At 41.1% G+C, this 144,179-nt stretch overlaps 1 long non-coding RNA gene across 1 annotated transcript; it reads left to right on the top strand.

Moving 5' to 3' along the window:
* Positions 1-14,220: 14,220 nt before the first annotated feature.
* On the top strand, positions 14,221-109,204 carry LOC149458173 (uncharacterized). Its single transcript, XR_016313491.1, has 4 exons — positions 14,221-14,273; positions 51,378-51,469; positions 72,003-72,147; positions 109,069-109,204. It is a non-coding gene; the product is annotated as an uncharacterized LOC149458173 (long non-coding RNA).
* The last annotated feature ends 34,975 nt before the right edge of the window (positions 109,205-144,179 follow it).

Consider the following 144,179-nt stretch of genomic DNA (forward strand, 5'->3'; position numbering starts at 1 on the left):
AATGGTCAGTCTGCCCCTGTACCACAAGTTACTTGCTACTGTCTTTGACTATATCTGATCGATGGAAACATTGCTGCAGATCCTAGATGATGGGAGAGGATGGTGATCTACAGAAAGTCAAAGACACTAGATCGTAGCCAGTCTGCTCTCTCTCTAGAGTAGCCTGCAATGTGCACTCTTTAGGTCGGCCCTTGGGCTGCCTAACCAGGTCTGCGTCAGGGGCGGACTGACCATTTGGAAACTTGGGCACTGCCTGAGGGCCCGGGGTCAGTAGGGGGCCCCATGAGATGCCCCTGGTACCTTTTTCATAGGCTTTTTTGAGTTTGGGCAAGGACACAGGGGCCCCATGATCCCCTATTGCCCGGAGGCCCCATGAGTTGTCAGTCCGACCCTGGTCTGCGTATTCTTCGAAGGAAAAAAAGATAATGGCCACACACTGGAGGCTAAGGCCCCATGTACACAGGACACTTCTGAATGATGGAAACTGACTGCTGGAAAATGTAGGTTAAAATTCATCTGTTTAGCCGCGTTTGCATACCACGTTTATGCACGTTTATGATCATTTGCGTTTAGAAGCATTTTTTAAAGATAACCTCAGGAAACCTTCCAAAATGCCCAGAATGCACTGAAAAACAGTACAAAATTAACTATTTCAGAGAAATAGAGAGAGCAGAAGCAGAGAGAGCAGTATTTCTTGAGATTAGCTGTCTTTTTTTTCTGTGGTGTTTGGATGTGTTCCAGCTCATTTCTGTGCAGAAATTATTGCAGCAGTGTGTAACATATTTTCTTTCATGTGAAACCTCATAGAATGGTGTACCAGGTTCATTTGAGTACCGGGAAAACACTTTGCATGCATTTTTCATGATGAAAAAAGACTCAGGACAGCATCTGGAAATGGAAGAGTTAAAAACAATTTCCAAACGCAAATGCTTATAAATGCAGTTAGCCGATAAAATGCTGATAAAATCTAATCCTGAACGCAAGTTTGGTGCATTCAAAAAAAGACTGTAAAATCAACTGCCTGTAAATGACTGTAAATGACAAAGTGTACATGGACACATAGGAAAACATTAGGGAGAGTTCAGGGGCTGCTGAAAAAAATGCAGAAAAGCTCCTAAATGTGAGTTTATCAGCTGCAATGTACATGGAGCCTTAATGAAAGATAATTTATTCTTCCAAAAATGGGTCAAACAGCACAGAGGACTGACAAGCTGTTAACGCATTTCACATAGTTAAGTGCTTAGTCACAACACTGCTCATTCTTGCAGAGTGGCCATGGTAGGCTGACATATTGCTTATTAAGTAGCCTTACATAATTTGTTAAGCAGCCTAACTGAAAGAAGGTGGCATTCTTTTTTAATTTTTACTATGTGGTTGCCTATTATTGTCAGCCCACTGGAAAGTGGACCACTGCTCCCATGCAAAACGCAGCAGTCTCATTTCCACCATATACCTGTGGGTATAGGGCGGAAGTGCTGCCAGCTTGGGGGCAGATCTCCTATACATCTCCTCCAGCCTTGTGAGCACTGCAAGCAGCTGTGCATTCCATGTCTGATCAGGTAATGCCTTGCTAACACAGAAAGGGCCTCTGATCAATGGGAACTTCGCTGCAGATCCTAGATGATGGGAGAGGATGGTGATCTACAGAAAGTCAAAGACACTAGATTGGTGGGTGGAGCACACACTGGGTGGCAGCTACAGGGTTAAAAAAAAGCATAGGGGGCTAACCAAGAGGAAAATAGTGAAAGGACCTTACCTGTATAATAAATGTCTGGGCAGAATAAATCATAATCCACTGTGCCAAGCCAAGGGTTTATATCCAGCACATTTTGGTCTTGACTAAGGACATTCAGCACTGTAGACAAATGACAGCTCCAGAGCAGTATGGGAAACCGCATGCGATTTGGACAGGAATCACACCGCATTCCTGTTCAAATCGCAAGCGGTTCTTCCCATATGGAAGAAAAATATATTTGAAATATATTTTTGAAATATTCTTCCCAAATATATTGCCATATGTTTGAAATAAAACAATTTTGGCCATATTCAATATATATATATTTATTTCAGGTACTTATATAGCGCCGTCAATTTACACAGCACTTTACATATAAATTGTACATTCACATCAGTCCCTAACCCTCAAGGGGTGTACAATTTAAGGTCCCTAATTCACATTCATACATGGGCCAATTTAGACAGGATCCAATTAACCTACCAGCATGTCTTTGGAATGTGGGAGGAAACCGGAGTACCCGGAAAAAACCCACACAGGCACAGGGAGAACATGCAAACTCCGGGCAGGTGGTGCCGTGGCTGGGATTCAAACCAATGACCCTAGTACTGCCAGGTAGAAGTGCTAACTGTTTAGCCACTGTGCTGCCATATATATACAGTATATATATATATATATATATATATATATATATATACTGCATGTTGAAATGTGTTTTTATTACAAAATATCTGAAAAATATTTTTAAAAATACATTTCAAATATACTGTATGTCTTTAAAAATATAAATTACATTTTTGGAATGCATTTACAAATATATGTAAAAATATATGTAAAGTTACTTTTTTATATGTTAAAAAAAATCTGAAGAATATATTTAAAAAATATATATTTTTAAAAATATATTTTTTTTAATATATTCTTCATATTTTTTTATATGTGAAAAAAAATCTGAAGAATATATTTTTTAAAAAATATGTTTTTAAAAATATATTTTTTTAAAATATTTTCTTCAGATTTTTTTTACATATAAAAAAGTCATTTTAACATATATTTTTACATATATTTGTAAATGCATTCCAAAAATGTAATTTATATTTTTAAAGACATACAGTATATTTGAGTATACAGTATATATATAATATATATATATATATATATATATATATATATATATATATATATATATATATATATATATATATATATATGGCAGGACAGTGGCTAAATGGTTAGCACTTCTGCCTGGCAGTACTAGGGTTGTTGGTTCAAATCCCACCCATGGCACCACCTTCCCGGAGTTTGCATGTTCTCCCTGTGCCTGCGTGTCCACATGGGTGTTCTGCGCAGACGTTTCTAAATGTCCCTCCACATCCATTGCCTGTGCGTGCTCCCTGGTAGCGCGCAGCACCGCGATTGTTGCCTGCTGTGTCACCATCCCCTGCTTGTGTGCCTGGGAGTGTGCAGCACCACAATCCAGTGTCCTCTGGACACAGTGAAACACAGATCACTGTATGAGACTTCTGTGTGAGGTCCCAATTCATATGATCAGTGATTGGGCACTCAGTGATCACATGAATAGTAGTAAACAAGATGTCACTTCTTGACATCATTGCTTACTACTTGTGAAATCTGTGAATGATCACAGAGGTCACATGATACAAGACAACAACAGCCTTGTACCATGTGAAAAGCTGTGACCAATTACAGCTCGCTCGGTATTTCTCAATGGCTGCAGGAATGCAGCCAGAAAAAAGGAGAAATGATTGCTTATACAGCCTTTATGGGTGTAAAAGCAATCAGTGTAAAAAAATAAAAATCCCAGTTGTGAATAAATACCACCAAAATAAAGTTTTATCTGTCTAAACAAATGCTAAAAAATTCATATGGGTACAGTGTTGCATAACCGCACAATTGTCATTCAAAGTGTGATAGCACTGAAAGCTGAAACTTGGCCTCGACAGGAAGGGGGTGAAAGTGTCCGGACTTGAAGTGGTAAACTCCAGGTTTGTTGTAAAAAAAAGTCCCCCTAGGTAAACTATATACAATGAAAGGGTTTTTAAAAAGTTACTTCAAACTCTTAAAGGTGAACTCTAATAAAAAAAATTACAAGAATACAATTACTAGTCCAGTAGTAATACAGCAATGTAGCAATATAAATACAGCTTTTGCTGCAATACTCAACGTTAATATGGAGATTGCCTCTGCAGTGATTATTTTCTGTCACTAGATGTCCCCAGTATTCCAGTTTGATTGACAGTTAACATCATTCAAGCCACTTCCACTAAGGTTGCTGTCATAAACCTGCAAGCAGGAGCATTGTCAGTGCCTAGGCTAACTGTTTACTGCACAGCGCTCATAAGCGCTCGTCATTATGTGCAGCAGTAATGACCACCCCCCAGCCGCCACTGAAAAGGAGAAAAAGGACTTGTGTCATCATCCAGACTGACCAAAAGGCCAATGGGAAAATATGTATACATGTAGGTGTGGTTTTTGTTTTGTTTTTTTGCTTCTGGTTTAACTTTTTCTTTACTGAAAATATTGAACAAAGCCTTGCCAGCACTTTGCTTGCTCAATGGGAGGCTCTGCATTTATTATCATCACAGTTATCTTTCTCAGTCTCTCAGTATTGTAGCAAGAAAAGGAGAAGCCCCCAAATCACTACATGTCCAAAGGCCTTAGAAAATATCTCAGCAGAAATTAAACTTTCATTCCAGAGGATGCCAGTAATTTAAGTTCCAGATCTGTGCGGACTTTCCTACGATCTGTGCTAATTACTAAGCCAATACAGCAAGCATAGAATAGATTTCTGGTAAATTGTGTTCACAGGGTGTAGAACAAGTCTACTTGATATAATTACATGGAATGAATGTATGTGGCAGAATTGGAAAATTAATGCTTGCACAGAGAAATGGAAAGTGGGACTAAAGTTGCACATAAAATTGTAGTGCAGGCCTTCTACACACACCCCAACAAATAAGCTGGTCACACTTTTTTTTTTTTTTACTTTTTTTTTCCTACTTTAGCTAGTGACGTTGATGGAGGAACATTGGGAAATCATAATTGCTGATTGGCTGCAGTCGCTGACTGATAAAAATATTCCAACATTCCTTTGGCAATAGCCAATTAAACAATCGTCTTCTGTAAAGTGCAGATGAGCACACACTGATCAAAATTCTGCCAGTCTGATCAGTGTATAGCTGTAAAATAAAATCAGACCTCCAATCGGGGACTCCATTCCACCCACATGTAGACTTGTAAGGCTGCTTTGTGCTTACTTCCCTTTTATTTCAGCTGGCTGTGTAGTCAGCTGCTTAGGCTTTTATGGGCTCCCCTACATTAGTTCAGGAAGTAACAAAAATTGCTTCTCTAGCAACTAAATCTGTTTTTTTTTTAGCCAGTGGAAGTTTCCTTTAGGGTCTGTTCACACTGCCCTGCAGGCCAAAACGCTGCTGTCTGCACAGCATTTCGGGCTGGAAAGCTATGCAGTAGGGAAGGCTGTGATCTGTATTTTATCACATTACACCGCTCTTTTATTTGTACAAGAAATTATTTAAAGTGTACAGTATTTAAAGTGTATTAAAGCGGAGTTCCACTCACGCTGTCAACAAAATAAAAGTCAGCAGCTACAAAAGCATTTAAAAAACAGCCACTTACCTGTCCCTTGGTCCCGTGGTGTGTCCCCCGCAGCCCGTTTCACCGGCTGTCCTGTATTCCAGGAGGCCAGCATCTTCAGTGTGGGCACCCGGCTGTGATAGCTTGCGGCTTCACACCCGGGTACCCACTGCGCATGCGTGAGTAGCACTGCGCTTCATGAATGGCCCTGTAGTCTTCTGGGACCTGTCATGTGTCCCAACAGGGAGGGAGGACACCTTCCGCTTCCAATTGCCTAGGCGAGCGGAGCGGGTACCTGTCAAATTTGGGTACCAACTCCCCCCCTGCCCCCCAAAGGTGCCAATCCTTAATGGGGAGCAGGGGAGCAGTCCTTAAAGCAGAACTCCCCTTTTGGGTGGAGCTCCACTTTAAGTGTAAACATTGCATTCATGTCACTGCACAGCAGCATGCTGAACTGCACTTGCTGTGCGCTGAAAAGCAGGACCATGTTACATAGTATCGCACAGCTCTGGAACGCAGTGCAACACTGCATTCTGGTCGGGATATGATACACAGAAAACTATTGTTTTCTGTGTCATTGCAGTTGCTTGTGTTTTTCCTTGAATAAAAACACGTGTAACTGCACACAATGTGAATGGATCCATAAAGTGTTACTAAACCCACAACAGTAGAATTAGTCTGTATATGCAGTAAAGCATGCTTGTTATACTCACTGTGGAACCTAAAGGGTTAATCCTCTGCATTGTGTAAAAAGGACGTTTGATTCTGTCTTCTCTGATCCTCCCCTTCTTCCAGTGTCTACTAAATAACTCCTGATAGGCTCTTGGGCAAGCTGCACATGCTCAGTTTGGTGTGTATAGAGTTTTTTTTTCTTGGGAGAGTGCATGTGATCAGCACAGGGCCAAACAGCACTCTCCAGACAGAGGTCAAGGGTTCTGCATCCTCCTCCAGGAGAATTAAAATTTGTCCTACAAGCTTTAACCAGTGCTCGGCTGGACACTGATAGAAGTCACAAGACTGCTCTAACTGCTGATGAGAAAAGGTATTTAGCAGTTTATATTTACTATAATAATTGCATTTCCATGTTCTGTGTACTGTGGGAGACCAGATATAGTAAATGCAGGGTCCTAGGTTTAGTAACACTTTAAAGAGACCCTATCAGGAGGAAAAAACCCTGCCACCAAAAAATTGTGAAAGACAAGGTGTAACTTGAGCCTGACTGAGGTACCAACATCCCCAATTTCATAAATAAAGACAGTATTTTAGGTGTATGGGACTTTCAAGTCACCACCAGCTAAACTGTTTTTCTTTTTAGAAAGAGAAACTTGAAAAGCATCGGGCAAGTTGTATCATCTTCTGCTTCCACCAGCTATACATTTACAGTTGTGGCCAAAATTATTCAACCCCCACTGAAATTGAGTGTTTTGGCCAGTTTGACATTGCTTTTGATCATTCAGTCATCTTGCTTACATTTACATTAAAGAGGCACTTGTAGGTCAGACAAATATAACATAACAGTTATAATGAAATAACCACAAATGTCTTTTCTGTGCTCACAGCATTATCAGTTTTATTCAACCCCCAAGTGACATTCAATCTTAGTACTTAGTACAGCATCCTTTTACAGTTATAACAGCTTTTAAACGTGAAGCATAGCTTGACACAAGTGTCTTGCAGCGATCTACGGGTATCTTCGCCCATTCTTCATGGGCAAAGGCCTCCAGTTCAGTCACATTCTTAGGCTTGCGCACTGCAACTGCTTTCTTTAAGTCCCACCAGAGGTTCTCAATCGGATTTAAGTCTGGTGACTGCGATGGCCACTCCAAAATGTTCCAGCCTTTCCTCTGCAACCATGCTCTAGTGGACTTGGAGGTATGCTTGGGATCATTGTCCTGTTGAAAGGTCCAACGTCTCCCAAGCCTCAGGTGTGTGACGGACTGCATCACGTTTCCATCCAATATCTCCTGGTACTGAAGAGAATTCATGGTACCTTGCACACGCTGAAGCTTCCCTGTACCTGCAGAAGCAAAACAGCCCCAAAGCATGATTGACCCTCCACCATGCTTCACAGTAGGCAAGGTGTTCTTTTCATCATAGGCCTTGTTCTTCCTCCTCCAAACATAGCGTTGATCCATGGGCCCAAACAGTTCTAATTTTGTTTCATCAGTCCACAGAACACTATCCCACAACTTTTGTGGTTTGTCCACATGGCTTTTGGCATACTGCAGTCGACTCTTCTTATTCTTTGGAGACAGCAAGGGGGTACGCCTGGGAGTTCTGGCACGGAGGCCTTCATTACGCAGTGTGCGTCTTATTGTCTGGGCTGAAACTTCTGTACCCACATCTGACAAATCTTTTCTCAGTTCCTCAGCAGTCACACGGGGACTTCTCTCCACTCTACGCTTCAGGTAGCGCACAGCAGTCGAAGTCAGCATCTTCTTTCTGCCACGACCAGGTAGCGTTTCAACAGTGCCCTTTGCCTTGAATTTGCGAATGATGCTTCCTAAGGTGTCTCTTGGTATGTTTAACATCTTTGCAATCTTCTTATAGCCATTGCCCTTCCTGTGAAGAGAAATCACCTCTTCTCTTGTCTTCCTGGACCATTCTCTTGCCTTCACCATGTTTGTAACCACACCAGTAAATGTCTAGAAGGAGCTGAGTATCACAGTCATTTTAAAGCTGCCTAATTGGTGCTTATTATGCTTGATTGCTGCTCGGTGACATCCACAGGTGTTTTCAATACCTGATGGAAAGCACCTGTATGAACCTCTGTTCTTCAGAGTGGTAGTCTTTAAGGGGTTGAATAATTGTGGCAATGAAGAAACCACATAAGAACCATTTACTACTGTATTACATAAACAATTGATGTCATTTTAGTTGCATTTGGGTAGTTACAACGTCCTTGTAGGATTTGATTCTGAATACAATTCCAAATGTACACTATAGTCCCTAAACCCCTTTACAGCATTGGGGGTTGAATAATTTTGGCCACAACTGTATGTGTATGTACCTATTTGTATTATGACCAACATGTTAATGAGAGTATACCTCTCTTATCAATGAATCAGCCAGTGATTTTATATGTTTTAAATTTGGAAAAATAAAATTTTTTATAAAATGAAAAAAAAAAAATCGTGGATGTTGGTACACCCAAAATACTGTTATTACTTTATATATGCATTTATAAAATATCTGCAGAGACCTCCAAAATCCAATCCTCGTGGTTGGGTCTCAAAACACTCTGAAAGGCAATTCTCTTGTACATCTTGATACTGCTAAAGATTGTCTACCCCTTCCTGTCTTTTGTACATTCTTATACATTCCCAACAAAGCAACCCATCATAGAGATGAGACATTGGGGAAATGATGGGGCTGGGCTGTAACGGCAACCTCAAATACTATCAAGAGAAAAGATACAGGTAAAACAATTAACTCAAGCCTCATACAGGTGCAGACCCTGGCTTTCCACCATGATTATGTAGAAAAAGGAAAATGGTCGCACACTGGAGGCTTGATGGAAAATGTGAAAATTTTTTTATTAATTCATAAAAAGAGGACAAACAGCACAGGGACTGTGCTAGCTGTTAAAGCGTTTCACGCGGTCATGTGATTAATCGTAATTGCGATGAAGCATGTGACCATGTGAAATGCGTTAACAACTAGCACAGTCCTTGTGCTGTTTGTCCTCTTTAAGGATTAATAAAAGATTTTTCACATTTTTCATCAAGCCTCCGGTGTGCGATCATTTTTCCTTTTTCTAAAACCTCAAATACTACTTAGAAGTGCTTTACCTGTCAAAATGAGAGTTTAGCAGGCTGTTGCAGATATGTGCACACACCACCATACCTGCAGCAGTTTTGTTTTTCTGCTGAAAGAGTCTCTTTGACCCCTTAGTGACACAGGGTAAAACAAATGTTAATGCAATTTTGCAACTTTGACATGCGTTAGTAAAACTGTACATCATCGCAACTACTTTGTGTATCCAGGTGGAGTATGCCTTGGTTTTTTTCAGGACAAATTGGCTTTCATTTGGTGTTAAATGGTAATGGATATCTCCTGATTTTTTTTTAAACATCAAAGGAAAAATGGCCAAAAATAGTCCAAATTCTTTTTTTAATTTAGCTCCCAGCACTGAGACCGTGGTCCCATACTAATGATCAGCACCCAAAACTCCCATGATCAAGGTCACCTGATTGCTATGATAGCCTCTAATGTTGTGATTTCTTTACGAATGGAGGAGAGAGATACATTGTATCTTTGTCTCCTTGCAGAGAAAGAAAAAAAATACCTGTGTGTAAAAATATATATATATATATATATTTAAAAATAAATTCCTAAACCAAAGTTAAATACAAGTCAGTGCCAGGGTTAGTTTTATACTGACTCTGACCTTTGACCATGACCTTGACCTTTGACCCTTACTTTGAGCCTAACGCTAAGCCTGGGACTGACCTAGAATAAACCTTGATCTAGCTATTTTTATCTTTAATATTTTTTTTCACACTTTTGTGTATTTACATCTTTCTCCCCTGCAGAAGAGAAATAAAATATATGGGCCAGATCAGGGGTGGACTGACCATTTGGAAACTCGAGCACTCGGTCAGTAGGGGCACCATGAGATGCCCCTGGTACCTTTTTCATAGGCTTTTTTGAGTTTGGGCAAGGACACAGGGGCCCCATGATCCCCTATTGCCCGGGGGCCCCATGAGTTGTCTGTCCGCCCCTAGGCCAGATATATATTGGCTGATCACTGTGATAGCCAATCAGAGGCTATCACAGCGATCAGATGACCTGACCGGGAGTCCCATATTCCGGTCATTAGTACAAGACCCAGCGCTCTAGGTGGTAGCCCAGTCTCTGTGTTGGGAGTGCTCCCAGCACAAAGAGAGGTATGCTTATATGCAGCCTCACTAGAGAATACCACTGGGAACCTAACACATCAAGATAATTTGATTGTCCAGAAGACAACATTTTATGCGCATGAGGTCCAAAAACAGATAATCTGTACAACACATGAAATATGATATAAAAAAACTAGATGTAATTATTTACAGTATAAATCATTCTGTAATAGTGAAAGGAAACATGGAACCTGAATGTGTTCCTATTTTCATATTAAATCCAGTTACTATATTATTCCCTAGATGTGAGGCTGCCTCCCAGGACAAACATAACAGAAAAGAATTACTGTTTAGGATAGTCAAACTATGTATCCTGAATGTCAGGTCACAGAATTATAGAACTACAATTACCTACCAGTAAAATGTTGATTCCAAAGTTATTTTTAAAGGTTTGTGCTGACAATAGATTTAACTACACAAGATGTTCTGCTACATTTCCTTCAGTAAATAATCCCTAGTTTCTGCTAACATTTACTTTGACCAAGTTCCCACAGCCGTGATGTAAGCCTTGAAGGAAAGAAAACTGAATGGTTGGTGAGAATATATCAGCAGACGAGGCTTTTTGTCAGAGGTTTAATACTAAGCTGTCATGCATGTATGTTGCATGCAAATCTTTGGTGCATTTATTGCCTAGTAAACATAGGAAAACTTCATTTGACAAGTAAGCCGCCCCCCAATTGAACCCCACTGTTGTGTTGCCTATTAAGCATTTCAGTTGCCCTGGAGCTCTTAGCTGTGCAGGCAGTCAAAAAAACAGCTTTGAAAGGCATGCACTGCACTGGATTTCACCCAAGTGTCTCTTAGTCTGGGCTTATCTGCTACAGGGCTCACCCTGTCTTGGACACTTGTGTTGATATCTGGGGTTGCTAAAGCATCCTTTATGGACCTTGTTGTCCTTGAGGAACCCTTGAAATCATTTTCAGGGAACCTTTGCTAATACCAGTTAATTGGAGGTCAATGGGGTCAATGCTACCCTTACAAACAGCTAACAAAAAATTTGTGTGTTATGCAGTTCGCTTTGCCAAGTGGCCTTGGCATTGGAACCATGCAGATACCAAAAAATGGGAGGTCAATCAGACACAGCTCAAGGAACCCCTATCATCCTCTGGAGTTACCCTAAGATTCCATGCTACCCTGGATGAGAATGGCTGTTTTAAAAATGCACATTTAGAGCAAAATGACAGTGACTTTACACTCCACTGATACTCGACTGTCCTTCCTTTATTATTATATCTGGCTCTAAAATACCTAGTGTCAACTGGTGTTGGACGCTATGGGAAGTAGAGAGGTCACAGCCTTTTTTATTTGACAGTTCTCGGGCCTAGTGACTGGCTACTAGACTTGAACAATGCATCCTAGGAGCAAGACACATGCTTTCCATCCTCAAAAGCACAGGAAAGTTTCAGCATCTGTAAGGGAGGATGGAGTGGTGAGAGAGCATTGGCAAGGTGAGTATCAGTGGGTGGGGAGGTTCCGTTGCAAAGACACTTTCAATTAGCCCTATATTGTTAAAGTGACAGGTTGTTTTCAACACTGCTAAAGTCTCATTGTAACTTAATTTCAGTTGGCCCTCTCATACTGGTTAATAAACCATTTGAACTGCTATTAAAGTGAAACTGCAGAAAAACAGCTAAATACACAATTGAAATACACACATTTACTGTTTTACCTACCAAAGTGTTTAAAGTCTATGTCCAGGCAAAAGAAAAATCCTTCCTTGCAAGGTTATTGCAAGGTTTAAATGTTTGTTAAGGTCTAGAGTATCACAAAAAGCACTTTTTCTTACCCAATCTTCCTCCCTCCCATCACCATCTGACACTTTTTTCCTGACCATTACTGGCCGGGAGGCAAGAGATCAACTTATCTGTATGTAGCACTACTACCTTAGGAGTTGCTGAAGAACTGGGTCCCCCTATAGTCCTGCACAGCCAGGCAACCTGCATTTTTCACAGACTTGCATTCTGGAGACAGTAAATGGTCCTTGAGCTTAATTGGTTTTAGTTTATTAAGGGATATTGAACTTGGATGGGGTTGAGGGGTGTATGGGATGTCCAAGGGAACTGCAACTGAGGACAACGCCTTAGCAACTATGTACAAGTCTCTATACAGCAAAAAAGGGTTTCTTCCTGGATGTCTCTCCAGCCTTTTCTGATGTTCCACCCCCGACCCCAGATGAATCCTCTCCTTGTTCAACTGTACTAGGTGAATTCCTGGGCAGAGGGAACCCAAAATCTGTCTCTGCCAGTCAACAGTCCCAGATGGGGGCTAGCCAGATTTCCCACCCGAATTCAGCCCTTTCTCCTTATCCCAGAGGGTGTAGAACTACTCATTCTTCCTCTCCTATGAGCTTGTTGGGTTGGTAGCTGTCTTTAGGTCTTCATTTCATCACTTTTGATAGCAGTAAAGTTGAATTTGAAGAACCTCTGTCCCTCCAAGCTCATGAGCAAATGCACTTTGGTTCTGCACTCGTATGCAAACAATGATTGCACCAACTGAAATGTGAACTATCCTGGCTCCACTTGGAAGCTCAGTGTCAGAGAAATCACCTCACTGGCAAGTGCAGGGGACCAGTGTCCAAGTGTCATTCCAGTTGTTAGGCAGAAGAGAAGAGACACCACTCTCACCACCTGTGCAGTCCCATGTATAGAGGATGGCCTCAGCTGTCACCCCGGCCACTCTCACAGGCGCATTTCGTCCCGCCCACTGGAGCTTGATCACAGAGGAGATGTGATCAAGCCCCGGTGGGCGGGGTGAAACACATCAGAGGGCATGGCCGGCGTGACAGCTGAGGGCATCCTCTATACAAGGGACTGCACAGATGGTGAGAGCAGTGTCTCTTCTTAACGCAAGTGATTGCACCAAACTTGTGAAGTATTGCCATGAACATCAGAGTGAGAGCAATAATTCTGTCTTCAGAATTTATGTTTAACTTTAAACTGATGACCTGTAAAGGCTTTTAAAGCTTCACCCATGGAGAATTTCAGGTACAGTAATTTGTTGCCTTTTACATGGGCAAGCAAAATTTTAAATATTAGCATGTTTGGTATCTCTTTACTCAGCCCAACCTCATCTTTTATATGTTACAAAAATAGGGATTATATTGTGTTTGTGTGCACTAAAAGGCATTTAAATATATTTTCCATGAAAACTTGCATTTGATAAACAGCTGTGCAAATATTGTGGGACAACAAAATTGCAACAACTCCCGTTTTATTGTCCAGGGTCTCTGCTTTCAGAAAATATATCATGATTGGGAGTTCTAAGTAATTTTCTAGCAAAAAAATGCTGATTTGTGAGAAATATCAAAATTGGTGCAGACAGCAAGTAGTTAAAAAAATATAATTTTAGGTATCGTAATTTGTTGCATTTTACATGGGCATGCAAAATTTTAAATATTAGCATGTTTGGTATCTCTTTACTCAGCCCAACCTCATCTTTTATATGTTACAAAAATGGGTGTTATATTTTGTTTGTGTGCACTAAAATGCATTTAAATTTATTTTTCCAGAAAACTTGCATTTGATAAACGTCTGTGCAAATATTGTGGGACATCAAAATTGCAACAACCCCCATTTTATTGTCCAGGGTCTCTGCTTTCAGAAAATATATCATGATTGGGAGTTCTAAGTAATTTCCTAGCAAAAAAAAAGCTGATTTGTGAGAAATGTCAAAATTGATGCAGACAGCAAGTGGTTAAAAAAAATAAAACAGTAGATGAAACAGTAAACATAAAGGTATTTTAACAATGTATTTGGCTATTTGACTTGAGTTGAGGTCCCACTATAGGAAGATACTTTGTATAAAACAGGATACCTCTACTGACATATAACCTGCCTGAGCATGTCTTTTAGTTTTTTTGCAGTTTTGAATAACACTGTAAAATTTGCATGCACGATAATCAGCAGAATTTACACTATAAATATGCAGTGTTTCTATCTGCAGTATTATGTTTGTTGTTAGCTAAGCACAATTGCAGAAGAGCAGGTGTGGATTCAGCAAGCTCCATGAGTCACCTTCACCAGGTAAAGCTTTTTAATTTTTTTTCTGAATGGTTCCAAGTGATAAGTTCTCTTTGGCTCTCATTATCACAATTAAAGGGGGTTAAAATGTACAGTGCAAAGCACACGAAGATGGCAGTCAAACATGCACGCACAATCTGATCACTGATAGAGCTTTTCACTTCATGCTCCACGGGAGATGAGAAGAAATCTCCTTAAAGTGGTTCTAATGCTCTCCCTGAATTAAGGTAAAAAATGTCCAAGTATTTGTACCACTCCCTCACCTCCCTAAATCCTTAGCTCTCTCAAATCCAGTGCTGTGTCTGAGTGCAGCAGCCCTGGTCTCTCTTCCTCTCCTCAGAGAAGTCCGTGAGAGCAACGGGACCCAATAGCTGCTACTGTCAATCAAATCCTGTGAGTAGGAAGTGGAAGTGGGGCTGAGTTGTGATGTGGCTGTCTATGGACTCACACAGCCCGGCTTGGGAGCGAGCCCACAGTTGCACCACCATAGGAAGCACGTGGCACACCAAGAATAGGAGGAGCCAAATGTGTTGACAGGGGACCCCCAGAAGAGGCGGTTCAGGGCCACTCTGTGCAATACCATTGTAAGTATGACCTGTTTTGTATTTTGGGGGAAAAAAAGCTTTACAACCTCTTTAAAGTGAGGGGTAACCTCAACTTTGACAACTTTCACTGGAGCAGGAACTCAGCCCAATTCTTTTCTGGTAACAGTTTAAATATTTATCTTCGCTTCAAAACAGCGAAGTCATCAAAAAAGTGAGGGCATATACACCTAATCAAGTCACAAAAAGCAATATAAACCTAATACTTTCATGCTCCATCCAAAACTGGAAAAAAAAACGTTTTGGTTAGAGTTCCCTAATAAGGCAAACCTAGGCCGGATAATGAATAGCAATTGGCTGCTAAAAGCCTATTGGTTCTTTCCTGAGAAACCTTATCCAGGAGATGCTTGTCAAGGTGCCTATAGGCATACATTGTTTTGGACTTATTCTGCAAAAAATAAAATGATCTTGGTCTCTTCCATCCAACATTTGGTGTGGTGCTCCTTTCTGCATTTCTAGAGAAATCATTTGTCACCCGATGCAAAAGCAATAAGCCAGATCGTGCAAACCTGATTTTATATCTGTAGGCAGTTTAAATCAGAAATCTGATGAACACTGTACAGTGCAGTTGGACTCTGAGCCAGTTTTAAAACTAAACTAAATCAGTTTATATCTAATTTAAAGAATAAGTTTAATATTTTTGCACCACCTTTCTCTCTACGAGGATTGTCTGGGAAAATTATGAGTAAGTGTCATTCAATGCAGTAGTACTCTAAGCCTAGGCTGCACAGTGATACTGCCCCAGAGGGTGAGTTCCTGACAGCCTGGGCTCAGAGGAAGAGAGCTGAATGATGATGGCCATTTTTCAACCAGAAAGACTGAGAACTTCTAGTGTTAGAAAAATACTATGGGGGCTGGCTCCGGACTGCAGGTGACTATTGCAACATAAGTTGCTTTATGTTATGTTGTAATGGGCTTTTATTTTTATTGGAGTTCTTCTTTAAGTGAATGTAAATGTGTTACTTTTTATAAGTGGCTTTATGCTTGTTCATCATTATTTCTGCATAATAAAGTCTTTATTATGAGGGTGGAGCAGCTATTGTAAATAGCACCTCTGTATTCTCCTATGTTAGTGACCTGATTGGCAAACCTCTGTCCTGGTATTCGTAAAGCCTCACAAGACACAGAAGAATTTGATTCCTTGGACCTTATGAATGGGACAGAATAATATTGATAGAACTTGCAAGTATATTTTAAGAAACATGTTCCAAACAGATAACAATCACCTAAAATTAATCTAATTATTTCAGTCTGGAAGATAAAATAGCTATTGATGTAAACTGAAAGGAATGAAAACTATTTAGGACACTGTCAGTTATACTCTGGCTAAAGAAACAGGTATTATGAAAAACGCCTAATGCAAAGGACCTTTTTTTTTTAAAGATAAGAGTACTTTTTGTGTCTTGTATCCTTTTTTTACCTTTCTCTTTCTCTCAAATCTCTAAAAATACAAGATCCCATTATTTTAACTTAGCAGGACCCATAAACTGAATGCCAAATTTCATAGCCAACTCAGCATCGCACAGCCTCTAGCTGAAAAAAAGCATCCAAGTTGTACCTGCACATACGTAGCATAATTAAATATATATAAACCTGCACTTATGAAAATTGTAGTAAATAATCAATAATCAAAATAGAGTTTAAACATATAGCAACTGAACACAAAAACACCGATACCAGGCAATAAACAATATATACATAAAGTGCAGTGCTTAATAAAATGACAAATAATTTGTGAAAAAAACTGTGAAAAATGTGTCATAAAAAATAGTCAATCCAAAAATAAAGAAAAATTCCCCAGAGGCTGTGATGAAACAAAGGAAATCCAAGGACAGTTGTTGTGTCATCAATCACTCATATGAAAGGCTTACCAGAAAGGCATGACCCCCTCTTAAGAGTGGTCAATCGCGCTTTGTTATAAACAACCCAGAAAGCCGGACAATCGGATCCTCCTCCAGATCACCAAGAGAGCAAGTAAAGACTTTCCAAACAATGGACCTTAATTAGGGTAGCTAACCACTCAGGATAAAGTTCAGACTCGTGGTAGGAAACATGTAAAAAAAAAGAGTGCTCCACATAGTGTAAAAACATTAAGACAACATTTATTTAAAGCATGGTTGCCCTCACATGAAAGCAAACATCAGTAGGCATTGATAGGCAAAAAATCCAAATTTTCCACTTTACAAAATGGCCACCGACTGGTCGTGCATGCACAGTAGCGTGTGTACGTGGCTCCACTGTACGCATTTCGTCACAGGTAACGTCATCAGGGGCACATACGTAGCATAGCCTTTCTTCACTTCACTGGTATCTACAGCTTAAAGTGGTTGTAAACCCTCACATACAGTCATGGCCGAAATTGTTGGCACCCTTGATATTTTTCCTGAAAATCAAGTATTTCACACAAAAAAGGTATTGCATTAACACATGTTTTGCTATACACATGTTTATTCCCTTTGTATGTATTGGAACAAATATAAAACAGAGGCAGAAAAGCAAATATGACATAATGTCACACAAAACCCCAAAAATGGGCTGGACAAAAGTATTGGCACCCTTAACTTAATATTTGGTTGCACACCCTTTGGAAAACATAACTGAAATCAGTCGCTTCCTATAACCATCAATAAGCTTCTGACACCTCTCACCCGGAATTTTGGACCACTCTTCCTTTGCAAACAGCTCCAGGTCTCTCTTATTGGAAGGACACCTTTTCCCAACAGCAATTTTAAGATCTCTCCACAGGTGTTCAATGGGATTTAGATCTGGGCTCATTGCTGGCCACTTCAGAACTCTCCAGCGCTTCTTTGCCATCCATTTCTGAGTGCTTTTTGACGTATGTTTGGGGTCATTGTCCTGCTGGAAGACCCAGGATCTTGGACGCAAACCCAGCTTTCTGACACTGGGCCCTACAGTGCGACCCAAAATCCTTTGGTAATCCTCAGATTTCATGATGCCTTGCACACAGTCAAGGCACCCAGTGCCAGAGGCAGCAAAACAACCCCAAAACATCATTGAACCTCCACCATATTTTACCGTAGGTACTGTGTTTTGTTCTTTGTAGGCCTCATTCCGTTTTCGGTAAACAGTAGAATGATGTGCTTTACCGAAAAGCTCTATCTTGGTCTCATCTGTCCACAAGACGTTTTCCCAGAAGGCTTTTGGCTTACTCAAGTACATTTTGGCAAACTGTAGTCTTGCTTTTTTATGTCTCTGTGTCAGCAGTGGGGTCCTCCTGGGTCTCCTGCCATAGCGTTTCATTTCATTTAAATGTCGACGGATAGTTCGCGCTGACACTGATGCTCCCTGAGCCTGCAGGACAGCTTGAATGTCTTTGGAACATGTTTGGGGCTGCTTATCCACCATCCGGACTATTCTGCGTTGCAATCTTTCATCAATTTTCCTCATCCGTCCACGACCAGGGAGATTAGCTACAGTGCCATGGGTTGCAAACTTCTTGATAATGTTGCGCACTGTGGACAAAGGCAAATCTAGTTCTCTGGAGATGGACTTGTAACCTTGAGATTGTTGATATTTTGCCACAATTTTGGTTCTCAGGTCCTCAGACAGTTCTCGTCTCCTCTTTCTGTTGTCCATGCTTAGTGTGGCACAGACAGACACACAATGCAAAGGTTAAGTGAACGTCTCTCCTTTTTATCTGCTTTCAGGTGTGATTTCTATATTGCCCACACCTGTTACTTGCCCCAGGTGAGTTTACAGGAGCATCACATGCTTGTAACATTCTTATTTATCCGCAGTTGTGAAAGGGTGCCAATACTTTTGTCCAGCCCATTTTTGGAGGTTTGTGTGACATTATGTCGAATTTGCTTTCTTTCCTCCCTTTTTTTGTTTTGTCCCAATACACACAAAGGGAATAAACATGTGTATAGCAAAACATGTGTTAATGCAATACGTTTCGTGAGAAATACATGATTTCCTGGAGAAATATCAAGGGTGCCAACAATTTCGGCCATGACTGTATACCCAGTGAAGTGACATGTGATACATAGAGATGAAACAAATCCTCCTACATAAGATGTTCCTTTTTATCTACAGCCATCTACCCTCTACATCCATTTAAAGTGCAGAATTTACACAGGATCTCTCAGCTCTGAAAAGCAGGGTGCAGGGAGCTGAAGTTACATCAGTGAGGAGAGCTCTGAGAGATGATTGGAGGGAAGAGACACACCCCCCCTTCACACAGCACACAGGAACAGAGCTGAGGCTGTCAATCACAGATTGTGCCCTCCCCATCGCCATTTTTCTCTTGATGTCAGAAGAAAACTAATCAAAAGCAACTCATGATTATAACAGAGGAATGAGGCATCAGACAGAATTGACACTTAGTACTCTGGATGGAGATAAGCACACACTATAGAGTGATATTCTTTGTTCATATTTCAGGTCTGAGATTTACAACCACTTGCAGCTTCTCGCCGTGTGGGCCTTAACGCTGAAATAATATAAATGTGAAAAGTCCTGCACCAAAGATTTTTATTTCTTTCAGGTACTTATATAGTGCCATCAATTTACGCAGCACTTTACATATATATTGTGCATTCACATCAGTCCCTAACCCTCAAGGGGTGTACAATCTAAGGTCCCTAACTTACATCCATACCATACACATACAATTTAGACAGGATCCAATTAACCTACCAGCATGTCTTTGGAGTGTGGGAGGAAACCAGAGTACCTGGAGGAAACCCACGCAGGCACAGGAAGAACATGCAAACTCCAGGCAGGTGGTGCTGTGGTTGGGATTTGAACCAACGACCCTAGTGCTGCCAGGTGGAAGTGCTAACCATTTAGCCACTGTGCTGCCCCATATAATAATAAATAATTATGCAGCTACAGTCACTAAACTCACCGTGGAGTGTGCAAAGAAACAAATATGTGCATGACCATGCTCAATATCTAGATAGCTTAAGACTTGAGATTTTGAGGGCGGTCATACAGATATTTTTTTCCTAACGCTGAGAGGTCGCATATATTTGCACCAGAATGTACACAGAACTGTGCTGAGAGCGTGCGCACTGCGCATTCCTGGAGCAGTTACTGGTGGCTAATAGAAAACTACGGATCTCTACTTGCGAAACCTCCTAAAGGGTCAGAAGGCACCGGCGTTAAGGGGTTAAGAGCTGCAGGGTTATATTAGTCACATGGCTGCCAGTGGTGGAACTAAAGGATAAGGATCTAGCACACCTGGGAGGGTGAACAATGGTGAACATGCCAGTGGCAGGTGTCACTTTGCAAGAGAGTAAAGATCGGATTCACCAGTAGCAGTACTGGTAAGTATCACTAAGTTAAGACTGAGTGAACTTTTACTTTTTATATTTATTATTTAATATAGGTATTTATATAGCGCTGACAATTTATGCAGTGCTTTACATACATGTTGTACATTCACATCAGTCCCTGCCCTCAAGGAGCTTACAATCTAAGGTCCCTAACTTACATACATACATACATACACATATTAGGGCCAGTTTATACAGGATCCAATGAACTTCTCAGTACACCTTTGGAGTGTGGGAGGAAACTGAATTTCCTGGAGGAAACCCTCCCAGGGTTGAACTAGATGGACTTTTGTCTCTTTTTCAACCAGACTACCTAAGTATGTAACTATGTAACATGCAAACTCCATCCAGGTAGTGCTGTGGTCGGGATTCAAAGCAACAACTCTAGTACTTAAATTATCCAATCATGTAAAAAGCACATTTTTAATCAAGTTTATTTAATTCATCTGCACATAACTGGGTATTCAAAGTGAGCACAGCTACAGTCTATTAAGTGAAGATTAGTAAATCAGCCTCCATGTCTCTTTCATGTGGAAGTTCTGTTAATAACAATGGAGGCAACTTTGCATTTATTGTAAACGCTATTAAAGCCCCATCCTAGGCAAAAATGATTTTTTGCTCACACCTCCCTTTCACCCCCTCTAGCCCATCTTGACAGGCGTTTCCCTTTACCTGGTAAAGGTAGCTATACTACTCCTGTCCATGTCCTGTCTAGGTCACATGCTGCTATTGGTGGGTATGATTGCTAATTCAGCGCTGCATTGGTGCCCCAAAACCATCAGTTACCTCCCATCCTCCTTAGAGGACCTTGTCTCTGGCCATCCAGTAGTAAATGTCTACGTCACACACCTGAAGAAGGACCCTTCCGTAAAGTAAAGCAAACAAAGGAGGAGATCCTTACTTCAGGTGCTAAAGAAGGACAGATGTGAATGAGGGACAGTTCCTCCAAAATGCGTGACAGTTGAGAGGTATGCATCAGGTTTACTGTTTTCATATTACATTGTAGTTTATTATCACTGGCAACTGTTTGCAGTTTGATGATGAAAGAGGGGAAAATGAACTCTGAACATTGGTGGACTCAATGGATCATAGGGCAATATTAAGTGCTGGAGTTTTCCCCATAAGGAAAATATATTTCTCTTGTGTTTTCCCTTTCTGTAGAATCACTGGAAATACAACATCTTCCTATCTGAACTCAGGAGGTCTTCTTAACTGAATTTTGCACGTTACCCCATTTTTAAACGTCTTAGAATTTGCGAGCAACAAAAATGTAAGCTTCACCCTCAGAACACATTCCCTTGGACTACAGACACTGTTTTCTATTAGAAATCATATGAACTTGGATTTCCAGTCTGCTGTTTGAATGGAGTGTACATGACTGGGTATTTGTTATGTTGACAGCATTGCACAGTTTTAGGAAACATTCCAGTAAGGAAAACTCATTTCTTCACATATTTGGTAAGCACTGGCCAAACAAATTAAAAAGTAACATAAATAGAACTGCCATGCACTATATAAACATATTTTTGTGGTCAGTAGTCCTCATTATTTCACTACTTCTTGTGGTAAGAATGTTAGGTTCACAAAAGAAAAAAAGAGAAAAAATACCCCATGGAATTGTTGCCCCATCACTAATTTGTTTTAAAATGAATTATATTCCCAATAGAAGGCTTTGATGATTGTTAAAGTGGAACTAAAGCCATCAATTTAACTGTTTACCAAAACTGTTACATTCAAGGTATGTCATGAATTATAACTGTCGGAGTTGCTTGTGCTTTCAACAAAACTGTCAAGCCAATAGATGACTGGTGTCACAACTGATCTCATATGCAGCACAATGGAAGCTGCAGATCAAACGTTGCACTATTTTTCCCTTGTCACCTTTTTTCCCTGTAGCTTTTTATGACGTAATGTTGCCCACTTTGTATGTGGAAAGTGGTTAGTAAACCGTAAGTTGATTGTGTAAGATACTACTGGTTGGCTGCTAGTGACTAAAGCATGTTTTGTCTGTTAATGGTTAACAGCACTTATGAAAGTCTGTTTCATAAATAACCACTTCAATACTGGGAACTTTCACCCCCTTCGTGCTCAGGCTAGTTTTCAGTTTTCAGTGCTCTCACACTTTGAATGACAATTACTCATGCAGCACTGTACCCAAATAAAATTTTTATAATTGTTTTGGAGACAGATAGATCTTTCTACTTGTAGTTTTTATTAATCACTAGGTTTTTCAATATTTTGCTATATACATAAAAAAATACTGAAAATATTGAAAAAAAAATGTTTTTCTTAGTTTCTGTTACAAAATTTTGCAAATAAATAATCTTTCTTCATAAATTTAGGCCAACACGTATTCTGCTACATTTCTTTGGTAAAAAAAAAGCAGTGAATATTATTTAGTCTGTGTGAAAGTTATATAGTCTACAATCTGTGGTATACACAGTATATTTGAAAATTGATCACACCTGATGTCCTGACTGCCTGTCTCATTTCTTGTGGCCCTAACATGCCATGCCAGTACAAATTCCCCCCAAAATAACTCCCTTTTGGAAAGTAGACACCCCAAGATATTTAGTGGCATGATGAGTTTTTTGAAGTTGTAATTTTTTGTCACAATTTTCTGAAAATGAAGGAAATAAATTAACAATTTTTCACAATTTGTTTACATACTGTCAGCAGAGCAGTACAGCATTACCATGTGACAGGTGTGGTGGTGATCAGGGACACTGACTGGTGACAGTATGTACAAAAATATATATATATATATATACAGTATATGTATATTTAAAAAAAAATGTTAACTTTTATTCCTTTTTTTTTTTAAGGTGATGCACACGGGTTAAAATGCCAATTAGAGGTTAATGTCCCACATATCTGACTTTTTAAATTGCAATTAGTGTCAGTGTATAAATAGTCAATGAGTTTGTTAGCTCTTACGTGGCAGCACTGACTGGGCTAGATACTGAGCCATGGGGATCAGAAAAGAACTGTCAAAAACCCTGCGTAACAAGGTAATGGAACTTTATAAAGATGGAAAAGGACATATAAAGATGTCCAAAGCCTTGAATATGCCAATCAGTACTGTTAAATCACCTATTAAGAAGTGGAAAGTTTGGGGATTTCTTGATACCAAGCCAAGGTCAGGTAGACCAAGAAAGATTGCAGCCACAACTGCCAGAAGAATTGTTCGGGATACAAAGGGAAACCCATAGGTAACCACAAGAAAAATACAGGCTGCTCTGGAAAAAGACAGTGTGGTTATTTTGAAGGAGCACAATATGATTACACTTGAAGAAAATGAGCTGCATGGTCGAGGTGGCAGAAAGAAGCCTTTACTGCATCAATGACACAAGAAGGCCTGGTTAGACATGTCAAGGTATTGTCAGGCATATTTTAACTGGGATTTTTTGTGGCATTGGTACAGTAAAAGCTTCTTTCTGGCACTTCGACCAAACAGCTCATTTTTGTTCAAGTATCACCGTATTGTACTTCTTAAAAACAATCACACCATCTTTTTCCAGAGCAGCCTGTATTTCTTTTGAGGTTGCCTGTGGGTTTTTCTTTGAATCCCAGACAATTCTTCTGTGAGTTCTGGCTGCAATATTTCTTGGTCTATCTGACCTTGGCTTGGTATCAAGAGATCCCTGAACTTACCACTTCTTAATAGGTGATTTAACAGTACTGATTGGCATATTTAGGGCTTTGGAAATCTTTATATGTCCTTTTCCATCTTTATAAAGTTGCATTACCTTGTTACGCAGGACTTTTGACAGCTCTTTTCTGATCCCCATGGCTCAGTATCTAGCCTAGTCAGTGCCATGTAAGAGCTAACAAACTCATTGACTATTTATACACTGACACTAATTGCAATTTAAAAAGCCACAGATGTGGACATTAACCTCTAATTGGCATTTTAACCCATGTGTGTCACCTTGTGTGTCTGTACCAAGGCCAAACATTCCAGGGTATGTAAACTTTTGATCCGGGCCAGCTGGGTGATTTCTGTTATCATTATGATTTAAAAGGGAGCCAACCAACTATTTGATAATAAATGGCTTTATATGATCATCGTCCTTCAATAAAAGAGCTTTTTTTTGGCATGATCAGTCATATTTTCAATATCAATGCCAAAATTTCACTATTTCTGCCAGGGTATGTAAACTTTTGAGTACAACTGTAGGTCGGGAGGGAGGAGGTTATGGCCAAAGGTTTTCCCACAACCTTCATCATGTGTTTATTTTATTATTTGGGTATATTATTATAAAATGAGGTAGAGAAGATACAGTCAATATATCAAAAGTTTGCAATGCCTTATCTTTATCTCATAGGAAAATGTATTAACAATTAATCTTCCTCATAGGCTTGAATGGGTGGAAAATAATTGCACACTAGATCCTCATTCATGGGCTGCATTTTTTTTTTTAATTTTTAGTGTACCCCTGAGAGACTATCTCTCTATGGCCTTCTAATGATCTCCTGTAGCAGCTAGAGATTTATTTTATTCTTCGAATATTTCTGAAATTAAAGGGAATGTAGAGGGATTTGTATTTCCTATTTGTATTTTGCAGTAATACTAGTGTCCTTCAACCCATTTCCTCTGTTCCCAAAAAGTAAAGGACCCATCCCTGGGGCAAGGTCATTATGCAACCTGCAAGTTCTATTGCACTTAAGTGTGCTCACATGCGATTACATGAGTGCCATTCAATGAAGGTGTAAGGACCCCCCACTGCTGCCCCCCCCCCCCCCCGAGAAGATCAGGAATGGGCTCATGACATCCCCAGGCTAACCAGAAAAAATTTATCAATACAGGATTTCTTTTTTTATGGGGGGGGGGGGGTCTGAGGGAGAAAGTACATATGAAGGATGTTATACTGTCATATGCAGCCAATAGGCTATATATCCTTTAGGCTGCTTTTTACATGTTTCCTAGTTTTTCCCTACCTTTTCCCTCCCTTTGAAGATGCCCCTTTACCCTGCTCAAAGGCTGAGTCAGAGTAGTGAACCATCCCCTATTCTCCAGATCATTTCACCTACATCAGAGGTTTCATTTAGAGACAGCTGGTCTGAAAGTAAACTGTTTCTGCTGATCTCTATTTAGCAAATCCCAAAGTGCCCTGGAAATCTTGGTTAAAAATAGAATTGTTGTTTATACGCATGATGGTATATATTTTTGATATAAAAAAATTATAGTCAAAATTGAAATTGTTTATACCACAAAAGCTGCGCACAACAACATAAGTCCAGTCAAAACATCTATTCAATGTACTAGGTATTACTGCCTTACAAAAGAACTTGCCTCAGAGACTTTAAACGTCACTCTCTCAATCAACATGGACTGTTTTTAATCCTTATGCTGATAGCATTCATAAATAGATAGGAAAGTATATCATGTTTACTTGTTTTAAACTTTTTTTTACATTTCTTCAGTTATTTCCTGGTTTCAATGCCTAGGCAAATTATGCCATACATCCCAGGAGTCTTCAGGAAGGGAGGGAGGGTTCTCAGCTCAGCCTATGCCTGAGCTAATGGCAGATGGATTCCAGGAAGTAAATGATGCATGGATCATCTGGCCTTACTTAAGATGGCCATGGCCAGAAATGCCTGGGGATGTTTTTCCAAATGATTTATCAGCCAAATAAAGCATGTAGACATGGATGGATGGGCAAGTTTGCTTTGAATATTAAAAATGAATGAAATAACATTTTAGGCTTCTGTTGCTCAGATGCAGTGCAGTTCCATTTTAAGGATTCAAAGTAGGTAGGCGCTACGTATAAATAAAAATACAAATAGGTGAAAATGTGCAATTATTGGGAGACTAGTATCACTACATGCTCCAAAATAGAACCATTAAAGTTTAAGTGGGTATCTCAAAGTGTAAACTATATTCCCATAATTTATACATATATAAACAAAATAAAAATAGAACAAGTAAAAGTCCACAGGTAAAGTGACAGTCCTTTCAACTTCTTAAAACCGTGACCCGAACCAAAAATGAAGAAAGTGACTTTTTGGTTCAGGTCACAGTTTTAAGAAGTTGAAAAGACTGTCGCTTTACCTGTGGACTTTTACTTGTTCTACTTGTTTTTTTGGTTTATATGGTTTATGTACCGTATGTATAAATTATGGGAATATAGTTTACACTTTGAGATACCCGCTTAGACTTTAATGGTTCTATTTTGGGGCATGTAGTGACACTAGTCCCCCAATAATTGCACATTTTCACCTATTTGTATTTTTATTTCTATGTAGCACCTACCTACTTATATCACACATTGACACCAACGTGGGCATCCACTAAATTAGGGGCAGCTTCATACTTTACATTTTTTTTTTGTCACAGTTGGCGTCTTAAATAATTATTTTTCACATTTTAAGGATTGCTGAGATAGATAAGGGAAGAAGTATAGTTCATCTATGGACATTGCCGTCTTAATGCCACCTCAAGTGTTGTAGGCAAATTCCTCTGGTAGCCTGCAGGGGCATGAGCGTACAGTATGCCAAGCTCCCACCTGAACCTGTCCACTGTGTGCGGTCCATTCAATTTGAATGGCACCCCAATGCACCAAGGCAACATAATTGCAATGCATGATAGTGTACTTTAGTATGTTGAGTTACAAAATGTAGGTCCTCTCTGATTTTTACCATTTACACCAATGCAGCAAAGCAAAGTATATGTAATGTTTTGGTGCACTGGCATCCCATCCTCTTCTAAGGGTTTCCTTAATGCAATGCATGGTAATGCAGGTGATAACATGGGTTAATGCTCTGCAAAAAGTGTAAATGGGCCCTAAAAATGATGTTTAATGAAAGTTCACTAGGTTTAGTGAACAAGGTTATGCTTGGTTCACACTGAACCCTTAATCATATGCAAGGGAAATAAAAAGCAAAAACAAAATAGTTTTTTGGACATCAGCGGATAATTAGCATACGTATCATATCCAGGGGCGGACTGACCATTTGCAAACTCGGGCACTGCCCGAGGGCCCGGGGTCAGTAGGGGGCCCCATGAGATGCCCCTGGTACCTTTTTCATAGTTTTTTTTGAGTTTGGGCAAGGACACAGGGGCCACATGATGCCCTATTGCCTGTGGGCCCCATGAGTTGTCAGTCCACCCCTGATCATATCTTCACCTTGTTCAGTAAACTTAGTGAATATTCACAGAGTGAAACTTCTCCACTACTTTAGTAAATCAACGTCATTGTCTCTTTGCACACAGCATACAAGAGTTAAAATAAAAAGTTAGATGACTCAAAAAAAAAGCATTGACACAGCTTGATGAGCTATTAACTCATTTCGACACATGAATCCAAACTTACAAAATCTGACTTGTCTCCATGCTTGCTTGCATGCACATGGCCTTGGCTTGTGACAGAGGCCCTTTGGTTTGTTATATTAAGGTCTTGCTTTTCAGTAGGCGCAAAGGTGAAAATTATTTTTATAGTTAATTTTATCGGATGAGTCATATTAATTGCTGTATTTGGCCGATCATTTCATGAATCAGGCACACATTAACAGCTGTGTGTCACTATCTACATATTGCTAGAAATTATACTTTCACAAGCCAAGTGCTGCATAATCCAGCCTGAATTCAGCTGGATGGATTTTCCTTTGACCTGCACTAATAACATTCAGACTGTTTTATATATTGCTTCTATGGCGCCATGAATTGCTGGTCCATCTTATCATTAGATTGCATTCTGTGCTCATTTATTTTTCATGAACAAATATCAGGAATTTCAACATATTTAGTACATTACAGAGTAGAGGTTAGCAGAGGTATGATTTATGAAGTAGTTAAGCTAACAGAGGTGAAGATCAATTTGAATGCTGACAAATTGCCTCTACTGTTCAAACATCTCTTTAAAATAATTAAAGCCCAAGTGAATCTGTTTTAATAGAAGGGAACACTTAAACTGGTTAAAAAGTAAACCATGTATCAGTGTTTTTTCCTTTACAATGTATTAGTGCTTTAATCATATATCAAGCTGCTCTTTGCTGCCAGTGCAGAATATCTGGATTGCTGCTGTAACCCAAATCGCAGGAATTTGAATTTCCAGAGGTCTGACATGGCCTCTGTACATGGCGGGTGTCATACCACTGTGCTTTGTGTAGGAGAAGCATTTTGGATCTCCAGCATGTTGCTGGCACAGGGCTATTTGACATAGGGCTAAGCAACGAAGCAAAAAAAAAAAAAGATAGAATAAGTGACTGTCAGTGCAGTCTCCTCTCAAATGTGCAACATGTCATGATATTAACCTAATAAATGTTAAAACCACCTGAAAAATATAATATGTGCATAAAGGTGTATAAAATTTATTACACCCCAAGTTGCTGCTAAACACCATTGGGCATTTTCCCTCCACCCCTCAGGTGAAGCTATATGTATAATTATATAGCTCAATAATACCACAATGCAACAACTCAAAAAAAAGAAAAAAGTACAAACATTGCAAAACTAAAGTCGATGTAATTTCAGTGTTTCCAACCACCGGAGAAATCCGACTATCCTTAATATTTACATATCAAATCACCCGTGTGTAGCATGCAAGTCACCTCCCAAGAGCTGTATATGCTCACGTCTGAATATTGACCTCAATCTGAAATAAAGGTCACCAGGCTCGGACTGGCCATAGGACTCACCAGGCATTTGCCTGGTGGGCTGGGGCCGCATGTCCTCGGAAGAGCGGCCTAGGATGACCGGGCTGCACAGCGGGAGGTAAGTGGCGACCGTGGTCTGGACAGGGTTAACACAGACCATGGCCGCCACTTGCTTCCCGCTATGAGGCCATGCCTACAGCAGGGCTGGTTCTGGCAAACTACGAGGTGCAGAAGAGAACCTGTTAGCAGGGGACACACCTCCCAGGCCAGCCACTGGAAATACACTGACCATGGCAGGATGTCACCTAACCATAACAGCTGCACAGCGGAGGAAGGTGAGTGTAGTGCAGCCACACATCCTGCTCTGTAGCAGCGGTGTGTGTGTGTGTGTGTGTGTGTGCATGGGGGGGGTGCCTTGGGCTGTTTCTTTGCTGGATTGGGCCACCTCCTTGCTATATGGAGCTGTCTCTTTGATGGATGGGACTGTCTCTGCACTGGATTGGGCTGTCTCTTTGGTATATGGAGCTGTCTCTTTGCTGGATTGGGATGTCTCTTTGGTATATGGAGCTGTCTCTTTGCTGGATTGGGATGTCTCTTTGCTGGATTCAAATGTCTCTTTGCTGGATTGGGCCATCTCTTTGCTATATGGGGCTGTCTCTTTGCTGGACTGGGCTGTCTCTTTGCTGTATTAGGCTGTCTCTTTGCTGGATTGAGCCATCTCTTTATTATATGGAGCCGTCTCTTTGCTGGATTGAGCTGTTTCTTTGCTGGATTGGGCCATCTCCTTGCTATATGGAGCTGTCTCTGCACTGGATCGGGCTGTCTCGTTGCTATATAGACCTGTCTCTTTGTTGGATTGGGATGTCTTTTTGCTGGATTGGGATGTCTCTTTGCTTAATTGGGACATCTCTTTGCTATATGAAGCTGTCTCTTTGCTGGACTGGGCTGTCTCTTTTCTGGATTATGCTGTTTCTTTGCTGGATTGGGCCATCTTTTATCTATATGGAGCTGTCTCATTGCTGGATTGGGCTGTCTCTTTGCTGAATTGGGCCATCTCTTTGCTATATGGAGCTGTCTCTTTGATGAATGGGACTGTCTCTGCACTATATGGAGTTGTCTATTTGCTGGATTGGGCTATCTCTTTGCTATATGGGGATGTCTATTTGCTGGATTGGGTTATATCTTTGCTATGTGGGTATGTCTCTCTGCTGGATTGGCCATCTCTTTGCTATATGAGACTGTCTCTTTGTGGATGGGGCTGTCTCTTTGGTGGATGTGGCTGTCTCTTTGGTGGACTGGGATGTCTCCTTGCTCTATGGGGATGTCTCTTTGCTGGATTGGGTTGTCTCTTTGCTATGTGAGTATGTCTCTCTGCTGGATTGGGATGTCTCTCTGCTGGATTGGGATGTCTCTCTGCTGGATTGGGACATCTATTTGCTATATCGGGCTGTCTCTTTGCTGGACTGGGATGTCTCTTTGCTGGACTGGGATGTCTCTTTTCTAGATGGGGATTTCTCTTTGCTGATTAGGATGTTCCTTTGCTGAATATATGAGGATGTCTCTTTACCAAAGGTAGAACTGTGCAGGGGAGGCAGAGAGTAAATGGGGGCACTCTGATTAGAGCGAAAAAGGTAGTATAACTGCAAAGGGCACTGTGATGGGGGGGGGGTTTGTGATTCTGTGATTGCTAGGGGTACTGTAATGTAAGGGGGACTGCACTGTAAAGGGGCACTGTAATCAAAACAGTGCCCCTTTACACTGCAGTCCCCTTTTATATCACAGTGCTCCTTTACATCACATTGCAGAGGACCCAGACTCCGAGATCATCCCATCACCAACTGCCCCCACGAACGCACACCCACCATCCCATTCCACCCCCACCCCCCGGTCCTTTGGCTGCTCAGTTTAAAATGCCTGGACCTATTTTGTATCCCAGCCTGGGTCTGAAGGTCACACATGCTTTTGTCCTCTCTTGAGCCCCTGGCTCCTACATGTATATCAAACAGCTCCAAGTTTTATATCAAACAGCTTCTTCACTCCTCCTCTTCTTCATGTATAGATATCACTCATGCAAAAGGAATAAAACCAATAAAGCTTTCTGTACTTATGAAATCATTTAAAGTATGCTAATACAGGACACTTACATAAAATGTAAACAAAATGCCATGATCTGCACATTGGACATGCATGTATAGGCAGTTTCCTCTCACCACAAGACCTGTACACCACTCAGCAGCTAGATGACATGCTCCTATAGGAGCAGAGCCACGCCAGCAAATCTTCAGAATGCTGCCACCTGTGTTGGGTGGTGGCTGAGGCCATCCTATACACCTGTCTCACTGGGCTGGTTTGATGGCATCCATTTCTCTGTCAGATTGTAGCTACTAGAAGCATTTCGGGACGCTGGCTCCCTCCTTCCGCATACCGGTGGGGTTACTTTCCCTTGCTTTCTGGCTTGGAATGACACCACATGTTTTCTCCTTAGAATGCTGCAACACAATTCATAAACTTGTACGCTCAGCTCATATAAATGAAGAAGGGAGGTAGAGGACACTACCTTCACCAGTTCATAAGAAACAAAAGGGAACACTAGGAAACATTTCAATAGATAGGTTTTGTGTCTGCCTTTTCATGTCACTTGATGGATAACTATTATCTCATGGTTACCTTTATTCTGCACAGCAGATAAATAAATAGTAGTAGTCACTGATATTTGAGTCTTTGTGCTTTATTGCACTCACAATACCTCCTTTATCCCCTGTTGTCTGAGACCTTGTACTTATGAAGGACATGACAGACAGATAGGAAATATGAAGAACTGCCATGGGAAATACGAAGAACTGTTGTATACTTGGCTACAAATGTATGGAGATATATTAAAATGTTCTGAGAAAATTTATAGTGGGGTTGATTTACTAAAACTGGAGAGTGCAAAATCTGGCGCAACTGTGCATGGTAGCCAATCAGCTTCTAAATTTAGATTGTTCAATTAAGTTTTGACAAAAAAAATTGGAAGCTGATTAGTCTCTATGCAGAGCTGCACCAGATTTCGTACTCTCCAGTTTTAGTAAGTCAACCCCCCTGTGTTTATGGGGAGAAGAGCGATAGAGTGGGTAGACATGGGAAGGGAAACAAAAATAAATGGGATGGTAGAAGAAAAGGAAGAAAGCAAGGTTAGAACATTAGGTGGAAGGGGAAATTTAAAGCAAACTCCTGCCATTTTTGTAATTAATTAGGGTCCCAGCCAGTTACCAAAAAAAAAGCAGCTCTGGTTGACATCATTCCACAGTTTTCCCCACAGTTCCTTTATTTTGGCCACACAATAGCTTCAGAATAAGTGGAGCACGAGGAAATTGGACAAAAGTACTATACTAGGGAAAAGGCATAACATAGAATGTAGCAGAGCAATCACTAGAGAAACCCAGTTGAGTTGAGTTGAACTTTAAGGCCCAAAGTCAGTTAAGCTGGGAATCCACGAGCAGTCCTCAGTTAGTAAACCTGTTTATACATTATGGATATTAAAGTATTTACATATTATTAATTTTATACAGTATTTATATAGCGCCAAAGGGTTTGCTCAGCGCTGTACAATAGCAAGGGGGACAGAACATGAAACAAGACAGAAACAGTACAATACATGAGGGGTTCGAGGGCCCTGCTCTTTCGAGCTTACAATCTAGGAGGGAGGGGAAAGTGGTACAGAAGGAAATGGCTGTGGGGGATGGAGTGGTAGGAGGAGTGGAGAAGGTCAGTTGTTAGGTAAGGGTGAGGTAGGCTTCCCTGAAGAGGTGGGTTTTCAGGGTGCGCCTGAAGGTGAGGAGGGTAGGTGACAGTCTGATGGATTGGGGTAGGGAGTTCCAGAGGATGGGGGAAGTCCTGGAGAAATCCTGCAATCGGGCGTGGGAGGAGGAGACCAGGGAGCTAGAGAATAGGAGGTCCTGTGAGGAGCGAAGGGCACGGGTAGGGTGGTATTTGGGTATCATATTCCTAAATAGCAGTAAAGTAGCTAAAAATAAGTCTTCAATGCCCTATGTAACTGCAAGTACTCTGGAGTATTATCCTCAAAGATAACCACAGAGACTCTAAATTTGGGCTTCCATTGGTTTCCAACAGCTTTCAGTTTGTTTGTTTGTTTGTTTGCATGCCTTGGTAGGCTGCCAAGATGATACTGACAGAAAGCACGAGGAGAGGAGCTGTGATTTCAGTGTCTGCTATGAAGATTAAAGCTTTGAAGCTCATTATAAATGTATTGTATCATACCTCAGTTCCTGTGCATGCTGTATTTTTGCGCTCTGCAAAACTCATCGAAGGGAATTTATCAAAACTGGAGCAGCTGTGCATAGAAACCAATTAGTTTCTATAATTCATTTTCAAAGCTTAATTGAACAAGCTGCAAGTAGAAGGTAATTGGTATTATATGCACACATGCTCCAGTTTTTATAAATTCCCCCCATCATTTGTTGTGATATGCTGTTGTGCATTGAAGCACAGAGTGTTGAGGTTGAGGTGCCAATCAAAATGAATAGCACCAATGCCATAAGGTGCTTTATACACATCATTTGTTGTACTGTGCTGCTGTGCATTGATGCACAGTGCCTTGAAGTACCAATCAAAATGAATGACATGTAAGGCGTTTTACTGAGATTTGCAGTAACGTGCATTTTACCCCACCCATTTTATCACAACATGCTCCATAAGACGCACTTTTTTCCCCCCAAAAAATGGGGGGAAATGTCTGTGCGTCTTATGGAGTGAGTATGGAGCGAGTATGGAGCGGCCAGCCCGGAATTCCCGCCACCGCTGTGTTAGAATACCGAGCTGGCCGCTCGGCTCTTCTGTGCTCCTCGGTCCTGCCTGTTCCTCGGTCCAGCGCTGTCCTCACTATCTTCTCTCCCCGGCGCTGGCATGTTTAGTGTGGGCACCCGGCTGTGAGAGCTTGTGCCTTCACAGCCGGGTGCCCACTACGCATGCGCAAGAAGCGATGTGCTTTGTGAATGGTCCAGCAGTCTTCTGGGACCTGTCACATGTCCCAGAAGACTACAAGAAGAGAGGACAGCTCCGTGGAAGTGGGAGTGGGTACCTGTCAAATTTGGGTACCCGCTCTCCCCCCCCCGCTCCCCAAAGGTTCGCAGTGTTTGGTCATCTCCTGTATTATGTCTGCAGTCTCTGGTCATCTCCTGTACTATGTCCGCAGTCTCTGGTCACCTCCTGTAGTATGTCCACAGTCTCTGGTCATCTCCTGTACTATGTCCACAGTCTCTGGTCATCTCCTGTATTATGTCTGCAGTCTCTGGTCATCTCCTGTACTATGTCTGCAGTCCCTGGTCATCCCCTGTACTATGTCGGCAGTCTCTGGTCATCTCCTGTACTATGTCCGCAGTCTCTGGTCATCTCCTGTACTATGTCCGCAGTCTCTGGTCATCTCCTGTAGTACGTCCGCAGTCTCTGGTCATCTCCTGTACTACATCCGCAGACTCTGGTCATCTCCTGTAGTACATCCGCAGTCTCTGGTCATCTCCTGTACTATGTCCGCAGTCTCTGGTCATCTCCTGTACTATGTCCGCAGTCTCTGGTCATCTCCTGTATTATGTCCGCAGTCTCTGGTCATCTCCTGTATTATGTCTGCAGTCCCTGGTCATCTCCTGTACTATGTCCGCAGTCTCTGGTCACCTCCTGTAGTACGTCCACAGTCTCTGGTCATCTCCTGTACTATGTCCGCAGTCTCTGGTCATCTCCTGTAGTACATCAGCAGTCTCTGGTCATCTCCTGTAGTACATCCGCAGTCTCTGGTCATCTCCTGTACTATGTCCGCAGTCTCTGATCATCCCCTGTACCGCGTCCGCAGTCGTTGTTCATCTCCTGTACTATGTCCACAGTCTCTGGTCATCTCCTGTACTATGTCCTCAGTCTCTGGTCATCTCCTGTGCTATGTCCGCAGTCTCTGGTCACCTCCTGTACTATGTCCTCAGTCTATGGTCATCTCCTGTACTATGTGCGCAGTCTCTGGTCATCTCCTGTACTATGTCTGCAGTCTCTGACCATCTCATGTACTATGTCTGCAGTCTCTGGTCATCTCCGGTGCTATGTCTGCAGTCTCTGGTCATCTCCTGTACTGTGTCCGCAGTCTCTGGTCATCTCTTGTACTATGTCTGCAGTCCATTGATTCAGAATTTTTTTTTCTTGTTTTCCTCCTCTAAAATCTAGATGCGTCTTATGGTCAGGTGTGTCTTATGGAGCGAAAAATACGGTAACTGATCATTTTTGTCTAAGGGAGAGGAGAAAGGAGATATACTTATTTAATCCTCCGATCCTCCCAGCACAAGACTGGATCGGCACCCTACGTGCTCCAGTGGTCTTGAGTTGTGGACTGTTCCTGATGTCAGCAAGCCCAGAGCAGAAACAGTCCACTGTGGGGGAGTGCAGTTTTCTGGAGGATCAAAGGACTGGGTGAGTATAAGCTTTCTTCTCACCAGAGGACAAAATGAGCAGTTGACTCATGCACTGTAGGCACAGCCCCACTGCATGGGAGAACTTTTTTTTTTTTGCCCTGAGATGAGCTTTAAAGTGTAACTAAATGCAAACTTTATTTGTCTTTAGTTACAGACTTTATTTTTAGTTTTGGATAGAGTGCAGCGGGATAAGAACCCCTGACAGGTTTTTATTGCTTTCTGTACCCCTGTTAGGGAGATTCACCCTCTCTATTTGTCCTGTTTACCATTATCATGAAAACTCAAAATAAAAAAAACCCAAATTTTAGGCTGTCCCCAGAAAGGTAATAGAGGGAAAATCATCAAGAGGACACTAGTTCTAGTGACCTGGGGGTCCCCAAGAGATTTCTATAACTTGTAGGGATTTCCTCCTACATCTATCTTGCAGGGATTTCCTCCCACTTCCTGTTTTGGCTATAGAACAGGAAGTGAAGGGAAATCTCCCCAATGGGACACAGATTGCAAAAAATAAATTGACAGGGGTTAGAACCCTCTCTTACTCTATCCAAAATGAAAAAAAAGTTTTGCCTATATTTCTACTTTAGGTATATACAAATATTTTAATGGGCACTACAAATATATTAAAGAGTAGGGGTGCCAAGTTTTTATGAATCTAGCATGAATATCATTGTACTTTTTTGTAAGTTTTAAGTTGGGTCCCTTAATTATGAAAGGTTTCTTCAAATCCAAAAATCTCTGCATTCAAGAAAACAGTGTAGGCAGATTTCAGTAAGCCATTTTGCCCAATTTAGCTAGATCTAGAACACAGACTTAATACCTAGTATTTTTCCCAGCTGCAAGATGTTATTTCTATGATTCAGATTTCATATTCATAATAATCTGAAACTTGGCCTAGACAAGAGAGAGGTATGAAAATATTTTACAAGTAATCGCAGCATGACACATGATTATCCATTATCTTCTGATCTTTCCAAGCAGAGGTGGAATTTTGATGAGACTGTTGTGGTTGTGGTTTAATGCATTAGAAGATTTAGATAGAAACCAAAGTCCATATTTAAAAGAAAAACAATGAATAGAACATTTTGTGAGGTATAATGCTTGAAATAATTCTGAATGTTGCTTTCAGTATTTTTCTGTTTATTATACAGCGATTTAATAGCATCATCAAATGATTTAATAACATATTGCAATTTTATCCATTTCCAATGGCCACAGGCAGGCAAGAACTTTGCAGGACACACACAGTGAATTCGAGAAATCATTTGACAAATATTTTTGTAAACTAAACTTTAAATAAACCTTATCTATCACCAGGACAGTTGGATATGCAACAATTCACAATTTAAGAAGCCCAGAGATTATGCAATTTTCTTTCCCAGCACCATGTGGAAGAAAAGAAAATTGCTTGATTCTCCAATCAACTCAGTCAGTAATCCCTCTCACAGCACTATTATGTTCTGCCGGCAGGAAACCTTCCCTGCAGACAGAACGCAATGATCACTGCTGGCAGCTATAGCCACTGGCAGTGATCACATGAAAAAAAATCCAACAGGCTGGTTGGATTGATCGACTTCAGTACAACCAGTCTCCTCATAGATGGATTGAATCTCACCTGGTCCCTGCTGAACCAGCCATTATTCAATCCATCTATGGCCAGCTTTAGACTGAAGGATTGCAATAGATCAGTGATGGCGAACCTATGGCACGCGTGCCAGAGCTGGCATGCAGAGCCATCTCAGTGGGCACGCCAGGAAGAAGAGGATGATGAGCGCGCATGGACCGGCCATCCAGATCTCGTCCACACTGGACCCCCATCAAACTACATTTCCCACATGTCTCTGGGGCCAGGGTGGGCGTGGACGAGAGGAAACGGCTCCAATGCGGCTCTGGCACCAGGGGTGATGTACCCGGGGATGGGCGCGGAAGAGAGGAAGAGGCTCCCACACTGCTCCCACACTGCTCCGGGGCCAGGGGCAACGTGTTCAGCATGAATGGGAATGAGCTGCTGGGTTGGAAGCCACACCGACGCTGCCAGAGGTGAGATTAACTGCTTGCAGTGTCATCCATCAGTGCCCAGCAGTGTCGCCTGTCAGTGCCCAGCAGTGTCGCCCATCAGTGCTGCCCATCAGTGCCACCCATCAATGATGCCCAGCAGTGCCATCCATCAGTGCCCAGCAGTGTCGCCTGTCAGTGCTGCCCAGCAGTGCCGCCTGTCAGTGCTGCCCAGCAGTGCCACATGTCAGTGCCCAGCAGTATCGCCCATCAGTGCTGCCCATCAGTGCCACCCATCAATGATGCCCAGCAGTGCCATCCATCAGTGCCCAGCAGTGTCACCCATCAGTGCCCAGCAGTGTCGCCTGTCAGTGCTGCCCAGCAGTGCCACCTGTCAGTGCTGCCCAGCAGTGCCACCTGTCAGTGCCCATCAGTTTCGCCCATCAGTGCTGCCCATCAGTGCCACCCATCAATGATGCCCATCAGTGTCCAGCAGTGTCATCCATCAGTGCCCAGCAGTGTCACCCATCAGTGCCCAGCAGTGCCGCCTGTCAGCGCTGCCCAGCAGTGCCACCTGTCAGTGCTGCCCAGCAGTGCCACCTGTCAGTGCCCAGCAGTGTCGCCCATCAGTGCTGCCCATCAGTGCCACCCATCAATGATGCCCAGCAGTGCCACCGATCAGTGCCGTCTGTCAGTGCATCCAGGTAGGCAAGTGGTTAATTGCAGTGTTGGCACTTTGAAATAAAAAAGTTGGTTTTTGTTGCAGTTTTGGGCACTCGGGCTCAAAAAGGTTCGCCATCACTGCAATAGATCAATTAACAAAGCTTTACCATGCAATATGCATTTTACCATGTGGTTTATCATCTACATAGAAATGATGCATCCAGAAATGGGACTACATTATGCTGTCAATGCAGGTGTCAAATGTTGTATTTTTAACACTTGTTACAAGGAAAGTGTATGCAGATATCAATTATTGAACAAGTTATGGTTTCTTGAGCTGAGTTCACATGCTTACAGTATGTTACAGCACACTTGATAACATGTGTTATGTCACACGTTAATGTGCACTGCAGAAAGGCAGCCCATTTGTTTTAAATGGGCTGCTAACACACCATAATGGACCTAAATATGCACCTGCGTCTTTTTTATTCTGCAGCAAATGGCAATGCACAGATTGCTCTTAGATGGTTGACATGTGATGTGAAAAAATGTAGGTCCGTTCCTGTGCATTGGGAATGTGTATCGGGGTGCCATTTAAAATGATTGGCATCTGACTTCACTGTGCTCACAACTGCAATGCAAATATAAGGACTACAGCTAGCTTCTGCCTGGAAATGACTATGAGGATTTATGAGTTATCTACTGAAAGTAGAAAAAGTAGCTATTATGAGTGTAATAAAATAGTGATTTGTGAGATATAATACAGATTCATTAGAAATAGAGATTTTCAACTGTTAACTGTCCATTTGGTATGGAAAAATGCACATTCCAAGCGTATGCAATATTCATATTTTTTTAAATAAACATCTTTGAGAGGCAGGTAAAATAACAAATGCAACTACAGTAATTCATACCTCTTACTGAATTTGCTCCTAAAGTAGCTTTCATTGAGCTTTTCAGTGTCTGGATAATATCAGTGTAACGCCAAATCCAAGCTGGCCAAAGCAGTGTTAAATTATTCTCTGTAGTGTTTAAGTATAGAACAGTGCAGAGTACTCAAACTTTCTGCTACCCCTAGGCAGCTGATGGGCTGACTAGCAAAATGTTGCAGATTTAGATAAAAGTGACTAAAAACACAGATTTTTCATGGCTAATTATGACACTAAAAGAATGTTTGACCTGGAGTCTTTTGCAACCCCTTGTACAGCAGAGAAAGGACAAGGATAGGGAAAACAACATAAGAAGCTAATCAGTTCATGTACTGACAACACTGGAAGAGAGTGATAGAGAGAGGAGCTCATCGGTGTGCTGCTTCTCCTTTCACTGTCCAGTCACAGGCTGGGGGATGGACAAGACCTGTAGTTGTTCCAAAGCTGCAGTAGAGAAAAATCAGGTCTACTGTCCTGCCAGAAGAACCTGTGCTGTGGGGCAGAGTTGCATAAATGTCAGTTCTTTAGGTGGTTCCTAGGCTTGCCCAATTCCTCCTGCTTCCCACTCCTTCACTGAGCAGTAGAAATGTCGGAAGATGAAGTTAGCAAGTTTCACCACTACCAAATCTTGAACGACCTCAGTTTTACCCAAAGCAACTGGACTTCTATGGTAGAAATATAAAACTCATTAGAATGTATTTACTAAAGATGTAGAAAGTTCACCACTAGGTGCCTGCACTTTATATTTGTCAGCACCTATTTGCTTTAAGCAAGTAATCACTTACAGGCAGTTCTTGCTAGAAACGCCCAATAAATTTTTGTTTGCAGAGCCTCTCTTAGCTGCTTATTTGTTGGCATTTTCTTATAGGCTTCTAAAAAGGATGTGAAATCAGTGTGGAATCGCCTTGTCATTAAACTTCTATACACTATGGGGGTAGTACCAGTATTATACCCAGTCATATCTCATTTTACATATTGCAGCTGTAAAGACCTGATCTATATCATACTGGATTACTAAAAAGTTATAAACTGATTTATTTATCCAAGTGAGGTCCCCTATTCACTTACTGTATGATCATCACATTTAAAGCGGAGTTCCACTCAAAAGCAGAAGCTCCGCTTATTTGCCTCCTCCCCCCTCTACTGCCATATTTGTCACCTTTTGGGGGGAGGGGGGAGCGGGTATCTGGTTTTGACAGCTACCCACTACCACTTCGAAGTTCAGCCCTCTCCTCCCTTCCGCAGTCTCCTGGGAACTTTCACAGGTCCCAGGAGACTGCTGGACCAATTAAGAGGCACAGCATGACTCAAGCATGCTCAGTGGGCACCCGCCTGTGAAACGCAGGTGAGTACATCGCTGGACTCTGGGACAGGTAAGTGTGTGTTTATTAAAAGTCAGCAGCTATAGTTTTTGTAGCTGCTGACTTTTAATAAACACAAAACCGGCTGGAACTCTGCTTTAATAAACTAATACTTAGTCTTTAAAATCACCTTGTATAGAAGATACAAAATAATATTTCATGAAGGATTACTTCCATAGGATATGAAATATGAAGTATCTAACTGTACAATTTACATAGACATATAGACATAATTACGAGAATTGTTCTAGTCCTGTAGGCTGCATGAGATCTACATTTCTCATCTGCTGGACCTGTAATTCAGATAAAGGTGTGGTAAATGAGAAATAATCACAGTCCAAAAATGTAGTAAAATATTTTCTCTGGTACATGGGTGTGTTGACGTCAGTTAAGATGCACATTGGTAGATGGACACTAGAATGCATTATTCACAAAGATTCATTGGTGTAAGTTTAGAAGTCAGAGGCAAGTTGCAAAAAAAAAAAAATCACTGAATTAATTATTAAAAAATATATATAATATCGTTGAGCAAATTTTCGATATTTTCATGCCTTCTTTCTGAACAAAATACTGCAAAAAAAAAAAAAAAATATATATATATATATATATATATAAATATATATTTATGTTTATTTTATGGTTCATTTTCTTTCATAGGATTGTTGTGGTTATTTCTTGGGCCCATTTGGGACTTGACTCCACGGATGTTTCTGGGCTTGCTTGATGATAATAACATTGATATAGTTTTGCTCTTGTGGTTGGTTTACTTCTATATGTCTGTGGAAAACTTTGTATGTTTCTCTATTTTTTTTTTATAAAAAATTCTTAAGGAGAAAAAAAATCAAGACACGGAATTGCAATTAATTTAACTGAAATATACCATGAATATACTGTATATTGAAAAAAATTAAAAAATGTTCTTAGGTTTTAATGCTAAGTAATCACACTGTAGATTTCTTTTATGTATACTTGTCTACAGGGGCGGACTGACCATTTGGAAACTCGGGCACTGCCTGAGGGCCCGGGGTCAGTAGGGGGCCCCATGAGATGCCCCTGGTACCTTTTTCATAGGCTTTTTTGAGTTTGGGCAAGGACACAGGGGGCCTATGATCCCCTATTGCCCGGGGGCCCCATGAATTGTCAGTCCGCCCCTGCTTGTCTACAAGATATTTGCTACATTCTCCTTTAATGAGCAAAAGTATTTTATGCCACATTGTTCTATATTACTCAGTGTGAAAAATTAATATTTTGTAGTGTCCTTGTGAAATACATACTGGTGTTAGACTTGCTAGAGGGATGCAAGGATGACATGAGCTTCATGGCTCAAGCACCTGCTAGTGGTAGTGGAAGTGAAAGGAAATCAAGAGCCATTAGTCTCTACATCCAGTAAAACCAGTCCAACTAACACCCCTTTGTGGAGTATCTGTAAAAGAAACAGAAATAAAAAGAAACATGCTATAAATGCTCTAACAGCCCTTAGGAAATATGTGTGATGGATATAGACCTGCTGGAGGATACCTGGCCAACATCTTTTTTTTTTTTTTTTTTAATGGTTGAACTGGATGGACTTTTGTCTTTTTCCAGCCAGACTAACTATGTAACTATGTAACCCTTTGCTTTATTCTTCTGTGGTTGGGTTCCTGGCACACTAACGGAAACTGTGCACAGGGTTTATTTGTCAAAAATGTAACCAATAAGCAAAAGTTTACAGATGGTTACAACATACCCAGACTTCCCTCTACCACATAGCCAAGCCCAAGAAAATGTTATCCTAAAAAGTCCCCTTTTGTTGGCCAAACCTTTGACCTGGTGCACATTTTAGTTTAAAAATTGGACTAATCACCTGAATCACCCAAACTAACCCAGGCCAGCATCTAGGTGTTCTCTTACATATCCTTCAGTGGGCTATCAGAAAAATTTGTGGTGCTGTCAGTCTAAGACATGATGAATAGTTTAAAGTGTATCTATGATCAAATTTTAAAATCATATACTAATTTCCACATTTTGTTTCAATTATTCCAAGCCTACTCCTATTAATCTGAATGATTTTGACAATTGAAAACTTACTTTTTGAGGAATCACACTCATTTGCTTCTTGAATTGTCTGACACTATGCCCTGTGAGTAGGCACTGCTTTGTCACATATTTCACAGAGCCTGCATTCTGATCTACAGAGGTGCTGAGAGGAGGAGTTTCAGGAGGCAGAGTCAGTACAGGAATCAGCTTGCAAGCAGCAAGGTACCATAGGATATGTAGTCCTTAACCACTTGACCTCCGGAAGATTTACCTCCCTTCCCGACCAGGCCATTTTTAGCAATACGGCACTGCGTTATTTTAACGTGGCCATTCAGTGCTGTACATAAATTAAATTTATGTCATTTGTTTCCCACAAAATTTCTTTTGGTAGTGTTTGATCACCTCTGGGTTTTAAATTTTTTACGCTATAAACAAGAAAGTCCGAAAAACTTAAAAAAAATTTTTTTTTACTTTCTGCTATAAAACATACCCAATAAAAAAATGTAAACCAAATTGCTTCATAATTTTAAGCCAATGTGTATTCTGCTACATTTTTAAAATCCCAATACCCGTATATTGATTGGTTTGCGCAAAAGTTATAGCATCTACAGACTATGGTATATATACTGGAATTTTAATTAAATTTTTTTTTATACTAGTAATGGTAACTTATAGCAGGACTGAGATATTTTGGCAGACAATCGGACACTGGTACTTTATGGGAACCAGTGACACTAATACAGTGATCACTGCTAAAAATATACTCTGACACAGTACTAATGACACTGGCGGGGAAGGGGTTAAACATCTAGGGTGATCAAGGGGTTAACTGTGTGCCTAGCTATGTGTAATGCTTACTGTGTGTGCTGTTTTCACTAGGTAATGTGCTGGATTCAGGGAAAGATAATCCAGCACTTTACCGCTATCAGGACACAGCTCTGCTTTGTTTATATAGGGAGAGCTGTATTCTGTCAGTCTCCTAGACGATCATTGGGTGCCGGCGGTAATGCATTGGCTGGCACCCATTGATCGGCTTCTGCTGTGACCAATCACAGCAGAAGCAGTGCTCCGGCGGCACGCTCCGGCGACCACCAAGTGCAGAATCACGTTTATATACGTCATTCTGTACAGCGCGGCTACCCTGTAGCAGTATATCTGCATTGGGGCGGTCGGCAAATGGTTAGAAATGGAAATTAAACAGCAGAGGAGAAGCTGCAATACATACAGGGAATCCAGGAAGTTGTGGAAAGAGATGGCCAGCAGACAGGCAGAACTCACAATATGAAAGGAGATTTTTCAAGTAAACTTATATTGGATAGCTATTGTTTGTATTGCTATTTCAATGCTGATGTTATAAAATGAAAGTTCCTGCCGTAACCATAGATCCCTTTTAAAGGTTAAGTTCACCCTTATGAAAAAATAACATGCACATATTTTTGCAGGAAGAAAATGTGCATTTATTATTTTTTCACAGCCTGCAGAGCATTGCACCCATGATCAGAGAATCTTGGGTGCAATGCCAGGCTCCTGCAGACACTACCTGCAGCTTTCTGCCCATAACTCTGTATGGGCTGCCAGTTTCAGAGCTGTAGGAAGTGTCAATGGACAACGAGAGCATTGATCAGCATGCTCACATCCCATTGACAATTACACACCGTCTGCCGCGGTGGAAGATGGGACTTGTAGTTTATTCATTTACAGATTTCTGTGAATCATTGACATGGCTGAGCAGGCGGAGCTCCACACAGCCATTCTGTTTTCAAACTGTGACAGCGGATGCAGGAAAACAAACCCCCTCTTGCTGTCACAGCGGAAGAAGTGAGGGGGGCGAGGGGAACATGTGCTGGAATGTTACATGTTACACCCTAAATATAGTTGTAACATGCAATATGTTCCGAAAGGTTAACATATCCTTTAACCTCCCTGGTGGTATTCCCGAGTGTAGTTGGGGTAAAGTTTCAGTACCAAAAGCGGTAACCCCGAGCTACACTCGGGCTTACCATGCGGCGCTGCTCCACAATCCCTTGATCAATTACCTTGTCCTGCGCTCCCGGGATGTCCCTCCTGCAGTGTCCCCGACAATGTAATCCGGCAGATGCCGGCATCTGTCATCTGGGTTCCATCCCCTGCGAGCGTCGGGACGTACGGGGGATGGAACTGGCGGGAAATTTGAAAATGACAAAAATTGACATTCACTAAATACACTAAAGTCACATAGTAAAACATTACTGTATCAAAGCATTTCACATACATTTTGTCCCTAGTGCTTTGTCCTGTGCCCTGCCTGCATTTTTACTGTTCTTATTGCCTAGAAACTGAGAAATGTCCATGGCGTCCAAAAAGCGTCCCTTTAGGTAAAAATCGGTTTTAGACCAGCTAGAGAACAGCAATAGTAATTTAGAACCACTTGCAGAATTGAGTGATAATGATTCGTGGGGAAATTCATCATCAGACACTGAAAACGATTTTGCGACTTTGCTCAGTGATGTGCGAACTTGGCGCTATATATCAAATTTCAGTGTTTTTGGTTTGATTATATTATTGAATTAAATTTATTATTATATTATTATTTTTTATGATTATTTATTAAATTATAATTTATGATTTCGTCTTTCAAATTTTAACATACCCGGGATGTTTACTAGACTCTTGTTCAGACAGATTTCAGTGAGTTATTCCTAAAAATTACAGGCCTACAATAAAAACAATACATATTTCCATGCAAAAAAATGTACTGCTTTGAGCACAGAAATATGGACATAATCAGACCGCTAGGGAGGTTAAAGTGATATTAAGCCCAAAACCAAAAATGTATTACATTGCAGATTACTAATCATTATATATAGTAGCTGTATTTATTTTATTTTCTTTGGCTTTTTCCCCTCTGTTATTTTCCTTGCGATCTGGCCAGTAACACACATACTATATTAGTGAGACTCAACTCTTAATGAATGAGCACAGGAGGCACAGCAGAATTGTCAATTTGGTGGGGAGGGGAGTGTCACAGTGAAGGACATAAGTATTTGATCCCCTGCTGATTTTGAATGTTTGCCCACTCACAAAGAAACGATCAGTCTAAAAATCAAATGGTAGGTGTATTGTAACACTGAGACAGAATAGAAACAAAAAATTCAAAAGAAATGCATATCTAACAAATTATGCAATAATACGTATTTGATCCCCTATCATTCAGCAGGATTTCTGGCTACCAGGTGTCTTTCATACAGGTAACAAGCTGAGATTAGAAGCAGTCTCTTAAAGGGAGTTCTGCTAAGCTCATTTTGTTACCTGTATAAAAGACACCTGTCCACAGGAGCAATCAAACAATCAGATTCAAAACTCTCCACCATGGCAAAGACCAAAAAGCTGTCCATGGATGTCAGAGACAAGATTGTAGACCTATACAAGGCTGGACTGGGCTTCCAAACTATCGCCAAGCAGCTTGGTGAGAAGGTGACAACAGTTGGTGCAATCATTCACAAATGGAAGAAACACAAAACAACTGTCAGTCTTCCTAGGTCTGGTGCACCCTGCAATATCTCACCTCGTGGAGTGTCAATGATCATGAGAACAGTGAGGAATCATCCCAGAACTACACATGAGGATCTTGTCAATGATCTCCAGGCAGCTGGGACCACAGTCACCAAGAAAACAATTGGTAACACACTACACTGACAAGGATTGAAATCCTGCAGTGCCTGCAAGGTCTCTGCTCAAGAAAGCACATGTCCAGGCCCGTCTGAAGTTTGCCACTGAACATCTGAATGATGCAGAGGAGGACTGGTTGAAAGTGTTGTGGTCAGATGAGAACAAAATCTGACGTGTTTGGAGGAGGAGGAATGCTGCCTATGACCCCAAGAACACCATCCCAACTGTCAAACATGGTGGTGGAAACATTCTGCTTTAAGGGTGTTTTTCTGCTTAAGGAGACAGGACAACTGCACCGCATCAAAGGGATGATGGACGGGGCAATGTACCATCAAATCGTGGGTGAGAACCTTCTTCCCTCAGCCAGGGCATTGAAAATGGGTCGTGGATGGATGTTCCAGCATGACATTGATCCAAAACACACGGCCAAGGCAACAAAGGAGTGGCTCAAGAAGAAGCACATTAAGGTCCTGGAGTGGCCTAGACAGTCTCCAGACTTTAATCCGATTGAAAATATGTGGAGGTAGCTGAAAGTTTGAGTTGCCAAACTGCAGCCACCAAACCTTAATGACTTGGAGAGGATCTGCCAAGAGGAGTGTGCCAAAATCCCTCCTGAGATGTGTGCAAACCTGGTGGCCAACTACAGGAAACGACTGACCTCTGTGATTGCCAACAAGGGATTTGCCACCAAGTACTAAGTCATGTTTTGTGAAGGGGATCAAATACTTATTTCCTTCATGAACATGCAAATCAGTGCATAATTTGTTAGACATGCATTTCTTTTGAATTTTTTGTTGCTATTCTGTCTCTCAGTGTTACAATACACCTACCATTCAATTTTTAGACTGATCATTTCTTTGTGAGTGGGCAAACATTCAAAATCAGCAGGGGATCAAATACTTATTTCCTTCACTGTAAATGTATTAACAGATGTGGATACAATAACAAATTGAAACCAAACTCCAGCTCACACTTTATAAACACTTACAGTGATTTTTTCTGGGGGGGGGGAATAAAGGTTTTACATTAATAAATAAAAGCTGATCATTTTAATCACCCCTGTTATTGTTAAATGTATTGTCTCATCCATGTAAACTGATACATTATGCTGGAGAGCTTGTGCTTGTAAAAAGCAACAGACTTGCTGGCTGGCTGGCTGGCTCACCAGATGAAAATAGAAGAAAGAAAGCCTAAAAAAGAAAACTAATAAAGCCATCACATCTAAGAATTGGTAAACTGCAATGATAGGGGTTTAAGAATGGTTCGATTAACCATTACAAGCTCTACTTACTGTACACAGTCACACATATTTCTATGCTGGGTATCAGTCTATATTTAAATTGCCATAATTTGTATTCTAAACGTGGCAACTGTTATGCATTGGTAAATTTAATTCATTTTGGTACCTGTAAAAACCAAACTAACCCTTTCCTAACATTTCCATGTACATACAATTTACAAACAGCACCAAATTAAAACATGTATCTGCCTGCAGTTGATTGCAAGCATCTGCTGTTTCAGAAATAATAATACTACTTTTTAACCAATGGCTAAAGGTTATATTTCTCAGATCTAAGCTTATAACTAATTATTGTATAGCTACATTTTCTGGTGTACAACGTTGAAAAAAAAATTCTAAACAAGTTGAAGCAACTCGGACTGATTTGAAAGCCCTTTCTATATCTGAAACTCGAGCGTTGTGCCTATGTATCTGAAACTGAAATGAGTACAATTAAATGCAAATGTTCTGCTTACATTACATTAACAGTAGTTATAGAATATGCCACAGATGTGAAATTTGACTCTGTTTTGAATAAAACTGCATGTAAAATCCTAACTTGACAGTTTCCTGCTGTCAGGTTGAATGTAAGCTTTGTTAGCAAGGCCAATCTACTGATTTCATGAAAAAAAAAAACGTTTTAAAAGAAATGTAAATAATAAGTAAAGGCAAAAATTGAATGTTTAAATGAATACAACATTACAATTTTAATACAGAGGATACATTTCACCTTTTTTTTTTAGGAAAGAGTTATTCCCAAACAACAAATTGTAGGGTATTCCCAACAGGCAAAAAGGTTGTAAAATGCCATACTGACTCAAAAAAAGGTTCAGTATAGACTGTTGTGTTGTATTACAGTGCCCCCTAGAGATAAACCAGTTACAGAGAGAAAGGGCTAAAACCTTTTTCGTATTCAAAATGTATTGTACGTTTACTTAAAGAGGACAAAATAATAATACAATAAAATCAAAGCACAAAAATGCATGCAGAAGAAAATATGCATATATACTTTATGGAGTAGATCTCAATCCCTTCTAACATTCTTCTTAAACTTTGTGATTTGTAATAGTACTGCTTGGACTTTGAAGAAGGGGACATACCCCGAAAGCTTGTCCTCAAAATTGTATGTTAATGCAAATAAAAAAAGTATCATGGACAGTACTCAATTGTTTCTGGAGTAAATAAAAAACTAATTTATTCAGGACATCAGTTGAAATTTCATGCTTTGTCTTACAAGTGCAAAATAAGTTTGCCATAGCAGAAAAAATGGAGGCCATTTACTGAAACTTGAGCTCTCTGAATCTAGTGCAGCTGTGTATGGTAGCCAATCAGATTCTAACTTCAGCTTGTGCAGTGAAGCTTTCACAATAAAACCTGGAAGCTGATTGGTTTCTGCACCAGAACTGCACCAGATTTTGCAATCTTCAGATTTAGTAAATCTCCCTCACATCTCCTGTGGAACAATGCGCAGGCAGATATCAGACCATTTAACATAGCTAAATGTAAATCTATGAATTTTTAGCCATACTAAAAAGGTGAAAGACACTGCTGGACTTTTTGTTGTTTATTGGTTATAAACTAGAAAACATGACAAAAATGAGGCTACAATTCACCAAACAACATTGTACCACACCTGTAACAGGGTGACTCTCATGTTTACAAAACGCTCCCTATTTGTAAATTGTATATAAAGAAATAAAAATACAAATAAATATATTTATTTATTTCATCAGTGTATAAAAAGATACAAAAAAAAAAATTTTCATTAACCACATGAGCTTCGGAAGATTTTACCCCCTTCATAACCAGGCCATTTTGTGCTATTCGACACTGTACTAATGTAACTGGCATTTGCGCGGTCATGTAACACCATACCCAAATGAAATTTATATAAATATTTTTAACACAAATAGAGCTTTTTTTTGGTGTTATTTGATCACCACTGGGTGTTTTTAAATTTATGCAGTGAGGAACAGAAGTATTTGAACACTCTCCGATTTTTCAAGTTCTCCAACTTAGAAGTCATGGAGGGGTCTGAAATTCACATTGTAGGTGCATTCCCACTCTGAGAGAAAGAATTTAAAAAAAAATTCAGGAAATCACATTGTATGATTTTTAAAGAATTTATTTGTCTTGCACTGCTGAACATAAGTATTTGAACACCTAAGAAACAGCAAGAATTCTGGCTCTCAAAGACCTGTTACTGTGCCTTTAAATAGTCCACCTCAACTCCACTCATTAATCTAACTTAGTAGCACCTGTCTGAGCTCTTTAAAGACACCTGTCCACCCCACAGTCAGTCAGACGCCAACTACTACCACAGGCAAGACCAAAGAGCTGTCAAAAGACACCAGAGACAAAATTGTGGACCTCCACAAGGCTGGAAAGGGCTACGGGGCAATTGCCAAGCAGCTTGGTGAAAATAGATCAACTGTTGGAGCAATTGTTAGAAAACGGAAGAGGCTAAAGACGACTGTCAGTCTCCCTCGGACTGGGGCTCCATGCAAGTTCTCACCTCCTGGGGTATCACTGAGGATAAGAAAGGTGAGGAATCAGCCCAGAACTACAAGGAGTAGTCAATGACATGAAGAGAGCTGGGACCACAGTTTCAAAGGTCACTGTTGGTTAGAACACTACGCCGTCATGGTTTCAAATCATGCATTGCACGGAAGGTTCCCCTGGTCAAGTCATCACATGTCCAGGCCCATCTGAAGTTTGCCAATGACCATCTGGATGATCCAGAGGAGGCATGGGAGAAAGTCATGTGGTCAGATGAGACCAAAGTAGAACTTTTTGGTCTAAACTTCACTCGTCGTGTTTGGAGGAAAAAGAAGGATGAGTTGCATCCCAAGAACACCATCCCTACTGTGAAGCATGGGGGTGGTAACATCATGCTTTGGGGGTGCTTTTCTGCAAAGGGGACAGGACGACTGCACTGTATTAAGGAGAGGATGAATGGGGCCATTTATTGTGAGATTTTGAGCAACAACCTCCTTCCCTCAGTCAGAGCATTGAAGATGGGTCATGGCTGGGTCTTCCAACATGACAACGACCCGAAGCACACAGCCAGGATAACCAAGGAGTGGCTCCGTAAGAAGCATATCAAGGTTCTGGAGTGGCCTAGCCAGTCTCCAGACCTAAATCCAATAGAACATCTTGGGAGGGAGCTGAAACTCCATGTTGCTCAGCGACAGCCCCGAAACCTGACAGATCTAGAGGAGATCTGTGAGGAGGAGTGGACCAAAATTACTATTGCAGTGTGTGCAAACCTGGTCAAGAACTACAGGAAACGTTTGACCTCTGTAATTGCAAACAAAGGCTTCTGTACCAAATATTAACACTGATTTTCTCAGGTGTTCAAATACTTATGTTCAGCAGTGCAAGACAAATAAATTCTTTAAAAATCATACAATGTGATTTCCTGAATTTTTTTTTAAATTTTGTCTCTCAGAGTGGGAATGCACCTACAATGTGAATTTCAGACCCCTCCATGATTTCTAAGTGGGAGAACTTACAAAATCGCAGGGTGTTCAAATACTTCTGTTCCTCACTGTAAATGAAAAAAGAATTACAATTTGAAAAAACATTATTTTTTACTTTCTGTTATAAAATATATCCAATAAAGTAAAATTACTTCATAAATCTGTTATTAGTTTTATATAGTAGCTTATTTCACTTACTGTATATTACTGACATTAGCAACACTGTTCATTCCAATGTTGAATGTTTAGAAAGTTTTGACAGTTATTAAATTGATCAAACAAGTGTTTTGATATGATAACACAAAATGAACTCAGAAAAGTTTAGCCAAGGTGCTGCACATTAGAAAATTATTTTTTGGGTGCCCATGTTTGGTTCAAATATAGAACTGGGTTTCAAGAGAAAAATCTATATTTCCATGGAAAAGAAAAGCTTAATTTAAAACAGCAATAAACAATGAATTGTGTGCAAATTACTTCATAAAGTTAGGCCAAAGTGTGTTCTGCTACATGTCTTTGGTATAAAAAAAATTCCCAATAAGTGTATAATAATTGGTTTGTGTGGAAGTTAGTGTGTCTACAAACTATGGATGAAAATTGATCAGTCCTGATGTGCTGACTCCCTTAAATTGTCAGGACAGTACAAATATCCCCCACATGACCCCTGTTTTGGAAAGTATACAGTCTGAGGCATTTTGTAACAGGCATGCAGAGTTTTTTGAAGTTGTAATTTTTGTCACAATTTTTGGGAAAATTAAGAAATTAAATATGATTTGTTTTTCTTTTTACAGCCTGTCTCCAGTGCAGTATAACATCATCATATGGCTGGTGTGGCAGTGATCAGGGATACTGACTGATGACATTACAGTATGTAGAAAAAAAAGTAAATAATTTTTTCTTCAATTTTTTTAAACATTGTTTTCTTTTTCTAATATTTGTTCTTTTTTTTTTTACTATTTTTTTTTACATCCTGTCATCAGAGTAGCTCAGTGTCAGCATAGTGACACTGCACTACTCTGGGGGGTGATCAGGGATTTTTTTTTGTTATACTGCTACTGGTTATACAATGATGATCACTGTATAAGCAGTAGCTTTAGCTGTCTTGAATGGTTGTGTCACACATAGTTGTGATCTGTGATTGGCTACAGCTAATTACATGATACAGGTAGCATATGATCGCTGTGGGAAGATCACAAATCACAACAGTAAGCAAGCTGTTCAAAAATGGAAAGCCATTGATGACAGGTTGTCTATTTTGTTATCATGTGATCGCTATGACCAGTTACTGGTAACAGTGATCCAGTGTGTCCAGTGTACACAATGGTCACAGGAGGGGTGCGCTGGGTGTTCCTAAGCCGAAGCAAGCACAATCATGTGCATATACGTGACTGAGTTTGCACATTCCGCCGTGATACAGCAAATGTTCTGTAGCAGGGCGGCAAGTGGCTAAACTTACAATTAAAATAGAAGATTATAAATACAATTATAATTAAAATGTGTAAGCTTAGGAAAACAACTAAGCCAAAACTAACAATCAAGATGGTATAGCATAAATATGTGATAAATTATCTAAGACTGATATACTGTATTTTTAATATGTAGCGGGTAAGGCAATTATGCCAGCTATGGTTCCCTAAGTACTGATAGTCTAATTGAGGGGTCAGCAATCTTTTCCACATTTGATTATTGATTTTGAAAAAATGTGCATAGCCATTTGCCCAGTGAAAGCGCATGTACCTTTATTCAAGCGAATGGGGCAAAAAATAAAATAAAAGTAAAAGTAATAAATTCCATTCTGTCTGAATGTAAATCATTGATTTTAAATGGAAAATACTGCATTTGGTCACTAAAGGTAATTAAGTCAGGGGTCCTGCATCCTCCTAGAGCAGAAAGAAAACTCCCCCTACAAGCTGTAACCAGTGCTCAGCTGTACACTGATAGAAGTCACAAGACTGCTCTAACTGCAGATGAGAAAAGATTTATATTACTAAAATAATTGCATTTCCATGTAGTGTGTACTGTGGGAGACCAGATATAGTAAATGCAGGGTCCTGGGTTTAGTAACACTTTAAATAGGACCTGAAGATACACCCTACCAGCAGTTTGAGCTTTTTATTCAAATGCCTTTTTTAAAACATAATAGTTAATTGATTGATTTATTTATAAGCTCTGCAAAATGAATAGATAAAGCCAATCTGAATCAGTGACAGGAGGGGAAAAGGGGAACCCTACCTTTATAGCTCCAGATGACAGAAGCTGTGAGCAGAAAACCTAATAAAGGGAAAAAAAGACTGAAAAGAAGAGAGGAGCAGGTTTAAAGGGAACAGGCAAGGAATACAGGAAGAGATTGCAAGTTGGCAAGTGGATCAAAGGAAAAGGGGGGGGGGGATTTTACGCTCACAAATAATGCAGCCTTCTGCTCCCCTCCTCACACATACATACCATGCAGTCCCCTGCCCTCAATGCCCTCCCCCCATACACACACACTCATGTAAAGTGCAGCTTAAGGGTCTGGTATGGGTCTGAAGGGGAACCCTATGCCATTTTTTCTTTTTTTTTTTGTTCAGAGTATGTGGCCATATAGGATTTAGGAGTGGTTTGTATGCCCCCCCCCCTTTCCTACTCAACCACGCTTCATACCTGGGCAAAAATCTGCTATGAATTTTGAGGGGCACCCTATGCAAACCCACAAAATAGCACAGTGCCCCCTCTGAATCCATATAAGACCCTTAAGCGAGCACTGCAATTGGCCACTGCAACTACAGTGATTGCTGTTAATTTCTGAGTCCCATTGCTAGCAGCTGCCCTGCTGCTTAGTGAACACAGGAGGTTGCTCACTCAGCATGAGTACCATTCAGAGAATTTTCTCAGTGAATGCAAAGCATTCTCTGATTGGACAAGGTAAAGAAACAGGGTGGTGACTTCACAATCTCCATCTTCTCCAATCACCAAGACCCCCTTTATTCACTAAACAGCAGTGTAGCCACTAAGCACGTGACCCAGAAGCTGGTGACAAACACTGTTGCAGTGGTGCCTACTACAGTGCTTTCCAGCTTCCATAGGCACCGGTCAGGTATAAGCAGGGCCAGTGCTAGAGTATTTTGCGCCCTAGGCAGCTGTTTGCGCCCCCACCCCAACCCCACTCCAAAAAATAAAACTTCACCTATAGGTTTACTTTATCCCTCCTAGCACACATCCTCTTCCCCCTCAACTTTTCTACCCTTTCACAAATCCTCTCCCCTAAATCCCCCCTGCTAGCACAAATCCCCCCAATCCCACCTCCTAGCAGATCACCCTCCAAATTACCCTTCCCAGCACAAATCCTTCCTCCAAGCATATATTCACTCCCAACAATCCCCCCATCCCCCTCCTAACACAACCCCCCCATCTCCCCATCCCCCTCCAACCACTCTCCTAGCACAAATTCCCCCCCAATCCTCTCTCCTAGCACAAATCCCCCCCCCCATCCTCTCTTCTAACACAACTCCCCCCCCCAATCTCCTCTCCTAGCACAAGTCCCCTCAGTCCCTCCTTCTAGCACAAATCTTCCCTCCTAACACAAATCCCCCCAATCCTCTCTCCTAGCACAAATCCCCCATTCCCCCCTCACAGCATAACTCCTCTTCCTTTAATCCCCCCACCTAGCTCATATTCCCTCAAATCCCACCTTTAGCTACACCCCTTCCAAATTAGCCTTATCAGCATATAATCCTTCCACTTTACCCAAATCCGCCCAAAGCCCATCCCAGAACCCCCCCCCCCCCAGATCCGGCCATGGCGTAGAGCAGAGAAACCAGCGGCCATAGCTGCGCCCCTATGTGCCAGTGCCCCCTAGACGGCTGCCTAGTTTGCCTAGTGGTAGTGCTGGCCCTGTGTATGAGAAATGCAAACTTACATTAGTCCAGTGTTTCTCAACTCCAGTCCTCTTGGACCCCCAACAGGTCATGTTTTCAGGATTTCCATTATTTTGCACAGGTGATTTGATCAGTTTCACTGCCTTAGTAATTACCACAGCTGTTTCATCTGAGGGAAATCCTGAAAACATGACCTGTTGGGGGTCCATGAGGACTGGAGTTGAGAAACACTGCATTAATCCAAGGTAACTATGCAAAAATAGTTAAAAAAATTCCTAAACTTTAGCTTGACTGTATTATCATCACTTAATTCTGGTAAAATTGGGAGGAAGAAGAGGAAGAAGAAGAAGAGGAAGAAGAAGAAGATCAGCAAAACAGAAACCATTTTAACTGTTTTAGGTTTTTTTAGGGTCACTTTAAATGCAGAAAATATATATTTACCCCTTTTTCATGTGAAATATTGATTGTTATGATAAAACAGAGTTTAGGCTACCGTTCTTTGGTAAGTAGTATTATCAAAATACATTTATTTACCAGGTCCTTCACTGGGGTATCAGAGGAAGCAGCTAGAACACATAGGGGGGAGATTTACTAAAACTGGAGCACTCCAAATCTGGTGCAGCTGTTCATGATAGGTAGTCATTTTCTTACTTCAGCTTGTTCAATTAGGCTTTGGCAATAAAACCCAGTTTCTATGCAAGTTGCACCAGTTTTTGCATGCTCCAGTTTTAGTAAATCATCCCCATAGTGTACACTGTATGTTCACTTTTTATTTGCACATGTATTTATGCTTTCCTGTGTACATTTCCTTGCTTTTACATACCCGGAGGTAAACTTGATCAATTCATTGTAAGTTTAATTTGGGATTTAGATCTAGCAGGAAGGATTCAAATATCAGTTCAAAACTACAATCAAGTAAGTAAATGTTGACACAATTAGAATTTATTTTTCACACAGCATTGTTGGCACTCATCGTTTAGGATAACATTTCTGTTACCTGATTTAGACAAGGCAAACCTACCAAAAAATTGTTACACATTTGTTACTCCAGACTATAATAGGGCAACATGTCATTTATTTCATGGAACCAATCACACGCTATTTACTTCTTGTTAAACACATTTTTTCTCACCTGCACCATTTAATGTCTACTTAACCATTGCAGCTTTCCATTGTATGAAAGGTTTAGTTTGTTTAAGGAACAGAGCACACCTGTGCTGTGTGACGTGCTATAAAATCCACTGTGTCAACATACAAGCTTTTAAAGACAAAAAGATGCCATGCTATTTTCTTTTTACACATCCAAGTTTTGTTACTAAGCAACTGGTAGTATCTTAAATGGCTGGAATGGTATAGATGAATAAGTGCCTATATATTGCCAATCTACTAAGAACTTATCCAACAATCATGACCCTAACCCAGTACTCAAAAGGAATTATTTTACTCAGTAGATTTATTTTGGACTTTACATTGCCTTAATCCTAACTCTGTGAAGTGATAAAAAGTCTAAGGTAATACTAACCTTAAAGCGGAGATCCACCCAAAAGTGGAAGCACCATTTAACTGCCTCCCCCCCCCTCCACTGCCACATTTGGAACCTTTTGACTTTGACCCACTCCCACCACCGGCTCAGTTCGTGGAGGCAAACTGAGCCGGAAGTTTGGCCCCCTAGCAGCCCTCTGGGACACTTCACAGGTCCCAGAGGACTATGGCCTATTCACAAAGTGCAGCAAGCTTCACGCATGCTCAGTAGGAAACAGGCTGTGAAGCCGCAAGGCTTCACTGCCAGTTTCATACAAGTGAAAGTGTTTTTACAAATTCATCCAATAACATAATAACTGTGCAATATAATCTCTAAACCATCCATCCACTATTCGCCTTAATCCCCAAATAAAAAATAAAAATATATTTTTATAAAGTCCACTACAAAATTAAAGTCCACTAAAATTTCTTTAAAGTCCACCAGAGAAAAATCCAAACAATTCTTCCAACGATATCCAAAAAATATCCACCTCAAAAAAAAGAAAAATTCATATAGTGCATTACCTTATATAAATAAATAAAATTATTTTAAAAAAACTTCATACAATTAGTAAAGTGAATATTCGTGAAAAATGGTGAAAAACGTGAAACAAACGTGAATCAGTGAGAATCAAATAAGTGTATATAACACTCATCAGTGCCACATCAAAACCAAAGCAAAAATTTAGTGCACACTTCTATTTGTAGTAAGGGTACCCTTACCAACCATCCCAATAAAGTATGCTTATAATACTCCAGGAACTCCACAGGCTAGCCCTCTCATGGATCTTTCCTCAGATCTATCCTGTTGCCACGACACTCTCTGAACTCCTCAGACACTCTGCTTTCAGTGTCACCAAGAAAACATACAGAACATAGTGTAATACCGCCAATCAAATATACAAAATGTACTTTATTTAAACTGCTCACATTGTAAAGCTTTTAAAATCGCTTGTTAGGGAATGAAAGGAATCTCACAGCCATCCAGGGAAACGTCCAGGTGTACCTCCACGATCTTTTCCCTTCTCCAAAATGGCCGCCAGTCAAAAAAAAAATATATTTTATTTTTTATTTGGGGATTAAGGCGAATAGCGGATGGATGGTTTAGAGATTATATTGCACAGTTATTATGTTATTGGATGAATTTGTAAAAACACTTTCACTTGTATGATTTTGTACACCTTCAGGGGAGGGTGTTGATTGTGTTGTAGGGTAATTATTATATTTGGAGGTGGTTATTTTATAATTATTCACTGCCAGTTTCCCTTAGTCAAGATGGCGGTGCCAGCTCCCTATAGCCAATTGAAGAATCGGCTCGGAGTGAGGACACCGCTGGATCACTGGACAGGTAAGTGCCCTAATATTAAAAGTCAGCAGTTACAGTATTTGTAGCTCCTGACGTTTAATTTGTTTTTGCTGGGGGGGCAGGGTCTGTTACTCCGCTTTAACCTTGGATCCCACCATCAACATCATCCTAGACAATGCAGGACCAGCAGCCATATCCTGTCCTGATAATGTGGTATCTGGTCCTGCATTGTACCTGATGATCTAGGTCCAGCTCCTAGCAAAAGAGAATGGAGGATCGTGGAATAAGGGAACTATTACTCTGTATTGGATCATCTCCTAGAAAAACTAGAAATATACCTTTCATCAGCTGGGGGGAACATTTTTATTATTTAATCCCTGAGTTATTCTTTAAATTACCTTTCTCTTTCTCATCTTCTGCCCTACTCCAGCTACCTTGAAATATTCTGGTACTTCTGTATATCAAGGAACATGTAACGTATTCCCTGTCAACCTGCAATATAGCTATCTGACAGGTCACAGCGATATCTAGTGTCGGGGAGGGTAGGGGCAGGGCTGGGGTAAGGGGTGGGCAGGAGGGGCGGCTGCCCTGGGCGCAGTGGTATCATGTGAGGTGGAGTCAGTTGTGCTGGGGATGATGATATTTGTGCAAAGAGGGGGAGGGAGAAGAGGATTAGGAGGGGGGTTTGGAGAAGAGAGACTTTGTACTGGGAGGAAGACTTTTGGACATTGGCAGTGGCGTATGATTTATTTTAGGAGGCAGAATTTGGTGAGGGGTGATTAGGGGGGACTTGTACAAGATGGGGGGATTTAGGAGGGAATTTGTACTAGGAGTGGGATTTGGAGGAGGATTTGTGCCAGTAGGGATGATTGGGGGGGATTAGTGCTAGGAGGGCAGTACTAGGGTCGTTGGTTCGAATCCCAAACATGGCACCACCATCCTGGAGTTTGAATGTTCTCCCTGTGTCTGCATGAGTTTCCTCTGGGTACTCCGGTTTCCTCCCACACTCCAAAGACCTGCTGGCAGGTAATTGGATCCTGTCTAAATTGGCCCTAGTATGTGTATGTATAAATGTAAGTTAGGGACCTTAGATTGTACGCCCCATGAGGATTAGGAACTGATGTGAATGTACAATATATATGCAAAGCACTGCGTAAAATTGACGGCGCTATATAAGTACCTGAAATAAATAAATAAATAGGAGGGGATATTTGAGGGGGAGTATTTGTGCTAGGAAAATTTGAGGGGGGGGATTTATGTTCAGAGGGGAAAATTGAGGGGCAGAGGATTTGTGCTGGGGGGGTTGGGGAGGGAGAGGATTTGAGCTGGGAGGGGGATGGTGGGGTCAAAGATTTGTACTGGGTTGGGGATTTCAGTGGGGAGGGGAGTTTTACTAGAAGAGGGGGTTTTTTGGCTTGCAAAGGGAATTTATGCTTGGTGATAAGCGTGCAGATTTCCGTTCCAATTTATTTTGGCAGGACAGAGGGGATTTGACTGAAACATAATAATCAAACATTTTTTAGGGGGGAGGTGGGGGTTGGGCACCATTTGGCATTTTCACCCTGGGCACCAGTTGACTTTGTCCCAGCACTCAGTAGGGGGAATGCACAGTGTGTGTGCATGAACCATCAGGGCTGATCTGTGGGAAACTGTGGCATCCTAGGATACCAGTTCAATGCAGAATGCTCTAGTGAAGAACCCGCAGATGTTCAGCAGGTATGGGTGCAGACTGCAAAGGAAGACCAATAAGAAGTAGGCTTTTCACTGTCTAAGGTTCACAGACAGCTTTATTAGTCCATACAGGAATCAACTTGCAGACAGTAATGTTCCATGGGATATGTAGTCCTTAGAAATTGAAAGTAAACAACAGAGAAGCTGCAAAGCATGCTGGGAATCCAGGAAGTTATGGAAAGAGATGACCAACAGACAGGCAGAATTCCACAACATGAAAGAAGATTTTTCACATAAGCTTAAAGTGGATTGCCAAATGTAACTATTGTTTGAATTGTTGTTACAATGTTGATGTTGTAAAATGAAAGTGCATGCTGTAACCATAAATATCCTTTAACCAATTGACAATCACGCTATAGACAAATGATGCCCTCCCAGAATGCGCCCCCACCCCGTGCTGTCAGTAATCACTGTGTCCTATGAACACAGCTGATCACATGACAAGGTAAAATGCCAATCACAACGGCATTTTACCACGTGATCAGCTGTGTCCACTGACACAGCAGATCACAAAGTAGATACAGTTGCTGGTTATCAGCAGCACTTTCCTCACACTGTACAGCATGAGGAAAGAGGACATCTGCACTGATAATCAGGGTATAATCAGTGCCACCCATCAGTGCCCAGCAGTGACGCCCATCAGTGCTCAGCAGTGCCACCCACCAGGGTCCAGCAGTGCCACCCATCAGTACCCAGCAGTGCCACCCAGCAGTTGCGCCCATCAGTGTCGCCAATCAGTGCCATCAGTCAGTGCCGCCAGTCAATGCCAACCATCAGTGCCCATCATTGCCACCTATCAGTGCCCATCAGTGTCATCTGTCAGTGCCCATCAATGACACCTGTCAGTGCCCATCATTGCTGCATAGCAGTGCAGCAGCATCAGTGGCTCCTCATCAATGCCCACTAGTGCTGCCTCATCATTGCAGCCTATCAGTGCCCATCAGTGCTGCCTATTAATGCCTATCAGCGCAGCCTCATCAACGCACATCAGTGAAGGAGAAAAAGTACCTGTTTGCAAAATTTTATAATAGAAACAAAAAAAAACTTTATTTTTTTTGCTGTTTTTTGTTTATAGTGCAAAAAAAACCCAGTGGCATTTAAATACCACCAAAAGAAATCTCTGTTTGTGTTAAAAAAAATTATAAAAATTTCATATGAGTACAGTGTTGCATGACTGCGCAATTGTTGTTCAAAGTGAGACATCACTTATTTCTTAGATACACAGAATATAACTGGATACTAACATTTATAGGTAAAGTTGATCCAGGGAATATCCGATTGCCTCTTGGGGGATCAGGAAGAAATTTTTTTCCCTGCAGGAGCAAATTGGATCATGCTTTGCTGAGTTTTTTTTTGCCTTCCTCTGGATCAACTGTGGGTATAGGATTATAACTTTTTTTTTTTTTTATGGTTGAACTGGATGGACTTTTGTCTTTTTTCAGCCAGACTAACTATGTAACTATGTAGCACTGAAAGCTGAAAATTGGCCTGGGCATGAAGGGGGTAAAAGTGACCAGTAGGCAAGTGCATCATTAGTGCTGACCAGTGTAAGCTAATGCTTAATAAGAGTTAAGTTAAATAGCTAAATCTTATTAAAACACACTTTTTTAATTTGTAATGCTTTAACTCACAAAAGCTGATCTTACAGTATATGTGGATTTCAATGGCATATTTAGATGTTTGCCTGGAGTGTTAAGGAAAATAAAATAAAGGGCACAGCTGGAAGTTTGACGGTTAAAGGATAGTCATATTATTACATTCCATAGGTTAAGAATTATGGAACCCTGAAGATAAGAAGACTGTACTTTCTCATAATTGCTGCTAATTCTAGGAACCACCTTTTTTCTGTTTCTTGAGATAAGACTGGAGATCGTTAAATGTAAAATGGTCACATAAAGTTATAGAATTAAGTGGAAAAAAGGCTCATATCAACAAGTTTCCCTAATGTAATTTTCATTCACTTGGGTAACTGTTGTCTCTCTGTCATATAAGGAAACAAATTCCTTCTTGACTCAATAGGATCAGGCAGATCAATTTCTAGGATCAAAGTATTCCCATATTACCTTTTATTAAGTATAACCATGGATATCAAATCCAATAGATATTAATTCAAAAAGAAAGATGTAACTATTGTCAAAACACAAACCTGATATATGTGAGTCACTTATTAAAGTGGTAGTAACCTTAGATTGTATGCCCGTTGAGAGTTAGGGACTGATGTGAATGTACAATATATATGTAAAAACGCTGCGTAAATTGACGGCAATATATAAGTACCTGAAATAAATAAATGTGCATATATTATTATTATTATACAGGATTTATATAGCGCCAACATTTTGCTCAGTGCTTTACAATATAAGAGAGACAGTACAACTACAATACATTTCAGTACAGCAGGAATATGAGGGCCCTGCTCGTGGAGCTTACAATCTAAAGGAAGGGGGAGGTGATACAAAAGGTGATAGCTGCGAGGGATGGTCTGGTGGAGGTGATTCAAGTACAGTTCTTAGGTGGAGGTGGGGTAGGCTTCCCTGAATAACTGAGTTTTCAAAGATCGCCAAAAGGCAGACAGGGTGGGGGCTGACCGCACATACTGTGGTAGGGAGTTCCAGAGGATGGGGGAAGCTCTGGAGAAGTCCTGGAGGCGAGCCTGGGCGGAGGTTATGAGGGAGCTGGAGAGGAAGATATCTTGGGAGTAGTGGAGTGGGCGATTTGGGCGGTATCTGCGCATGAGGTTGGTGATGTAGCTAGGGGCAGTGTTGTGGGTGGCTTTGTAAGCTGTGGTTAGTATTTTGAATTTTATACGTTGGGTTATTGGAAGCCAGTGAAGGGATTAGCAGAGAGGGGCAGCAGTCGCTGATTGGTTGGTACGGTGTATGAGTCTAGCAGCAGCATTCATAATAGACTGAAGGGGGGATAGCCTGTGTAACGGTAGACCAGTGAGGAGGGAGTTGCAGTAGTCAAGGCGGGATAAAACCAAGGTGTGGATAAGTTGTTTTATGGTGTCATTGGTCAGAAAGGAGCGGATTTTGGAAATGTTCCAGAGATTGAGGCTCAGGATTTAGCCAGTGATTGGATGCGGGGCGCAAAGGAGAGGTCAGAGTCTAGGATTATGTCTAGCACCCTGGCATGAGGGGAAGGACCAATCTTAATGGTAAAGTCGTGAGTGGGGGATCGGGGAGGAGGAAATATTACAAGCTCGGTTTTTGGAAGATTGAGTTTGAGGTAGTGAAGTAACATCCATACTGATATGTTGCTTAGTAGATTTGTGATACGTGAGGAGATTGAGGGGGTGAGTTGGGGAGCGGAGAGATAGATCTGGGTGTCATCAGCATAGAGGTGGTATTGGAAGCCATGGGAAGTTATCAGTTGGCCCAGGGAGGAGGTGTAGAGAGAGAAAAGGAGAGGCCCAAGGACAGAACCTTGGAGTACCCCAACAGAAAAAGGAAGAGGAGCGGAGGAGGAGGAGTTGTATGTGACACTGAAAGTGCACTGAGAAAAGTAAGAGGAGAACCAGGAGAGAGCAGAGTCACGGAGGCCGATGGAGTGGAGTTTACTGAGGAGAAGCAGGTGGTCGACTGTGTCAAAGGCAGCAGAAAGGTCAATGAGTATGGAGTAGTGGCGATTGGTTTTAGCAGTTAGCAGGTCATTAGTGAGTTTTAGTAGGGCAGTTTCTGTGGAATGTTGTGGGCGGAAGCCAGACTGTCGGGGATCAAGAAGGTTGTTGTCGGTGAGGTAGCAGTTTATACGGTTGTGAACAAGGTGCTTGAGAAGCTTGGAGGCAAATGGGAGCAGGGAGATGGGTCTTAAGTTATTCAAACAGGTGGGGTCCAGCGAGGATTTTTTGAGAATGGGGGTAATCAGTGCATGTTTGAGTGGGGAGAGAAAGGTGCCCAAGGAGAGTGAGAGGTTGAAGATGTGGGTTAGAGAGTTTAGGATAGAGCGGGAAGGAGGCTGCAGTAATCGTGAGGGGACAGGATCCAGGGGACAGGTGGTGAAGTGGGCCTTGGAAAGGAGTTCGGTAACTTCCTCAGTGGTAACAGGGTCGAAAGAGGAGAGTGTTGAGTGTGGAGTTGGGCCTGGTATGTTGGTTAGAGGAGGAAGCTTGACACATGAGATCTCATCACGAATTGTGTCGATCTTGTTCTTGAAATGACTGGCAATCTCCTGTGCAGTAAGTAAGTTGGTGGGTGGAGGCAGTGGGGGGTGGAGTAAGGAATTAAGGGTAGAGAAGAGTTGGCGAGGATTTGATGAGAGGGTCTTAATGAGAGTGTTGTAGTAGGTTTGCTTAGCAGCGTGGAGGCTGGAGTTGTATTTGAGAAGAGCGGATTTGTAGAAGGTAAAGTCTTTCAGGGATTTAGTTTTATGCCATGCTCGCTCAAGAGTGCGGCTGCGTCTCTTGAGACTTCTGGTGTCATCTGTTTGCCAAGGTTGTTACAGGTGAGGTCTGGTTCTGCATGTAGAGAGAGGAGCAAAAGCATCCAGGGAGGATGATAGATAGTTGTTTTAGGCAGATGTGGCCAGCTCTGGGCAGGACAGGGGTTCAATTTCATCATAGAGGCGCTCAGTAGCAGAGTGAAGAAGGTCAGAGCTGAGGTGGTGGAGGTTTCTATAGGTAACGGTTTGCTGGTTGGAGGCATGGGAGGTAGGAGGCAGGGAGAGTGTGAAGCTGATAAAGTTGTGATCAGAGAGAGGAAAAGGGGTGTTAGAGAGGTTGCAGGGAGTGCATAGGTGGGTGAATACAAGGTCAAGGTTGTTGCCATTGGAGTCGGTGGTGGATATATATAAAAAAAAAAGACTTCTCCCTGCAAGGTACTATCATAATGTGCTAGTATGCATACTAGCAAATTTGAAAGACTTACCTTGAAACGAAGCTCTCCAGTGGGGCACTCTCACCACTGACAGGGCTTCCATGTTCACATTGGTCTTCCTTCCAGGTTTTCAGACTCTGGCCCTTTGAATGGCCGAGCCGCTTTATTGTAAGCTTACCTGTAGCTACAAATGTCCAATGGGAGTTTACTACCACTTTAACATAGCGGAGTTCGGTTTTCTGAGTCCCCCATAACTAAGTTTTATTACCTGATGATCCTGCCAGTAGTTCTCTTTTTTTCTACATCCTTTAACCACTTGCCCTCCAGAGGATTTACCCCCCTTCCTGGCCAGGCCATATTTTGCGATATGGCGCTGCGTTACATTAACTGAAAATTGCGCTATTATGCAACGCTGCACTCATATGAAATATATGTTCTTTTTTTCCCACAAATAGAGATTTCTTTCGGTGGTATTTGATCGCCTCTGCGTTTTTTGTGCTATTAAAAAAAAGACCAATTTTGAGAAAAAAAAACAATATTTTTGACTTTTTGCTATTAAAAGCAAAAAAAATTTAAAAAAATCAAATTTCATCATAAATATAGGCCAAAATGTATTCAGCTACATGTCTTTGCTAAAAAAAAAATGCCAATACGTGTAAATTGGTTTACATGAAAGTTATAGTGTCTACAAATGGCAGTATATATACTGGAATTTTTTTTTCTTACTAGTAATGGTGGTGATTAGCTACTTATAGCGGGACTACGGGACTGTGGTACGCATTCTGACACTCCGGGGGAACTGACTAGCTGTCACTGACATCCCCAGTGACACCAGTACAGTGATCAGTGCTAATCAAAAGCACTGACACTGTACTAATGACACTGGGCAGGAAGAGGTTAACATCTTGGGCGATCAAAGGGTTAACTGTGTGCTGTTTGACTGTGTGCTGTGTGTGTGCTTTACACTGCTATTCAGAGCCACACAAAGCAGTGTGCAGGAGTTGACAGGGGAGAGATCTGTATTGTTTACATACAGGTCTCTTCCCTGTCCGTGATGCTCAGTGATCGCCATGTGCCAGCGGGGAATCACCAGACCCAGTGACGGACAGCTGGGGCCGCCAATGGCAGAAATGCAAAATCCCTTATATATACTTGATTTTGCAAATCCCTACCACCCTGTAGCAGTATGTCTGCTATAGGGCGGCAGGAAAGCGGTTAACTAGTTGCAGGCTTTGGGCATGCTACACGTGCCCAAAAAAAGGTCATCACTGTACATAGGACATGTGTAGCACATCCAGTCTCTGCCTATTTGCCAGGATCTCCTCTCCTAGTAAACAACTGCTTTGAATAAACTTGACACATAGACTTGTCTTCTCTGATCAACAGGGGATCCACCGACAGATCCCTTGCTGATCCATGTGAAAGCGGACTAAAGCAATATAATGATTTTCTCCCACAAAAGCAGGTAAGCAAAGAACAGAGACAGAGACAAGTGATGACAAAGCTAAAATTTAGAAAGAGTTATATTTGTTACATTATACATTTTTATAGAGAAAGTTTTACAATGTGCTTCAATGGACAGAGAGGAAGAAGGGAAGGCATTATGTGTCAGATCCTAAATATTACCTTTAATACAGATGATATGTAGATGTGTCATTTCTCAACTCTCATGAACAAATAATTTTATGAATTCATGATGGCTGTCAATAAAATATATAAATTCCCAATCGAATGAGATGACATTCTGTGTCCTCAGGATTTGATGTTATTCCTCAGCTCACTGTTGTTCTTGTGAACATCATTGTGGTTTGCTAGATTTTCCTTTTTCGTCATTTGCAGAGAAATCAAACACCAGACTTCACTGAGACAAAATAAACTTCAAAGAGTAATGATTGCTTTCGCTACGGCTAATTTGAGGCATATCTTCCTATCAATATACAGTGTGTTTGTTTAGAGTTCCAGGCAGCTATATTTTGAACTCAAAGCTACTTATCAGGAGGTTGAGAATAGTTTGTGCAGTCAACTCTGCAAACGAATGTTCAGCCACAAACAGGATATTCCTGTTGGCAAGCTATATTCTGTTTGTTTAAACCATCAGCAAAATGTTTTTGCAACAGTCAACACACATCAATTTCCCTTAAGGTGACTACAATCTGACAATAAGCAATGAAACCATATTTCCCAGACAAGCAAAAGAACAGGTTCTTTACAATATTTTATGTGTCATTCAATCCAGTTCTGGTTTACATATGCACTATGTATCCAAGATCCAATCATTTATGTATTTGCCTAGATACATATTTTTAATTGCTTAGCTTGTTTGCTTAATAATTTGTCGAACTTCCTGAACTAATAAGTACATACCAGTAAAAAAAAAATATTAAATAAATCTAAACCTTAACTAGATTACATTGAGTGTGGCAGAGCACTATAAATAATTTGAAAAACATCTTTGAAAAAATATAGTTTTCTAATTTATTCCTGGATCTTTCCACGCTTTATTGCCTTTTCCTTTGTCACCAGCTGAATTTGTCACAGGTGTAGATCACAATATCAAGCATCATAATATCTGCTAAATATTAGTAACTCAGATATCTAAGATGCTAGTTATGACCTCTTTACTATATGTTCCATTGTGATCTTACCCGATTCTGTAATAAATATACCTTTTTGTTATGGTAACTCAAAAAATTCTTAATTAAGATCGATAGTTAAAAAAAAAAAAGAAAAAAATACTGTTTTCACCTTTTTTCATCCTTTTTTGCATCCCACTGCTGTTGGTCTCCCTTCGATCTCTTTGCAACCAATGTGGACTGCATTGCATTACATATTATTGCTATCAACATACCTATAATGTTACCCCTTTTTTAGTTACCATTTGCATGCAATTTCTTTTTTCTTTAGTTCTTTCATTTATGTGGTTACACTTTATCACATTTATAATATTTTTTCAGTGTCATTTATCAGGAACATTACACTGGATGTTAGTAAATAGGAAAAATTATATAATACAATTTATGCTTATTTGCACTAGATAAAATCAATCAGTGAGCAGACTGCAAGGGTCTTCTTTTTTTTTTTCTTTTACATATTTCAATGTGGTATCACAAGTAAGTACACATTTATTGTTGAATATATAGGCCCATAGATGAAATGCAAAAAATGTATCTGGTCCATATGGGCATAGAGTGTAGGAGGAATGGCTAAAGCATTACTCAGCCTCCTCTGAAACGAAACACAGGCTTGTGAATGGTTCACTTTCATCCTCTGGGCCTTATTAGTATGGAGTAGTTGGGTTGATTAACATGTACAGCTCAAAAAGATTGACATAGAGCAGTATTAAACCCATAAGCAAACATTTATTATAATGAGCTACAGCAGGGGTCTTCAAAATTTCTAAACAAAGGGCCATTTTACTGCCCTTCAGACTTTAGGAAGGCCGGGGTGCCCAGTGGGAGTAGAAAATGTCCCAGCATCAGTAGTAGTAAAAAAAAAGACATAGTGCTTGTAGTCAGTGGAAGGAGGAATAGTGTCAAGTCATTGGTATTAGTTTGAGGAACAGTGCCCCATCCTTGGTGTCAATGGGATGAATAGTGCCCCATCACTGATATTAGTTGGAGGAACAGTGCCCCACAGGGGCGGACTGACAACTCATGGGGCCCCCAGGCAATAGGGGAGCATGGGGCCCCGGTGTCCTTGCCCAAACTAAAAAAAAACCTATGAAAAAGGTACCAGGGGCATCTCATGGGGCCCCCTACTGACCCCGGGCCCTTGGGCAGTGCCCGAGTTTCCAAATGGTCAGTCCGCCCCTGGTTCCCCATCATTGGTATTACTAGTAGGAGTAGTGCCCTATCATTGGTATCAGTGGGAGGACTACTGCCCCATCCTTGGTGTCAGTGAGATGAATAGTGCTCCATCATTGGTGTCAGTGGGATGAATAGTGCCTCATCATTAGTGTTAGTTGGAAGAACAGTGCCCCATCATTGGTATTACTAGGAGGAATAGTGCCCCATCATTGGTATCAGTGGTAGGAATAGTGCACCATCATTGGTATTATTTGGAGGAACAGTGCCCCGTCATTGCTATTAGTGGGAGGAACAGTGCCCTATCATTGGTATTAGCTGGAGGAATTGTGCCCCATCCTTGGTGGTTTATTTACTAAAGCTGGAGAGTCCACAATCAGACTCCCTTCTGCATAGAAACCAATCAGCTTCTAACCTCAGCTTGTTCAATGAAGCTTTGGCAATGAAACCTGGAAGCTGATTGGTTTCTATGCAGAAGGGAGTCTGATTTTGGACTCTCCAGCTTTAGTAAATAAACCCCTTGGTGTCAGTGGGATGAATAGAGCCTCATCATTGGTGTCAATGGGATGAATAGTGCCTCATCATTGGTGTCAATGGGATGAATAGTGCCACATCATTGGTATTAGTTAGAGGAACAGTGCCCCATCATTGGTATTATTTTGAGGAACAGTGCCCCATCATTGGTATTACCAGGAGGCATAGTGCCCCATCATTGGTATTATTTGAAGGAACAGTGCCCCTTTATTGGTATTACTAGGAGAAATAGTGCCCCATCATTGGTATTAGTTGGATGAATAGTGCCCCATCATTGGTGTCAGTGGGATGAATAGTGCCCCATCATTGGTGGAAGGAGGAGGAATAGTGCCCCATCACTGGTGTCAGTTGGAGGAATAAGACCCCATCATTGGTGTCAGGGGGAGGAATTGTGCCCCATCATTAGTGTCAGCGGGAGGAATTGTGCTCCATCATTGGTGTCAGTGGGATGAATAGTACACCATCATTGGTATCAGAGGAAGGAATAGTACCCCATCCTTGATATTAGTTGGAGGAATAGTACCTAATTGTTTATATCATTGGTAGGAGTTGTGCCCCATCATTGGTGTCAGTGGAAGGAAAAATGCCCCATAGTTGGTGCCAGTGGAAGAAATGGTGTCTTCTTGTTGGTGTCAGTGAGAGGAATAGTACCCCGAGGGCCGGATAGAGGCAAGCAAAGGGCCACATTTTGCCCAGGGGCCGCAGTTTGGAGACCACTGAACTGTAGTATTTGCTTTACTAACAGTTGCAGTGGCTGTGTGTACTGTATAAACTGTAAATTGCCTCAGTTACATACAGTATACAGCACTTTTATAACAGCAGACAAGAACTTCCCATCCTGCTCCTGGAACATAATCGAGCCAGGCTGATCGCTGCTCAGCCATTCATAAGGAGTTTTGTATTCTATGAATGACACAAAGGTTCCTCTGATTGGCTGAGCTAGATCATAGAATACAAACCTTTCTGTGAATGGCTAAGCAGTGCTCAGTTCAACTCAATTGTGTTCCGGAAGCAGGACGGGAAATTCCAATCCCACTGCTGGAGCACAGAGCTGTATACTGTATGTTGATAAGTAACAACCATGCAATGACAGTTCTGAAATCCTTGTCACTTCCAGCTTCTTCACAGAGAAGATTGGGGAATGATGTTCCTCCATTGCCTCTGTGTGAAGGGATCTTGCCCATTTTCTGCACTCTCAGGTCTCCAGGGGAACAGGAGAGCACGGAGCTGCTGCCACGATCTTCTAATAACTGCCTGCTATTAACTGATAGCAGTGAAGTGCTCTACTATACTTTAAGTAATCTTAATATGAAAAAAATGTAAGCATGAGCATTAAAACACAGTGCATAAAATATCATATACTACAAAAAAAAATTAAATAAATATCAGATTCATAATAAAGTCCCATATGCAGCGTTCATGAAAGTCCCATACACAGTCCAATTTATCCGTGATCACTATTCACAAACTATTCTCCGTGTCCACAAACTACAAGCTCTCCAACAATATAATTTATCCGTGATCACTATTCACAAACTATTCTCCGTGTCCACAAACTACAAGCTCTCCAACAATATAATTTATCCGTGATCACTATTCACAAACTATTCTCCGTGTCCACAAACTACAAGCTCTCCAACAATACAATTTATCCGTGATCACTATTCACAAACTATTCTTCGTGTCCACAAACTACAAACTCTCCAACAATATTCTAGCATCAATGTGTCAAAGAGGCCAAGCAGCACTTTTAATGTAAAATATAGTCAGCCAGCACACTCACTTCTCAGTATGCAGCATTTATAGGAATCATGAAAGTAATCTCTAGTCTGAACTACCTATTTTTTTTTACTAGAATAAAATTGCACTGACAGGATGAAAAGCCACAAAGAATATGTGGAAAACACAGTATACATGTTTTCCACATATGTTGGAACAAACCCCAGCAAAATGGCGCATAGTCCCTGCCGAACATGATGATGTCACACCGTACCATCCACCTGACAGGTTGCACCCCTCCAGGCTTTCTCAAAGGCTGCTCACAAAGGTTACAGAGTAACACAGACAAAACACACCACACCAGGGGTGTACAACATCATATGCCACTGGCCTCGCTGAAGCTGTTGATGTCTGGTGTGGGGTGTTTTGCCCTGTAACCTTTGTGAGTATATCTGCACTTACTAGATCATATGGTTTTAATATACTACTTTATGGTCCTTTGTTTGTTCTCCTTCCCATTATTAGTTTGAGGTGCTGCCTTTAGATAACCAGTGAAGGACAGTGGAGGTGGTAGAGTCAGTGGTAACCTGAGTGGTGCCCCCCCCCCCCCCGTTGGATAATTTTTGCACTATAGATCTCTTAGCATCTGGATATTGTTACAGTTTGGTAAGGGTAATATGGCATGTTTATGAGGTGGTTTGGGATTCTTTCACATGGATTCTCATCATCTTCAAGTTTTCACATTTGGACTTTTATATACACTCACCAGCCACTTTATTAGGTATATCTTGCTAGTGTTGGGTTGGACCCCCTTTTGCCTTCAGAGCTGCCTTAATTCTTCATGGCATAGATTCAACAAGGTGTTGGAAACATTCCTTAGAGATATTGGTCCATATTGACATGAGTTAGTGTTGCCTTTCTATCATCTCGAACCAGTCTGCCCATTCTCCTCTGACTTCTGACATTAACAAAGCATTTCCTTCCACACAACTGCCCCACTCACTGGATATTTTCTCTTTTTCGGACCATTCTATGTAAACTCTAGAGATGGTCGTGTGTGAAAATCCCAATAGATCAGCAGTTTCTAAAACACTCAGACGAGCCCGTCTGGCACCAACAACCATGCCATGTTCAAAATCACTTAAATCCCCTTTATTCCCCATTCTGATGTTCAGTTTAAAAATTAGCAAGTCGTCTTCACTACGTCTAGATGCCTAAATGCATTGAGTTGCTGCCATGTGATTGGCTGATTAGCAATTTGTGTTACCAAGCAATTGAACAGGTGTACCTGATAAAGTGGCTGGTGAGTGTATTTTTCTATGACATTTACCCCTTTTGCTATGCACAAACTATTTATTTATTATGTGATTGTTATTTTACTATTTATGTGATACACATTGGGGTTTATTACTAAAGCTGGAGAGTGCAAAATCAGACTCACTTCTGCATCATAACCATTCAGCTTCCAGGTTTTATTGGCAGAACTTAACTGAACAAACTGAAGTTAGAAGCTAATTGATTTCTATGCAGAAATGAGTCTGATTTTGCACTCTTCAATATTATTAAATGAACCCCATTGTTTATTAAGGTTTAATATGAATTAATTGTATTTTTTCACACATATAACTTTGTATTGATCACTACAGAGATATTGTTTTTTTGCACCTTTTAGATTAATTATTTTTGTATTTCCTTGTGTCCAGAATATAGGTTGCTACATTACTTCATTTGCACTAAGCACACCATTTTTTTCTGTTTATAATTTGCACAAAAGATTTCCTTTTTTTCTTGTTACAGTGGGGTCACCTTAAAGAAATAAAACATATTCACTTTGCATAGTGTATGTTCACTTAGAAAGGACTTGCCAACCGTCAAAGAAGTCAGTATTAAGAGTCTTCTTTTGCAGGCAACTTTTTTTTTCTGTGGCAGACTAAGTTTTATCTGGATTGTTTTTATAATAGTGTGCTTTTACTGTCCATAAGTTATATAGCATTTTCCATAACCAGATAAAATATCGAATAAAAATGAACCCTTGTAGTGAGGATTCCTCTCTGTTCCAAGGGTAAATGTTTGTCTTTGTCAAGGAGGAACTGGAGAAAAGGCAGTTGTACTTACCTTATTTCTCCTCCTGCAGATGTCCTTCCAGCTGTATGGCTGGTCCCTCGAAGGCACTACTGTTCAAAGCTCCAACGCACGCAGGCACTCCAACATACAATGCAGGATCAGCCAAGGGCCCACCCACAGCATAGAGTATCAGAATCAGGAGAATGATCAATAAGGTAAGCATAGGGCCCTTTCACATGGGCACTGTCAGCTGCAAAACCAAGTGTTTGAGATGCATTTTAAACTTTTTTTTAACTAACTTAGTCACCTTTCAAAACCAGACATTGGCTTCTGGACAACCCCATACACATTGTTATAGCAAAAAATAGGACATGTTGTGTTCAGTAGGTGCACCCCATAGAGGTGAATGAGGTTGCACCACAACCATATCCAATGGATACAGTTGTGGCACAGTGAAGAGGGATCTTCAAACAATCATTTGGAGATGGCATACTGCCTTTCGATTGTCTAACTAATGGCAGACCAGCCACTGCTGGCAATGCAATCCACTGTGGACCATGAGTCAGTAGCTAAACCCATGTGAAAGAAGCCTGTCCTCCTCAAACAAACATTTAACCCTTGCAATGCGGGGGATAGCCCACTGTAAGGACCAATTTTTAATTTGACTGGTTGCAGACTTTGGGCGTGCTACACATGCCCAAAAAAATGCACTATTGTACACAGGGTGCATATAGCATGTCCAATCTTTCTGCACTGCTTTGTCATTCCCCTCACCTCAAGTATACTGTAATTGATGGCTGTGATTAATCAAAGCCAGTATTACAGTATGCTGAGAGAAGAAGTTGTCAGCTGTAGCTGTGAAAAACGCAGTCTAACAATGTTTATAAACAACACTGCTCCAGACCATGATTCTACAAAGATACAATGTGACATGTTGTATCTCTCTGTTCATTCATCTGCAGATCAAAGGAATTAATTTGGCAACATCATATATCATCTGCAGATTATGTCAGTTAAAGCAACCTGATAAGTTAAAAGTTAAAAAAAAGTTATATTTTTTTTTTATTAAATAAATTGTTCTTCTGTTTAACCCTTTATTAACCCTCAGTTTATTCTAGTCACCTCTACAACTAATTTGTTCCTGCTGATTATTTGTTTCTTTCTTTTTTTTTGTCCAAATATGAATATTTTAACTTTTTTGGGTTTTGTTTTGTTTGTTAATATTTTTACACATTTAACATATATTTACACATTTCCTATTTAAAAAAAAGCTCAAAATTGAAACACTTTATTTCATGTGTAAATAACTTTGCAGTGTTTTGTACTAGAATCATAATGTTAGTGTCATTTTAAACAGGACAAATAACAGAATACAATGTATCCTTTTTATGTGCAGTAACGCTTTGTATTTTTAAACTAACATTGTTCAAACAAAGTGTTTTTTGCTTAGTTTTGTTGCATTTTAGTGTCTGAGGATTGCAGGAAAAAAATCATTGTTGCAAGACAATATCATGAAAAGAAAGCCTTGTTTAAATGTTATCTTAACCACTTCACTTCTGGAAGCTTTTACCAGCTTCATGACTGGGACATTTTTTGCCATTCAGCACTGTGCTGAGTACTTTAACTGGCAATTGTTAGGCCATGTAACACTGTACCCAAATGAGAATTATATAATGTTTTTCACACAAATAGACCTTTTGTTTGGTGGTATTTTATCACTACTGTGTTTTTTGTTTTTTATTATATAAGCAAAAAAGACTGAAAATTTGGGGAAAAAAATATATATTCTATTTTTCTGTTATCAAAAATATTCCAAAAAATAAAAAAATTTTCATACATTTAGGCCAATATGAAGTCTTCTACATGTCTTTCATAAAAAAAATCCTAAGAAGTGTATATTAATTGGTTTGTGTGAAAATTATAGTGTCTACAAACTATGATATATATGCGCATATAGATGCCATACTAATAATGGTGGTGATCAGCGACTTATAGTGTGAATGTGATAGTGTGGTGGGCAATCTGGCACTAACAGACACTGGTTGGGAGGGACACTAACTGACTAACTGAGACTGATGTCACTAGCAGGGGCGGACTGACCATTTGGAAACTTGGGCACTGCCCGAGGGTCAGTAGGGGGCCCCATGAGATGCCCCTGGTACCTTTTTCATAGGCTTTTTTGAGTTTGGGCAAGGACACAGGGGCCCCATGATCCCCTATTTCCCAGGGGCCCCATGAGTTGTCAGTCCGCCCCTGGTCACTAGTGACACTAATACAGCAATCAGATATAATACTGTACACTGTACTAATGACAGTTGGTGACAGGGGTGAACAGAAGGGCAATCAAGGGTTTATCTGTATGCCCAACAAGTGTAATGTGTGTAATGCTTGTGGTTTTTACTTAAAGATTTGGCTGTTTTTTCTCCCTGCTTTTCAGGGAGAAGAAACAGCAGATAGCTGTTCTTTGTACAGGGATCAGTATGTGGATCCAGCACAGCAATCATTCTCCAGTTGCCAACATCCCAAAGGCTAAGTACCATAGATATGTTCCCAATTTGTATTTGGACTTTTAAGGCAACTCAAAACAAGTGATATAAACGTGTGAATAATTTTATTACAAAATTGTTGTGAAACATCATAGTTTGACCCATTGTACAGACATTAAAATCATACATAGGAAACATACAGGCAAAAGTGCCTGTAAACTTGCTGTAGGCTGAGAATTGTTGTACAGCCTCTTCTGTAAGCAAGGAGAAAAAGAGGGGTGAGTAAGCTTTAGCTGAAAAAAACCTGACACGTTTCAGAACAAAGTATAGTTTAGTGGACATAGGTAAGAATTTACAATAACATCACTAAAAATCACAAAGTCAAAAAATATGTCCTACATACCATCCAATTTTCTTTTGAAATTTAACTTGCCATAATTGTAGAAAAAGACAAAGGATAGTTTTCTATTAATGTGCTCACCATCGACACCTCGATGCACCAGGGCTCGATGGAAATTGGTTCAGGAGGGAGGGAGAAAGACCAACCCCTCAGGTGAATTTCTCACACTGGGATCACCACAATTAGGACAACGGAACCACTTGAACGGCTGAAAAGCCAAGAATGGATCTATAAAAAACAACGTAGGCATTTACTGCACTATATGCCCACATAGCTAAAGGTCAAGTGAATCAATATCATACAAAATATCAAAAAAGTCATAAATTAAAGACATATATGTGGGCAAAAGCAAAAAGGAGTAGATTTGCTAATTGGAGTGGCATATCAACACAACAAACTTTCAACGATGAAAACATATATACTACTCAAAAAAAATTAAAGAAACACTTTGAAAACCCATCAGATCTGAATGGGGCAAAATATCATGCTGGATATCTATACTATTATGGACCGGGTAATGTGCGAGGAACGTAAGGATGCCCCATCGTTTGATGGAAATGAAGATTATCAACCTACAGAGGACTGAATTTAGAGACACCTCGAAAATGAAAGTGAAAAAATTATGCAGCAGGCTAGTTCATTTTGCTGAAATTTCATTGCAGCAACTCAAAATGGTACTCAGTAGTTTGTATGGCCCCCACATGCTTGTATGCATGCCTGACAATGCCGGAGCATGCTCCTACTGAGACGACGGATGGTGTCCTGGGATATTTCCTCCCAGATCTGAACCAGGGCATCACTGAGCTCTTGGACAGTCTGAGGTGCAACCTGGCAGCGTTGGTTGGAGCGAAACATGATAGCCCAGAGGTGTTGTATTGGATTTAGGTCAGGTGAGCGTGGGGGCCATTCAATGGTGTCAATTTCTTCATCCTCCAGGAACTGCCTGCATACTCTCGCCACATGAGGCCAAGCATTGTCGTGCACCAGGAGGAACCCAAGACCCACTGCACCAGTGTAAGGTCTGACAATGGGTCCAAGAAATTCATCCCAATAATTCTGGTGTTCAATGGCAAATGCCAATCGAGCTCTATGGTGCTGGGCAGTGAGCACAGGGCCCACTAGAGGATGTTGGGCCCCCAGGCCACCCTCATGAAGTCTGTTTCTGATTGTCTGGTCAGAGACATTCACACCAGTGGCCTGCTAGAGGTCATTTTGTAGGGTTTTGGCAAAGCTGATCCTGTTCCTCCTTGCACAATGGAACAGATACCGAACCTACTGGTGGGTTATGGACCTTCTGCAGCCCTGTCCAGTTCTCCTAGAGTAACTGCCTGTCTCCTGGAATCTCCTCCATGCTCTTGAGACTGTGCTTGGAAACACAGCAAACCTTTAGGCAAAGGCATGTATTGATGTGCCATCCTGGAGGAGTTGGACTACCTGTGAAACCTCTGTAGGGTCCAGGTATCGCTTCATGCTACCAATAGTGACAGTGAACCTAGCCAAATGCAAACCTAGTGAAAAAAAGTCAGAAAAGATGAGTAGGGAAAAAAATGTCAGTGGCCTCCACCATTTCTGTTTTGGGGTTCGTCTCATTGTTGCCCATCTAGTGCACCTGTTTTTAATTTCATTAACACCAAAGCAGCCAAAACTGATTAACAACACCCTCTGCTACTTAACTGACCAGATCAATATCCCAGGAGTTTACTTGACTTGATGCTATACTCTGATTAAAAAGTGTTCCTGAGCAGTATATATGTGTGTGTGTGTGTGTGTGTGTGTGTGCGTGCGTGCGTGCGTGCGTGTGTGTGTGTAAATGCCACAGCTGCCACATGCTCTCTGCACTTAGTATTAACCAGGCAATACAAGCCCTGTCAAAATCTAGACAAAATACTAAATAGATCTAGGTATGTATAGGGATTTATTGTTACTAAGGAAAAAATATCTCCTACAACAACACTGGATGTCAAATGATAACCCAATGCATAATTTATTCTGGTCCATGGTGGTGAACAGGTATGAGAGGCAAAGTGGTTAAACACAAAATTGGTATAAGGATGGTAATAAATTAAAATGAATATAACTGTATAAAAAAATGAATGACTAAATACTTGCGTTTAGCAATGTAAGCTGCTCTTGGCACCAAGATATCTCGATGACATACCACCAGGTGTTTAGATTCTGATATAACATTGCCCTCCAGTGGTATTCAATTTAATTTCACAAAAACAACTTGTCATGGGAAAAAAAATGGGTACTTTGGAAAATCCTGGTTCCCTAGCTCTAGTATTCAGTAAGCTCTATGTCACTGATCCATAGCAAAGCATTGCAACAGTACAGGGTAATCAGAGGCTGTTTGCTCATTAGGTTGGAGAGACCTCTGCGCTTCACTGTGCCTTTTCATCTGGACAAACTGCATGCTCCCCATAATTATCAGTATACTCAGAGCTCATAATATCATCACTACTGCTGAGAGAACTCTCCATGATTTCTAACCCTATTTCTCCATCTGAATCATCAAACCTATAGCAGAAACTGTGTATTGAGATTACAGCACTGCTGGGGGGAATAAGATATAATGACAGAGGCAAAGGGGTATTGTTAGTTTCTTGTATGCAAGTGGGTGAGATAGAAACTGTAAGTTCAGAAAATTACTTGGATCCTTTTTCTTTTTTAACTGATCGCCTATTATGCATATATTTTTATTTGAAGTTTTCTACTTTTGGTTGACAAATAAGAACAATGTATATTGTTAGGCTCGCACTGGGACAAAAAAATAGACTGAGGAGCCCGAACCCGGGCCCTTTCCTTGGATCCTGGTGGAGGAATGCCTGGGACCAGTTGCAGGTGTGACCTTTGCAGCCCTGGTAGTTCCGCCACTAGTGTCAGTAGGTTTTATTTTTATTTTTTATTATTTTTTACAGTTTTTTTTAAGGAGCCCCATTGGTGGGCTTTGGTGAGATATCGGGGGTCTAGGATATCTCACCTTTGAGACACAGCCCTCAGTTGCCATCTCTGCAGCCTCAGAAGCACAGAATGAATAGACAGGAATAGCTCTGTATAGAGCGTCCCATTCATTCATAATATGAAGTGTAGTAAACACAGTTATGAATGGACAAAGTCAGTGATCAGTAATATTTATATAAGTATATTTAGACAGTAAATTACTTATTTACTGGCCCCTTCTCCATTCTCCATTCTGACAGATCACCAGCAGCAGCTGTCAGGGGGTGGGAGAAGGGACCCCGGCAATGCTGTGGGTTAGAAGGGGAGGCCAGGAGAGCACACAGGGGTCCATAGAGGGCAAAGCAGGACCAGGAGAAAGGACAGGGGCTCAGAGGCAGCAGAAAGCAGATGGATAGGAGAGGCTGCGGGGCCGCATGTAGAGGAACTGATAATTTTTCTCCAGTAACCACTGAATGCGCACTTCTCCTCCTCTTCCTCCTTTAGGCATTCAGTGGTTACTGGAGAAAAATTATCAGAGGGAAATGGATAGATCGGTTCCCCTATAACCAGTCCTTGCACTTGTTTTTATGTTTTATTGGGGGAATATAAACTTGGATGGGGATAAAACTGAATTCAACAACTGCTCTATGTACAACTTGCAGCACAAATGGATCCTAGACTGTGCTCCCTCCGGAATAATGTCTGTCCTTAATAGATCAGTAGCAACTAATAAACTTGCTTTTAGGAGCTCTGTGTCCCCTTAGATAACAGTATGCTGTCCCTCTGAAAGCTACTGAATAGCTAGCTGCAGTATCCCTTGTAGGCTTTGGGGGTGAAAAGTGTAAAAGTACTTTGAGGACTGTGGCTACACTGGCTTCTTAGCACAGAACTCCAGACTGTGTTTCCTGGGCAAAACTACTTGCAAAAGACTGGTAAGGCACTTCCAACACTGATCCCAGCACTGGCACATTAGCATATGAACATCCCAAGCAGGGGTTGAAGGTTGGCAGAGGTTGTCCCTCCTAGATGGCTAGCTGGGTATTGCACCTGGCTGCCTCCCCCCTATAGGTTGTGAGTGGTGAACATAGAGGTACACACACTGTCCCTTTAAATCCTGCTGCTCGGTCCTTCCCTTCCCATCCTTCCCTTGCAATACAGGGTGTCTCCTGGATGAGACTGAAGGGTTTTGAAGATCCCTCTGATCAAATGGCTTCTTTCCATCCTTCCTCAGCTCCTGCCTGGAAACAGAACCCCCACTTGCAAGGTCCCCTCCAGGCCTCACAAACCTCAACTCAACACTCCATCCTCCAATCAGCAGCAAACCTCTGCTGGCCAGGCTCTTCAATATTTATGTGCAGATCTTACCACCCTGCAAGGCCTCCTGCCAGGGGATTGGTCAAACCCCAATGAATATTCAGATCCCTGCCTCCGTACCTCCGCCCACTCACTTCTAGAAGGTTCTGGAGACTTCCAGAACCAGGGGTAGGTGGCAGAGGACCATTCTGTGGAGCCTTCCAGCCTGACCTGAGCTTGAGCCCCACAGACATGCTTAATTCAGCTACTCTGTGAGCTTAACTAAATTTATCTAACTGTGGACACTAGAGGGTGCTACACATAGAAAAGAAAAAAAATGTGTGAGTTTTTTTGTGTGTATTATAGTTTTAAGCATAGGTATAATCTTATCTTAACTTCATCTAAGACTTGATTCCTAGGTGAAAAGCTGGAGGGCAAATGAGTCTTTTAAAATGAACTGTGTGGATTAATATTAACAAGTGCATTTAACCATACCTATTAATTGGTGGTTAAAAAGATCCAATAAGTGAGGATACTAATGGGGAAACACCAGAGGGGTATCACACACATAAGCGTTGTTTTCAGCATAAATGTAATATTAAAATTTTTCTGTGCACAAGATAAGCACTTCTTCTAGATAGTGTTGATGCCCCTATTTGATCCAAAGAACCCAAAACCTTTAGAAAAATATTTTTTTTTCACTATATCTTATTTTTTAATTGTCTTTCCATTAAAAGGTAAGATGGACACTTTCACCTCCTTCCTGCCTAGACCAATTTTCAGTTTTCAGTGCTGTCGCACTTTGAATGACAATCGCGGGGTCATGCAACTCTGTACCCATATAACATTTTTTCATTTCTTTTTTAGACAAATAGAGATTCCTTTTGGTAGTATTTGATCACCACTGTTTTTTTTTTTTTTTTGCTACACAAATAAAAAAAAAAAAGTTTTTCTGTTATAAAATTTTGTAAATAAGCAATTTTTCTTCTTCATGATGTGCGCTGATGAGGCTGCACTGATGGGCACTGATAGGCTGCACTGATGGGCATTGATGAGGTTGCATTGATGAGGCTGCACATATGGACACTGATGAGGAGACAATGATGAGACTGGAATGATGGGAGGGCACTGATGCACAATGATAGGCAGCGTCTTATGGGCACTGATAAGTTGCACTGATGGGGCTGCACTGATGATCATTGCCCTGATTATCAGTATAAATAAAGTACTGACAGTCTTGCCAGGTATCGACTGCCCTTTCCTCACACAGACACAGCGCGTAAGGAAAATACTGCAGATAACCCGCAAGTCTGTTTACATGTGATCAGCTATGACTGGACACAGCTGTTCACATGGTAAAGGGCTGCTGTGATTGGATGTGTAACCTGCTCCCTGTAAGAAAAGGCATTCAAATGTTTTAGAGGCAGGGGTGGGGAGGAGGATAATCGGCAATTAGCCACTTTAGTACCGTGCTACAGCCGAAAGACAATTACAGCGTGGTCCTCTTGTTCTGGATGGGTATCCATGAACATCCTCTCAGAACACACCTCCTGCATGCCCCCTGGGGCACGCATCGGGTGCGCTCTGTGATCTCTGTGTCCCTTGGATACATACGATTGTACACCTGATCTGCTGATCGCTGGTGCAAAGATTTACAGGCTCCTGCAGACAAAAATAATAAATGCACTTTTTTTTACCTGCAAAAAAAGTGCATTTATTATATTTTCTAACAAAGGTGAACTTATCCTTTAACACTTTTGAATGTCTTTTTTTGTTATGGGGAGCAAGTTCCACTTCCTCATTTCTTGCTTAGGCGAGAATTATATAATTTGTTCCTCTTATCCCCACCTGCAGTAAAAAGGGTTAGGCTCCTCTTTAAATAAGGACCCTTTTTTCTACATAAGTTTACTTTTCCCCCCCAAAAAAAAAATTTAAACTGAACTCTAGGTTAGTGTAACATTTACCCATGCTGTGACCCCAACCCCACACTGCAACGGTTCAGGGCTCTTTTTGTCATGGGGGATTGAAACAATCAGTAATACTTATTTTATTCTTTGTTCCCCCAGCAGTATGCACTCTTCTATGCTCTTTACCATCCCAGGATGTGGGACAGCCTTTGCTGACCTCACAAACACGGACATCGCAAATGCTGGGACTGGAGGAGCAACCAATGGAAGCAGCTTCAGGGGACCATCATGCACCTGGGAGGAAGTCTGCAAGAGTATCACTGCTTATTTCTCTACCCCTAGACTAAACAAGAATTTACCCCTTGCAGTGCGTGGAGGGGGGCACTCCAAAGGTATTTTTTTTTGCTGCCTGGAGTTGGGCTTTAATAACCTTCAAAAACACATGCTAAAAAAAAATCGAAGTTCACAGTTGATCCACTCAGTGGGTAAAATAGCATCTTTTTTGTGACATCACTTCTAATAAGGAAATACTATGTTTCCTTATTAGAATATCACTTAATAGGAAAGTATACTATTAGTATATATAGTATGCCATCTCTTATTAGAAACTCCTTGGTCTGTAATATGGCCAAAGAAAGCATATTGGAATGTTTAAAAAAATCATGCTCATAGCCAAGTTAAAGAATAAGTGGAAATGTTAAGAGAAGATCTGGAAACGATAAAAAATAAAGTGATTAGCTTTTTCCCTTATTTCAGAATAAATGAAATTCCATAGGGCATCTTGAAAGATATTGGATCATTTTATGAGGCAACTGTTAGATATTTCTTTTCACGGAAAAGAGCTCTTTGTGACAGACCAGTGAAATTACTCAGACATGTGGCAGGGCTAGCATGAAAGTGATTGAACAAAGGTAACCTGTTTCATTTGGTATATGTGTGTGATATTGTGCATTTCAAGAGAAAACTGATACATAAACAATGGATGTATACAAAAATATATATATATTTACTTATTCATTCAAATAAATACTGTATATAAACATTTTTTACCCTAATGCAGGGGTGCTCAACATCTTGAACCGCAAAATCAGTTTGTGTATGACAGCTGTTGGGATTATGGAGGACTGGCTAACATTCAGTAGAGTGGCATGCACCCAAAGGAGACTGTGTGGGTTGAGGCTGTGCATCACATCAGATGGCTCGGCCATGGGTTGAGCATGCCTGCCTTAATGCAATCCCTGCACTAAGGTAAAAAATGTCCCAAAGTTTGTATCGCCCTCTATCCAGCCCTAAATACTTACCCGAGTCCTCACTTGATCCAGCGCTGTGCCTGTCTATAACAGCTGTCTCATCTCTCTCTGCATTCAAAGGACAGAGATGCATTAGTGGGAGCCATTGGCTGCTGCTGTCAATAAAATCCTGAGAGCGGGGGGGGGGGGGGAGCAGGACTGAGCTGAGTCTCTAGACGCAGGGTTGCCTACCTACAGGTTTCTTCAGGGGTGCTTGACAAAATGCCTTAAAATTGCCCAAAAATTGTATATAAGCCAGTAGGTGGATCAAGCCTGCCTTTAATTACACAAAACAACAGGTTTTCATTGTGCACCATTTCAACTTTCTAGACGCTGGCAAAATAACAACCAATGATGTCATCAGTTAATAAAAAAAGACATCGGGCACCTGCACAGCATCCTTCCTTCTCCCTTCCCTGTCACTCTCCGCTCAGCGCTGTACATTACAATGGGGGACAGAACAATAACAATACAATACAATGCAAAACATGAGGGGATCGAGGGCCCTGCTCTTTCGAGCTTACAATCTAGGAAGATTGTGCAGAATTTTAAAGGGTGCCTCGAGATTGTGCAGCATTTTAAAGGGTGCCTCAAGATTGTGCAGCATTTTAAAGGGTCCCTTGAGATTGTGCAGAATTTTAACGGGTACCTCGAGATTGTGCAGCATTTTAAAGGGTGCCTCCAGATTGTGCGGAATTTTAAAGGGTGCCTCGAGATTGTGCAGCATTTTAAAGGGTGCCTCGAGATTGTGCAGAATTTTAAAGGGTGCCTAAATGAAAAAAGGTTGAGAAACACTGCTATAGATGCACACAGCCCGGCTTGGGAAGCAGCTTCCTATGGTGGCTCACAGAGAAGAGGAGAAACCAAGATCGCTGACAAGGGATCCCACAGAGCAGGTAAGTATAACATGTATGTTATTTTAAAAAAATAAGCTTTACAACCTCTTTAAGACTCAAAAGCAAGTCAAATGCAGCATGCTTTACAATATTGCATTCCCACTGACCTGTACAAGAAAGTAAAATCTATGTATGACAAAAACAACAACAAAAAAAATTCAAAACAATCCCAAAACACTGACCCTATTAAATTTCATTAAATCCATCATAAGAAAACCTCTGAGAGCTATAGAGATCTGCTCTAATAGTTACTACAGGGGTGGTTAACCTCCCTAGCGGTATGATTATTTCAGATTTTTGGCGCTGAAAGCGGTACCATTATTCTGCATGGAAATATGTAGTTTTTTTATTGTAGGCTGTAATATTTAGGAATAACTCACTGAAATCTGTCCGAACAAGAGTCTATTAAACATCCCGGGTATGATAAAATTTGAAACACAAAATCATAAATTATATTTTAATAAATAATCATAAAAAATAATAATATAATAATATTACATTTAATTCAATAATATAATCAAACCAAAAACACTGAAATTTGAAATATAGCGCCAAGTTTGCACATTGCTGAGCAAAGTCGCAAAATTGTTTTCAGTGTCTGATGACGAATTTCCCCACGAATCATTATCACTCAATTCTGCAGGTGGTTCTGATTTACTATCGCTGTTCTCTAGCTGATCTAAACCCGCTTTTGACCTAAAGGGACACTTTTTGGACGCCATGGACTTTTCTACGTTTCCAGGCAGAAAGAACATTCAAAATGCAGACAGGGGACAGGACAAAGCACTAGGGACAAAATGTATGTGAAATGGGTTGAAACAGCAATGTTTTACTATGTAAAATCGTTTTGAAAAAAATGAATTTTTTTTTAAATTTTCAAATTTCCCGCCGCCGCAGCCGCCGCCCGTACGTCCCGACGTCACAGGGACCGGAACACAGGAGCCGGATGCCGGCATCAGCCGGAGGAGATGGCCGGGGATGCTGCAGGGGACACATCGCGGGAGTGAAGGACAAAGTAAGTGCTGCAGGGACTCCCTATGCAGCGCCGCATGGTAAGCCCGAGTGTAGCTCGGGGTTACCGCTTTTGGTACAGACATTTTACCCCGAGCTACACTCGGGAATACCGTTAGGGAGGTTAAAGTGATTCTAAAGGTTTATTTTTTATTTTAGAAAAAATAACAAACATGTCTATACTTACCTGCTGTGTGCAGTGGTTTTACACAGAGCAGCCTGGATCCTCCTCTCCTCAGATCCGTCGCAGGCTCTCCTGTCCCCTCCATCCTGTCGGATGCCCCCACAGCAAGCAGCTTGCTTTGGGGGCACTCGCTGCTCTGTGTGTCCGTTCACACATGGGGCCATGGCTCTGCCACACCCCCTCTCTCTTTTCATTTGCTCACTGACTGTGATTGACATTAGTGGGAGCCATAGGCTCCCAATTCTGTCTCAGTCAATGAGAAGAAGGAGTTCAGGAGAGCCGAGACTCCAATGCACATCGCTGGTTTGAGAGGGGGCTTAGGTGAGTATTAGGGGGTGCTGGGGGGGATGCTGCACACAGAAGGTTTTTTACCTTCATGCACAGAATGCATGAAGGAAAAAAAACTTGAGCCTTTAGAACCACTTTAATTTAAACCAAAATAATATTAGGACAAATGTACAGTTGTTGCCCATAACAAAGATTTATAAAGCTGAGCATTTGAGTTCCTGTGACCAACAGAGCGTGAAGCTTTGCGGGACTGGTCACATGGTGAGGAGGAAGTAAGCAGGAATGAGGGACAGAGTAAGTAAAATTGCTTTTAAATGGTACCTTAGACAAAAAGAAGCATTCAACCCCATGTATTGCAGGGAGAAGGCCACTGTAAGGATAGTTGTGAGTTTTCCCCAGAATGCATCTTTGAAGCACTCCCTATTGAAATACAGTGGTGCCCAAGGGTTCCCCATGCCCTTCAAAAACTCTAGCAGTGCCCTATCCTTAGCATGAGTGCTAAAACAAAAACACAATATTCCTCCATGAGATTTGACAAAGTTTAGTCAAATGTGCTGGTTCATTTTCAATACTAGAAGCCATTTTTATTTCCAGTCCTGCCCTGCCATTAATAAAACAAATTGTAATGGTAAAAGTGGTGTTACATCCATATTTCACAATAAACAACCTGCTTAGAAAAGGGTACAAGTACAGTTAAAATAATAGCCTATGGGCAAACATAATGGTACACATTTATCAAAATGGAAATTTTGTGTCCACGGATTATAGCTTACCTGAGTAGTATACATTGTCATTATGGCATTGCACAAGACGACTCCTTTTCTTTTTTGGTATTATAGTTCTGCAGATTGCACCTTTTTGTAATAGTGGAACATCCTTTTATTTGCCTCTGACCTAAAGAAAGTTTCATACAGCCACTAATCAGATTCAAACCTTCCTTAATAGTTTGAATGTAGAGCTTTAGGCTTCTTTTAACATGTTTTCAAATTCCTCCTTACTTAAAAAGCTTATTGTTAACAGAGTGCAATAGCTAAAAATGTATATACATAAGTGAAAGACCGTGCAATCTCTTTAGAAAACCTATAGTGATATAGATAAATCATGAAAAAAAAATGTAAAAACATATGAATGTTAAAAAAAATATTAAAGTCTTACTAAACTCCGGACCCTGCATTCTCTCTATCTGGTCTCCCACAGTACACACAACATGGAAATGCAATTATTTTAGCAAATATAAACTGCTAAATACCTTTTCTCATCAGCAGTTAGAGCAGTCTTGTGACTTCAGCAGAACACTGGTTAAAGCTTGTAGGATGGGTTTTCCTCTAGGAGGATGCAAAACCTCTGACCTCTGTCTGGACAGTGCTGATTGGCCCCGTGCTGATCACATGCACTCTCCCAAGTAACAAAAAAAACCTCTCTAGCAATACACTCTAAACTTAGCATGTGCATGTGGCTACAGGTTCCGTCGCTCTTATCAGGAGGACAACAGGATTAAATGGCCTTTTTACACAGCGCAGAGATTTAACCCCTTAGGTTCCACATTGAGTATAACAAGCATGCTTTACTGCATATACAGACTGATTTTACTGTTGTAGGGTTAGTAACATTTTCATAATTATTACTGGATTATCACTCAAAACACAAGCAATCAGTTAAAATTTTACCAAGGAAGTTAGAATTATACCAAGAAAAAAAACTCTCTAGCAATACACACCAAACTGAGCATGTGCAGAATGGCTACGGTTCAGTCTGTCTTATCAGGATAAGACATGGACATTTAAACAATAGGAGAGGCAGAGAAAAGAGGATCAAACTTCCTTTTTACACATTGCAGAGGATTAACCCCTTAGGTTCTACAGTGAGTATGACAAGCTTGCTTTACTGCATATACAGGCTGATTTTACTGTTGTGGGTTTAGTAACACTTTAAATTAAATTGGCCCAAATCATAATATCCTTTCATTGTTTTTTAAATAGGAACTCCAAGATTTTTTTAATGTGCTGGGTAACAAACAGTTAACTGTACCGAAGTGCATGTGACCTTTCACAATTGCTCCCTGTTCTTTATTCATGTCAGGAAGTATAGCTATAGCTTGACTTTGGATACTATGACAAGAGAGCTGCGGCTCTCCTGCTCCGCCAGCCTCTCTTCTCCTCTTGTCCATTCACAGAACACTTTGTAGTCTCTGATCCCATTCCAATACAAAGAGTTCTGTGGTAGAGCAAGGGGAGAGGAGCGGCGGACAAACAGCAGTGTGGCTTGTGCGTAGGAGAGCTGGAGTTCTCCTTTCACATCAACGAAGATGTAGCTATACTTCCCAACATGAATGAAAATTAAAATGGTAATAAATAGGCAGCGATTGTGGAGGTGACTTACACATCATTACAGTTAACTGATAGCCGGCATGCTTTTCCATTCCTGATGTTCTGCTTTAGATTTACCTAAATTTCCAAATGTATGCAAACCATGTAATGCTGACATTTGATATTTTTGCTCACTACATTTTCCAGTTCTGCAAACCATTCCTTAGTAGGAGACATTGATAGGGATGTCAAATGTTTTAGTGATTTGGTTGTGATTTTTAGAATAGCAAGAAAATCTGCTGAGCACAGTTTGCAAGGACCTGCAAAAAGATCATCAAAAATCCCTCTATACCTAAAACGTACAATACTCCGAGTCCTACTTGTACACAAAGTACACGTCATTCTACTTATAAGGTATCTTCTTGCATACATCAGTAAAGAATGGGTCTTAGCAGTTATATACTGTAGAGCTACATTTGAAACAGAATACTGTGGAATCTTTTCATCCCACTCAAAATAGTGAAATATCAATTTCATCCTCTTATAATTAGACTTATGTTGTTATTTGAAACGAGTGTCAGTCCACCTCGGAGCACTTTTTCCAGGGAATAGGATGGAATTCCTCTTAGCTTTATCACAGCTGTCTCTAAAAAGCTTAGCCAGTGAATCGAAAAGCAGTAAAGAGAACAGGAATTTCTTCAGCCACAAAAGGAAATGTTTGTCATTGGTATATAGGATTAAGTTCCAAGAAGATTTTTATTTTCCTGTGATAATGACATACAGTTGTGTTCAAAATAATAGCAGTGTGTTGAAAAAAGTGAATAAAGATCAAAATCCTTCTAATAGCTTTTATTTCCATACACACAAATGCATTGGGAACACTACACATTCTATTCCAAATCAAAACATGAAGAAAAATAGATCAAATTTGTGTTGTTCCTCTAAAAAAAAATCAAAAAAATAGCAGTGTTTGTATTCTTCTTTACAAACTCAAACATTCACTATATAAACTGAAAAATGTTTGAAGATTTTGCTTTCTTTTGAATCACTTAATGAATATTTAGTTGTATAAACACTGTTTCTGAGAACTGCTGTACATCTGTGTTGCATGGAGTCAACCAACTTCTGGCACCTGTGAACAGGTATTCCAGCCCAGGATGATTGGACTACATTCCACAGTTCTTCTCTATTTCTTGGTTTTGCCTCAGAAACTGCATTTTTGATGTCATTCCACAAGTTTTCTATTGGATTAAGATCCGGGGATTGGGCTGGCCACTCCATAATGTCAATCTTGTTGGTCTGGAACCAAGATGTTGCATGTTTACTGGTGTGTTTGGGGTCGTTGTCTTGTTGGAACACCCATTTCAAGGACATTTCCTCTTCAGCATAAGGGAGCATGACCTCTTCAAGTATTCTTATGTATTCAAACTGATCCATGATCCCTGGTATGCGATAAATAGGCCCAACACCGTAGTATGAGAAACATCCCCATATCATGATGCTTGCACAACCATGCTTCACTGTCTTCACAGTGTACTGTGGCTTGAATTCAGTGTTTGGGGGTCGTCTGACAAACTGTCTCCGGCCACTAGACCCAAAATGTTCACAAAACCCATCAGTTCACAAAATGTTGCGCCATTTCTCTTTAGGCCAGTCAATGTGCTCTTTGGCAAATTGTAACCTCTTCAGCACATGTCTTTTTTTCAACAGTGGGACTTTGCGGGGTCTTCTTGCAGATAGCTTGGCTTCACATAGGCGTCTTCTAATTGTAACAGTACTCACAGGTAACTTTAGACCTTCTTTGATCTTCCTGGAGCTAATTGTTGGCTGAGTCCTTGCCATTTTGGCTATTCTTCTATCCATTCGAATGGTAGTTTTTCGCTTTCTTCCACATCTTTCAGGTTTTGGTTGCCATTTTAAAGCATTTAAAGCATGTTGGGTCTGTTGGATTTCTATTACTCTACTACACCTGCTAGTAAATTATTTGCCATGTAGAAATATAATTTCTACCAAAAACAGTGATTGATCAGGTTAGTGATGTCTGACTGCTATTATTTTGAACACAACTCTACATATGTTTATATCCTGTAAACATAATCTACCCTGGGCACCAGAACATATCTCTTTAGTGGTACGGGTAACTGACTTAAACTAGGCGTAGATCGTAACTGATTTACATTTTGTTGATCTGTGTATCGTAAATAATTGCCATTTGTTCAGATAAGATACATGATTTTGTCTTTTTTTTATAATTTGTTGTATCTCAGTGCTGCTGATCTTTGGCGGTTTCTGTGTGCCCCTTCATGTCTACATGCATGCACTCCAGCAATGGCTACATGACATTACTAAGGGCCTGTTGCTTGATATGACAGTAGTGGATGGTGCCAGCATGTGCATCATGTAACAGGTTAGAGAGCCTGACATGAAGAGGAAGGCCCCTCATACAGCTCTGGTTCAGGGTCCACTGATAGCGAGACAGTAACCACGAAAGCACGGCAAGGTATGAGTGCCTGTAATCAGTCCAGTAGTCTGCATTGGTAGAAGATGATATCTCACTGGAAGGATACTACTGGAAGGAAATGGAGCAGCTGTCAGCAAGCAGATGTGGCAGCAAGATAGGTTGGTAGCAGATCAGCTGGCATGGTGTTTGGCTAGTAGCAGACTGTGGATGTACAGCAGGGGTCTCCAAACTATGGCCCTCCAGCTGTTGAAGTACTACAAGTCTCATCAACCCTCTGGGAGTCCTGCCCGTGGCTGTCAGAGTCTTGCAAACTATGGTCCTGGAGGGCCATAGTTTGGAGACCCCTGATGTACAGCAAGGAGCTGGAGCCAGAGGTGAACACACTGGACTGATGGAGCTGTAGCAGGCTGGATGAACAGGATGGAGGGTCAGACAAGCCGGCACAGTAACAGTCAGATCAGGCATAAATGGCAGGCAGAGGAGTAGTTGGGTCACAGGCCAGTGTCAGCAACGTTGAGGCAGATTAGGCAAGAACAGGAGGCAGAAGCAGAATCCAGGGACAAGCCAAGGTCAGGGCAAGTATCAAACAAACATGGTCAGGAGCAAGCCGGGTCAAGATCAGAGGTCAGGCACAGGAATCAGGAACAAAGCACATAGATTCTGTAGACCAAACAGCAATTAGCAAGTGATGCAGCCTTGATTAAATAACCTATTTGGCACCAGTATTGGTGACAAGCACGTGTCTGGTTGTGTGTGCGCATATGCGCACATCTGTGCCAATCAGCCTGGCCTGCGCATGCGCATATGTATGCACCTGAAACCTACATCTGTGCTATGGGCAAGACTTCCCTGACAGTGTGTGTTCATAAGACCACTTGTGATCTCCACTGGAAACCCAGGGGACAGGGTGACAATGCTAGAATGAAATTGGAAGACAGAGCGTTGTCACCCCATAACATGAAGTGCCTGAACAAGGACCTTCATGGGAGAATCATGAGATACTTTTTTGAAAGCAGCAGATTTAAATATATTGAAAATTACTTTTGGAATTACATTAGCACGTTAAAGTGATTGTAAACCTTCATCTTCTAAAACAACCCATTCTGTTTAAAATAGAAAGGAAAAGCAAAACATTTGTGTATAGATATAAAAAAGAACTATAAATACCTTCTTCCTTTATTTTATAAGTGATCACATTTCCTCTGTTCAAAACTATATAAGAGCTGGGGGAGGAGAAACCGCAACCCACTGATCTTCCCAGTGAATAGCAGCGCATAAGGGGTGTGTCAGGACAAGTCTGATCATTGGAGGAGAGCAGGCTGCGTTCCAAGCACAGCTAGAGAACTGACCATGGTGTGTTCTCCTCATTAATATGGTCAGTTTTTAGTAGGAAAGCAGAGGGACTGTCAGGGACACCAGGGATTTCATACAAAGGAAGCAATACAAAGAGAGCAGGATACTTTTTCATACAAGTACATTGTACAGCAGGCACATAGGAATATGAAATGTTGGGTTTACATATTTTTTAACTTCTTCCCACCTGGCCTATTGTATACTGACGGCTGAGCGTGAACAATTTTGACTCTGCGGCGCGATCTGTCACCGGCTGTGTACACTGGATATGACCGATGACAGATCACCACACCAGCCCGCTGCCGGTGTCACATGATCACAGATCACATGACAGTTGTAACCAATGAATTGCTTCCTTTCGTGCCATTAACTGCTTACAACTGTGCTGCGAGCTGTGATTGATCACAGTGATCATGGGCCAATCACAGCCCATCTGTAGCATGTGATCAGCTATGACCAATCGCCAATGTAATATGTTTGGTATAAAAATTCTGATCACTTGCCCAGAGTAGTACAATGTTACTATGGTAACATGGTAATGATCTGGTCACAGGAGTATGAAATAAGGTTAAAAAATAAATAAATAAATAATTAAATTTTTTTTACCTTCTGTCACCAGTCATTGTCCCTGATCACCACCATGCCAGTTATATGATGACGCCGTACTGCATTGACAGTATGTAATAAAAAAAAAATTGTAAACATTTTTTTAATTTTCCACAAAATTATGACAAAAAATATACAACTTCAAAAAACTCATCATGCCTCTTTTTAAATATCTCAGACTGTCTACTTTCAGAAAAGCGGTCATTTTGGGGGTATTTGTATTGTCCTGGCATTTTTGGGCCTCAAGAAATGAGATCAGCCATCAGAACATCAGGACTGATCGATTTTTAGATATATACCATAGTTTGTGGAGTCCTTTCCTACCAACTAATTAACAAACACTGATTTGGATTATTTTTACAAAAGACATGTAGCAGAATACATTTTGGCCTAAATTTCTGTAGAAAGCTTATTTATTTGCAAAATGTTATAACAGAAACAAAGAAAAATTCATTTCTGTCTTTTTTTCGTTTATAGCACAACAAATGAAAAACCCAGTGATGATTAAATACCACCAAAAGAAATCTCTATTTTTGTGAACAAATGATAAAAATTTCATACGGGTACAGTGTTGCATGACCACGCAATTGCCATTTAAAGTGCAACAGCACTGAAAGGTGTAAATTGGCCTTGGCAGGAAGGGGGCAGAAGTGCCCGGTAGGCAAGTGTTAAAGAGTAAATTAGATTTTAGTGAACGAGTTTACATATACAGTACTTATATAGTTCTACAGTTAGTTTTACATACAGTATACCTATACAGGATACAGAGTTTCCGCAATAAAGGTCCCCTAAAGTTTTTTTTCAGGTTGTTGTATAGTTAGCCTAATTGTTGTCACTAAGATAATTATTAGACAAAAGACATTACTGTACCCTGGAGTTGGGCTTTAACACAAGACAACGTGACATACATGCAACTTATCTTCTTGTGTTATAAAAGTGATACTGACTCCTTGTGGTAAAAGAGTAAAATGATTTCATTCTGTTAGTTCAGTGCATTCACTGGGAAGAGCTGATCAAATATACACAAATTTGAAATCATATATATCATTTTTTAAAGCAAAGAGAAAGTATTTCTTGGCTAGCCTTGCTATCAAACCATATGTTTTCTGTACACAAAACACACAATACAGTAATGAATGTATAAACATTTCCTGAGCATAACTTTTCTGTAATTGAAGACAGTCTGTGCAAATGATATTTTATTATTTATTTGAACAGAACACTCAGTGACAGTTGGATATACAATACATAGATTTTTGTAGTCTTTGTTAAATATTTTGAATCTGCACACCTGGCTATGTTTTGCTATGCTTCACCTCAACATTTTTATGAATGTCGATATGTAAGAATATTAACTGCTTGAAAGGCAGATGGGATATAACACAATCACACACAAAATCAGATAGGCATATGGCAAGTCTGCAAAGCTGGCCTTTATTCTTACCTCAGCCTGTAATTAGGTGGAGCATGCCTTGGCAGATATCTCCATTCCACAAGATTATTATGATTTAAAGAAATTCTGAGTTTCCAAATGAAAAATAAGTGGTAAGCAACTAGAATTCATCTGGTGGATGATTGTGGTAATAGTTGTAAAAAATAAAATAAAAAAGCTCTTTTACATTTAGGGGGGAGGAGAAAAGTAGTTGTTGTACCCTATCTTACGCTCACATGGTCTCCCCTTTCACAATCCCTACATTCTGTATGGGGATTGGATGTAGGGAAGAGGCCCTTGTCCCTCAAATTGAGACAAGATGACAACAAAGACCAGGGAATCAGCTTACATACCCCATCCTTCAAGGATCATGTGTCACGTACCTGTATGCAGAGCCTGAGATAACAAGGATGGCCTCTTGTACAGTTGTACAGGTCCATTTCATGGACCGCTAGAGAATTTCCAAATACACAAAGTATGTTGTATTCTAAATCAGTGTTTCTCAACCTTTTTTCAGTCAAGGCACCCTTTAAAATTATGGACAGTCTTGCCACACCCCATTCTACAATGTGAAAAGCTATTCTAATAGTTTTATATAACTCGGCAACATCCACACATGTAGGATACCCAACATTGGAGGTGATTTATTCTTCCAAAGCAAATACACTTTTGCACACTTGTACTGACTAGTATTCCATTGTTTCTCTTCTCTCTCAGTTTTTCTCCATCACTGAGCTAATGTGACCCCAGCACTGATGGAGAGGGGCAGGGGAGGGTCAAACTAGGATGCTGTGAAGGTAGCTGACATCCTCCTTTTCAACTGATGATGTCAATGGTTGTCAGGACACCAGCAGCTAGATGGTCTTAATGGTGCCCAATGAAAACCTATGACTTTGTGTAACTAAAAGGCAGGCTTCTTCCACCCTCTGGCTTGTATACACGTTTTGGGCAATTTTTGGACATTTTGCCAAGGCACCCCTGATGAAACCTAAAGGCACCCCACCCTGGGCACCCTGGTTGAGAAAGGCTGTTGTAAATTTATGTAAGTGCATTACTTGTTTTTTGGCATTGTAATATAAAACAGAATTACATTATCTCCTGGTTCCTTCCCTATTTCTTCCTAATTCCATTGTCATTTGGTTTTCGGAGAGAAGAAGAAAAGGTGGTATTCTAACCCCGATTGGGGGTCATAAGGATCTGGCATATCAGAAACTATCAGAAGAGCCCTGAGCTGGGAGTACACAAGCACAAAGTAGCCCACTTATAAATTTAAAGCATCATATACTTCCAGTAAGTGCATTTGACACTGGGGGGGGGGGGGGCAGGTGTGTGATCACCTAAATACAAGAAGAATTCTCACATCACACTGTTTGGACTTTGCATTTATTTGAACACTATTTATCACCTATATTTGTCCATATTTATAAAATTTGGTGATGTTGAGAGAAGGGAGGGGTATTATAGTTAATGCACTGTAGCTCTTGTATTTTCCTCCATGTCATTTGAGACCATAACACTATTATCGCTGGTAACATCATCTGAAGGGGTCTGAGTTGGCTAAACTGCTGCCATGATCTGATGCCTTAGTGTTGTGTGTTGTGTGACATCCATTCTTATGCCTTCCTGGTGACCTTGTTGCATGGTTTTAGCATACTTGCTTCACCTGGCTACCATGTCATCCAAAAGATACAAACGCTCTCTCACAACTCATATGCTTAATGCAACCAAGGCCTGTATTAATTTATTCTGGAAACAGACGATATATCCCCTTATGGGGGTCTGGCTTAAAAAAATTCAGGAAATCTGTACAATGAAAGACATTCTGGCCTCTTCTATTCACAAAGAAGAGCAATTCCATAACATTTGGTTTTATTGGTTTGACTATACCTTCACTGCAAGTTACTCTACTGATCTAGCTCATTGACTGCCCTTCCCAGAGGTGGAGGACCTTGGATCCTGGGGGCCTGGGAAATGTCCAGCCATCCTCATTCTTGGCCTAAGTTAGAAACTGGAGATTCACCAAGCAGGCCACCACATCAGGTACATGCCTAGGGACCTACCAGCCCTTCTCCCACTTCCCCAACAGACTCTGCTCTTTTAGGTAGATTGTATATTATTCCCCACTAAGTGGCTGCTCTTTGGATACTCAATGGAACATATCCCCCCCCCCCACACACACATTATTTACCTGTTAATACAATGCATGTGGCATGGGGTCCCCTTTATTCTATATAGGGCCTATGCCCTGTTACTAATTTTTCCCTGTTTTTACTTCATGTTTATTTATGCATACATTATGTACATGGGCCATGGCTCACTGCCTGTTTTGTTTTTTCTTTGCCCTCTCATTCCTGATGTTTTACTTTTTTTGTATCATGAAAAGTTTATAAAAAGAATTAAAAAAAAGATATTGCTATTGTTTAAAGGCATAGTGCAATTGTTTTTTGGCCACATCATATGTGGACTTTATAGTGGCTGCACTTTCTTTCAGTTTTCTTACGGTTTCTTTTTTTAAATACAGTACATATACTGTTTTTTATGTCCCATGGAATTCATATAGGGTGAAGTTATTGCAATTATTGGATAGCATTGTATTTGCACATATTTGTGCACTTTGATTAATGTGTTATGGTGGTTTAACCATTCACAATCTTTTTGCTGACTTTTAAAGGGACAGTGCAACTCTTTTCATCAAGTGTACTTTGACTGACATTGCAGTTCTCTTCTGCAATAAAAAGCCTGCCTGTTTGCAGTTTTTCATCTTTTACATTTGGTTCCTCTGAAAGCATTTAATCACATCTCTGTGTGTGTATTCTAGGAAGCCTCTCTGTCCTAGAGCTCCATGGATACGGTCAAATTTCACAGGTGATTCACCTAATCCTGAAATTGTTTGGGTCCTCTAGGTGCTCACTGAAGTCAAGCAATTGCACTACCCTTTGAACAACAGGGTACTTGACTGTTGGAAAGTGGTAATAGCCAGTTCCTGATTTTAACCTGCATGATGGTGCTATTTAGACGTGTGGACAAGTAGGTCCGCCAGGAGAATGGTGATAGTGGCAGACAGGGTAGTTTTGATGTCCTATGCAATTAGAGTAATATCAGCCAGGGCTGGAAATTGGTAAGAGGTTGGGGGTGCTGTGGAAATAACATGTGGAGAAGGTTCTGAATCCACCTCATGTTCCAAAAAGTAGGCCTTGGTGGAGAGGAATCATCCTCTTGCTATAAAATGTTTGATTGTTGGCTGTATGGTATGCCCTTTCCCAAAAGGGTGAAAGGGTGCCTTGGAAGTTTATGGGTTGGGATAGCTCTGTTTGATTCCCCATGCTGAATATTGGTAAAGCACGGCCCTTCAGTAACCCCAAAGTGCAGAAGAGCTTAGGGATTAGGCGGCTATACTCTTAAAAAGCCAAGCCATTTTTTTTCATTGATACACAACCCCATGGCAGTGCTGAGCTACTTATGTCTTTTTTACCTAAAGCTTCCAAATTGGTTTTATAGGATGCCAGAAAAAAATAATTAGTCTCCCAAAGGCTTCCATAGGGTTTTGGTGCTATGTTTCAGGTTTGCAGGTTATTTCAAGTGTTCCGCAAATGTCCAGTGAACTAAACTTTTTTTTGGTTCATTTATTAGTATTTACTATACAGTACAAGTATCTCAAAATGCATGAAAATGTGTTGCCCGCATATTATTTCTTTATAGTTTTCATGAGGGTTTGAAAATAGCACGTATTTCACTGAATATTCCTACAAAACAGCTCTTGAGCTCCTCTCAGGTAACTTTGCATAGAGTGAGATGATACCATCAGTTTGCCCCAGCCAATAGTGAACATTTCCTTAGTCCCTTCTCCCACAGTGATCACTCACACTGCAATGTTGTAACTTTGTTGCAAGTTATAAGGTGAGAGACTGCAGCAGACACTGTTATATGTCAGTCCCTTAAAAACACATCCAGGGAATGCGCAGACAACAGATATAATTGATTGTGTCATCTCTGAACCTGCATTTTAGTTGACAAAGTGGGTGCTGACCCTAAAAAATGCCTGAACAAAGATGGCACTGTCATTCTGAAGAAAAGAAAAAGCAGATGAAGGCATTGTTACTGAGAGTGTTGTGTTTTCTTTATGGCTGATAATAAATACCGAACACGGAAAAATACACTATATTGTCAAAAGTATCGGGACGCCTGTCTTTACGCGCACATGAACTTTAAAGGCATCCCAATCTTAGTCCATAGGGTTCAATATTGAGTTGGCCCACCCTTTGCAGCTATAACAGCTTCAACTCTTCTGGGTAGGCTTTCCACAAGGTTTAGGAGTGTGTCTATGGGAATGTTTGACCATTCTTCTAGAAGCGCATTTGTGAGGTCAGGGACTGATGTCAGACTAGAAGGCCTGGCTTGCAGTCTCCGCTCTAATGCATCCTAAAGGTGTTCTATCGAGTTGAGGTCCAGAAACAAAATCTACAGGCTAGGAAAACCCCATGGGACTTTGAAGGCAGAAAGGTATAGAACATACAACATATTAAAAGATCAAATGTCAATCTTTATTTAAAGTAGTGGCCACATGATACACCAACTTGTTTGACCAACATATACCCATATGGATTACAGATACAACAGTGTAGATACATGTCTTGATTGGCAGTGGTGTATTCTTCCCATAGCTTCCAACATGTTTCAGAATGAAGTTCCTTCCTCAGGGGTACAGTTTGGTATAGTGGTGCTATAATGCAATAATGGCACATCAATCATATAACCATAACAACAAAATATCAAAATATATGTTACAAATTTGTAAACAAATATAAAGCATGGCAGATCAATGTATGCAGATGCCTCAAAAGTTGGAGAAACATATGATCATTGTGTGTATCAATGAAGCCCGTTTAAATGCAAACAATCCAAAAAGGAGAAGACAGTGAAGCCACCATCCACCAAGGATCATCAAATTAACGGTACCGACACCTTCAAGGATCGCAGAACCGCCATGAGGATCCCACCAATTTGTATGGCCAGTCTGTGTTAAATGTAAAAACTATCGTTGGGAGTAGGGGAGTGGGAGCGTCAATTATTGGCTGATGACGGTTTCTCGATATATGCGAATCACATTCTCACATAGTATCGCTATATCAAAAATATTTTCATTTTGTGGAGCAGACCAGTTGATTTGCTACATCAGTGCATAATTCTTATGATTGATAATGAGTTCAATTTACATTTTACTATGAAGCACAGTCTTTCTGATGTTACTTTTTTGGATATTCGCATCCAAAAGGGTCTTGATGGCATATTGACTAACAATCTTTTTCGAAAACCGACTGCAGGGAATTGTATTTTGTATGCTACCAGTTTTCACCCCAAACCCCTTATAACGTCCATACCGTATAACCAATATTTACGAGCGAGACGCAATTGTTTGGATGACATATCGTTTCACAAAGAGGCTGACCTTCTTGGATCTTGGATCCTCAAATGTGGTTATACAAAAACTTCCTTAAAAAAAGGCCTACAGACGTGCTTGCTCTATGCTCCGACATGAATTATTGTTCTCTAAAAGATTTAATAAACAGGATAGTACTACTAGGATCATCACAAAATATTCGGCCCAACACAACCAAATCAGGCAGATTTTGAAGAAGTATTGGTGTTTGCTCACCATGGACCAATCAGTGGGAACTTTTGTGCCTGATGAACCTGCCATCACTTATGATCAGTGCCCTGCAGTGCCGCCCAGCAGTGCCACCCACCAGTGCAAAGTAATGCCCAGCAGTGCCCAGCAGTGCCACCCATCAGTGCTCAGCAGTGCCACTTATCAGTGCTGCTCATCAGTGGCGCCCATCAGTGCCATCAGTCAGTGCTGTCAGTCAGTGCCGTCAGTCAGCGCCACCCGTCAGTGCCATACATCAGTGCCCATCAGTACCGCCTATCAGTGCCAATCATTTCTGCATATCAGTGCAGCATCATCAGTGCCAGCTCATCAGTACAGCCTATCAGTGCCCATCAGTGCTGCCTCATGAACGCACATCAGTGAAGGAGAAAAATTACCTGATTGTAAAATGTTATCATTTTTTTTTTCAAATTTTGTTTTTTTTTGTTTATAATGCAAAAAATAAAACACCCAGTGGTGATTAAATACTGCCAAAAAAAATCTCTTTTTGAGTGAAAAAAATTATAAAAATTTCATATGGATACAGTATTGCATGACTGCGCAATTGTCATTCAAAGCGACAGCGCTGAAAGGTTGCAGGGATGTTGGCAGTTGTTACCTGTTTAGCATTGTCAGGCTCACTCATACCTTCTATCGAATTGAGGTCAGGACTCTGTGCAGGCCAATCAAGTTCCTCCACCCAAACTCATCCATGTCTTTATGGACCTTGCTTTGTACACTGGTGTACAGTTATGTTGGAACAGGAAGGGGCCATCTCCAAACTGTTCCCACAAAGTTGGCAGCATGAAATTGTCCAAAATGTCTTGGTATGCTGACGCCTTAAGAGTTCCCTTCACTGGAACTAAGGGACCAAGTCCAACCCCTAAAAAACAACATGCACACCATAATCCCCCTCCACCAACCTTTACACCTGGCATAATGTAGTCAGGCAAGTACTGCTCTCCTGGCAAATGCCAAACCCAGACATGTCCATCAGATTGCCAGACAGTGAAACATGATTTGTTACTGCAGAGAACACATCTCCACTGCTCTAGAGTCCAATGGCAGCGTGCTTTACACCACTGCATCTGACACTTTGCAATGCACTTGGTAATGAAAAGCTTGGATGCAGCTGCTCGGCCATGGAAACCCATTCCATGAAGCTCTCTAAACACTGTTGTTGTGCTAATCTGAAGGCCACATGAAGTTTGGAGGTCTTTAGCTATTGACTCTGCATACAGTTGGTGACTTCTGCGCACTGTGCACTTCAGCATGTGCTGATCCCGCTCTGTCATTTTACATGGCCTACCACTTCGTGGCTAAGTTGCTGTTGTTCCCAGTTGCTTCCACTTATAATACCACTAACAGTTGACCCTGGAATATTTAGTAGCAAGGAAATTTTACAGATGGACTTATTGCACAGGTGGCAATCTGTCACGGTACCATGCTTGAATTCACTGAGCTCCTGAGAGCGACCCATTCTTTCACAGATGTTTGTAGAAGCAGTCTGCATGCCTAGGTGTTTGATTTTATACACCTGCAGCCATGAAGGTGATTTAAACACCTGAATCCATTGATTTGGAGGGGTGTCCCAATTCTTTTGGCAATATAGTGTATATCTGATATTATGTCCACTTAAGCATCTGTTTGCATATGCCAACGCTACAAAAATCACTTATAATTTGCATTTGGCTAAACTTCACTTTTGTATTTTATTAAATATTTGGAACATGCTAATCAAACCTATCCAGTCATATTCCACCATCTTGTATCAGCACGAAATTTCTCTTCACTTACAGGCCTTGTTCAGGAGGTTGTAAACCATGGCTAGAAATACAATCCTGTTTATTGCTCCACATACATTATTCTTTATCTTTTCCATGTGCTTTTACTTAATGCTATCCCATGGGCAATTTGCCATATTTCCTGAGCCAAAGCAAATATGGTTCTGTATTACTTTACACATTTACACATTTTCCTACTTAAATTAAGAAAATGATAAAGGCAATGAAGGAGTCCTCTTTCTCTGTATTCCATCAGAGTTGGATTGGATTCAACCATCATATGCTAAGTGGCTGCCTTCGCTTTTAGTATTAAAAATCATGCAAACAAACAATATCCTCATTAATCCCAACTGGGAAATAATCATCTATCTAAACTGATACCGTCAAAAATAGTTTCCATAGAGACTGTGAATTACAAACACGCATCAACATATGTTACATATTTATAGGAAACTAAAAAATAAGTAGGAGCCAGCACAAATGTTTTAGCTTATTGGTACGTTTTCTTATGCCAAGGTAGTGTTTCTAATATGATAGCTGTAAAGACATAAGCTATGGCATACAATTGGACAGGATTTCAAACTCGTAGGATTTTTTTTCATGCCTAGAAACATACAGCTTTTGTCTATTTGATATGTTGCCTTCGGATATATTCTGTCACAATTCATCCGAAATACTGGTTGTAAGCTTTATTACTCATTGAGGAAATACTGATGGTTTCCTGGATCACAGCTTAGATGATTGGCTTCATACTTAAAGATAAAATAGCCTTCAAGTAAGTCTGTACTGAGAAAAAATGGAAGCTGCAATTACTAACATCCTTCTGAAATGGACTGAGAACAGGTATGCCAAACAGGTATTCTGACTTCATCCTGACTTGCTAACATGCATGCTCCAGTTCAATGGTTCAGGAACCACTAAGGCTAGAAACAGCCTAGTAACTGACATTAAAAAGAGTTCAGTAATGGCAGCCCTCATATCTCTCTCTGTACAGGTATAATTTTACCTTCTCATGCCTTGACTGACTAAAATGATAGCTGTCAAGTGCTAGGCTTTTCTTTTACAGAAACAAAATTGAATGGGATTAGGTGAGTACTCAACATAGTCACTATTGCCTAAAGTTAGCCTATTATTAAAGACATGCTTCACATGAAACATAAAGGCACATGTCAGCTTAATCCAAATAAATAATTATCTTTCAGATTCAGATTGTACTATTCTATACGCAAGGCCTTTTTCCTCTTCACATTCTCCCTCTTCCTGTACAATATCTCCATCTCATGTTTGGAGCCTATAATTTACACCCCTTCTATTATTTAAAATATATCTTAAACCAATTTTATGAATGATGCATACAGTAGGGAATGGTTAAACCCATAAGGTTTTTTTGCCATATGTGTCCCATTCAAGATATTTATATTCATGTCCTACCTTGTAGACACAACAGGAAGTGGGGTTAATGAGGGTGTGTTCAGGACAGTCTTGAAGGAAAGGGCTAAGCAGTGCTCAGAGGGGAAGTCAGAAGGCAGCAACAGACTTTTGGGGAATTTTGAAGGCACACACCGGTAAGCACGGGGGACATACTGTTTTGTTGGAGTAAAATGCACAAATCTAGAATATTGCTGAACTCCTTGGTATCTTTATTAAAGCATTAAAATGACATCACAGGTACAAAAGGAAAAATAAAAAGGTGTCGTGTTTTGCACTACATTCAGAGCTTACTCAAACCTCATATATACACAAACATATATATACAAACATCACATAATACGCTGCTCAAAAAAATTAAAGGAACACTTTGAAAACACATTAGATCTCAATGGGAAAAATATAATGCTGGATATGTATACTGATATGGACTGGGTAATGTGTTAGGACTGTAAGGATGCCCCATCGTTGATGAAAATTAAAATGATCAACCTACAGAGGACTGAATTAAAAAACACCCTGAAAATCAAAGTGAAAAAAATGATGCAGCAGGCTTATCCATTTTGATTAAATTTCATTGCAGCAACTCAAAATGGTACTCAGTAGTTTGTATGGCCCCCACGTGTTTGTATGCATGCCTGACAATGTCGGGGCATGCTCCTAATGAGATGACGTATGGTGTCCTGGGCAATTTTCTCCCAGATCTGGACCAGGGCATCACTGAGCTCCTGGACAGTTTGAGGAGCAACCTGGCGGTGTCAGATGGACTGAAATATGATATCCCAGAGGTGTTCTATTGGATTTAGGTCAGGCGAGCATAGGGGGCATTCAATGGTATCAATTCCTTCATCCTCTGGGAAATACCTGCATAATATCATAAACAGAACATGCCACACATTCACATCAGTGGCCTGCTGGAGATGTTTTTGTAGGGCTCTGGAAAAGCTCATCCTGTTCCTCCTTGCACAATGGAACAGATACCGAACCTGCTGATGGGTTAAGGACCTTTTGCGACCCTGTACAGTTCTCCTAGAGTAACTGCCTGTCTCCTGGAATCTCCTCCATGCTCTTGAGATTGTGCTGGGAGACACAGCAAACTTTTTGGCCAGGGCACATATTGATGTGCCATCCTGCAGGAGTTGGACTGCCTGTGCAACCTCTGTAGGGTCCAGGTATCTCCTCATGCTACCAGTAGTGACAGTGACCCTAGCCAAATGCAAACCTGGTGAAAAAAAATCAGAAAAGATGAGTAGGGAAAAAAATGTCAGTGGCCTCCACCTGTAAAACCATTCCTATTTTGGGGGTCGTCTCATTGTTGCCCATCTAGTGCACCTGTTGTTAATTTCATTAACACCAAAGCAGCTGAAACTGATTAACAACCCCCTCTGCTACTTAACTGACCAGATCAATATCCCAGAAGTTTAATTGACTTGAAGCTATACTCTGATTAAAAGTGTTCCTTTTTTTGAGCAGTATATATATATATATATATATATATATAAATATATACTCTTTGCCTTCTCATATTAACATGTGATATAACTCATAAATCACAACACAAAAAAAGTCTCTAAATCATAAACAGAACAAGCCACACAAATCTCCTCTAACCTGTCACCCACCAACACAGATCCAGCAACAACTTCTGGATAACTGTGCTGGAGAGCACAGGGAAGGAGACAGTCAGAAAACTACAGCAGGGCACCCTCACAAATTAGGTGCACATAATAGTAGCCAACAAGCCATCCATAGCACTCCATACAACTGATAACAACTTAATGCAACCATTTGGGAAACAACAAAATATAAATATATATATATATATATATATATATATATATATATATAATCCCACAAGGGCAAATATATCTAGGTTCTGAAAAGCACAGCGCATATGGAAAAAAATCACACTTGAGTGCACCGATGTAAAGATCCAAACAGCATACCATTACCAATGATAGCCTGCCTACCCTCCCTTCCATGGGTTGAATGTGTTTACAATATCTTCTCCAACATGCCCCAAATAGTTGAATCAAACATTGTTAATTCGTCAATGCATAAACTATCAAAGTAGGAAATACATGTTCTGCACTGAGTCTGTTTTGGCCAGATAAAGATTTGGATAAATTTGAGACAATAAAAAACTTACAATTGTTTGCTCAAAAACTGATACTGAAAAGCGTACATACTAGACCAGGGGTCTGCAACCTTTAAGACATAAAGAGCCACTTGGACCCATTTCCGAGAGGGAAAAAAAGACTGGGAGCCGCAAAACCATTGCAACATTTAAAACAAATCCGACACTGCATATATTGCAAAAAACGCTCTGGTCATGAAGGGGGTTTAAGGGCCCAGTAAGCAAAGGGTTAATCAGGGCCACAGTGTATCGTCATAATCACAATCATAGCCTTAGGTCAGTGGTGGGCAACCTTTTTTTTCGACTGAGCCAAATCTCGCCAAAACCACGATTGAAATTTATTTTGAGAGAAACATTTTTAAAACTGAAAATACATCCCCCATATAGTAATTCATCCCCCATAGTAATTCATCCCCCATAGTAATTCATCCCCCATAGTAATTCATCCCCCATATAGTAATTCATCCCTCATATAGTAATTCATCCCCCATAGTAATTCATCCCCCCTATAGTAATTCATCCCCCATATAGTAATTCATCCCCCATAGTAATTCATCCCCCCTATAGTAATTCATCCCCCCTATAGTAATTCATCCCCCGTATAGTAATTCATCCCCCGTAGTAATTCATCCCCCATAGTAATTCATCCCCCCTATAGTAATTCATCCCCCATATAGTAATTCATCCCCCCTATAGTAATTCATCCCCCATATAGTAATTCATCCCCCCTATAGTAATTCATCCCCCATAGTAATTCATCCCCCATAGTAATTCATCCCCCATATAGTAATTCATCCCCCCTATAGTAATTCAATCCCCATATAGTAATTCATCCCCCCTATAGTAATTCATCCCCCCTATAGTAATTCATCCCCCGTAGTAATTCATCCCCCCTATAGTAATTCATCCCCCGTAGTAATTCATCCCCTTTATAGTAATTCATCCCCCATAGTAATTCATTCCCCATATTGTGTGAATTCACTTACCTTTGCTCCGCGCGTTCCTCTTGCTGGGTTCCCGCGCCGTTCTGGTCTTCAGGGCGGACTGTGAGAGGAGAGGAGTTCGTCACGCTGCCCCGCCTACATCCGGGCTGCCCCGCCTACATCCTGACAGCCAATGTTTGCCAGCGGGCGCCCGGCACACAGAAGATCTACATTAAAAGAGCCGCGGCTTGCCGACCCTATTGCCTGTCACCTGGTGGGCAGTGTGCTCCGGAGCCGCAGGAAAGGTGAAAAAGAGCCGCATGCGGCTCCGGAGCCGCGGGTTGCCGACACTCGTACTAGACCAACTAGACTAGACCATAGACCAACTAGACCATACAACAGACCAACAGAGACAAGGCTGATTAAAGACCTAGTGGCACTGTTAGATGAAGACTATCTGGTGAATTTGATCTTCCAAACAGATTTAGTGTTTCTTCTCTTGGAAGTTGACAGACCTACTTGTGGGAATCCTAACTCACCTTTAAAAAAGAAGTCTGACAAATTTCCCTCTCCCAGCCTTAGTCCAAATGTTGCAGCCTTTTTGTGTAGGGAAATAAAGGTGTTAAAAATCAAAAATAACAATGAAGCTAATTTGACTATGTTGGAAAACACAAGCACTTCAGGAATTAGCCTGCAATTTATTCCCTGACCATAAAATCCTCCAATAAGTAACATTGCTGTTACTTGGGCAATGATAGGTATGAGTCTATTTGAAAAAAAAATTTAAGGAATCGGCAATGGTACTTTCCCATCCCTAGCAGTTCACTCACCTTGATTTCTGTTTTATGGTGGATGATACCCTTCACAAAAAATGTCATTTTGAAGTCTTTGTAGGAACTTGTGAGAACACAATTCAAAAAAATATCAACTTTTTACGCCCTACGTAAGGTCCACCAGAATATTCACAATCCTCCTGGTAGACATATTATATCTAGCAAGGGTGGCTTAACTGAAAATCTCAGTCGGGTAATAGATAGACATCTGAGGCCCCATACTTTAGTCTTCCTACATATGTGAATGACACCATCAGCTTTTTAGAAATGATTACCTTTTTGGTGATAGAGGATGTGGAGGTACTTTACAGTTCAATCTCCCATGGTAAGTGACTATCAGCTTTAAGATGAATCTTATCACAAAGAAGTCAACAATAGTGGTAATTTAACGAGTCTGTTGTTTTGGCCTTTATGAATTTATTTTAAAACACAATTTTTGCATGTTTGGTGGTTCCCACTTCCCCCAGGTACATGGTGTAACAATGGGGACATATTGTGCCCTATCCTATGCCAATCTGTACCTGGGGGAGTGAGAATGCCTTTTTTTATCTGATGAGGGGGTTGTCAATGTATACTAATACATCGATGATATTTTCATAATGTGGGACGACCCTATAGACCTGTTTAACACAATGATTGGCCAAATTTATTTGAATGATTTAAATTTGGACTTAACGATGGCCTATGACCTGTCCACCACTACCTTTTTGGATGTGAAAAAATAAGGAGTCAGATGGCAGCCTCTCTAGTGGGCTGTATTGGAAACCAAAGGCTGGGAATTATATTCTACATGCAACAAGTTTCCATCCTGAGCCATTGGGGTCATCCATCCCATCTAAGCAATACCTTTGGGTGAGACACAACTGTTCTGATGATCTAACTTTCAAGGGAAGCAATTCCAGATTGAGGCTGTTGGAGAGAGGTTATACTAGGATGTGCCTCAGCATACAATAGAGTGTTGGAAAATTCAAGAGGGGATCTCATCTATGCTCTGACAAACTCTAAACAAGACAATCAAATTAGAATTATTACTTGATTTTCAAGACAACATGTGCAGGTTAGTAGCAGGGCTTTTTTTGTCTGCTGGAATGTGGCGGAACAGCACTGTCCTCTTCAGACTGTCACAGAACACACAAGCCGGTAGAGGAAGTTTTCTATACCACACACTTCCTCCACTGGCTTCTGTGTGCTAGCGTCGGCTAGCAGATGCCCCACACCTACTTGATATGTGCCCTGGGACCGGGTCTAGACGCCAAAACTGTCGGTATTTAATAGATTCCAGAAGCAGCTTCTACCCCCCTGTCTGGCTACCTGTCAGATTGTGCTAAGTGAGTGCTGTGGATAGGGGGAGAGGGATTTGTACAAAGTTAGGATAGCTGTGGGGGGAGCTTGGGGGGCAGAGGTTGAGAGCACTGGATTGGGGTGAGCTGTAGATTGGGGTGCAGCAGTGAAATGTGGATGGGGAGAGATAGGCTGTGGGTGGGCGGGCAGAGTTGATTTTGACCTGGGGGTGTAAGCTGTGAATGAGGGGTGAGCAGAGGTGACATGTTGACAGAGGGTAAAAAGGGGGGTTGTGGATGGGGGGGCACATGCTAAGGTAAATTTTGGAGTGTGGGAAGGGAGAAGGTGAGTTGTGGATGGGGGGGGGGATGAGCTGTGGATAGGAGGGGGGAGAGGGTGAGCTGTGGATGGGGGGATGAGCTGTGGACAGGAGGGGGGAGAGGGTGAGCTGTGGACAAGGGGGAAAGGGTGAGCTGTGGATTTTACTAGAGGCAGCAATATTATAAATGCCCCACTGGAGTTGATATGATCATGTTATTGTACATAAGGGCAAGTTGGTCAGAGAAAGACCTTCCTAGGTTCTGAAGATTGAGGCTTTAGGTGGGGTTGTCAAATAGACATAAAGCTTTAGATGGGGTGAGGTGTGGACAGGGGGGTGAGGGTGAGCTGTGGATGAGAGGGTGAGCTGTATACAGGGGGGAGGGTGAGCTGTGGATGGGGGGGAGAGGGTAAGCTGTGGATAGGGGGGCAGGTGGAGGGATGAGCTGTGGATGAGAGGATGAGCTGTATACAGGGGGGAGGGTGAGCTGTGGACAGGGGGAGAGGGTGAGCTGTGGACAGGGAGGGAGAAGGTGACCTGTGGAGGAGGGGAGAGGGGGAACTGGGGGGGTGAGCTGTGGATGGGGGGCCGAAGAGGGAGAGCTGTGGATGGGGGTGGGGGGAGAGGGTGAGCTGTGGTTGGGAGCAGAGAGTGAGCTGTGGATATGGGGGGGGGACAAGGTGAACTGTGGACGGGGGAGAAGGTGACCTGTGGATGGGGGGTAGAGAAGGTGGTCTGTGGATAGGGTGCTGAGCTGTGGACAGGGAGGGAGAAGGTAGGCTGTGGATGGGGGGGGGGAAGGGAAAGTTATCCTTGACCGCACCCATTATTTCTCTTTCCCCAGGAATGGCAGGATTGGGGGCGGGGAGTTTACTGGGGAGGGTGGGTTTCTGCACCTATTCTCTGAGAAAAAAAGCTCTGGTTAGAAGTATTATACAAATTTACTGGTATCTCCTATCCACGGACCCAGTCCTGGGACACTTCATTTAAGACTTGCCATCTATTACAAATAGCAGAGTAAGTTATGTTAAGGATAGCATTGCGAAAATAAAGGAATGGAGAGGGAGAATTTCTGCAGAGACAAGGGAACATTCAAGCGTGATACACATATTGTGGATATATAGAAGTGGGTAAGCAGGTTATACTACCCAGTGGGGAAATTTTATTGTATCTACTTAAACGTGACTATGTTGTGAACACAAGAAGTTGGAACTCCGAAGACATAGTTACAGATACATCCAGAGTATAAAAATTGGAAATTTGGACTTACCTTTGGGTCGACGCTTTGCCAATGTGCACAATTATGTTTTCCTGAATGTGAGGTTTTTGGTGTTGGATGGAGCCCATCCGAGTCCCAGGGGTATATACATATATATTTGGGCATTTTTGGTATATGATACTCACACTCCTACCTTGCATACTTCTGTGAGAATATTATTGCAAAAGGAGATTCATCTCCATTTTAGGATATTCTTCATTTACAGTATATGGTTATGCATGATACATGTTAGGTACAGTATATTGGAATTATCCATTATGAATAACAGATATGTCTCTCTCCACCTTTATTATTTCCTCCCTGGTATATATACCTTTTATCTACTAAGATTTTTGCACATTCTGAAGTGTATGTTTTAGTGTGTTTTTTGCTGGCCTTTGTTACCCCCATATATTACTTCCATACAGTTTATTTGACTCTTCAGCTGTAACTCCTGTGGCTTCAGTATATGCATGTTCTTTCCTGGGCTGGCTTCGCTTAACCTGCAGATAGTTGAAAGTGGCGAGGTATCTTTATGCTCTGGCGCGTTTGTAATATTTGGCTGGTTTGCTTCTATATACTGTACATCTTGTATTATAAGTGTGCTATGTTTGTTGAGATATGTTACACAATGTATTATTATGTGTTATATCTAAAATTGTTCAATTTTCTTATAGACAGATCATACCCCCTGTACCCCGAGGAACAATATTCGCAACACGCCGGGTCTGTCCAAGTCTAGGGATTTGTGTGGACAAACAAGCACTAAAATATTGTAATAATTCCACAAATAAAGACTTATGGGTAGTGTCAGTGGTACATTGTGTTTTTTATGCATGTGTACAGTATACCAGCCACTACATAATTTTATGCTTCTTTTGAAAAAATTGTAAATGAAGATTGATGATTTTAATATAATGGTTTACACACTATTGCCTTAAAAGTCTCATGGGAAATCAATATGAAATATGTGTACATTTACTATTATTTTACATAATGCTGAACAGAAATGTACTGTAGAAAGTCACAGAAAATGTTTTTAAGCATATTAACAGCAAAAACATAAGCTCTGAGCATGCAGGTCCTTTCCAACAAATAACAAAGCAGAAAAGGTCACTGGGTACAAAAAGGAGGCAAATAAATTGTGTTATGTTTGGTTGTTGCTAAGGTTTTTAAAGAGTTGTTAATGGTCCAATATATAGAAAAAAATTCTTGCAATCATAGATTTATAAAAGATCAAGGTCAAGCAAGTCTACTTTTTATAAACAAGAAGCTTGGATTTTATAGTGTATGCAGTAGTTTTAACCTTTGCTAAAGCTTTTGACAATGTTTCTCATGGCTGGTAAGTCTGTGGATTAACTGATTCAAAACTGCCATTCGCATGTATACGACCTTGTATGGAAGCAGTTATATCGGGATCATGACTTCAGCTACAGTCATGATCCTGGTATTGTTTTTATTGGTGGCCCTTGAGGTTTGATTAACATCATTTATTATCAATCATACTATATACTTTAAAATTGATGTTCTTCTTTACAGATATTTTCACATGCATCTATTCCTGAGGAAGTGAACAGAGATTTATGAAACGCATCGAATTTTAGGGTGCATTTTTCAATCTAGTTATATATTGATATTGGAAATATTTTAATCATGTATGAAATGTATTGCTATGGACCTACAAATCATCTTGATATTATTTTATCTCTTTTCTATGCAATGTAATGAGAATCGTCAAACAAAATAGGACTGAGCTCTATGCCAAAAAAGTGCCTCATACCACATAAATTATTTGCAAACTATAATCTATCTAATATCTAATTTATCTAATAACACTTGGAATATGTACAAACAATATATAATACAAATAAATCAATAATAAAGTGCCTAATTCCACCATAAATTAAGTGCAAATTATAGTACAATGTGATAAACAAAATAAATTAGGACACAAATGTCCATAAAATGTATTTTGTGCCCACGATTTTCCACCACACCGTGCCAGATGGTATAAGAAGAACACCTAAGTGCTTTTGCTTTTCCCAAATAGGATCACAACGCACTCACCAGATGGAATTGACCCATTTTCTCAAAGAAGGTTAACATGCGATTAAAATATTCCAGTAGGACTGAATCCCTTGGCTTGATACCACCAGCCCTTGGAGATTTGGAACTACTAGTCTCCCACGGTAATCCTTTCTTCTGGAATCTGCATAAAGAATCCCTCACAGAGGGAAAAAAGGGCCTCTTATGGTGTAGTATTGCTGGTTTATGAAAAAAGTTACACTTACATACAGTTGTGACCAAAATTATTCAACCCCCACTGAAATTGAGTGTTTTGGCCAGTTTGACATTGCTTTTGATCATTCAGTCATCTTGCTTACATTTACATTAAAGAGGCACTTGTAGGTCAGACAAATATAACATAACAGTTATAATGAAATAACCACAAATGTCTTTTCTGTGCTCACAGCATTATCAGTTTTATTCAACCCCCAAGTGACATTCAATCTTAGTACTTAGTACAGCATCCTTTTACAGTTATAACAGCTTTTAAACGTGAAGCATAGCTTGACACAAGTGTCTTGCAGCGATCTACGGGTATCTTCGCCCATTCTTCATGGGCAAAGGCCTCCAGTTCAGTCACATTCTTAGGCTTGCGCACTGCAACTGCTTTCTTTAAGTCCCACCAGAGGTTCTCAATCGGATTTAAGTCTGGTGACTGCGATGGCCACTCCAAAATGTTCCAGCCTTTCCTCTGCAACCATGCTCTAGTGGACTTGGAGGTATGCTTGGGATCATTGTCCTGTTGAAAGGTCCAACGTCTCCCAAGCCTCAGGTGTGTGACGGACTGCATCACGTTTCCATCCAATATCTCCTGGTACTGAAGAGAATTCATGGTACCTTGCACACGCTGAAGCTTCCCTGTACCTGCAGAAGCAAAACAGCCCCAAAGCATGATTGACCCTCCACCATGCTTCACAGTAGGCAAGGTGTTCTTTTCATCATAGGCCTTGTTCTTCCTCCTCCAAACATAGCGTTGATCCATGGGCCCAAACAGTTCTAATTTTGTTTCATCAGTCCACAGAACACTATCCCACAACTTTTGTGGTTTGTCCACATGGCTTTTGGCATACTGCAGTCGACTCTTCTTATTCTTTGGAGACAGCAAGGGGGTACGCCTGGGAGTTCTGGCACGGAGGCCTTCATTACGCAGTGTGCGTCTTATTGTCTGGGCTGAAACTTCTGTACCCACATCTGACAAATCTTTTCTCAGTTCCTCAGCAGTCACACGGGGACTTCTCTCCACTCTACGCTTCAGGTAGCGCACAGCAGTCGAAGTCAGCATCTTCTTTCTGCCACGACCAGGTAGCGTTTCAACAGTGCCCTTTGCCTTGAATTTGCGAATGATGCTTCCTAAGGTGTCTCTTGGTATGTTTAACATCTTTGCAATCTTCTTATAGCCATTGCCCTTCCTGTGAAGAGAAATCACCTCTTCTCTTGTCTTCCTGGACCATTCTCTTGCCTTCACCATGTTTGTAACCACACCAGTAAATGTCTAGAAGGAGCTGAGTATCACAGTCATTTTAAAGCTGCCTAATTGGTGCTTATTATGCTTGATTGCTGCTCGGTGACATCCACAGGTGTTTTCAATACCTGATGGAAAGCACCTGTATGAACCTCTGTTCTTCAGAGTGGTAGTCTTTAAGGGGTTGAATAATTGTGGCAATGAAGAAACCACATAAGAACCATTTACTACTGTATTACATAAACAATTGATGTCATTTTAGTTGCATTTGGGTAGTTACAACGTCCTTGTAGGATTTGATTCTGAATACAATTCCAAATGTACACTATAGTCCCTAAACCCCTTTACAGCATTGGGGGTTGAATAATTTTGGTCACAACTGTAGGTAAAAGACTCATCGGCATATTAGAAGCTCATAAAGATCGATAGAACGCCGGTCTGCGTTCCAACTGCATTACACTGAATCGAAAGTGATGTACCAGGATAGTCCTGTCTAACGCGTTTTGTCAGTGCATCTGATGTCATCAGGGGTCACCTGACCCTGTACTCACTTCCTTAAATACATCTTCCAGATGCCATCTTGCCACCATTCTTTCCAATTGGATCCACAGCTAACATATCTATTCAACAAACCTACAGCCATCATGTCACAAATCAACATGACGGTGCAATTGCTCGCATTAGCATAGTTACCCTAACTTAAACCATTACACTAAAGGATCCTAAATGGAGACATCTAATGTAGGGGACATTTTTCCATACATCTCCATAATACTTAGAGTTGGGGAAAATTTTGCTAAGACATTCCCCAGTGGTGATTAACCACTTCCCTACCTGGCACTTTTACCCCCTTCCTGGCCAGGCCAATTTTCAGCTTTTAGCACCATCGCAATTTGAATGACAATTGCCCAGTCATGCAACACTGTACCCAAACAAAATTTTTATAATTTCTTTGAGACAGATAGAGCTTTCCTTTGGTGGTATTTAATCACCACTGGGTTTTTTTTTTGCTAAACAAACTAAAAAAGACTGAAAATTTTGAAAAACAAATAGTCTTTTCTTAGTTTCTGTTATAAACTGTTGTAAATAAGTAATTTTTCTCCTTCACTGATGAACTCTAATGAGGCTGCAGTGGTGGGCACTGATAGGCTACACTGATGAGCACTGATAGGCAGCACTGCCGAGGAAGCACTGGTAGGTGGCACGGATCTGCATTGACAGGCATCACTTGTGGGCATTGACAGACATCACTGATGGGCACTGAAAGGCAGCACTCATATATGGCACGGATAGCGGGCACCGATGGGCACTGATAGGTGGCACTGACTGGCACTGATAGGCAGCACTGATTAGAACTGTTAAGCGGAACTGATTGAACTGTTAGGCGGCACCAATGGGCACTGATAGGCGGCCCTGACTGGCACTGATAGGTGGCACTGATAGGCGACACTGACTGACACTGAAAGGCAGCACTGACTGCCAGTGATAGTTGGCACTGACGGCCACTGATAGTTGGCACTGAAAGGCAGCTCTGATGGGCACTGATATGTGGCATTGATGTGCATTGATGTGCACTGGTAGGCACTGATATGTGGCATTGATATGCACTGATGCGCACTGGTATGTGGCATTGATGAGCAATGACAGATGGTATTGATGGGCACTGACAGGTGGCACTGTTGAGGCTAAACTGATCATCAGGGCACTGATCATCAGTGCCCTGATGATCAGTGTAGATATCCCCTTTGAGGAATGCCACTTACCGGCTCTCCTTTCCTGTAGCGCTGTCAGTGTGAGGAGAGGACTGCTGATAACTGGCATTTACTATTTACATGCGATCAGCTGTGATTGGACACAGCTGATCATATGACAGAACTGATGTCATCGGCTGTTTACTCTGATTGGTGATCTGCTGTGTCCCAGGGACACAGCGCACCACCGATCTCCAAGCTGCACGCCCCCGGGAGCGCGCAAATGCTGTTACAGTGGGAGGACATCATATGACATCCTCCCAGAACGAGAGAACTGCCACCTGTCCGTCTTTTTCTTATATGGTGGGCGGGAGGCAGTTAAACAAATTACACCACTCCACTATGTTATCTTGCAAGATCAGATTGATTGGTGGCAGGAGGATAAACAAATTACAAATAAAATACCCTACAATAACATTACGTGTACATAAAAATTTAAATTAAAAAATATGTGTACATAAAAAAGGTTGGAAATAAAGCAATTTAAGTCTATATCCAGATTTAAACCAGCAGGGTGTAGAGAGTCCAATTTGAAAATCCACTTTGTCTCATTCATAGAGATGACCTGTTTCAAATTGGAGCTCCTCCAATCCTGTTCAATCCTATCAATACCACAAAAAGTCAAAACTCCTGGATCCAATCTGAAATGGTTGGATACACTATGTTGAAAAAAAACTTTTTTAATGTTATTTATGTGTTCATTTATTCTTACCCCTAATTTTCTTGTGGTGCAACCCACATACTGAATCCCACATGGACAACTTAAAAGGTTAGTGACATGATCACTTTGACAAGTAATAATTTTTTTTTATTTGATACTCTTTACTTGTACTATGTGATTTAAAAAAATGTTGTTTATCTAATCCTGTTCCTAACAGTTCTACATGCACGACATCTGCCACAGGAAAAAAAACCCACAATGTTTAAAAATGTGCAAGATTTTTTTGTTGGGTCCGGTACATTCCCGGACAGTTTATTCCTCAGACTATGGGCCCTACGATATATAAATTTAGGTTTCGTTGGAAGTATTTTCACCAACATTTTATCTCAATAAAATCAGCCAGTGCCTTTTAATAATAACCTCAATATCTTTGTAATCCCTACTGAACTCAGTAAAAAAGGCCAAATCAAAATTATTGTCATTTTTATTCCTTTTATTTAGGGTTTTATCTCTCAATAGTACTTCTCTATCCATTTCCTGTACTTTCTGTTTAATTTTATGTAGGAAGTTATTATTACAACCTTTATCTCTAAAACTATTTATCATTACCTCTGCTTGTCTAAGGTCACTACAATTCTGACCTTCATCAGTTGACCTTTAGGGATCCCTTTTAACCAATTCAGGTGATGACAACTTCCAATGGGAATGTAACTATTGTGGTCTGTATCTTAAAATATGTGCTAGTCCATACTCGTTCATCCTTTTTACTAAGCACCAGATCCAAAAAATTAATGCTTTCAGTGCTCCAAACACCTGAAAAATTAAGCCCATTGTTGTTGTAATTCATATCTATCAAAAATTCTTTCAAACTATCCTCTGTGCACTTCCATAATATGACTATGTCATCTATAAATGTTTTATAGAGAATAAGCCCTGGGATCTCCCTCCCAAAAATCTCTTTTTCTTCCCATTGACCAAGCATCAAATTGGCAACACTAAGGGGTATATTTATCCCCCATTGCTATGCTAGAAGGAAGCTCTATGCCAAAAATAATTGTTCGTCATAGCCAACTCCAGAGCCTTCTCCAAAAATTTATTATACGTGGCTTTGAGATCTGTTCTCGCTTCCAAGGCCAATTTAACTGCTGATAGGGCATCTTCTGGTTGAATACTGGTAAAGAGCGATTCAGTGTCAATAGTTATCATTCTCTATTGGTATAACCTTAAGTATATTTATCAGATGTTACTATCCCTCAAAATAAGAAGGATAGGTCTGTGTGAGCGGCTGTTAAAATTAATCATTGTATTCCCCCAAATGAGAGAAAATAGAATCTATGCCACTTACTATGGGTCTCCCTGGGGATTTCTCTTTGTTTATATTAACTTTTGGTAATTGATAGATCACTGGTATTCTAGGTGCCTCAGGATTTAAGTACTTAGTTTCTTGAGAATTGTACCTATCTATCAATATATTGGCAATCATATGCACTATTTATTCAGCTGCTGTGTGTTGAGCCTCATTTAAAGTACCAGGGCAAACCAGTGTTTTTATAGATATGTTTATGTAGGGATGGAGGCACACCACTGGGTGCATCAGACCACATTTTATTTATTTTGTTGTATATACGGTATATAGATGCAAGACACCTTTGCCCACTTGTGGTCTTTTGCACCGTATGGTTCTCTATAAAGATACTGTGATGTAAGGTTTAATGCTAGATTTATGTCATTCTGTGGATTATGTAGACCCTTTATTTATGTGGCATTTCCATATTCAGGATTGATGGTCGAGCTTGTTCTATCCCAGAACCTGCAATGCAGTTAGGTGGCTTTGCCTCTTTTCGCTGCCCCTGCCTGTTCAGTTGTTGGGTGGGGCCTGCGTGGCATAGGTATCATGGCTGTGTCCGATGTGTGATGTCATTGTGCGCATGGCGTCACCATGCCGGTGCAGAGATTTGTGCCTCTGATGCCATCTTGCCTACGTAACGGTGGATGCAGGCCTTGCGTGCACCTCCCCCCACTGGCTGCTCCAACATGGCATTGGGAGGGACCAGCGATGACCTCTTGGGATATAAATGGGAGGGACAAGAGGGGTTGGTTTCCTTTCTTTTCATCAAGACATTGTGGAGCAACACTTTGGAGCTCTAGTTCCAACATGTTTTACTCATGGTGGATTTTTGGTGCACGTTATTGATTTCTTGAATGCTCTGTGGACTTGGTAGTCTGTTTTTTCTTCCTTTTCTGGTGGATTTATACTCGTATAGTTCTTTATATTCTTTTTCCTTCTTGCTTTTGCTTTCCTCAACATGAGTTTTCTTTCCTTCATTTCATGTACCTACCTACAGCTGTTAGCAGCACAATTTACAACTTATCTGGTTTCCTCTATTCACTGTTACACTGTAGCTAGTGCCTCACTCTATTTTTTTTATATTATTAGTCAGACCCATATATATAATATAACTAAGCACACTATTTTCTGTACAGTAATTACTCTATGCGATAATATTGATTGGATGAATCTTTAATTCACCCATGCTGCACCTGCCTTCTGTTTGTCCCCTTGGGTCCTCTTGGGTCCTACTTCCACAGCTCCCAACTAAAAAGCATCTATACTACATCCTCAATCCAACAAAACCCATTGAAAGAATAAAGCCTTACAGTACAGTTTTGATAAAAGCGTAATTTCCAGCATAATACAGTCCATGGTGGACATCACCGATATACAAAATAACCAAAAAAGTTTTAACCAAGAATTAAAAAAAAAAATACAATTTAGGGATCAAAAATTGTGTAAAATTGATGGAGATGGATTCAAGTGTGGTAGGTAGTGTCCCAGGGCTGCAAAGTTGAGTTTTTTTGCAGATCATATTTTTTTTTTGTTTCCAATAGTTTTTTTATTTAGCAAAACACAAAGTATTACAGACACAAGTCGCACATCATATATTTAATACCAATATGTAAAGCAAGTCTATAACTTTTAAAGCTAACAAGATGCTCTCTTGTATGAAAAGAGGCATAGACCCAAAACAGAGAAGCTATTGTTTTCAATGTATAAAGTATTGTGCAACCCAATCTTGAATATAGCCTCATCTCATCATGAGACAAGATTCCTCAGATGACCCCTGCGCCAGTAAGGTGATTATGACTCCCCTAGTCCAACAGCCTGGTATCCTTTGTGGAAATCTTCCAAAGGAAAACACTTCCCTGACTGAGAAAAATTCCTGAGCCTTGTCGCCTGACATAACTTTGTCCTTGCTGTTGAGTGAATCGGTCTGTTCAGAGACAGGATAGGATTGTCCCACAATGTCAGAACATGGCGTTGCAGAGGTCTGGATTGAAATTGGACAAAGGGACTACCTTAAGGGAGGGTATCTGATTTTAATCCTGGGGAAGGAGCACTCTGGCCTAAGATGTGTGAAGGACCAGACCCAGATATTCAAAGTGATGAGTAGGCTCCAGTGAAGATTTTTGGAAGTTTAGGATACACCCGAAACTCTGTAATGTTTGGACAATTAGGAGTCTGTTGTACAACAGAGCCCTCATATAGTGTTTGTTCAGTAGGAGGTCATCCAAGTATGCCACAATAGGGATACCACAAGAGCACAACAGAGTCTGAATTGGAGCCAGTACTTTAGTGAACACCCACATAATGAAAAGAAGCCAAATGGCAGGGCCACAAGTTGGGAGTGAAGAGGAGCTACAGCAAAACACAAGAAATATTGGTGCACTTGAAAGTGGTCTACCTGCAAGTAAGCATCTTCTATGTTCAAAGAAGCCAGAAAATCTCCCTGATTAAAGTAGGCAATGGCAGATCTAGTCAATTCTATCTGGAAATTGTGGACAGGAATTAGGATATTGAAGGCTTTGTGGTCCAGGATGGAGCAAAAACTCCCTCTGTGTTTTGGGGTAGTAAACAGGTTGGAAAAAAAACCTTGAAACACTGCAGTAGGGACTGCAAATATGACACCTTGGATCAGAAGATCCAACAAACCCTGATAGAGATACACCTGTCTGAGAGAAAACACAGGAAGGTTTGAAGGGAGGAAACAAGGAAGGGCAGGGAATGAAACTTGGATTTGTAGCCGTGGGACACCATTTCCCACACCCAAGCATCTGGAATGCAAGATGCGGAGGCACCCACAAAGGCCAACACTACAAAGCGAGGGCACGCTTACATGCCAAGGAATGCATGTCTGAGGATTTCACAGACTTGGGATGCTAGACTTTGCAGGTGGATGGGGAGCCAAGTTTGTGGGCCTTGATGTCGAAGGAGTAGAAAAATGAAAGGGTTGCTTCTTGATGGTCAAGGAGGGAGATGATTTTGGAGTCTGTTACTTTGGTTTCTTCTGCTGGGGAAGATGGTTGCTCTTACCACTCGAAACATCCTTGATGAGAACACTTAAGGCTTCTTACAATAAAGCTTTGCACATTGTCACTTTAGCCAAAGTGTCCTAAGCAAGCAAGACAAAAGGCTTCCAGCAAGCCAAAACAGATGAAATTCAATGCCACCTGCCCCACTCATTTCAAAAGCAGAAGGCCTACAGCTGTGGTAGTTCAAACCCTTTTAAGGGTTTCTGTTTTGTCAGACATGGTCTGACAAAGTAAAATCACAGATGGAATCAGGTGTAAGGTAGAACCTGCCTATAGGAATGGTCAGGGAAAGGATTTCTAACCATTTATTGTCTGGTTCCTTAAAAGCAGTTGCATCCTCCTCCAAAATAGTAGTTTCCTCCTTGCATCAAATGGATGCAGAGCCAACAAGCTCCTAAGGGAAACAAACAACATATCAGGTTCATACAGGAAAAATGGGTGCAAAGGGGAAAAGTTTGCTGCCTTAGAGATCCTATATGACCCAAGTCTGGAAACAGCAGTGATAGAAGAAACAGGCTGATTCTCTATTTTTAGGGTTGTGTGCACCACATCAATAGTGTTGTGGTTGGTTAGCATTAATTCTTTCATTTCTGCCATAAATTTGACCCTTAGGGGCATGTACAGATTTATAATGGGTGGGCATCAAGCTATGGACAACTTTAATTAGATATAACATTATGGACTTATTGTACAACTAAGCAACACATACAGTGGGGATCGAAAGTTTGAGCACCCCAGCTAAACATTTGTATTAATGTGCATAAAGAAGTCAAGGAAAGATGGAAAAATCTCCAAAAGGCATCAAATTACAGATTAGACATTCTTATAATATGTCAACAAAAGTTAGATTTTATTTCCATCATTTACACTTTCAAAATAACAGAAAACAAAAAAATGGCGTCTGCAAAAGTTTGGGCACCCTGCAGAATTTATAGCATGCACTGCCCCCTTTGCAAAGCTGAGACCTGCCAGTGTCATGGATTGTTCTCAATCATTGTCTGGGAAGACCAAGTGATGTCAATCTCAAAGGTTTTAAATGCCCAGACTCATCTGACCTTGCCCCAACAATCAGCACCATGGGTTCTTCTAAGCAGTTGTCTAGAAAACTGAAACTGAAAATAGTTGACGCTCACAAAGCTGGAGAAGGCTATAAGAAGATAGCAAAGCGTTTTGAGATGTCAATATCCTCTGTTCGGAATGTAATTAAGAAATGGCAGTCATCAGGAACAGTGGAAGTTAAAGCAAGATCTGGAAGACCAAGAAAAATATCAGACAGAACAGCTCGCAGGATTGTGAGAAAAACAATTCAAAACCCACGTTTGACTGCACGATCCCTCCAGAAAGATCTGGCAGACACTGGAGTTGTGGTACACTATTCCACTATAAAGAGATACTTGTACAAATATGGTCTTCATGGAAGAGTCATCAGAAGAAAACCCTCTACTACGTCCTCACCACAAAAATCATCGTTTGAACTTTGCAAATGAACATATAGACAAGCCTGATGCATTTTGGAAACAAGTTCTGTGGACCGATGAGGTTAAAATTGAACTTTTTGGCCGGAATGAGCAAAGGTACGTTTGGAGAAGGGGCACAGAATTTAATGAAAAGAACCTCTGTCCAACTGTTAAGCATGGGGTTGGATCAATCATGCTTTGGGGTTGTGTTGCAGCCAGTGGCACAGGGAACATCTCATGAGTAGAAGGAAAAATGGATTCAATAAAATTTCAGCAAATTTTGGATGGTAACTTGATGCCATCTGTGAAAAAGCTGAAGTTAAAGAGAGGATGGCTTCTACAAATGGATAATGATCCTAAACACACCTCAAAATCCACGGGGGATTACATCAAGAAGCGTAAACTGAAGGTTTTGCCATGGCCTTCACAATCTCCTGACCTCAACATAATTGAAAATCTCTGGATAGACCTTAAAAGAGCAGTGCGTGACAGACAGCCCAGAAATCTCAAAGAACTGGAAGACTTTTGTAAGGAAGAATGGGCAAAGATACCTCAAACAAGAATTGAAAGACTCTTGGCTGGCTACAAAAAGCGTTTACAAGCTGTGATACTTGCCAAAGGGGGCAGTACAAGATATTAACTCTGCAGGGTGCCCAGACTTTTGCAGACGCCATTTTTTTGTTTTCTGTTATTTTGAAAGTGTAAATGATGGAAATAAAATCTAACTTTTGTTGACATATTATAAGAATGTCTAATCTGTAATTTGATGCCTTTTGGAGATTTTTCCATCTTTCCTTGGCTTCTTTATGCACATTAATACAAATTTTTAGCTGGGGTGCCCAAACTATCGATCCCCACTGTAGGTTTCTAGTTAATACCCAGGTGTACTTTCTGCAATTTAGGTGATCAGGCAGTAGACTTCTATCCTAGATGGCTGTGTAAGGGGTTATGCCTAGAAAATAGCAGTGTACCTATGGTACATCACAATACCAACAGATACAGAGCATCAATGAGTAAATTTGATTGAGCAGAACCAAAGTGCGATGTCAGCAGATGATTTTATGGTTAGTGTCTTGTTTGCAACTGCTTTTAAAACTTAGACAAGATAAGAAGGCAAACATCCATCCAAATAAGGATGTAGAAATAGGATTTGGAGGTCTGTTTCTGATTTGTTTTCAAAAACAACAGGTTTCTGATGAAGACTTTCTAAAGTGGAAAAGCTGTGTGAGAAATGTGTCTATGCATCTCTGACTTGACAGGCCATTTAGAATGATGGAGTTAAACAGCATATTCTGGAGAGTTACGTTTTTCAATAAAAATGTTTTATTTGTTGGCAGGACAAATAAATGAATCTCCCTGCATCACACAGATTGTTAAAGTGATATTAAACACTTGATTTTTAATCAATAGCTTTGCTTTTTATATTTAGACATATTAAAAATGTTGGGTTTTTTTCTAAATAAAACAATTACACAGATATATATCTTTTATCTTTCCACCCTGACAGTCATCCTTTTAATCTCACTATAACTTTCTTTGACTCCGAACAACTTCTGGATTGGAAGCATGCATAGCACTTCTCAATGTCTCTTCACACAAATAGAGCTCTTTTTTTTTTAAATATCCAAAAAAATCTAATTTCTTCATAAATTTCAGCCAAAATGAATCAAGCTTTTAGAACTAACTGCCCTCAGGGGGGAAGGGCCTGAACATGGCGCTGACAGGACGCACAGGCTAGGTGCTCCTCGGTAAAAACAAACGTCTAGGCGCTAATGCCCTCAACCAGCACCGGGTAAACAAGAGTGAAGGAAAGGCAGGCAATCCCACAGCTGCTCCAATGACCATTTGGAGTATGTAGTCAAAAAGAAAAGCATAAAAAATCAGAGTGCTCGTGACAAATGTCCAGAATAAAAAGCAATAATGTTCTTGACCAGCAGACAATATAAAACAGTTTAATGGAGCAATAAAAGCAAAAATCACCATAAGGATGTATCTATGAATGGATGTCATACAGGGATCGGTGCAAACCATAGACTGAAGGAATGATGGGAGCAGCTTACTGTTTTGTAGACATAGCAATGGAGAGCCTGGATGGTGAGCTCTGTAGATGGAAGGTGAGAGAGTCACAATAGATGGTGTACAGGTGTCCAAGGCCAGCGGTCTAAAGGAAACCCCACAAGATGGATGAGAGGAGCAGGAAGGACCTCCTCGGTTGCCGGAAATCATGCACCAGAAGTCATGCACCGGAAGTGACGTCATGTTGCACAGGAAGTTACCTCAGTGGAACATAAAGAAGCCAGGAACAACCATTAAAAATCCTCAGTAGGAAGGAGACCAATCGCAACAAGTCCCGGTTTCCATGATGACGTGTTTCACATGATATAGTGCTATATCACAGTCCTCAGGGGTGCTCCTCGGTCCCTGCTTAAGGAAAAAAAATTAACAGGGAGAACTGCACCTGAATATATGCAGCCTACTACCTTGTCCCGCAGTATGAGAGGCTTTTGCTGAGTCTGCGGTCTGACCCGGAGCTGGAGGTGGTGGTGGTGTGTCCCGAGAGAGGAGCATCCGAGCTCTCGCATGGTGGGACGGAGGAGAGCTGGAGTGGTGAACGCTGGGAGAAACCACGTGACAATGCTGGGGAACCCAGCGAGTCACCGCCGTAGGAGAGGAGAGAGGAGCCAATACAGGACACTGGGCAGTGATCTCCACGGAGAGTGACACCCCCCTGCATGCGTGACAACCCCAACAGAGCTGACAGGCGGAGGACCAGCCAAAAAGGCGAGGAGTAAGTTGCACTCAAGAAGGGAGGCTATTGGAGGTGGTTAGTTACTGCTGAAGCAGGGAACACACATAGACTATACTATACTGTATCTTGTGGGCTCTATATACTTCTGTCCCCATTGAGGAGAATGTTTTGATGTGGGGAGATTTAGTAGAAAGTGGAGGTCACCCAGTGGAGATAGAAGAAAAGGAGAGGAGGAAAAGTGATTTGCCTAACTGTGAATTTTAAAAGTATCAGCAATTTTTGGGAAATAGTGTATTTTTTTTGAGTGTTAAAGCAAGAATTAAATTGAATATAATGAAGAATAAATATGTGAAAGGAAGAGGAGTGAAAACACCACAAGCAAGTACAAGCACAATTAGAAAGTATATGCCCCTACAAGAGAAAAGCCCTGAGGATCAAACTGCAGAAAGGCAGCAGGGAACAAAAGGAAGATGTGATCTGGGAAAAAATAAAGGAGATCAATCCAGATTGTCATCAGGAAACCTGAATTTGAATCAGACTAAAGAATCCTTAACCATGAAAAATGAAAGGGAAATAGAAATTTCAAAAGAACAAGGTACAAGTGCACAGATGCCCACGAAAATGGAAATTGTAGAAATTTCAAATCCATTCAGGAAAGAAAAACTTTTGAACTAAGAATGATAATTCTATTTGACACAAGAGATAATGGCCTTAATTTGGACATGGGATTCCTTACTCATTATCCGACATTTTTATGACTATTAGCTGAAGCTTGACTCCCTCTGTGTGAGTGTAGTATCCCCCCTCTCTTTGGTTGTATCTTATCTCTAGCCTCTCTTTTTTTTTTTCTTCATCTCTTCTAACATTCTGCTGAAACTTTGTGATTTGTATGGTACTGCTTGGACTTTGAAGAAGGGGACCCCTAAAGCTTGTCCTCAAAATTGTATGTTAGTGCAAATAAAAAAAGTATCACGGACAATACTCAATTGTTTCTGTAGAAATGTTAACAAATCTAGAACAATCTATAAAAAATGAAATGGTGATACTACATAATGACCTGAGACAAGTTTTAACACGAGTAGAGGAAACAGAAGAAAAAATAGAGAAACATGATCAAGTAATTATTCATTTGGAAAAACAGGTAGAAGAAATGTAAAAAGAACATAGGAAGCTGGCATATAAGCTAGAAGATCAAGAGAACAGAAGTAGAAGGAACAACTTGAGAATTCGGGGCCTGCCAGAGGTTTTTAATGGAGAAGATTTGCTGGATGAAGTAAAAAGAGTGATTAATCCCTTGATAGGAAGAGCGGTGACAGCACAATTGCAAATTGACAGAGCACACACGATTAGGCAACCTCATGGGATGCCATCAGAAACCACCAGAGACGTAGCAGTATGTCTACATGACTATGAAGATAAAGTTAATATTTGAAAGAACATCTGAGGGATGTCTGTAATAAAACATAGAGAAATAAATACACAAATTTTCACAGATCTAGCATCAGAGATGCTGGCCAGAAGAAAATCATTGAAACCTTTATTGGAGCAGATGCATAACAAAAACATCCAATATAATTGGGGGTTTCTTTCATGTCTGATAGGTTGGAAAGATGGACACCCTGTGAAATTGAGATTCCCAGAAGATATGCAGGACTTCTGTGAAAGGCTAGATTTACAGATGATGGAAATAAGAGAATGAGATAAAGAATGAACACAGGGGCGTCAGGTGGGTAGGGAATGCTATGTGGAAAATAAGCAGAGAGGTTTTGAATAACATTTGATTCCAGGGCTAGAAATAGGCCAAAGGGTTTTTAGTGTAGGTAGGGGGGGAGGGGGGTGAGGAGGGGAGGGATGGGAGGTTTGGAAAACGTTGAAGAAATTCCCAGGGTCCAAACTATCAAAAAAGGAGGGGGGGTGGGAGAGAAGAATGGACCACCTGGAAAACTTTAGTGTTTCAAATGTATTACATCCTGATCTCCAGATACAAGGATCTGACGGGGGAAGGAATGAAATTGGATGGAGAGAAAAAGTACAGGATGGTTGATAGAAAAGCTGTAAATTTTATGACCTATAATGTAAAGGGCCTGTATACCCCAGTAAAAAGACACAAGATTTTGTTCGGAATTTACCAATACTCAGCTGATGTAGTCTTTTCACAAGAGACACATTTAGCCCAGGATTCAAGAATTATGTTACAATCAAGAAATTACCCAGTTTGGTATTATGCTGATTCCCCAATAAAAGGGGTTAAAGGAGTAGCAATAGGAATGGAAAAAAATTTTAGATTCACAATAGAAGATAGGAAGGTGGATCCAGAGGGTCGTCTTTATTCTTAAGGGGGAAACTGTATGAAATTGAATGTACTCTTGCTAATATATATTGCCATAACAAGAATGCAGTGATTTACCTAAAATAAATTCTGAGGGAACTGATGGATTTTAAGAAAGGGGTACTGATTGTAGCAAGAGATTAAAATTTTTGGATGAACCCTTAGATTGATACATCGTCGTGTTGGCAGAGGAATTGAGGTAAAGGTCTGAGAGCTATTAAAAAGAAGCTGTACAAATATCAATTGGTGGATGTATGGAGAATTAAGCATGCAGGAATGAGAGATTACACATTCTATTCCCCTGCACACATGACGTATTCTAGGTTGGATTACATAATGGTAGAACATCGACTATTAGAGTCGGTTATGGATTCCAATATAGCAGTTGTATCTTTATCTGATCATGCTCCTGTCACGATGAGACTGAAAGTGAGTGGGGTGCAGAATAAAGCATATGCATGGAAATTAAATGAGACACTCGTTAAAGATCAAGAGAGAGAAACGAGCATACGAGAGGAGATAGAACAATATTTCCTAGCAAATGAAACGGAGGGAATCTTGGTAGCCACAGTATGAGAGACGTATATACGGGAGTGGAAAAAAAGAAAAAGAGGTCAGAAAGGATAAATAGATTAATAGGGGAATTATTTATACTGGAGCAATCGCATAAAAAGAGAATAGATATAGATGTACAACATAAGATTGTTATAAAAAGAGAAGAATTAAGTAATTTACTAGAACAAGAAACAAATAAGGTCTATAATAGGGTACTTAGAGAAAGATATCAACGGGGAAATAGACAAAAAAAGTCTTGGCTAGGTTAGTGAAAAAAAAGAAATCAATAAACTATATAGAGAAAATCAGAAATGAAACAGGAGAATTAGTCTATACAACTAAAACAACTGCTAGTGTATTTAAAAAATATTATAGTTCCTTATATGCAGTTAAATCCAAAAAGAAAGATCTGGAAGGAGAGAGAAATAAAAACATTCAGACATATTTAAAAGAGGCGGGATTACCTAGATTAGAAAAAGAAAGATGGGTAATGTTGGAGAGACTGATAACACAATACGAGCACTCTTACTAAGAACGTATTTAGAATATGGGACATGATGCATAAACAAAAATGGATGGGAGTATAACTCTCCATTAATAACATTGGTGGGAACAAATTATTTCCCACCAGGGATGAGCACTTTACAGGAGTTGAAGCAGAAAAAAGAAGTGTTTTGGAGGATGGACGAGTGGCGGTACCGTCAATTGAGACATTTCACTCCAACAACCACTGAGAAAGGTTAAGAATCTGCACCCAATAGAGCAGTTACTGAATTTAAAAGGAACACAAAAACATTGCACTTCGCATATTTATAGGACACTGACTGTTATGCCTGAACAGATAGTACCACTGTTTATGAGTAGATGGGAGAAAGAGTTGAAAACACAGTTAGGTGATCAGCAGAGAAAAACATTTTTTGAAATGGCACGAGGCAGTTGATATGAATACAGTCGAGATGAATTATAAATTTATTACAAGATGGTATATTACACCCAGTAGAGCTCATAAGTTACATCCTGAAAACTGACCTCTTTGCTGGAGGGTATGTGGGAAGGAGGGCACAATGATACATATATGATGGGTGTGTCCCAAAATACAAGTATTTTGGCGAGACGTAGTCCAACAAATAGGATAAATTATAGGAGAAGAAATAAGTAAAGACCTATGGGTGTGCCTATTCCATAACACTGACCTAACAGGTAAGCAATATAGGAATACAATGATACCTCATTTACTAAATGCGGCAAAAGGTTTGATCCTTAAGTTTTGGAAGGCCAAGGAGATGCCTAAAGTAAAGGACTGGTTAAGAAGGGCGGAAAACATACAAAAGAAGGAGGAATTATACTATAGTGGAGAAGACAAAATGGGTAAATTTAAGAAAATTTAGGAAGGTTGGAGTGAGTTTAAACTTATTTGAGTCTGGAGAACTGTACTCATTTACTGTGCTGATGGGGGAGAAGGTGGGAGATGTCAAAAGGAGTTCAGAGGAAAAATGTAGACGTGCAGAAGGAACACTAGAGGAACAATAAGAAAAAGAGGGGGGGAGGGAAGGGGAAGAGGAGTTTGGAAACATTTTAATAAATTGTAGATGAGTATGTATAAAACATTTTGCATGTTTTGTAAGCTGCAATTAATAAAAATAAAATATCTAAAAAAAAAATTCAGCCAAAATGTATTCTGCTACATGTCTTTGGTAAAAAACAAAAAAACGCCCAGTAAGTGTAAATTAATTGGTTTGCATGAAAGTTATTGCATCTGCAAACTGTGGTATATGTAATGGAACTTACACAGCTTCTACTTTCTGACTGCATATCACATTTCTTGCTGTGCTAAAATGCCAGGGCAGCAAAAAAACCCCTTAAATGACCCCTTTTTGGAGAGCACACACGCCAAGAATTTTGTTGAGAGGCATGTTGAGTCCATGGAAGATATTTTTTGTCACAAGATTTTAAAGATGACAAAAAAAGTTTAGCTTTTTTTTTTACACAAAGTTGTCACTTAAATGAATTACACCCCAAAATACATTCTGCTTCTCCTCCTGAGTATGGATATACCACCTGTGTTAAACTTCTTGGGAGTCTAGCCGTGTACGACGCCCAAAAAGCAATGACCACCTTCAGGCTTGCAAAGGCCGTAACTTACTTGTTTCCCTTCCTCACTAAGTATCACAGTTTCAGAGGCCCTGAAATGCCAGGATAGCATGACCCCCCCCCCCATATAACCCCTTTTAAGAAAGTACACACACCAAGCTATTTGCTGAGAGGCATAGTGAGTCCATGGAAGATTTTATTTTTTGCTACAAGTTTTTGAAAAATAACAAAGAACTTTTTTTGTACACAAAGTTGTCATCTAAATTGTATATTGCTCACACATGCCATGGGTATATGTGAAATTACACCTCAAAACACATTTTGCTACTTCTCCCAAGTATGGAGATACTACATGTGACAGGCTTTTTGAAATCAAGGAAAAGAAGTCAAGATATATGTTTCACTATTTTCATAAGACACAACAGTTGGGACACTTTTGGAAAAGATTATAAAAGGTTAAATAACTTTTCAATTTATGTACATACAAGACATCATGCTATCTACAAGGACTCAATCATGATAAGTATAATAATAATACCATGGCTATGTTTTACTGTAATACTTACAGTAAATTAAGGTATAAGTGTGTTTCATAATCTATATGTTTTCAGAAGTAAGATGGAAAATGGTGCAATATGCCTTAACATGGATCACTGGATAAAAATCCCACACCTTTGCTGGATAAAATCACATACCTTCATAATCTTAAACACCACAGGAAATATAAATATACACCCTATAAAAAGTAAAATTACATACTTTAAATAACCCAGGAATAAACACATTGTCTTTCATATAAGAGGGAATTGAATTAAATCCAATTTTGCCCCCAGAAGACCTAATATAAGGATTCTTAGTTTTAGAGAGCTATCTGGTGGACAAGTGAAACTGACTGAGTAAACAATCAGTTGTTCAGTAATATTACTCCCCAATCTGATGTGAGTAAATATTCCAAACTACACCCTCTAGGCTAGTCCCTAGATCAGAGGATTTTTGGGGATAAAAAGGGAAATTCAGAAAGAACAGGGATTATTATTATTATTATTATTAATATTATACAGTGTTTATATAGTGCCAAAAGGTTTGCTCAGCGCTGTACATTAAAGTGGGGCTACAGTACATGAGACAATACAGTAACAATACAATACACGAGGGGTTCGAGGGCCCTGCATTTTCGAGCTTACAATCTAGGAGGGAGGGGGTAGAGGTACAGGAGGAAGTGGCTGAGGGGGATGGAGTGGTGGGAGGAGTGGAGGAGAATGGCTGTTAGGTGAGGGTGGTGTAGGCTTGCCTGAAGAGATGGGTTTTCAGGGTGCGCCTGAAGGTGAGGAGGGTAGGTGACAGTCTGATGGATTGGGGTAGGGAGTTCCAGAGGATGGGGAAGTCCTGGAGAAGTCCTGCAGTCTAGCATGGGTGGAGAAGACCAGGGAGCGAGAGAGTAGGAGGTCTTGTGAGGAGCGAAGGGCACGGGTAGGGTGGTATTTGGGTATCAGGTCAGTGAGGTAGTTTGGGCAGCGTTATGAATCACTTTATATGTCAGAGTTAGTAATTTGAATTTAATGCATTGGGCAATTGGGAGACAGTGAAGGGACTGGTAGAGGGGGGTGGCAGAAGTGGAGCGGTTGGTGAGGTGGATGAGTCTAGCCGCTGAGTTCAGGATAGACTGGAGCGGGATAGCGTGTGTCGGGATAGGCCGGTGAGAAGGGAGTTGCAGTATTCTAGGCGTGAGGGAGTGTACAAGTTGTTTAGTGGTGTCTGGGGTGAGGAACATACGTATCTTGGCGATGTTGCGGAGGTGTAGCCTGCATGAATTTGATAGTGATTGGACATGAGGTTGGAAGGAAAGGTTTGAGTCCAGGGTGACACCTAGGACTTCGGTGTGTGGGGTGGGATTGATGGTGGCGTTGTTAGTCGTGATGGAAAGGATGGGGGGGGGCACGGGCTGGGGGGAAAACTAGGAGCTCGGTTTTGGAAAGGTTTAACTTGAGGAAATGGAGTGAAATCCAGTCTGATATGTTGTTTAGGAGGTGGGTGATGCGGGCAGAGAGTGAGGGGGTGAGGTGAGGGGTGGAGAGGTAAATTTGTGTGTCATCGGCATAGAGGTGATAGTTGAAGCCGTGGGAGTGTATCAGTTTGCCAAGGGAGGAGGTGTAGATGGAGAAGAGAAGGGGCCCGAGGACAGAGCCTTGGGGGACCCCAACAGAGAGGGGGAGGTGGCAGAGTTATAGGTAACGCTGAAGGAGCGTTGGGATAGGTAAGAGGAGAACCAGGAGAGAGCAGAGTCCATGATGCCAAGGGAGTGTAGTTTAGTAAGGAGGAGGGGGTGGTCGACTGTGTCGAAGGCCGCATAGAGGTCGAGGAGTAGGAGGACTGAGTAGTGGCCATTAGCTTTGGCAGTTAGCAGGTCGTTAGTGATTTTAAGTAGGGCGGTTTCGGTGGAGTGTAGGGGACGGAAGCCAGACTGTAGTGGATAAAGGAGGTTGTTGTTAGTGAGGTGGGCGCTTAGGCGATTGTAGACTAAGCGCTCAAGGAGCTTGGAAGTGAGTGGCAGCAGGGAGATGAGTCTAAGGTTGTTCAGGTCAGTGGGGTCCAGGGAGGGTTTTTTGAGTATGGGGGTGATGTTCGTGTGCTTTAGGGGGGAGGGGAATGCACCAGTAAAGAGGGAGAGCTTGAAGATGTGGGTGAGGGAGCGAATGATGACGGAGGAGGGTGACCGGAGGACTTGTGAGGGGATAGGGTCCAGGGGGCAAGAGGTGAGGCGGGCTTCAGTGAAGACTTTAGTGACCTCCTCCTTAGTGGTAGCAGGGCTGAAGGAGCGGAGTGTTGGGGAGGTTATAGTGTGTGGGACGTTAGGTATGGTGGGGGGCAGTGCGGTTGCGAGGTCAGAGGAGGGGAGAGTTGAGGGGGTGAGGGAGGGAGGCTAGGTGGAGAGGTAAATTGTGAATTGACAATGTTCTTACGGATTGCGTCAATCTTGTTTTGGAAATGATTGGCAATCTCGTGGGCGGTGAGTGAGGTACTGAGTGGAGGTGGGGGGGGGGAGAGAGCAGGGAGTTGAAAGTGGAGAAGAGCCGGCAAGGCCAGGTGGAGAGGGTGTTAATGAGGGTTACGAAGTAGGCTTGCTTGGCGGCGTGGAGGGAGGAGGTGTAGGTGAGGAAGGCGGATATAGAGGGAGAACGCTCAAGGGGATCTGGTTTTGCGCCATAATCGCTCCTGCATCGTTTGAGACATTTTGTATGGTCATTCTGCCAGGGTTGAAGCGGTCGGGGACTGATGTTACGCGTGGTTAGGGGTGCCAGGGAGTCTGGGGCAGCTGACAGTGAGTCGTTGTACGCAGTAGTGGCCAGGTCAGGGCATGACAGGGGAAGGATACTGTCGTACAGACGGTCAGCTGCCGAGTGGAGAGGGGCCGGGTTCAGTTTGCGGAGGTTACGGCTGGTGATGGTTTGACGCTTTGCGGGGGGGAGTTAGAGGAGGGGGAGATGGAGAACGTGAGGAGGTGGTGGTCAGAGAGAGGGAAGGGGGTGTTAGTGAAGTTGTGGAGGGTACAGAGGTGGGAGAAAATGAGGTCCAGGGTGTTCCCATCGGTGTGGGTGGAGGACTGTGTGCACTGTGTGAGCACGAAAGAGGAGGTTAGGAGGAGTTGGGAAGTAGCTGGGTTGTTGACGTTGATGGGGATATTGAAGTCCCCAAGGATTATGGTCGGTAGCTCAGAGAGGAAGAAGGGAAGCCAGGCGGCAAAGTCGTCCAGGAAGCAGGATACGGGTCCAGGAGGCCGATAGATTGCTGCAATCCCCAGAGGGGTGGGAGAGAAGAGCTGGATGCAGTAGGCCTCGAAGGAGGAAAAGGATATGGAGGGGGGGTTAGGGAGGACCTGGAAGGTGCTCAGCGGTGACAGGAGCATGCCGTCCCCACCACCTCTGCGACCACTCGGTCTGGGTGAGTGGGTCCAGACGAGGCCTCCATAGGTGAGTGCTGCAGGGGAGGTGGAGTCAGTGGTTTTGATCCAGGTTTCAGTGACCACTAGGAGGTTGAGGGAGTGGGAGACAAAGAGGTCATGGATGGCGGTGAGCTTGTTGCAAACTGAACGGGCGTTCAGGAGTGCAACTGAGAGAGGAGGGGTGGATGCGGGGAGGAGGGGGACGGGTATAAGGTTGAGGGGGTTGCGGCGGCTGGCGGGAGCAGGAGGGTGCCTAGAGGGGGAGTGGGGAGGTGGGGGGCCAGGGTTCAGGGAGATGTCCCCGGCGATTAGGAGAAGGGTGAGGAAGGTGGCATGGGAACGGGATGTGCAGGAGCGTGTGGTTCTGTTAGTGGTGGCGTGTGGGTCGGCGGGAGAGTGGAGTATCAGGAGGAGGTGGTGAGAGCCGTAGTGGGGAGAAGGAAGAAGTGAAGGAGCAATGTAGAGCTGTTTTGGGGGAGTGGGGGGGTAGAGGGAGGCGATTTTGGAAATGGAGGAGAGGAGTACGAGGAGGAGGAGTGCAGGTGACATGTTAGGGTGAGCGGAGTGCTGGTCAAATCGGGGGAGGTGAAAGGTTTCACATCAGGGCGTGATGATGCGGAGAGTCTGTCACGCCGTGGTGGAGTTCATCTGTGTCCATCTGTAAGGAGGAGAGTGAGAGTGGTGGGCAGCTGGGTCAGCAGCTGGCTAGTTGCAGTCTGTGGGTGCTGTAGGCCGGCGTCCGTGGGTGCTGTGGCACGGCGTCGGTGGGTACAGTGGCTCGGCGACTGGACGAGCTGTAGGGCGCGGTGTCTGGGGGTGTTGTAGGGCACGGCGTCTGGGGATGCTGAGGGCTCGGTGTCTGGAGGTGCTGTAGGCCCTGCGTCAGGAGGTGTTGAAGGCCCAGCGTCAGGAGGTGCTGGAGGCTCGGCATCAGGAGGTGCTGAAGGCCTGGCGTCAGGAGGTGCTGAAGGCCCGGCGTCAGGAGGTGTTGAAGGCCCGGCGTCAGGAGGTGTTGAAGGCCCGGCGTCAGGAGGTGCTGGAGGCCCGGCGTCAGGGGGTGCTATCACTATCTACATCCTAATTATCATTGGCATGAGCTTCATCTTCATCAACATTCTTCATCATCTCAGATCATTACGTTCCCTCTTAGGAATAAAAGATCAGCCATCATCACTATGCTCTCATACATTAAGCTATTTCAGTCTAAGACGCTTGATCGATTTCCTGGAAGGTCTTACTGGAGTGTGGCACTAGTAACTTTTTGGAAAATATAACTTGATCATTACTTTGAACAACTTCCATTTTACTCCTGAATATAATTTACCTATATATACAGTATATTTCCTAATTTGTGTGCTAGGTTTTGACATTATTTTCCACTTACAGTATCACATCTTCTTAGGGTATAAGTAATCAAATCCATGCTTTATTATCAAAGCCTGTAGGTAGACTCAACCCCTTTAATTCTGCTGCAGAAGAAGCAATAGGGGACGGTCTGACAAATGTGGACATAGTTATCTGCTGGGTTAGCTAGAAGAATGATATTCTGTACCTTGGTTGTGATACCTAGAAGTGGACAGTAAATAATCCAATTCATCCTATTACTAGGCATACAATTTTGAGCTGTATAAATTGTGGTTTTTGTAGTGAAATATTAATCTTAGGTGTCCATGTCATACGAGTAATCCTACTGATACCCATGATTGTAAGTGACTTAATTGTTACATAAGTTTTTATTTTTCTATTTCTGTAGTCAATACTGTCACACAATTTTATTGTACTTAAAATATTTACATACATCTACAAATTCAGGAAATACCGTATTTATTTGAGTATAACGCGCACACGTGTATAATGCGCACCCCTAATTTTCGATTAAAAATCGGTATAAAATTTTGTTTCACTTTTTCTCGGCTCAGACCAAGCATTGTAAGTGACAAACGTTGTTGAACACGTGCGGCCATGATAAAAATCATTTATTGACAAGGTAAACACAATACCGAAATAAAATTACCGGTAACAATATTTACTTAAAATGCTTCAAAGTCAGATTCATCATCATCAGATACACTAAAGAGTTGTTCCCATTCTTCTAGAGTTAATTTATCATCAGTGTCCCAGTTGGCAGGAACATCTGTTTCTCCAGCTTCTTCGCTTTCTTCTGAGTCTGAATTCCACAGCAGGTCGTCTTCTGTGCCGTCCATTTTATTGCTGATGCCTGTCTTTAAAAAACTCTTGATGATCATTTCTTTTGGCATGTCTTCCCATGATGTCACGAGAGATAGGCCAGGTTTCTTGAGGTTTCCTTTTGCAGTCAATTCTTTGTCGTCGGATTTCATCCAGGTAATCCACTTTTCCCTGACTCTGTCTTTGAAGGGTTTGTTTAAAACAACATCGAGTGGCTGAAGAATAGAGGTTAGTCCACCTGGAATCACAGCTGGAAATGTCTTTAGACTTTTCAGTTTGTCTTTCACAGTGTCTGTCAGGTGTGAGCGGAACTGGTCCCATACAAGCATGGATTTCTTCAGTAGTGCGCCTGGTCTAGTATTCCAAACTTTATTTAACCATAAAATGATGCCCTTCTCATCCATCCATCCTTTAGGATGACAATGGATCACGACACCTGGTGGAAATTTAACTCCTTTTGGAATAGTCTTTCTTTTAAAAATCACCATTGGTTTAAGTTTAAAACCATCTGCCATACAGGATAACGCAACCGTAAAATGAGTTTTCTCATGGCCTGTGGTTTTAATCTGGACTGTGTGCTTCCCTTTGCTGTCAATTGTCCTGTTGCCTGGTAGGTCAAAACACATGGGGGTCTCATCCATATTGCCTATCTGTGCAAGTTCAAAATTAATCTGCTTGCGTTGGTTGATTATAAAGGTATGGAATGAAGTGATCTTCTCTGCTAAATCATTTGGCAGCTTCTGCGCTATCTTTGTTTTCTGGCGTATTACAAGTCCATGCCTTTTCATAAACTTTTGTGTCCATCCATTAGAGGCTTTGAAGGTTGAATCTTTGCAAAACTTTGGGCTTGAAGTCTAATGTGGAGTGATGTGACGATGTACCCACTACTCCTTTGGTCAATGATCCATTCATAAAGTTCCTTCTCCATGTCTGGGTACATGGCTTGTCTCCCTCGTTGTGCTTTTTTGGTTTTATTCATATCTTTCAGGACGACTTTCTGTTTTCTCCATTCTCTAACATTCGTCTCTGGTACAGTGAATTCTCGACTAGCTGCTCGATTTCCGTGAATTTCAGCATGACCAACAACTTTGAGCTTGAATGAAGCGTCATATGCAGAACGTTTTCTCTTGATACCCTGAGTTGCCATCTAACGGGTACCAGTATATCAATAAATAATATGAAGAACACTGAATATGAATATAATATGAAGAACACAGCAAAACAGCAATGCTTACCGTAACGTGTGGGCGAGGAAAGGAAATGAAGAGGCGACCATACGAAATGAAGAGGCACAGGGGACGTTTTTTTTTCTTCTTACTTTCTACAGTAAGCGCATGCGCCCTCAATGGACCGGCCGCCACTGCGTCACCTCACCAGTGCATCTCGCCAGTTCGGGCCGCCCACTGTACGTGACAAGGGGACGTAGAAAAAAAAAACGATCCCCTGTTTTCGCCGCCCCTTAAAGGGGCGGGGCCGGCACAGGGGACGTTTTTTTTTTCTTCGCGTACAGTGAGCGCCTGCGCCCTCAATGGATCGGCCGCCACTGCGTCACCCCACCCCAGCCCTCGTTTATAACGCGCACCCAAACTTTGATTTCTTTTTTTGGTAGAAAATTTTGCGTGTTATACTCGAATAAATACGGTAATTAATGGGGACCTCACTTACAAAAATATATTGATAAGCTAGAATGAGTCCAGAGACGGGTAACAAAAATGGTGAAAGGTTTCATGGATTAAAAATATCAAGAGAGACTTCAGGAACTTAATATGTACAGTCTGGAGGAAAGAAGGGAAAAGGGGAGACATGATTGAAACTTTTAAATACATCAAGGGGGTGAAAAAGGTTCAAGAGGATAGTATTTTTAATATGAAACCAAGATCAAGAACCCGGGGACATGACTGACCTCAAACTAACTGGAGGAAAGTTCAAAACTAATCTTAGAAAGCATTATTCTACTGAAAAGGGTAGTTGATGCTTGGAATAGACTTCTAGCAGTGGTAGTCTGTCAACAGTAAGTGTATTCAAACATGCTTGGAACAAACATAGACCTATATTTAGACAAAAAAGTTAAGCTAACAAAAAAACAAACAAATACAAAACATGTATAAAAATGGACAAACCCAATGGACCACTTGGTCTTTTTTCTACCATCACCTTTCTATGTTCTAATAGAGAAATCAGATAAGTGTTTATTGGAAGTGGAGGGGGGGATAGAACAAGTAGGGGGCATTATTACCTTAATGCACGGAATGCATTAAGGTAAGAAATAATTTCGGTTTAGAAGCATTTTAATCACGTCTACTAGGCCTCATATTAAACAGGAACCCCCCCCACCACCACCACCACCAGTGACTTTCACAAAAAACTTCTCAAAATATTTTCTTAACACGTGCCCAGTATTTAATCATTTGCAGAAGGTTCTGTTTAGAGCAGGATCGTCACCACCACTGCAAAATCTAGAAATCAACAGAGTGCAAAATATATATAAACAAATTCCCCGAAAATATTTTGTACCCAGTAATTAATCATTTGTAACAGTCCTCATTTGACAGTAATCACGTCTGTCATTTTCAAAATCAAGAAATCAAAATGGTGTAATTTTCTGCTCAAAAATCACCCAACAGTTGCAGTGCCTTAATCAAAATTAAAGACACATTCGAGAGGGTATCAAAAATCCTTTTTAGGGTAAGTACAACCAGGGGCGGACTGACAACTCATGGGGCCCCCGGGCAATAGGGGATCATGGGGCCCCTGTGTCCTTGCCCAAACTCAAAAAATCCTATGAAAAAGGTACCATGGGGCATCTCATGGGGCCCCCTACTGACCCCGGGCCCTCGGGCAGTGCCCGAGTTTCCAAATGGTCAGTCCGCCCCTGAGTACAACCATCCCTGTCACAGAATACAATAGCAATTAAATAATATGGAACTTTGACAGGTACCAATGTTGAGAATTTTGTATAAAATTCATAACTTTATGAAAATTAGAAAATGTGGGGAACAGACAAAATATACTAGCTGTTAAAATGGAAACCCAAGTTAAGCAAGCAGAGAGAACAGTTTCTGTAAAAGGGACTCTGTTGATAACCCATAAATACATTAAAGCAGTATTAAACCCAAAAGCAAACATTTATTATATTGCAACTTACCATTTCTTACAGTAGATGTGATGTCTCTATTAGTTTCCTTTTTTTCTCCTATTTTCATCTGGCTAACCAGCCATCGAGTCTATTGTTTTTCAAAAGTACAATCTGTGCAGCAGAATGTATCAGTTTACATGGATGAGACAAACCACTTAACACTAGCAGGGGTGATTAAAATTATCTTCTTTTATTTATTCATGCAAAACCTTAATCCAAAAAAGGGGAAAAAACTGTTTGCTGTAAATGATTATAAAGTGTGAGCTGGAGTTTGGCTTCCATTTTTGGTGTATATAAATTTGCTAATACATTTAACACTATCCCCCACCCCCAGACCGACAATGGTGCTGTCTGCTGTGTCTCCCATGTCATTCCTTCAGTGTTGTGTCTCACTAATACCGGAGTTGTGTTACTGGCCAGATCACCAGGTGAAAACAGAGGGGAAAAGAGCCAAAGAAAAGAAAACTGATGCAGTTACCACATGTAATGATTGGTAAGCTGCAATATACAGGTGAAACTTGAAAAATTAGAATATCGTGCAAAAGTTCATTTATTTCAGTAATGTAGCTTAAAAGGTGAAACTAATATATGAAATAGACTCATTACATGCAAAGCAAGATAGTTCAAGCCGTGATTTGTCATAATTGTGATGATTATGGCTTACAGCTCATGAAAACCCCAAATCCATACAAAATACATGAAGACTAATTTTCAAACAGTCCTGTTCACTGATGAGTGCCATGCAACCCTGGATGGTCCAGATGGATGGAGTAGTGGATGGTTGGTGGACGGCCACCCTGTTCCAACAAGGCTGCGACGTCAGCAAGGCAGTGGTGGAGTCATGTTTTGGGCCAGAATCATGGGAACAGAGCTGGTCGGCCCCTTTAGGGTCTCCGCAGGTGTAAAGATGACCTCTGCAAAGTATGTGGAGTTTATGACTGACCACTTTCTTCCCTGGTACAGAAGGGAGAACTATGCTTTCCGTAATAAAATCATCTTCATGCATGACAATGCACCATCTCATGCTGCAAAGAATACCTCTGCATCAATGGCTGCTATGGGGATAAAAGGAGAGAAAGTCATGGTGTGGCCTCCATCCTCCCCTGACCTCAATCCTATTGAGAACCTTTGGAGCATCCTCAAGCAAAAGATCTATGAGGGTGGGAGGCAGTTTACATCCAAACAGCAGCTCTGGGAGGCTACAAATTCAAGCAGAAACTGTCCAAAAACTCACAAGTTCAATGGATGCAAGACTTGTGAAGCTGCTATCAAATAAAGGGTCCTATGTTACAATGTAAAGTGACCTGTTAAAATGTTTAAAAAGTTAAAATGTTGTTAAACGTTTGATTGAAATAGCTTTTGATTTCAGTAAATATGCTGCAAACACAACAAATGACAATTTTCAGTTCTTTACAACTTATAAAGTGTTTTGAAACTTACTGTGCGAAATAATTTGGAACAGTGCATTGTAAGTTTTTTATCTTTAAAAAAATTCTGTTATCATTAGGAGGTTTGTTCAATACAATTTGAATTGTACTCTTAATGGTTGATAACATGAGAATTATGCTGACTGTTATTTACATCAATTATTTAGGTAAATGAGAAAAATATCATTTGCATAATAATTTGGAACAGGGAGTAAATAATCAATGAGTTTGTTAGCTCTCACGTGGATGCACTGAGCAAGTTAGATACTGAGCCATGGGGAGCAGAAAAAAAACTGTTAAAAGACCTGTGTAACAAAGTAATGGAACTTTATAAACATGGAAAAGAATATATAAAAAGATATCCAAAGCCTTGACTATGGCAGTTAGTACTGTTCAATCACTTATTAAGAAGTGGAAAACTCTGAGATACCAAGCCAGGGTCAGGTAGACCAAGAGAGATTGCACCCACAACTGCCAGAAGATTTGTTCAGGATACAACGGAAAATCCACAGGTAACCTCAGGAGAAAAACAGGCTGCTCTGGAAAAAGATGGTGTGGTTGTTTCAAGGAGCACAATACAACAATACTTGAACACAAATTAGCTGTATGGTTGAGTTGTCAGAAAGAAGCATTTACTGTGCCAATGCTACAAAAAAGCTTGGTTACAATAAGCCTGACAACATCTTGACACACCTCACACTGTAATCTGGAGTGATGAGACCAAACAGAGCTATATGATCACAACTATAAGTGCTCTGTTTGGAGAGGGGTCTACAAGGCGACAAGAATACAATCCCCACTGTGAAGCATGGCGGTAGCTCACTGATGTTTTGGGGATGTGTAAGCTATAAAGGCATGGGGAATCTTGTGAAAATTGATGGCAGGATGAATGCAACATGTTATCAGAAAATACTGGCAGACGATCTGCATTCTTCTGCATGAAAGCTGTGCATGGGATGCTCTTGGACATTTCAGCTCAACAATGACCCTAAGCACAAGGCCAAGTTGACCCTCTAGTGGTTTCAGCAGAAAAAAGGTGAAGGTTCTGGAGTGGCCATCACAGTCTCCTGACTCCAAAGACTTTGCATGATTTGGAGGCATTTTGCCAAGATAAATAGGCAGCTATATCACCTGCAAGAATTTGTGGCTCATAGACAACTATTACAAAAGACTGCACACTATCATTGATGTTAAAGGGGGCAATACATAGAAATAAGGGTATGCAGAATTTTGAACATTGGTCATTTTCATTTGTTTATTTTTATGATGTTATGTTTTGTTTTATGATTGTGCCATTCTGTTATGACCTACAATTAAATATGAATCCCCTAAAAAAATAAAAGAAATGTACACTATATTACCAAAAATATTGGGACATCTGCCTTTACACGCACATGAACTTTAATGGCATCCCAGTCTTAGTCCGTAGGGTTCAATATTGAGTTGGCCCACCCTTTGCAACTATAACAGCTTTAACTCTTCTGGGAAGGCTGTCCACAAGGTTTAGGAGTGTGTCTATGGGAATGTTTGACCATTCTTCCTGAAGTGCCTTTGTGAGGTCAGGCACTGAGGTCAGACGAGAAGGCTTGGCTTGCAGTCTCCGCTCTAATTCATCCCAAAGGTGTTCTATCGGGTTGAGGTCAGGACTCTGTGCAGGCCATTCAAGTTTCACCACCCCAAATTTGCTCATCCATGTCTTTATGAACATTGCTTTGTGCACTGGTGCGCAGTCATGTTGGAACAGGAAGGGACCATCCCCAAAGTTGGGAGCATGAAATTGCTCAAAATGTCTTGGTATGCTGATGGCTTAATGGTTCCCTTCACTGGAACTAAAGGGCCAAGCCCAACCCCTGAAAAACAATCCCACACCATAATCCCCCCCTCCAACAAACTTTACACTTGGCACAATGCAGTCAGGTAAGTACTGCTCTCCTGGCAACCACCAAACCCAGACACGTCTATCGGATTGCCAGAGAAGTGTGATTCATCCCTCCAGAGAACATGTCTCCAATGCTCTAGAGTCCAGTGGCAGCGTGCTTTACACCACAGCATCCGACGCTTTGCATTGCACTTGGGGATGTAAGGCTTGGATGCACCACCTTCTCGGTCATGGAAACCCATTCCATGAAGCTCTCTACGCACTCTTGTGCTAATCTGAAGGCCACACGAAGTTCAGAGGTCTTTAGCTATTGACTCTGCAGTTGGCGACTTCTGCGCACTGTGCACTTCAGCATGTGCTGACCCCGCTCTATCATTTTACGTGACCTCAATCATTTTACGTGACCTACCACTTCGTGGCTGAGTTGCTGCTCCCAGTTACTTCCACTTTGTTATAATACCACTAACAGTTGACCGTGGAATATTTAGTAGCAAAGAAATTTCACAGATGGACAGGTGGCAAACTATCACAGTACCATGCTTGAATTCACTGAGGTCCTGAGAGCAACCCATTCTTTCACAAATGTTTGTAGAAGCAGTCTGCATGCCTAGGTGCTTGATTTTATACACCTGTTACCATGGAGGTGATTGAAACACCTAAATCCAATGATTTGGAGGGTTGTCCCAATACTTTTGACAATATATTGTATTTTTCCGGCTTACTCATGTTTTCTTTAATAATGGTACATACTGTTTATTACCAATTCTCCAAGGGTATGGAAACTTTGGAGCACAACCCAGCAGCGATTAAATACCACCAAGAGAAAGCACTATCTGTGCTGCATGACAGTAGTTGTCATTCAAAGTGTGACAGTGCTGAAATCTGAAAAATGGCCTGGGAAGGAAGGGGGTGAAACAGTCTGGACTTGAAGTAGTTAACAAAGGTTCCTGTGCCATTATAAAATCTGGGTTAACATGCACCACATTAACTAAGCAGATAGACCCATTTTATGTCTATCTGCACCATATATGCCAGGTTGCAGGTTCTACTCCTAATTATACAATCAAATTGAGAAAGTGTTCAGCATAGACATGGCATACTGGATGTGCATTCTCTCTGCCCATACCAGCAGAGAATGTACAAACTTCTTCCTCTCTGTATGTGTGTGGGGAGGGTGGTGGGTAGGGGTGAGGACAGACAGAGGAATCCATAGCATGCAGCTCCATCTTCACTGTTTTGTGTCATGTCTACGAAAGACACAGCATAGGACATGGAGCAAATCAGTCCTAATCCTTTTCACCCCTTGTTGATTAGGAGCAGCATCTGCTCTGTTTTCTATGTTTCGAAAAGTGGTACAAACATTAGGCGGGTGTAAGGCTTGGGTCACACTCTTGCAGGTTTGCAGCCCGCAAATGAATGGGCTACTGTGTCGGCATTTCACACAGAAAAAAGGTTCCTGCAGCATATTTAAACCACAGTGGCCAGGAAATCGCATTAGTGCTCTTGCACCATCCGATGTCCCTGCACCTGCTTCGTGGTTTAAGATGTGTGGGGGTGCAAGTAAGAATGAATCTAAAGAGTGGGTTTGGCTGTGGATGGTTGCGGATGTGGGAACACCTGCAATTCCTGCACCTGCAATAGTGTGAACCTAGCCTAAAGATGGTTTACTCTGATTTGGGGAGCTGGGCTTGGAAAGATCTGCACTGGCAGTAGTTGCTGTATATGATGTTCGTAACTTGGGAGACAGAAAAGTGTTCAATGGCCAGGGCGACCTATGTAACTAATCGCTGCAGTGTCTCCTGTTGGCGAATGAACTGTGGGTTGGTGTACAGGATTCAAAGCATCCTGTGCTATTGTGTTGACATTGTTCTGGCTTAGGACGAATTGCACACTTTATCTTGGAGACTTCTTAAACCACTTCTCTCTGTGTAGATTTCATATGAAGTCTTGGGACTAACCTCCCTAGCGGTCTGATTATGTCCATATTTCTGTGCTCAAAGCGGTACATTTTTTTGCATGGAAATATGTAGTTTTTTTATTGTAGGCCTGTAATTTTTAGGAATAACTCACTGAAATCTGTCCAAACAAGAGTCTAGTAAACATCCCGGGTAGGATAAAATTTGAAACACAAAATCATAAATTATAATAAATAATCATAAAAAATAATAATATAATAATAATAAATTTAATTCAATAATATAATCAAAACAAAAACACTGAAATTTGAAATATAGCACCAAATTCGCACATCACTGAGCTCAGTCGCAGAATCGTTTTCAATGTCTGATGACGAATTTCCCCACGAATCATTATCACTCAATTCTGCAAGTGGTTCTGATTTACTATCGCTGTTCTCTAGCTGGTCTAAAACCGATTTTGACCTAAAGAGACGCTTTTTGGACGCCATGGATGTTTCTCAAGTTTCCAGGCAGAAAGAACAGTAAAAATGCAGGCAGGGCACAGGACAAAGCACTAGGGACAAAATGTATGTGAAATGGTTTGATACAGTAATGTTTTACTATGTGATTTTAGTGTATTTAGTGAATGTCACTTTTTGTCATTTTCAAATTTCCCGCCGTTCCATCCCCGTACGTTCCGACGCTCGCAGGGGATGGAACCCAGATGACAGATGCCGGCATCCGCTGGAGGACATTACAGGGGACACTGCAGGAGGGACATCGCGGGAGCGCAGGACAAGGTAAGTAATCGAGGGATCCCGGAGCAACGCCGCATGGTATTCCCGAGTGTAGCATGGGGTTACCGCTTGTGGTACTGAAACTTTACCCCGAGCTACACTCGGGAATACCGCCAGGGAGGTTACAGTGGTTATACTGAGATGATGCCTGCTGCTACAGCCATCATCCTAGTATCAAATTTTTCAACAGCTAATACTCTTTCATTCTCATTATTTGAGTGACTATACAACCACTTGATTACAACTACAGGCGGCGGAAGGGGGCACTGCTCCGACCAGAGGCATCAGCTGCAATACACAGAAAGAGACGAACTGACATTGTTGCTCCCTCTCTGTGAGATAATAAACTGGAAGCAACAAGGATTTTCTTCACTTCTGATTTCAGTTCCTTGTTTACAAGCCATTTCTGACTTGTAAAAGTATCTATTCAAACCGAACTTGGAGGCCAGAGGAGACATCTGAGGTCTAAAATATTAAGACACAGAAGGTAAATCATACATAATTTTACTTAATATAATTGCTGTACAGAGGATGTTTTTCCAGTCTTTTGTTGCAGAAGACAATAATTTTCCTAAACTCTTCCTCTGTGAAATAAAGATATTTGACTTACAGTAACTAAGATGCCATATCGTGGAGTATAGTACAGGACACAGGCTGAATATTGATAGATCCTGGATTAAAGGCTGGTACCTTCAGGTGATTTAATATTGGCAAAGCTTTGGAGGGCTATAGCTCTTCCCCACTCCATGAGTCCTCAGTTTGTAGTAAGTAATACAGAGTTACACAGGAATAGAAGCAAGTGTGGCATGTGTCTTGTATGGTACTGGATTTTTGGTTGATATTCTCTCTTATAATTTAAAATACTCCTATGATAAAAATTAGACCTTTAATCCCTTTGTAAGTGGGCAAACTTACAAAATCTGTAGGGGATGAAATAATTATTTTTCCCACTGTAACACCAACATGTCTGAAAAAAAATGTAAAAAACAAATTCAAACACAGAGTTACTGAGTTGAAAAAAGGATCGTTAC

The sequence above is a fragment of the Staurois parvus genome, unplaced genomic scaffold (assembly GCF_062004578.1).
Source record: "Staurois parvus isolate SC_StPar_1 unplaced genomic scaffold, SC_StPar_1.0 ptg000292l, whole genome shotgun sequence".
Taxonomy (NCBI): Eukaryota; Metazoa; Chordata; class Amphibia; order Anura; family Ranidae; genus Staurois; species Staurois parvus.